Below are 143,998 nucleotides of genomic sequence, written 5' to 3' on the forward strand. Positions count from 1 at the left end.
AAAATTAAGTACTATAGCTTTGTGAAAACACATACTAGTTACAATACATATCTAGACGAACTCTTTCATCATTTATATAATTACTAGCTGTGCCTGCGACTTCCTCCGCGTAGTTTTCAAAAACACTATCGCGATTTTATCTTTGGAAGCCCTCAAATATGTATAATTTTCCCCGTTTTTGCAACATTTTTCATTGATGCTTCGCTTCTATTGGTCGTAGCGTAATATTATGTAGCTTAAAGCCTTCCTCGACAAATGGACTATCCAACTAAAAATTTTTCAATTCTAACCAGTAGTTCCTGAGATTAGCGCATTCAAACAAACAAACAAACTCTTCAGCTTTATAATATCAGTATAGATATCACAATCGTTACTCATTCATATACAGTTATAAATTATTTTATGTTAAATACTAAATTAGTTTTGCATTGTGCGAGCATCAAATCCGCGAACATCGTAAATAAGTACTACAACTACCTAAACCGCTATACTACTGAGGTCATTTCCAATATGGATTTTGAGATACTTGCCTTGTAAATTGACGTAATATAGACAGTTATACGTGTGATGGACCTACTAATTAACTAGAACAATAAAAATGGACAGTGACATTGAATAGCGCAGTTGTTAATAGTCAATTTCATTAACAGTACTGAACTTCAGGAGATTTTTTTAAATGGATGATAATGGAATGGTGCACCCGTCTGCATTAACGGTTTACGCTGGCGGGGCACCAGTGGAGGACGATGGGAAGTAGGTCAGTTCAGTTAGCCCAACGAAACAAAGTCGTAACGTCAACAAATTGCCATGCAAGGAAATCGTAAACGTCTATTCCAGAGTGTTGTATGTAAAATCGTCTGGTAATCGTCTGACTACCAGACGATTTTACCTACACCACTATTATTCCTATATTTCCACTGATTTTAGTATACTGTTTAAGAAAAATAAACCCATTATTATTAAGAAAATTAAGCCATCATTAGGCTTACACCCAAAAGTCGTAAATTAAAATCTGATCGACACAAGAATATTTGTTTTATATTTCTGAGATTATCCGAGTAGAAAACAGCCGGAGAAATAACAGACCAAAAATTAATCCGAGAGACAGCGATAGGCCCTAGCGGTGCCCTCAGACTAAAGTCTTATCCGTCAGGCCGGAGTTGTCCTTCAGCTGCTCTATAACTCTTTCCTCAGGTTTGGAGTGCTATCTGCACTCGACCCCTATCGTTCGGTGAAGCTGTAAAGCCCAATTGCAGCCAACAGCATTACAAGTAGCCCGTAAAAAAAACTGCTTTTTATATTTGTACTAATTCTTAATTTAAACTATAATATAGAACTGTTAAAGTTCATTTAAACTATAATACTACTGCAGAATTGTCATAAAGTGTATAAAAAAAACAATTTACTATTTTTTTCCAATGACAAACTTTTTAGTTTGGTATGTACTATGTCAGGTTGACCTCGACGCGTTCTTTCCGGAACGAATTCTTAACGAATTCTTGGTAAAATCACCTAATCAAACCTGACTTTATACTCATCCTATCATACTCCACTAGTACCTCGCCAATGTATCCTATTTTTGTCCTTATGGATGATAATGGAATGGTGCACGCACGCTAACAGCAAACTCTGGCGGGGCGTCAGTGGAGGATGATAAGATGAGTATGTCAGGTCAGTTCGCCCATCATAGTAAATTCGCGATGAATTTATCACGATAGTTTCCAGGGAGAACCGCGTGGAGGTCAACCTGACATGGTACATTGCTAGCAATGGGGTTATTATTCCACATTACTAACAATCCCCTGCCCCCTCCCGCAGCCTATTCTATTAGAGCAAGCATGTATATCATTCTATATACCTACGTGCTGTTAGGCGGCTGACCCCGTTTGGGTTTTAAAAAAAAACCTTTTTAATACACAACACAAAAGTCATTTAATTTTAGATAGTTTATTTCGAAAATGTGGTTCCACAAGTTATTATATTAACAAACTTATCCCAAGCTATGTAGGTGCAAGTGAAATGAGTTATCGACGCGAACTGATTTGACTAACTGTCTAAACTGTTTCTATATAACGATGTAAATCGGGAATTGTTCAGGCTCAGCATTTTCTCTGTACTGGGCTCGGGCATAACAGTGGGTACAAAAAATAATTTTATTAGAAGTTACATAAGATTTAATAATATCTGTACTACGAAGATAATAAGTGTGGTAATAGGGACGGTAAATGTTAGAAGAAGGTAGGTAATTATGTTTGTACACCTCTTATATATATATGTACCTATTCAGTTGACCGGATTCATATGGTGTTATTATATGAATAGATTTTAATGATAGTGTATGACCATGTTAGTGCTCAATGTAATTACTTTTGTGTATGAATAACCACTAATTAGTTTTAGCATACAAACAATAGTGCCTATTCATTAGTGGAATTACTAAAAAATGTTCATAATTATAATTCCATTTATAGACAATAGTGGTCGCCCAGTGGTCGAAATTCGAACATATTTAATTTAACATTCAGTCAAACTATAGACAAGTACAGTAGAATCCGAACATCGATTATCCGAACATCCGATTATCCGGACTCATTCTCTCTAATTATCAATTTAGATATTTGAGGATTTGTACAGTACCTAACGAGAGAGAAGATGCAAAAAAGAGTGAAACTGAGGTTTTATGTCAAGTACCATCTCACGTAGAAGCTTTTAAAGATCTAGATTTTGCTTTTAAGTGGTTTGAAAGACAGGACGAATCGGATCCCATACAGTAGTTACAACTGAAGCGTATGAGGGCCTTGGCTGCAATGAAAAGACGTCATTACGTCAAAGATCAATAACAAGTTACTTCCAACAAAAATTTTAAATTACATATGTATTATGTAATTCATTATCTATCGTTATAGCTCGTTTTTATATATCGTATTATCTAAGTAAAACCCGTTACACAATGATAAATGATTAAAATTTAAATATTGTTTGATGTGCTTAAATCGGTTATACGGATTTTAATTGATCCGGATAATTGGGATTCTTCTGTAATATTAAACACAAACGATATTAATCTACTCTCAATTTGATCACAGACTTTAACAATAAACAAAAGAGTAAAGAGTTTTTAGTCAGATACATGCTAGTGAAGTTTGTTTGCGGCAAAACCCTGACACAACTACTTGCTGAAAAACAAATTGTTATACAGATTCATACAAAAAGTATAATCAAAGATTTTCCAAAACCAAATTCATTGGAAACAGGAACTACACAGTTAGCGCGGGTAAAGCCGCAGGAAACCGTTGTTAATAAAAAAAACAATAGCAGAGGTTATATTTTTTTTTATCGCAGCGAACCAGATTCTACCAGATCGTCTGTTCAAACATTTTTTGTTTTTCACAATCGAGTTACCGGTGCATAGTATTTTTTGTTTGCTTTTTTTTTAAATTACTCACTCCTGCGTCCGTCTCGTACTAATTTTGTCACGATTGAAGTCTTTTCAAGTTTTTTTCGTGCCACAAAATCCTTAGTTATGATTTCGTGACATCAAAAAGGTCACAATCATTAATTTGATTGAAAAGAGGTCTTGTTGAACAAGATTGTTCAATACTACGGTATTTGACTTATTTTATTTCTTAATTGAAATTCGACATCAGTGTAATAAACATGAACTTTGAGAACTCTTAAGTGGTAAAACCATGTAATTATTTTAATTCTTATGTTATTCGTGGCGACTTGTAATCCCTTATTTTTAAACACTAAAACTTCCATAAAAGCCATTTTAAAGTATTTTTTTAAGACGAACTTACAAAAGAAATCAACATAACAATTTATTATGTTAGAAAGAGCATGTCTAATTACATAGACATAGTGGGAGTTCCCAGCATTACTCTTGATAGTCTATGGTTAGTGTCTATGATCGTATTAGTGCAGTGTTCTAAATTTAATATTTAATTTTATTATATAGTATTATTAATTATCTAAATACATGTCATAAAAAAGATTTTTACACCAAATCACGACTCATTATCCTCTTTGGTAATCGAATAAAAATGACGTCGCCGTTATGGCGGGAATTGCTTAATCTGAGCATAAATCGGGCTAATCTCGACCGCAAACGGTACAAATCAATGCATTTATGATATAATTATGTAATATGAATGCATGTATGCGGAAGTGTATGAAACTAGTTCATCACGACTGAGTCAAAGTCTTAACCATTATTTTATTGGTCTACTGCCTAAAAATAGTATAGAAAATGTTGTAGCATAACAGCATCCATGCAGAAAAACAATTGCTAGGCATTAGGGCCATATCATTATTTTTGGGCTTTTATCGGTGTTACATTATCTTGTATGGTGAAAAACATTCTATACGTAATAATATTTTCTCTAATGTTACATTGATATCATTGAATAATGTAAAAATGGTAACTTGTATATAAAATAAAGTAGATAAGTTACTTTACCCAAATATACATTTATTGAATTTATTTTTGAAGACCTATTTACCTATGTCAGGTAAAATTATAGGTTTGTCCTTTGCCACCACTGCCCATCAACCGTTTTCTGTTCATTTCTCCATATGGCACTAAGCTTGCCAAATTGTATTAAGTAAAAGCCAAAGTGTATAATTTATAAGTGCAATAAAAGAATAAATGAAAATAAGTAACATTTTATATGATATATGACTCTCTGACGTGACGAGATGGTAAGTGAAAATCTCACTTTATATAAACGCGTTCGTTTAATGCTCGTGGTAGGTACCTACCATCTGCCAAGCGTGGTCATTTCAGATTACATTACCATGTCTCCATACCTTGAAATTTCTCTGCCTTATATCACCATGAAATATATCTTAAAAGCAAGCTGATTGGAGGCTGAAATAAGTACTCATAGACGCCTATTTACAAAGCCTACTTCGGTAGGTATGTGAAATGTAGCGAAGACAAATCTTGAGCTACAATTTATTCTAAACTGGCAACCCGTCCTGACTTCACACGGCTGTGTTACAAATCTTTAAATTTATTTTCTTAGTCTATACTACAACACGCATAATACATATAAACCGTCCTCCTGAATGGCTCTATCTATTACTAAAAACTGTATTAAAATCCGTTGCGTAGTTTAGAAGATCTAAACGAACAGATAGTGGTAGAAAATTTGATTTATATTATGCAATTAGCTATCCGCCCCGGCTTCGCATGTATGTATATGCATAATAGATATAAACTTTCCTCTTAAATCACTTCATCTATTACTCAAAACTGCATTTGTTGCCGATGGCAACCTTTTTGATAGTTTTTATGTTTTTTATATGTATATATATTTGAATTTTATATTTTGACGTTCTGTTTTTGTATGCCGTTTGTTTTCTTATGCCATATGGTCTTTATAATTTTGCTAGCGAGCTAATTACAGCTAATTTACCTCACCTAGGAACGTGTCTCATTTTTAACCAGCCCTAATACAGTCCTTCCTACCTTCCGTAACAGCATTAATACCTGTTGGGTAATTTTAAAGATATAAGCAGACAGCTGCCTACAGACAGCGGCGGCGACTTTGTTTTGAACTATGTTATAGTCCAGGCACAGATATCACCAAGCGTTCTAAAATTACGACTAATTCGTACCTACTCACAATGTTTGTTTAATTAATTATCAATAACTTCATGATACAATTTGTTTATTTTCACGCTGTTTTGTAATGTCAATTATAATTATTAACGTCACGGTGCCCACAGAATGTGTGATAAATTATGCGTGCTGTAATCATGTTCCGATACTGCACTTTATTTTTATAGTTTCACGAGGCAATGGAACCACGAGACAGGTTTATCGTGAATTCGTGACTACGTATATATATAATTACATATGTTTTATATCTACGAAATTACAAAATCTACAAAACTTTTTCTTTTTCGTTCAATCAGTAAGTAATTTTAATCGGAATATCCCTTTGTAAAAGTATCTTAACATATTTTGTTTTGGTCTGAAACTTTTTAGACTGATGAAATTATTATCTAAGAGTCTTAAAAAAATAAAAATAAAATAGTTTCAGCTAGTTTAAATTAAGAACACTTTTTCTTGAATTTAACAGTAATACGTCATCACTATTGTTGCCCCGCATGGAGTAGGCAGTGGCATCGTCAACCATCGAAGTTGTGACAAACGCAACACATGATATGGTCATATTTCGCTGGATTATTTGTAGCGAAAGTACCAGGTTTCTTTACTATTTATTGGGTTTGATTTCACCATCACCGGACTGTTAGTTAGAAATTTAAATTTACACACAAAATTATTCGATCGAATTTCGATCAGATTCGACTTCTGGATCAGTCGGTATGGTAAACCAGTAAGCTACGACGATTTATTCTTGAATTTCATAGTCGTGTCTGTAAATGTTATATTTTATACAGTCTGCCTTGTTAGCAACCATCGTTGCATTTTGTTCCAAAATTTTACAAGTAATTTTCTATTAACTCTTCTTGCTTTTTAGTTTATTCTTATTTTCATTTCATTTCTCTAACTCAGTGTAATCCTTTAGGTTGACAATGATTATTATTTTGCTGCGTTCATACGCTGTTGTTGTGCTGTGCTCTGCATTGTAATTTTCTATTCCTCTTGTAAACAAACTAAAGGACACGTATTTCTAAACCAAAACAACACTTCCTCGGTAACTTCCAAATGTCGAACTGATATAGGTACTTTGTAATGACAAACTGTGGCCATTGAATGATAAAAGGAAAATGAGTTTTCCTTAAAGTAAACCAAGACATCGAACGGCCCTTATCTCGTGAATAGAGCCAGAGTGGTACGTGACTACACGTACTTAGGTACCGCCCGGAAATTTTACATCATACCCGTAATGACGAGCAGACCTTCAGTAGTGTGCGTCATACTTGAAACGCTTTACTTTTCATACCTTGAAGTAAATAATTTCATGCACAATAATAGCTATAGACAATTTATAAGCAGAGCTTGTGTTATAAATTCTAGACAGCTGATAAATACAACACTAATACAAACAATCATAGTAAAATGACTGAGTAATAGAAACAATCATATTCATGAATCCACATTGAAACTAATGCGGTACGCTTAACCGCAAGACATTTATTTATATAGGACATTGTTACACATTTCTTAATTTTTGTTGCCATGTTAAAATAAAAATATGAAGAAAGTCTCGTCTGCGGTGAAAAGGCGAGGCGTCATTTCTCCGCGGAGAGATTTCTATGTGAGATTCTTACTCACTACCTACTAACCCTAAATACAAAACTTCAAGTTTCTAGAACATGTGTTTAGCCAGTTTCTACTTTTATTGATACCTAGATATCTAGCTTAGTAACGGAATATTAAACACTACAGTTACGTTATTAAACGAAACGAGATATGCGAAGCGGACGTTTACATATGTATGCATTTTAAATAGTAATATGTATTTTTAGCGATAATCTATTTTACAATCTTCATTATTAGCAGTGTATGAAATATATAGATAAACCTTTATTGAGATAGATATTGAACCAATATATTCAACGTTGAGATCTCTGTTTCACAAATTGCTGTCCTTTGTTTTAATCACATTCATTAATTTCCTGTAGTGTACGGTGTTTTTTTTAATGGATAATAATGGAATGGTGCACCCGCTTACGTTAACGGTTTACGCTGGCGGGGCATCAGTGGAGGATGATAAGAAGAGCATAAGGTCAGGTTAGTTAGCCCATCGTGACAAATTCAGTAGGATTTATCACGATGACGTATTGCGAGTAATGAGGTTATTAGTCCCTAATTAATAACAGTCCCCCTGTGATATTAGGGGGCATCTTGAAAATACGTCAAAAATTCGTGTAAAAAATCATGACAGCTAATACCTCTCCCACCCTCCAAAAAGGGTTGTTAGATAATGTGAAATTACATTTAAATATTGTCTAATAAAATGTCCAGCTGTAACATGAAGGCCATATATTTACAGTGAAATAAATAATGATATTGATGTAGATAGATATACAAAAGAAGATTGGTATCATATTTGTTGCATATATATGAATGCAAAGTAACTTTATCTGTTTTTGTACAGATAAACAAAGGATCCGAGGTACTTGAGTATATCTGTACCACAGATAACAATATTACATAATCTAGACAGTGTCAAGCACATAGATGAATTATGAGGCCTTGAGCTACTATCGTTGCCAATTTCTAGGCAAATAATCGGACAAAAATACTTAGTCAAAATTTTTTTGTTGCAAAAATTGTTTTCATTTGTACGGTACAAATTAGGTAGTGAAATTACATGGTAAGAGGATCTTAGTCTTCTAGAATGGCAACACATGAGTATCACGGGTGTCACATGATAAAGTGATGTGCTTATGCTGTTTAGATAAACATCAGGCTTTAGACGGTTACTGCTTACCATCACATAGGCCGTTAACTAATTTGCTATTTCAATTACACAATTTTTTTTTTTATATAGTATATAGCACAGATTAATAAAAAAAAACAATTATTACTCGTTATAATCTTCCAATGAATTAAATGTATAATCATGTACATTTGTATTCTTCATCATGATAATAGTAATATAATATAAAATTTATATTTCTTTTTATAAAAATTAATCTATATATATAATCTATATACATATAAATGAAATTGTAGTGTCTGTTTGTAATATTGAAATAACCGTTTTTTACTACATGCATATGAATATTTATATGATACATATACCAAAATAGCACTTTTTACAATTTTTGTATGTCTGTCTGTGGGTCTGTTTGTTCCGGCTAATCTCTGAAATGGCTGGACCGATTTTTACTTGACTTTTTTTGGCAAGTAGCTGATAAGGGGTAACTTAGACTACTTTTATTTTAGAGAAATAATGTTAAATTCCACGCGGACGAAGTCGCGGGAACAGCTAGTATATAATAATTACATATATTATGCGAAACAATAATATTAACTACACATTATATGTAACACAATTTCCTCGGGTTTCGCTAGTTTCCTTTTATCCAAGTAAACCCTTTGTGGGAAACACAAAGAAAGAAATGTATGAGTGAGCGGATTAATGTTTGTGGTTTATATTTTATATATACCATAGTAGTGAATAATATACAACACTATATAGTTCTCTCGTGTAGTATATGCAGGAAATAAACCACAAACAAATTGTTTGAAACAATACGAAAGTAGTGTAACTGAACCAAAGTGGAAATAGAAAATAATTTTTGAATTTTTCGTACAAAATTGATCACGTCAGAGCACTGTGGGTGGAGGAATTAAGGATTAAAAAATTATAATAAAGCCCTTTATCATGAAAACACAATAATTACTGTAATGATTACCTACTTTTTTTTCAGTTTATCTCTAATTTCAGTGTGCCAAATGGTATAGACCTTCCATTGTTTTCTATTAATTAGTAATTTCTACATTTTTTACCAACAGTTCATTTCAATTCCTATTCTTTATCCGTCTTTCTATCTTACTCTTTGTAGCTCTAGGATACTTCTTCTTCTTCTTGTTCTAGTTCAGTCTTCGTACGCTTGTCAAACTTCTCTAGTTTTGCTATGTCAGATTTGATCAATAGAATGGAATAGAATAGAAAATTGTTTATTAAAATAATCTTAATTTAAGAACTTTTGAATGCTATTTATATACTTTAATGCCTTCGTCAATGGATTTAAATATTATTGGATAATAATTTTCCACTATTATTTTTTTGGGAAATGTGTTTAATTTTCTATACTTAGTAATATTATGGAGCAGATCCTCTTGCTGGGGTGGACACTTCATTTCATCGTCAAGCACCGATTGCAGGTAGGGGCGAAAGATATAAAAATTATCTCAATCTGCTTCTAATAATAATAGTTCTCATAGCAACTGTGTTACATAATTTAACTACTGATGACATATCTCTTACCTTTTTGAGAAATTCTCAGTAAGCTACTGATTTTCGTCAAGATAAATAAATTGGATCGTAATCGAATTGTATGATTTATTTTACTAATTATACTCTGTACCATTGCCAGAGCTGGGCCATCTATACTACACGGTGATACTGTAGCTTCCTCTAAGTGATAAAAAAGACAAGATTTTTTTTGTTCAATCATTACAAAAAAGCTACTATTAATCAAATTATGCCTCTAATATTAGTACAGATAAAAAACCAGATTGGATTAAAAATGAATCTGTTTAGTATAAATAATACAAAGTTTAGGCTTATTAATTTATTATTATAACTGTTTTAATGAAATATTCTAATTTAAAATTATGCAGATACAAGTTGAATATTCAAAATTTGTAATTTTATTCACGATATTTAGCAGAATAAAGAAGACTATAAAAAATTGTCTGGGTGACATTTTAGTATTCTAGAATGTCATGAGCGGTATTTGGGGAGTAAAATGATAATGTAGGTCATACCCGTAGTGCTGTTCATAGACATATACCTACTAGCTGTGCCCGCGGTTTCACACCCATGAAATTTATAGCCCATATGTTATTTTGATGTACAAACTATATTACTGTAAAGTATCATCAAAATCCGTTCAATAGTTTTTGCGTAACAAACATCCATTCTTCTATCCAGCCATACAAAGTTTGGCGTTTATAATAATCTTAGGACAATTCACACAGCGCCATCTAGACCCAAGTTATCTAGCTAAAGCTTGTTTTATGGGTACTAGATAACTGATACAAATACATAGATTTTTTTTTTCGTAAATACATGCATATAATACATAGGAAACACCCAGACCGGTGCAAACAATCATACTCGTGAATACAAATGTTTGTGCCGTGCAAGGATTCGAATCCGCGACCATCGGACGTAAAGCGGTGTGCTAGACCGCTAGACCACCGAGGTCGTCAAATAGATATAAACATGTCATACATAAGTGTGTATTGACAAGGTTTCACTAGGTACTTGAGAAACTATGCAAAATCAGAGAGACAGGAATAGTCACAGATATGCGGGTACTCATTGCGTTATCAGGCGTGATATAACTTTATCTATCTGTATGAATATTGTGGCATTGATAACATTTGTTTGTAAATTACCAGCAATAGTGAATGACGTGAGCTTTCCAGTGTTTTCCTATATGAAGTTTAAAAATCGATTTAGCAGGAAAATATTGTTTTGTTTGAGTTACGTCGTACAATGATTTTGGATCGCGTAAGTAAAGTATTATATTTTGTTTTTTATTTTCAACCGACTTTAAAACGGGACAGTTTTAAATCCTAAGTATTAAAGAAAATTTATGAGTATTAAAAAGTTTTAGATATTATACGATTTAAGCCATGAGCGGATAGAGTCAGAATATAGTGTTTTTATTATCATTCTTTTCATAACATTTGACTTCATCGAAACTATTTCACGCAATACTGCTAGACTAATTTGAATCAAATTTGGTGCCTATATAGATTTTTTTTGTGGATGATAATGAAATGGTGTACCCGCCTGCGCTAACGGTTTACTCTGGCGGGGCACCAGTGGAGGATTATAAGATGAACATGAAGTCAGATCAGTTAGCCCAACGTGACAAATTCAACGGGAATGTATCACGATGGTTTCCAGGAGGAATCGCGTGGAGGTCGACCTAACATGGTACATTGCTAGCAATGGGGTTATCAATCCACATTACTGACAATCTCCTTCCCCCCACCTATGTAGATTTTTTTTTTTTTGTATGTGATAATGGAATGGTGCATCCGCCTACGCTAACGGTTTACGCTGGCGGGGCACCAGTGGAGGGTGATAATATGAGCATAAGGTCAGGTCAGTTAGCCCATCGTGACAAATTCACCAGGAATTTAACACGATGGTTTCCAGGGGGAACCGCGTGGAGGTCAACCTGATATGGTACATTGCTAGTAATGGGTTCATTAGTCCACATTACTAACAATCCCATTTCCCCCCTACCTATGTAGATTAACACATGATACTTTTTCTGAATTCACGTAGATACCTGGGACAGATGGTAAAAATATCCTCATTCCTGGAATACCGGTTGGGATAGTCGTATGCATTGTCCTTCTCTATGTCGTGGTGAACAACAACCGTACCAGAATCATGAGGATTCTGGTACGGTTGTTGTTCACCATTTTAAAATCACTAGTATCCTGACGACTTAGGCGTAATGCCGGTTAGTCAGGGAGAGAAACACCTCAATGCCTACAATATTCACAATTATCTATCTCTTATTTGTTTTATAATAATATCAACACTTTCGCTCCAAAACTCCCGCTGCCTCCGTTCAATCGTCCGTCATCCACACGTCAATGTCACATAGATTACTTTGGCTCTGGCCTCTGACGTTCCGTTTCAGGTTACATGATTATTGACTTTACCATTTTTAATTAATGGTGCGTCACACGATAGTTAACAGTCGGCCATCCTGCAATAGTGTCTGGCCCAGACACATAGGTAACTGATGAGCGTAGTCATGCTTATCAAAGGATATAGTGTCTACAGGATCATATAACAAATACTTAACTAAATAAACTAAAGATACACATTACTTTCATAACATTGACTATCTTAGTATACTGTCAAAGGTTTACAATCTAAAATCAATACTAACAGAGCTAAGTTTCGGCATGCATTCAGAATGCACAAAATATAACATAACATATATTAATTTACATAATCCTAAATATATATTTTAATGTTTATTTTATGTTTTTTATTTTATGTGGAAGTTAAAGTATTATGTGTTGTATTTTTTTTTTATAATTATTTACTATTCTTATGTGTTATTTGAATTTTGTTTGTACTATCTTTGTTATCGGGATACGAATAAAGATTTTTATCTATCTATCTATCTATCTAATCCAAATCACCCAAAAACATGAACAACCTTTTAGAGTAACAAACAATTATTTGGCGGTGATTGACTTCTATGAGTCAGACTGTAACATATCACCATCACAATGTAAGTTTCCGATCTTATGAACATTGCATTTTTTTTTATACCTCCAAAATAGAACTTGACATTTCTCATCATGAATATTTTAACGGATAAATTTAACATATCACATTACAAAAGGTAAATCTATCGCTTATTCGGAACGCAGATTCATCACAAGAAGAATAAACAAGAAACCTGTGTGTTGCTCTTTTAAATAAATATTGATTTACTTATATTTAATTAACAACAAGGATTAGGCGTGCGGCAATCAACATAAAAACCGCTACGCACTTAATCTCCGTTCAATCAGACAACATTGACAGCGCTATGAATTTCAAGTTAGATATTTTCTAAAAAAAAACACCGATTTATAAATGATGACATTTATAAATTTTTCAATTTTATAATAAGCTTTTTTTTTTTTACAAAGAAAATATTTTATGACACATTTGATTTCTTTTTCTGGCAAATTGAGTAGAGACTCTGGGAGTTTGTTGTAAAACCTTGCGCAATTTCCATAAAACGAATTACTAACTTTCGTCAAACGAACGTGAGTTTAGTAAGCCTACTATTCACTTTATATTTTATCGATGGTATTCGTAGCCACTTCGGCCATCCAACGTTATCGAAGGGCCTCATTCGATATTATCATAACAGTTAACATCAGGTAATATAATAAAATTAAAATCATATAAAATTTAGTTTGAGATACTTTACATACTTAAAATATGAAAGTTGCCACTGACAACTACACATTACATTTCAACATCATGAATTCAGTCTTCGTTATATTTTTCCGCCTTAAGTTGTATCACTTAATTTTTCACACCAGGTACTAGTCAGCGTCTCTGCAAACACGGCTGCCTAGCTAATTAGTGAAATACCTGTTAAAACAAAACATTAAAAAAATGCCACCGCTTGCCCACTATGACTACGGTCTCAACAGATCTGGATTTTATTAGACTCAGCCACCGCTTGCCCGCACAAGGAGCTACGGCCTCAAACTGGTCAGATTCTCATTAGACTCAGCCACCGCTTGCCCACACAAGGAGCTACGGCCTCAAACTGGTCAGATTCTCATTAGACTCAGCCACTGCTTGCCGCCACAAGGAACTACGGCCTCCAACTGAAACACATCAAATATTTAACAACTGGTCATTTTCTCAATGAGGCATTCACCGCTTGCGCACGCAAGGAGTTACGGCCTCCAACTAGTCATATTCTTTATGGTACTATGCTATTTTTACTTCAGCCTCAAGTGCTCTACATTGCAACTCAACTATGGGTTATATGCACTCCCATCAAAATTTACTATTACTTTTTATTCTATTACATATCTTTAAGAACTGGATTTCCTGGTTCCATTTTACTATTTCTCCAACGCTTTAAAGGACTTTATAACATTTAATCATAAGTTAATTCAATTTAATTATGTACCAAATTCGAATTATATATCTGGTTGATATATATCTAGTATCTACCAATTTCTGAACGAACATGCAATATATTACTACCACATACCCTACTCCTATTATTATCTACCAAATCTTGAGTAGCATCAACAAAAAGCGAGTCGTTCGTTGTACGTCGCATTGAGCACACGCGGATCCCCATTTTCTCCGTGAACTAACGTATACGGAACCATTAGCCGCGATCTCAGCGCAATCATCTCATCAGTATATCATCAAATCTAAATCACCATCATTTACCTTAAAATCCATAAATCGTATTCATAGTCATATGATTATTATATTAATCTCATAATTTCATCAAAGTATTGCAAATCATTTTTCATTGTCATATCAACCGCCCGTTCTATTAGCCATTTTGCTCATAATTCAGCTTGTCATCGATTGTAACTCATCATTGTATCACTAACATTCCTTAATCTTTCAGATCTATTCGTTCATGTACAACTTTTCACCGCGTATATTTACCGACTATTTTCCATAGAGGTGTATCAAATTTTACCTTGTGATGGTCCTTACTACAATCTTGCAGTGTAACTATCTTGTACACCTCGAGCGCTTTATTCATAATATTTCTAAAGTGTCTGTATACGGTGTCTGGGTTCTATAAATTAGCACCTCTTCTAATTTCCCATTAATTACAACAGACACATAAAATCAATTCTGAAAGGATTAATTTCAATTTAAACTATTTAGTTAGTACAATAGTCAATCCGATTTCTCCAAAGGGCGTTCAGCCACACATACAAGTGCATATAGGTGCTCAGACTAATCTATGGAATCAAATGCCCAGCATTTGATTGCGTTGATCATTACTTATAAAAATTTTAACTTCCGTCGTCGTCAAAGACAACGCTTTAAATTTAATTCAATCTTATTTATCTGATCAATATCAACCAAATATTTGAAAACAACATCACCGTTATTATTATAAACTTCCAATATCTCTACACCTGTAATTTTGTACAATTCAACATTAAAACACCCTCACTTATTTAATACATCCGTTCTCGTATGCTATGCAAGTGACAACATCAATTCTTATATGTTGATGAGTTTACTATTAAAAGCCTTAGTTAACACTTTTATTTTACTTCAACTCAACAGTTATGTCAAAAGTGACAATGGTCTAAATACAACACATCCAATCTCATATTCCAGTCAATTGAGTCAACATGTATACCAACAATTCTTACATGCTCGTTAATTTAGCATTATACGCTTCGATTATACTCTTTTTGTTTTTTTTAATCAATTAAAATCTTAATAGATACAATATCTCAAGATTTAACAAAGGTTAACTAGAAATTAATAAAATTGGCAAAACCATCTACAACAGTAATTTATAACAGTAAACTGTAATCCTTAACAATATTTAACTTTCTTATATCTTAATTTTTATATCCTTTAGTAACTTTTCTTATATATTCCTGGGATTACATTGACAGATATAGCCTTACTTCCACAACTTATATTCTCTCTCATTTTATTTGCATTAGATATAAAGGTCTCTTAAAACAGTTATAGGTTCAATAGGATCCTTTCAACTTAAATCTAGTATACCCATGTACACTTTTCAAAACTTTAATGCTCATACATTTAACAACAATCAATTGTCCTTTTGTTTGTTGTGTGGTACCTGTGCTTCTTAAATTTGTATTCAATATAATACCATTATAATTAAAGAACAATGGCTCAGCTCGCAAACATTTTCTCAACAAATACTTCTCTATAACATGTAAAACTTACAACTTAGACCATGCAGTATTTATTTTTCATTCTACATATATGCTATTCATAAAGTAGTTTATTATCCATCAGTAAACCATATAAAAATCTCATAAATTACGCCAGTATCCATATTCATAAACCAGCTCGTCCATACTGACTATCCATGTCTCTCCCTATGGAAGTTTGCATCCAGTCTTCTCCTGCTGTTTCCTTTTTTTTTCTTATGTCATCTGCTTATCTTTTTTTCTGCTGTCCTACGTTTCTTTTGTCTGTCGTCTCTGCCATTTTCTTATATATATATATATATATGGCTTATAAATTTTTCATTTCATTATATGGCGTCCTACAATCCAATCAATCACAATACTATTTAAATGTTAAATAGGCATTACTATATGTATTTATACCTGTACATATGATACAATTTTCTTTTGAATTATTACTATTTATATATTTTTTTTCTTCTATAAATTGTACTGATACTGTGCTTGTGAATCACTGTTCATCCCAAGGGATACCAACATCTCACTTTCAATCTAAGTTACATTTGCAGTGATTAACTTGTGTTCACAAGATATTGAGGATTTTTCCTATTCTTTTTTTTTTACTTATATATTCCTGTCATAGCTATACCGAAATCACCATGCACTGTCCTCTACAGTACAGTAGATTCACAGAAGATAATTGGAAGCTTGCCACAGTATAGAAGTGCTATCTTCATAAAACCGACTAACTTCAGTCTCATCCTCTTTGGTAACAAAGTTATATTAAATAAAACAAACCACATGCTTATAAAGGCATAGCATAAAACACCAACAATCAGGAATTCTCATAAATATATAACGGTTGTATAGAATGGGAACGAATTTCCATGCATGGACAATTATGCAGCCTATTAATAACCACATTACCAAGGTCATCAGCAAAGTTTTCTAGAATATCCATATCTCTTTACTTTCCTAACAATCTTGTCTGTCTGTGTCTCATAATTTTCCTCTATAATAATTTTAAAGCTTATGTACTTTGAATATCTTAACATTGCCTCCCACAGAGACTATTTAATAATAACTAATTAATATACAGAAACTTCATTAGTCAAATCATAAAATATTTTATAATCCTGTAGTCTACAAATACATAGAAGGTAAGTTACATAAACCATTTAAAAATAGTATCCAATTTTTCCTTTCTCCTCTATTTCACCATATCACAGTTTACATGTATTCACTTAATTCTCTCCCATCTGTCCATACCTATATACAACAAAAGAGTGCTATGCACTCATTTATTTCCATTTTCCTGCCATAATATCTGAATTATAAAGTTTATTATCCAAATTTCACAATTCTAGACCACACTGTTTGACACAATCCATGTGCTAACTTCAAGATGAGTTAGAGTGCATTATTAACTCATGAATGCTTTAAATTAGTTATTATCTTCTGATATACATTTATTTATATTAATATTCAATAATATATTCTACTTGTTTTTTTTTTTTTATTATCTGTACTTCACAAATATATAATACAATTTGAATTTAAACAATGATTTCCTCCTTGGTTCACATTTCAATTCCAATACAGATTTAACAATGAATCTGTCCACTTTATAGTTTCTTAGTACTGTCATTCTACAAATGACACTAAATAATAAAACTCAATGGATAACTTAAGCTCAGATCCTTGCAGCAAATCTTCAGTTCATTAGCTTATGCACTACACAAGATTGGACAATATAGCAATACATTGCAATATATTACAATAGTCTATTTTCATTATTGTGATAACAATTGTCGTATGTTGTACATATTCATATTATAAAATCATGACATTTTGTGCAATTTACTGTATGGAGAGTTATAACTCATCAAAAGGCAAATACTCTCACTGTTGCGACTCAATATATATATCCAAACATTCTGTATGTACACAAATATTAACTTATTTCAAAAAACTTTTATTCATATTCATAACACTAATAGTAAATTTAAAGACAAGCTTGTTGCTCAAGTATTGTTTAGAAAATTCAACAGGTTTCTTGTACAATCAATAATACAATCAAGAGCCAATAACATTCATTTCTGGAGTTACCAAAAGCTTTTCTTTAGGTTAAAAGACAACTTCATAAATTATAAAACTGAACCATGTAAGAATAGTCTTACCTGTAATCTATCACTTTCTAACATGTCACATATTAATGTGGTGCTTATAAATTCCAACACTCACTTACTAAACATTGTCTCAAATGACAAATGTACATAGCTACAGGTACCTGCACAGGACCTTTAAGTACCTTTATTGATCAACAATGGCTGCTAAGGGCCATTCTAATGAATTTCAAGAGAAGCATCAAAGAAGTGAACCAATTGCTCAAACATATAATACATTCAATCTGAGCATACATATAATATATAATTCCAGCATAATATGACACCTTTGAGGAATTGGATATCATTTCTAGGTGCTTTTTCAACACATTAATAATGAATATCATATGATTATGATAACCTTGAGGATCCTAATAGATCTCAATTGGATTTTATACTAAATAATGATTAAATAAGGAACTATTAATAATAATAGTTTACAGTTATTCGGTTTTTTAACATTGGAGTTTACTACCAATTGTTAGCCATTGCTATATACATATAAAATTCAAAACACAGCAAGAAATAAATATAATAATTGTACTATCAGAGTTAAGTACTATTTTCACTGAGAGCTTCACAGCTAATCATGAGATAGCATCTAAAATGTCTTTAATATCTAATATTATGAAATATAACATGTTATGTTGCTGGTATCAGTTTATGTCAACAATATACTGTGTCTATCTATATTAATATGCTTTATTAATTCATTAATAAACACATATCAAAGTATCAACCAATATAATATATATACATATGACAGTATCTCAATTTGGGAATATAACCACCATCAAGACATATACCTGGACTATGCCTGTGATTGTCATTTATCTGAAATGGGATCATCAAACATATATGTGTACCTATGTAAAGAAATAATAACAATTCTTCAATTCAATTCACGTAGAACAAACACACAAAACTGAACAGTAAGTTTGACTAATTTACTGTGAATTAGCAACAAACTCAGCAATACCATTACACTGTTTATATGTATAACATGGTATGTGTTCTCATGTTCAACCTGTATGTCAACATAGTTAATGTAACTGTTTCTAATCTGTTGATATCCTATCATACTCTATCATAGGCATTAATAACATAACAATAGTTACTCTGTATTTTAAACTAATTAGATAGCCATGTTGTTCTATACTTAATGTATTCATAATACTTCTTTCTTAGGTATATTGTATACCTCAATATCGTGCTACATGTCATGTCATTACTCTCGCAAGTTATCGTACATACTAAATCTATTTAATATGTAGAAAGCAATTCATCCAAAAGTTCAATAAAACAAGTGAGAAACTGCGTTTAATGGTATGCGTGTTATTAACGTAAATTCACTTACCACAACTTCTAGTCAGAATTACCTTACAGTCGAATTTGTAGGCGGGATTGGTACCGCTTCTGAACTTTTAAAATCACTAGTATCCTGACGACTTAGGCGTAATGCCGGTTAGTCAGGGAGAGAAACACCTCAATGCCTACAATATTCACAATTATCTATCTCTTATTTGTTTTATAATAATATCAACACTTTCGCTCCAAAACTCCCGCTGCCTCCGTTCAATCGCCCGTCATCCACACGTCAATGTCACATAGATTACTTTGGCTCTGGCCTCTGACGTTCCGTTTCAGGTTACATGATTATTGACTTTACCATTTTTAATTAATGGTGCGTCACACGATAGTTAACAACCACGACATCACACCCTTCCATTAGTCTTCAATACAAGGATATTTTCATTCTCGTACCACTGCGTATTGAAATTAAATTAAATGATTTATTTACTTGCTTATGTACATGGTACATAATAATTTTTACTTTTTTAAATGTCCCATCAAAATTGTAATTGGCATGCAAAAGTTTGAAAGAGTATATACTTTGACCAAAATAAAATGATATACGAGATTAGAGCTTACTAATATTATAAACGCGAAAGTTTGTGAGTATGGTATGATGCATGTTGGTTACTCTTTTACGCAAAAACTACTGAACGGATTTGGATGAAACTGTACAGTAATATAGCTTATAGATATTAGAATAACACATAGATCATAATTAAAAAAGATATTATAGAAATTGGGCGAAATATAAAGATAAATATTAAGTAAGTGTGATGTGAGTATTATATACTTTAATAAAAACAATATATTTATACCATTAGAATTACACATAGGCTACAAATTTCATACGGCTAAAACCGCGGGCACATCTAGTATCTAGTATACAGAATTTTATACTTCTTCGTACGACAGCTAAATGTTTTATTGTTGGCAATCCTCAACAGTGTGTTATATATATATATATGTATATATATACACCCTCACTATATTAGTAAGTCATTTATAATGATTTATTGAAGACTATCCTCTATGTCATACAATGAAACATAGCTGTCGTTAAGTACCTATTGTCTACGAATATCTTCTGTATTGTGTTCCACTGACGTCACAGATTATATATTGACATAGTATATATTAATGCTGTTAGTAACAATTCTCAATTTAGACAGATTAAAATTGCTGGATTTACCATTTCTATGAACCGTTTGAGAGTTAATGAAATGGTGATAATTGGAAAAACATGGTCAAGTTTTCTTTATTACGTCTGTGTGAAATTGGGAACAGCTAGTTTTAAACAGATGATTATGATAATATATGTATAGGTGCAGTCAGCTGCGTTAACGGTATGCACGGGTAGAGCACCAGTAGAGGATGATTGGATGGGTATAAAGTCGGGTCAGTTACTACATCGTGGTGAATCAATAGAGCAAAGCGGTACTTCACCGAGGTCCAGAGACTTCTCTCATATAAGTCAAAGGCTCGCCCGCACAGGGAGTACTACTTTAGGCAGGAGCATCTGGATACCAGCTCGGCCCTTTTGACTCGGTTCAGAGACGTGCTATGAGATTTGTCAATGATCCCGATCTCTGTAGTGGTATCGAACCACTTAGTTTGATGCGAGACTTCGCTACGCTTTGTGTGTTCTGAATATACAACGGACTGTGTTCTAAGGAATGATGCGATACGATGCCTACGGCAACCTTTTTGCTATGGCACCGCTTGCCGTCGACAGGGAATTCATCCCCACATACTAAAACCTAAGTGGTCTCGGACACTGCGGTTTCAAAGGAGTTTCCTCCTGCGTACACTTAGATTGTGTAATGAACTACCTGTCGAGGTTTTCTCATGAGACAGCATGGAGTTTTTCAAAAAGGTATATCCTTCTTGAAAAACCCCATGCTGCCTCATTTAAGGTTTCTAAAAGTTCGGCAACGCACACTTGACACCCCTGGTATCTCAGGACAACCATTTACTATCAGATGGGTCCTATGCTAGTTAACCACACGTAGTATAACAAAAAAAAACAACCATAATTAAAAAAACCCTTCATCCCCTTATAAAAGGTGTAAATAAATATAACAGCTTGATACCATACTTATATGTACAATAACTTACCGACACACTAAGTAACTTCGTCTAGTCACGTTTCAGGCATACCTTATTACTGTGATCATTGAACGTGAACGCTGATAAAAAACAAGGCCAGACCAGACCTTTAAAATATTCATAATGATTTATCACCAAGAATTGAACCCTTACAACCGACATAGACAAAGATAGACTCTTAATTTTTTTATGTAATTGAAGTAACAAACAAGCTAATGGCAGAATTGATGCCAAATGATAAACTCTGATGGTAATAGATATATATACATATGTTACGGAAGGACTGTATTAAGGCTGTTTAAAAGGAGACCCGTTCCTAGGTGAGGTAAAATAAGTGTAATCAGCTCGCTAGCAAAAATATAAAGACAATACGGCATAAGAAAACAAACAGTATATAAAAACAGAACGTAAATTGCACACAAGCACATGGGACATTACGTTATAATGGTATCACTCATGCAGTGTTATTCGGGAAGACTAAGATGTCATACCTAATATCCTGTAATATCACATCTTATGTACTCAGAAATAATTATGATTGTTTGTATTACACTGGATGTTCTTCTATGTATACGAGTATATTATGTTTGTATTTTAAAAGTACCTAAGTATTTATATAATGTCCATAACACAAGCAATGCTTAGCTTGGGCCTAGATAACAGAGCTATCTATAGCTATATAGTGTAATATATTCGTATACATAGAAAAACACCCAGACCAATAAAAACATACTCATGAATACAAATGTTTGTACTGTGCGAAGAATCGAAGTAAAGGGGTAAGCTAAACAGCTAGATCACCGAGTCGAGACAATGTATATCAAATTTACCAGAGATAATTAATAAAATTATAATTTAATTCTACTAGAAATAATAATAGAATGTCAGTTCCTAACATAAATTTATAATATGTATGTACTATAGTTCATGTAAGTGTATCTAGTTTATTACATATATAATTATTATTGTTTACATAAATTTTAAATTCATATTATACTTATTATTATTTTCCTTCATCAATATATGTTTGTTATGTTTTTTAGTTTTCTCCTGTATATATATACCTACCCTACCTACTCTACCTGTTCATTTTTCAATCCGTTTCCCTAATATTGCCTTAAAAAGATTGCTTTCAACAACAAGGCCGCCTTATTGTAACTATACATGTCCTTTAACATATTGTTTATGCTTTTTTCTTTACTGTGTATTACAAATAAAGTATATTCTATCGATATATTCTAGATTAGTCTATTGCTGACGGTGAGGTTCTTATCAGGATTCCAGGTACCATTTTTCTGAACACTAATGTGTTATCCGGATATAATTTAACTGCCATACTTCATCCTTCATATACATAAAAAATGATTGAAGATGCTATTCATAAGACTATATTTACCGCTGTCTATCAATGGCCGTAAACTTGTTTTCAATTAAAATTTCATAAAATAAAATTCAAAAAAAAATTAACAGCGATTTTACACATCCAAATGTATCTGTCAAATTTGTAGATAAAAGTTTAAATCAGTAATAAATACTGTTCTCATCTCTGGGTGAGAGTACCACAATATCAGCTACTTCCATTTGACCGCATTCAGAACCAAGCAACTAGAATCTTTGGTAATCAACGTCTTTGTGACAGACTCGACACATTGGCTCTGCGGCGAGATATTGCATCTCTGTGCATTTTCTACCGCATATATCACGAGGAGTATTCTGAGGAATTTTTCGGATTAATACCAGCTGCTGAGTTTCCACCGTACCACCCGCCAAAAACTAAAATACCATCCTGATCATCTGGATGAATGGCGGTCCTCCACAGTGCGGTTTCCTTTTAAAAGGCCGACAACGTACTTGCAATTCTCCTGGTGTTGCGGGTGCTCATGGGCGGCGGTAATCACTTACCATCAGGTGAGCCGCATGCCCGTTAGTAGCCTCTGTTTTAAAAAAAATTGTCTTTGAGGTAGTTAACATGTAATTGGAATGTAAAAATTATGTAATTAATTTAGAAACTATAACGGAGCTAACATGCTCACTATTGTGATCCTAAGTCCGTAAGTAAATAAAGAGAAAAAGAAGTGTGACTGTCGCTAATGTAATATTATATTATCTATGGTCGCTACAGTGTAAATATAGCGAAATACTAATAAATACTTAAATGGAATTAAGTAGGCAAGAAATCTGTACAAATAGTAGGAATTATTCAATAAGTACAAATAAGTTAGTATTGTTAGAACATTTGAATCAATATTGAAACATATTGGTTGACTCTTAATAGATGTAATATTTTTGTTATTGTATTAATAATTGAAATATTAATGGAAAATTTTACTACTAACGTACCATTTACGTTGTACCACCGTACCACAAGTTTACTGCGCGAAGTCTATTCTCGTTTCGAGTTAGTACATGATTTCCGTACTAGTAAATAAATGTAGGAACTAATTGTTAATAAAAAACCACTTGAATATAATCTATATAAATTCCGGCGTGAAGGAACGAAGTTATGACGTATGTAGTCATGAAGCACTATAGAAGCAAATTATTACTTGCCCAAAAATTTACGTTGATAGGAAAATTATACTAAAAACTACAAAAAATTATATGTACTCCTACATATTATTAAAAATTATATTAATTTTTGCGATTAGTCTTTGTTCTTAGAACATACATGTGCAAGCATAATACAGTCCTTTCCACTGAGCAATATTAGTCAGTTGTCCATTTATTGGGCAATATCATTAGACTATTTGCAGCGAGTTTTTTAAGCTATATATCTATCTCTTAGTTAATCGCATTACTTGTATAAAAGATGCGGCTTCTTAGTAAATATTCATAGGACGTAAATATGATTAGCGCTCTCAAAGAAATCTTTGCATATTTTGCATTATTCAGAATTATCATGACTATTAAAAAATGCGTTTTGTTATTGCTACTACTACCTACAGGTACAATATTTACTACTATAAAATATTGTACCTGTAGGCCGTGAAGCATCTTTGTAACATTTTATATCAATTTATGATACCGGCAGATATTTTAATGACAATTTATCATTTTTCTTATTCACCTTCACCTATTGCCATTTTATTGATTTTCAATGGATCACTTATCGTTTTAAGAATTATTATGTATTATCATTACATAGTATAAAACAAAGTCGCAGTCGCTGTCTGTCCGTCCCTATATAAAAAAAAAATCTTTAAAACTACGCAACGGATTTTCAAGCGGTTTTTTAATAGATAGAGTGATTCAAGAGGGAGGTTTATATGTATAATACATGTATACCCGGGCGAAGCCGGGGCAAGTAGCTGGTAAAATACATTTTTAATGTCGAATCCAGTGTTAATTAAGTAATTATAAAAGGGGATTAGCTGAGCTGAAGTCGTGGACTTCATATTATCCAGTTAAAGTTACAAACTATTTTACTCGAATACCCCAGATATTTCATAACTATTTATCAATAAAAGGTTTTTTGTTTGTAAACCTATTGGATTAAAACAAACACTTAATTTTAAGTGAAATTTAACACAATTCGTTAGTAAAACTACATCCAAATCGGTTAAGCTGTTTCAAAGACTGGAGCTTAGTACTCAGTGACAAAATGTCTAACAATCATTGTTGTATGTTCTATTACGTTGATAATGTTCTCCAAATAAGTTACGAGTTTGGAAGAAAATACTTAAAATTCAAACTATATATGCTGTACTGTAACTTATACCTACTACATATTTAATACACACAAGACAATTAACACAAAAGAAAAAAATAAAGCGGAATATTTTAAACGAGTCAATTTTATGATCGATTAATTTAGATCTCAGTGTGGTGACGGTAAAAGTATGTAATGTGTCAGTCCACCTTTTCATCCATAGGATGTCGTAAGCTCTGGCTAGGATGACAAAGCACTTCACACTAGTGTAATAGAAGAAAAACATTTTTACCAATATTTTGACCATTTATTTTCTCCATTTCAGATGTGGTCGCTTATTTTTTTGGTGGTAGCAGCGAGCAGTGCCTTCGCCGATGATCTTCCCCCATCCTGCAATAGAACTGTATATTGTGACAGTCAACTTTTACATCATGTGCAGCTTCAACGTCTCTTCAAAGATTCCAAGACTTTTGTTGATCTTCAAATGCGCAATGACCAAACCACCACTCTTGCAGCATTTGACGCTCTACTGAACGAAACAAACAATAAACCAACTGCAGAACAGTTAAAATCATTCGTTGATGAATATTTTGATACGACCAGTGAACTTGAAGACTGGACACCTGAAGATTATACGGATAATCCCGTTTTCCTACAAAGCATTCGTGACGAAAAACTGAAGAAATTCGGTAAGGACATCAACGCTGTCTGGCCCATTCTGGGAAGAAAAGTAAAGCCTGAAGTATTTGAGAAGCCCGAACAGTACAGTCTTATTCCGGTTTCACATGGTTTCATAATTCCCGGAGGAAGATTTAAGGAACTATACTATTGGGATACGTATTGGATAATAGAAGGTTTGCTTATAAGTGGTATGCACGATACTGCAAGAGGTGTAATAGAAAATCTAATAGAAATATTAAAGAAGTTAGGGCATATTCCTAATGGAAGCAGATGGTATTACCAAGAGAGGAGTCAACCACCTCTATTAACTGCTATGATGTCACTTTATATTCGAGAGACGCAAGACATAGAGTTCTTGAAGGCTAATGTGGATTCTCTTGAAGAAGAACTGAAATACTGGTTGGACACACAAGTTGTTACGTTTGACAAGGACGGACAATCTTACACATTATTAAGATATTTTGCTCCCAGTCTTGGACCTCGTCCAGAATCTTATTACGAAGATTACACCGATGCACAGCAATTTGATACAGAAGAACGGAGACAAGATTTCTATAACGATTTGAAGAGTGCTGCTGAGAGCGGTTGGGACTTTTCATCTCGTTGGTTTATTGGTCCTAACGGAGAGAGCACTAGCGATTTAAAAACGATTCGCACACGAGATATAATTCCAGTAGATTTAAATTCAATTTTTGCAAATGCTCTTCAAAATGTGGCTTTGTTTAGAGCTATTTTAAAGCATCGACAACACGCTGCACATTGGGCTTATATGGCAAAACAATGGAGAAGTTCCATCGAAAAAGTTTTCTGGAACGAAGAAGATGGTGTGTGGTATGATTATGATATCAGTCACAATCAGCACCGTAAATATTTCTACCCCAGCAACGTCGCGCCGTTATGGATGGGAGCAGTGGACAAACATCTAGTTATGAGGCATGGCCCTCGTGTATTGAAGTACTTGAGTAGTTCACCAGGTTTGAAATTTCCAGGCGGAATACCGGCATCCTTGGCTAATACTGGAGAGCAATGGGATTTCCCGAATGCATGGCCACCACTCGTTAGTATGGTAGTAAATGCTCTGGAAGCTTTAGACACTGATGAGTCTAAAAAGTTAGCATTTTATGTTGCACAAACATGGGTTCGAGCATGCTACAAGGGATTTAATGAAAATGATCAGATGTTCGAGAAGTATGATGTTGAAAGTCCAGGCAAATTTGGTGGAGGTGGTGAATATACTGTACAATTTGGGTTCGGTTGGTCAAATGGTGTTGTTTTAGAGCTTTTGACCAAATACGGTAGAGAATTGACCGCTGCTGATGATACCAATACGCAAGTTTCGCCAATAGACGATTCTAGCGACTCTCCTGATTCACAGGCGCAAGATTCTAGAAGTGACGAACAATAAAATAGTATTTATAAAAATGAAAGCCTGCAAAGATATTCGAATGTTAGTTAACACTCATCATTTAAGACAGATGATTAATTTTGATCACATTCCTCATTAATACAAAAAATTACAACCTATTCTGACAAAGAAAGGGAGCTATAGTTAAAATTTCTATCAAATGAGTAAATTTAGTTTAAATTATTCATCAATTAGTACAATTAGCATAGTGCATTTTTAGTACCTAGTAGTATCTAAGTATAAAGTAGTTAATCTTATTTATTTATTAGATTAGATATATACATTGTATAAGCCAAGCTTCAATATGATTTAATATAAGAAGAAATTAACTATAACTGTATAGCTATCAAAAAAGTCATGTTAATCATAGCAGTTGGTGGATATTTCGAGGTTGTGATTTTTTTGCGCAGTGCCATAAACTAAGATGTCATGCTCGGAAACGAAATGAAATTTATGGTTTATTAAATATCAGTCATCTCTTAAGTCAATCAACATATATGAGTAATAAAGAAAATAAGTACTGACTAATTACATACTTATTACCGTACAAAAACAAACTAATTGTGTACATAATAAGTACAGCAATAACGTAAAATACAAAATAACCAACTTAATCGCATTGTTAAGTACAATTTAAAAACTACTAAGATCTTAATCTTGATATGAGAACAAGAAAAACACCAGCTTTAAAACAGAAAAATCAATTCGTTTAGAAGACTAATCTAAGATAATACATAAAAAAATACAGTTGAATTGAGTACCTCAATACCAAATGAGGATCTGAACAAGGTAGAAAGGTTTCCGAGTGGCGATTATATCGAGAGTAGGAAAACCCTCTTGCCTTCCTGGGGAGTTGAGGGAACAAGAAAATTGGCTTAGAAATATTCCTGTGAATGTATGGCGAAGACGTATACTTTCTGTAGTGAACTATGTGACGTCCAATATTGATAGATATAGTTTTAAAAAATTATAAAAATAATAAAGTATTAAATATAGAAAACAAAAATCAACGAATATGTAATATATCGTATTTTAAGTAATAGGTAATGTCAATTAAATTTTATTTTAAAATTTATCAATATACCTAAATTGTGTTTGTTTCGGCTCTATTTAAAAATCTATAAACTCAAATAATATTCCAGTCAAGCGAATGCAACCGCGAGCACAAGCTAGTAAAATATCAAAACATATAAGTATAAAATATTACATGTATATGTACAATTTTTTAAATAGTTTTCGATTTAAGATACACATTTTATTAATCATTTATACAGAGCATATATAATAAAGAATTACACACTCACAAAAAAAATCAAACATTGTATTCCAACGCGGCACATCGAAGCAGCAGTAATTTAAGATATATATGTTAATTCTACTATTTAATATGTAAAATAAATTAGAGCAGAAGATTAACATTGTATTTATGTAGGCTTTTTTAATTCAATTGCATTTAAGTAAATACCTTTACCTTTAGTACCTTTGTAACTATTTACCATACTTTATACCTATAAAATTAGACTTTAATACTGAATAACCCACTTGTGAGTATTATTGTGACTTACTATATACATGGCAGTGCCTAGTTTAAGTGCCTTAAAAATACACTAAATAAAAGGCTGTGTATTAATTACATTTGTTTCTTTTCTTTGTTGTTTACCGTTCTCTTATTATTTTTGTACGACCATTGATTGGAATAAATGCTTTTTCTATTATAAAATAAAACCGCCCGCTGTAACATTAATTGCGGTTAGTTACCAATAGTAATATCCTTGGACAATTGACATAACAACATTTAGTCCTAAGGTAAGCAGACCTTGTATTATGGGGAGTAGACAACTGATATTAATACTCTTTTTTTGTAAAAACATACATATCAAATTATATAAATATATATACCTATATTGAAAATACCCAAACCGATACAAACAATCATAATCATGAATATAAATGTTAGCACCGTGCAAGAAATGAAACTGGAGACAATCGGAAGTAAAGAGGTTTAAGAAAATTACATTTGTGAATACATGCTTCTGACTTTTAAATTATGTAATTCTTTACAGATTATTTAAATAATACTTAAGCAAATTTGAGTATAACTGTATGTATCCAATAAAATATTGAACTGGTAGATAGGCAAACTATTTGAATTACCGCCTGTTACGGAAGGAAGGACTGTATAAGGACTGGTTAAAAATGAGACACGTTCTTAGGTGAGGTAAAATAGCTGTAATCAGCTCGCTAGCAAAAATATAAAGACAATATGGCATAAGAAAACAAATAGTATATAAAAACAGAACGTCAAAATATAAAATTCAAATATATATAAAAAACATAAAAACTATCAAAAAGGTTGCCATCGGCAACACCGCCATTAACAGTTTCCAACGTATACATATATATATGTATATATATCTTAAGGTAATTGTTTAAATAGACATAAGTAGTTACAAGTAGTTATAAAATAAATATTATCATAGTAAGCAACTCAGCTATGATAATATTTATTTGATAATATGCTTTGTTATATTGAATAAAAAATAAAGGGTAAAATTAAAAGTAAGTAATAAGTTGAAATTAAAAGAGCAACACGCAAATTTCTTTCTCGTTTTCAACCTTTCCGAATGAGCGGTAGATAAAAATAAATGTTATGACTGTTCAAAAGTGCTTCAATGTAAGTTTATTTGAATAAATAATTTTCTATTCTATTCTATTCTATTCTGTTAAGTTGATTAATATTAAAGTATAACAGCGTTGAAATTATTAGGAAGGAATACTATGTGATGTTTACTGTGTGAGGATGGTTACCGTAATTAAATTGAATTTTCTAGACAAACGAACGGATGTAGGATGAAATAGGTATATTTAACTATATTTAAAGTGTTGTATGCACGCTAGAGTATTTATTTGCTTGTGATGCAAATTATATGTATCAAAGCATTAGGTACAATGTTGTTTTTCGTAATTTAATTATACGTAGTTGTAAAATAGAATGAGGTATCTAAGGGCATTTACTTGTCGCGTAATAATCTGTGTTTTGTGTACATTACTTGAAGATAGTGTCGCCACCATAGACAATTCCGTTCATTAGTAACACAGCGTTGACAGCTTTAAAAAATGTATTCTCTATGGCCAGTTTTATCTTCGAGTTCATGGAGAGAGCACGTGCGGTTTGTTTATTTTCGGAAATTATGTTAGTCGTCAATGTTATAAGGTCGGGGCATTGAAAGGGAACGTGCGCGCGCAACTCTGTTGCATCGAGAGTGAAAGCAGAGCATGTCATTCATCTATTTCGGCTTCTCGTCAATTGCATCAATGAGGATGTCAATTAGAGGAAACGCAGCGGGGCGCGATAGATAACATTAATGATTATTATTATTTAAAACGTAATGGCTCTGCATAACAGTATTTACAGACCGTATTCGCAGCCATTAGTCTCGCGGTGCCGGTCATCGCATCACGACAGCTCGGATAAAGGCAAAGGTTATGTTTATCATTGCGCGCGTTCGTAGCCAACCGTTCTAATTAGCAAGAAATCTGAATGTAAAAAAATGCTGAAGTTACAACGGTTATCCTTTTATCCTGTTTTGGGCCTGCTGGGAGCGTATGTGCATGCAATTACCAAAGTAGCAATCTGCAATTCTTCTATATACTGTTCCGGTGACCTTCTTCATAAAGTACAGCTGGCAAGGATCTATCCTGATTCTAAAACCTTTGTGGATCTAAAACTTGTGCATTCAGAAAATGATACGTTAGTCAATTTTGCTACGCTAATGAATAATACAAATAACAATCCATCAAGAGAAGCACTTGTCCAGTTCGTGCTTAAGTATTTTATTGATGGCAACGAACTATCACATTGGAGCCCACCTGACTTTGATGCTAATCCACCAATTCTTGGACAAATTACAGATCCAAAATTGAAACAGTTTGCTAAAGATGTGATCGCTATATGGGCTCGTTTGGGTCGAAAAGTCAATCCAGATGTAATCGATCGTCTCGGGCGAACCAGCCTTATGTATGTGCCAAATGGATTTATTGTACCTGGAGGACGATTTAAGGAATTATATTATTGGGACTCATATTGGATGGTACGAGGCCTTCTCATAAGCAACATGACTGAAACAGCGAAAGGTATGATTGAAAATCTTTTGTACTTAGTGGAGAAATTAGGTTACATGCCGAACGGTAGCCGTATCTACTACCTCGGAAGAAGCCATCCGCCACTACTCACTGCAATGGTTGCTAGCTATTTTACAGCGACAGGAGATCTTGCATGGTTAGCGAAGCATATTGCCACCGTTGAAAAGGAATTGCATTACTGGATTAACAATAAAAAAATTGAGATTGAAGTTAAAGGAAAAAAATATTTACTGCTACGATATATTGCTGACAAAAGCACTAAAGGTCCTCGACCGGAATCGTATTATGAAGATTTCACAAATGCTCAATTTTTTCCAAATGAAGACATGCGTGAAGAATTTTATTTACAAATTAAAAGCGCAGCCGAAAGTGGTTGGGATTTTTCATCGCGTTGGTTTATGTCGACCAATAAGAATGTGAACTTAACCAGTATTCATCTTACATCTATACTACCTGTAGATTTAAATTCTATTTTCGCCGGTGCCTTGGAAATTGCGGGTGATTTTAGGAATCATCTAAAAAACCGCCGAGAAGCGGAAAAATGGTGGAGTCTCGCTAAGTACTGGCGAAGTGCGATTGCAAATGTTTTGTGGGACTCAGAAGATGGTGTTTGGTATGACTATGACCTCAAGCACAGTACATTTAGAAAATACTTTTATCCGAGCTGCGCGACACCATTATGGGCTGGTGCTGTTGATGAAGGGCTGGCATCCGAGTATGGAGCCCGTTTGGTAAAATACCTTTCATCTTCAGGAGCAATGGATTTTCCTGGCGGAGTACCAACGTCTATTTCTCATTCAGGTGAACAATGGGACTTTCCTAATGCATGGCCGCCACTCCAAAGCATCATAATCGGTGGTTTGTATAATAGTGGCAATGAACAAGCAATACAAATGGCAAAAGAGCAAGCAACAATTTGGCTACGTGCTAACTACATCGGTTATACGACATGGCAAAAGATGTTCGAGAAGTACAACGCTATGAATCCAGGCCACGAAGGTAGTGGTGGAGAATATAGTGTACAAGATGGATTCGGATGGACCAATGGAATAGTCTTGGAATTATTGCAGCGATATGGTAAAGAGTTAACCATAAACGATGGAACTAATCCTTCTGTACCCCATGTACAACAAGTGTAAAAATAGTTGAATTTAATCGAATTTAAAAATTATACAATTTTTTTAAATATGAACTGGGTACTAATTAGTTATTTTTGTAATTGTAGTATTTATAAATAAGTAATAATTGCTATTTATTGTGTAGTGTAAGTGAAATCGAAAACTTGATGTTTTTGTCAAGTGATAAAATGCAGTGAGAGCTTGAACCTATTTTGTGACATAATAAATTATATTTTCCTATTATTATTTTATTATTTACCAACTGACATCAAAACATATCAATTAATTATATTAGTTGAATAAACGATAAGAGCTAATACAAATTCTTATCATAATATTAGTAAGATTCTATACCTACTTACTATTATTACAAATACTGTTTTTCACGATTGAACGAATCTTAATATTTGTCATAAAGTGAAGATATAACGATGGTATCAGAAGAACATATTTCTTATAAAATTAAGCTACTTATTATAAAATAAGCAGACGAAGTCGTAGGTAACCGTTACTATAATATAATGTTTAAAACTTTGTTTAATTTGACGGCCTCGGTGCACTGCCGTGCTCTCTCCATAGGACACCGCTTTTTTCCGATGATTGCGAGTTAGATGCCTCGCATGGTATAAATATTTGTATTCATGAGTATATCGTTATTCATGTTTGTATCGGTCTTAGTGTTTTCTATGTGTATTATGTATGTATTACTATGTATTTATATAAAAAAATGTATTCACGAGTAGGATTTCTTGTATCTGGGTGTTTTCTATGTATTTACACAAAGAAAATTATACCTAAGTATTTATATCAGTTGTCTAGTACCCATAACACAAGTTCTGTTTACCGTGGGACAATGTGACGCTGTATTAATTGTCCATTTATTAACTAATTTATTAATATTTGCCATGGTAGCTAGGTCGTTGTAGACGAGACACAGTACGACACATGCCGTCATACTTTTTATTTAATTGGAATTGCAAACAAGCTGAATTTATTTTTAATTAAAACGATAAATCATAAACACTTGCGCACGGCCATGAAATATAAATATTCTGTTAGGAAATAAAAGAAAAATATTGCTTGTTTATACAATGTTGTCTCTAAAATTAATTACTCGCTAATCTATGCTGTGACAGGATAAGGTAATAGTGTATTTCATACAATATACCTGCATAGTTTTTTTTTCATTTAATGTTAGACATCGATACCTAAATAATTAACAAAGTGAACAAACTGACTTTTAAAAAAACGAAAAACAGCTGAGTTTCTTTCCAGTTCTTCTCAATTTAATCTATAAACTGAACTTCACGTCCATAAGCGACTAAAATGTCTTTATTTAAGACAGTGGTTTTCATGTGGAATACAGACCTATGGTACTCGCTTTTAATGTATATGAACATATAGCATTGTGTAGGTGAAAGATTTTTTCATACAAACATAAAAAAACACCATTTTATTTATTACTTAGTATAGAATGTTGATTTAGTGTAATATAGGTACATATTTGATGATGTATTATGACATCACCTGTATTTTTTTATTGATGCGTTTGGGCTATTGTCAAGAGCTTAGACCCGCAGCAGTTAGCACTGCAACCTACGTAGATTTATTGTGGTCGCCATTTTCCAGAGTTTGCTACCTAGACCCGCCAGGGACTAGAATTAAAGGATATTTTGGAGCGATGGGAGTTTCCAGGAGATATTTCATTTATGCATGAGTGGGCTACTATAGGAAACGTATAGGAAAGGCCACTACACACTAAGTGTGTAGTGGCGTTTTCTCGTCAGCTGGGCAAACTGCCTGAATAAACTCTCCAATATAATATGTGCAGCGCTAAACGTATTTTAGCTACTTTTTAATTATTAGCAGTTTTTTTATCATGACTTTTTAAGTATTTAGCTAAGTATCTGCATTAAACACGCATAACGACCGTCTGCAAGGTTACCGAAGGCCATTGTGTGACACCGGTGAACTTATGACAGAATTAATTAATAAAATTAAACACTGATTGTTTATTTTTAGACAAAAATAGATGTAAATAGATATACTTGTGTTGTTAATAAATAAATAGTTAAGAAAAGTTAAGTAGCTACTTTAAACTATATTATACCCGTGACTACGTCCGTAATATGTATCATTTTATACAATTTAGTTAGAAATGAGCGTAATTAATGATATACTAATATTAGAAATGTTAATGTTATATCTGTATGTTTGTTGCCTTTTCAAAAACTAAAAGGCTGAACGAAAACTGATTTTAATGAAGGTTGTAATATCTATACTTAATGTGTATCACGAGAACGAACTTATCTTTTATCTCAAAAAATGCAGTCGGACTTGCGGGTCAGAGCTAGTATTCAGTATAACACGAAGTCGCTGACCGCGCGGTCTATAACGTATGATTATGTATTAAACTGTATTGCGTAAGTTGACATTATTTGTAAGTAGGTACTAATATCTGTGATATTGTATTCTATTAGAGAGAGAGAGAGCGTCCTGGCTTAGTGACCACTTCGTTGGTCTAGCGGTTTAGCACACCGGTTTGCTTTCGGTGGTCGCGGGTTCGATTCCTCGCACAATGCAGACAGTTGTACTCATTAGTATATGATTATTCGTATCGGTCCGCTTGTTTTCTGTGTATACTGTGTACGTAATTAAAAAATGTGCATGTTTCTAACAGTTGCTTACCCATAACACAAGCTCTTGTACAAACTTGGGACTGAATGCCACTGGATTAAGTGTCCACTGTGTTTCTATTACTTTTATATTTTATTAGACTCCGTTCGCGAATCTTTATTTTTTTAATAATAATCAGACATAGTAATTACAAGAAATACGAACGATGAAAGTGAGTGCCAGGAACTCCGAGCAGTTTCCCTCTCAGCCAGCCGATGGACTCGGCACCCACACGGCAAATTCATGGAATGCTAAAAATTCATCTTTTCCATTTTTAATTATCTATTTATAGCAACATTTAATTACCTATAGATTAGTTTAAATAGAATTTATTTTAAGAAACAAATGAACTGGTACCTGTTTAATTTGGGAAGTACTCACTGAACAATGTTTAAAAGACAAAATATTTGGTTTAATTCCATTTACTCAACAGAACCTTCGATATTGTCAAACCCACACTCACTGGCTGGTGTCACATACGGCAATTCCATCTGACAACCGAACTCCGCCTCGTACAAAACCTGTTGTATCTTCAACCTAGCTCCAGCATTCTGTTTAGCATTCAGCCTCTTCAGTATGGGTGCACAACTGAGTAGGAACAACTCGTCAGGGTCTGTCCTATTGCATTGGCACGGGTTCTCTTCGTCGGTGGAGTTGAGGCGAGCCTTTTTAGGAGACGGTGGGGAATCTTCGTCATCTTCAAACTTGTCGTGGAACGAGAGGTCCGGCAGGCTCTGTATGGCGCGTTGCCGCATTTCCTCTTCAGCGTCGGAGTCCTCGTCTTTCTTGTAAGAGCTGGAAGAGAGTAGAAAATATATCCCGATTAATGTTACGCAAAAACTACTGCACGGATTGCGATGAAGCTTTACAGCAATATAGCTTATACATCAGAATAAATCATAGGCTATGATTTAAAAAGATATTATGTTAATTAAGCGAAATATAATGATAAATTTATTTATTCATTCTTTTGCACACAAAATTGTATACATGGCGGACTTTATGCCTGAGGGCATTCTCTATCAGTCAACCGTGGGGTTGATCAGAGATAGTATGGATATATCTCTGATCAACCCGAGATAGAGTAGATGGTATTGAGATAAATGTAAGGTACGTGTGATGGAGGCGAAATTGTGCGGATCAGCTACTACATTATAAACGCAGAAATTTGTGGTGGTGATTGTGTGTCATCCACACTTTAAACTACTGAATGGATTTTAATGAAACTGTACCTAGACTCCTTGGGTTCTATATGGGGTAACAGGAACCGCATAACCTGGTGGTAAGGCCATCTGGTGCGCCCTCCGTGGGTTCGTCGCAGTTTTATGAAAGAGTCTCGTAGGGAACGCCAGCGTTTCTTGCATTCCGCCTCTGAAATAAACAATGTACCTCTGAAATACAACTTTACGACTGTTATTCGAGATGGGGTAGTCAGAGATACTGTCAAAGTCATGATGAATGTAATACTTAATGGCCTAAATTTCGTTGCTTGTAATGGAATAAAAAAGAGCATAGAACAAGCCTATTGCCGTTGTTCATGATAGTTTGGTTTGATTCAATCATCGGAGAGTCTGATAGAAATATAAATTAACACACAAAGCTTTTTTGGTATTAGGCAGACTCAAACTTATGACTATTAAGGACTGAGGCGGCAGTTAGAGTTGGGGTAGTAAACCGACATTGTCCATTATTATCCAATAATAATTAACATTAACACAAAAATACATCAATCTATCTATATGCAAAATGTTATCAGAATTTGTACAGCCGTATAAAATGTGCAGCGCAGTGTAACAACTGAAATACCTAATTTAAAAAGTAGACAAATAATAGAATGTCTATTACCTGATACGTTGAGTGCGTCTTTTACTTCCTTCCACGCATCATCTCTAAGTTTTGTTTTATTAAATCCACTCACGGACTTATCATACAATATAGGTCGTTTCTCGACCTCTTTTATCAAGTCGATTTCGTTCATTATCAAACTCTTTGGCAGTGACTGTATAATGTAATTGCTTAGCTGCAAAAAAAGGTAGTAACCGTCTTAGATACCGCCCGTGCTTAACGACAGAAACGTATTGATGTTAAAAAAAGTTTTTATAGTAAATATTATTATAAAAAAGTAAACTTTGCGTACTCTTAGGCATTAAAAGAAGTACGAATTTAAAAAAAATATCGAACTGGCTGAATTGATGTACTTATTTAGAATATTTCAAATTTGGAACGTGTATTAAGTACATGGAGTGTGATGTAAACTGAGCAGAGTTAGGGGATTTAGAAGCAGGCAGCGTGGTGGTCGCCGCGCCGGCCGGCCGCGCCGCACGGTACGCGCGCGCCGTACGTATCGAGCGACGCGGTGCGGCAAACGCGTCGGCTTACCAATATAGTAGGGTTGTCACAACACAAATTACTTCTATTTATACGTACATTTAAAAATCACGGGATTTTAGCCCTCAATGAACATTTTAGCGTCGACTTATCTAGGATTGTCAATAACCCAAATTACTTCTATTTATACGTACAATTAGAAAAAATCATGGAATTATAGCTCCCAATGAATATTACCAAAAGAATTTTTGACCGATAATTGGATGGGAGGTTGAAATTGAAATTGATATTTATGTTTCATAATTTTTTTCTTAATAAATTACAATAGTTTTGTAAAATTAAACTACTGCTTACGCTGTAACATAAGTTTTTGTAAGGTCCATGTCTCATTAACTTGTACTGTATTTATTTATTTATTCATGAACAATGTACATTGTATTTGCATGTTGATATGATGGTTGATATATAATAGATTGATAAAATTAATAAATTTACATATTGTCATAAGAATGTCATTAATAAAACATAATAAATAAAATATGCCATTAATAGCCAAAATCGTTCACAAAAAAATTAACAATAATTATTATTAATCAATTCAATATTGGGTACTCAATAGAAATAAATAAATGCAGTAAGATTCCGTGATTTTTTCTAATTGTACGTACAATTTATATCACAAAACAGTACATTACTTCTAAGTATCGACGGTGTAGGTGGTCTAGCACATAGCACCATTGGAAATAACCAATGGTCGCGGGTTTAATTCCTCGCACGGTACAAAAATATGTATTCATAAGTATAATTGTTTATTTCCGTCTGGATGTTTTATTATATTATGTATGTATTTTCAAAAAAATGTATCTAAATATCAGTTATCTAGTACCCATAACACAAGCTCTGCTTACCTTGGGCCTAGTTTGTACTGTGTGAATTGTTGACGAAAAAAATATAAATGAATTCATGTTTGACTGATTTAGCTTATAGCTAGCTAGGGTTGTCAATAACACAAATTACTATTATTTATAAATGTAAAAGTGAGTTTATATGATAAATTTAGCCGTTGGAATGTATAACGACATAAGCAATATCATGGTTATGGTCCTTCTTGTGAAGAGTTTACGTTCCAAATGAGAGGTAGAATAAAAAAATATAACTATTCGAAAGATTATATTAAAATTATTTGAATAAACATTATTCATTTTAATATATTTTTATAAATATTAATGTATTTTTGATCAAAAATCAAAAATATATCACCTGCATAATATAAGCAAATAATGTTTATTCAAATAAACTTAATATAATGTTTCGATAATTTCTTTTTTTAATTTTAATTTGAGATCATTCGTACTATGGGCCCAACTGAAAATCAGCGTAGGCTTTATGTAATTATTGTTGTGCTTGACACAACACGAGTGAATAAAATTATATTATATTTTGTTTAATTCTGCTACCATTACCATGTTTGAGAACTCTAATATTCAGTACGAAATCCTGACTATCGCTACTGGAAGCATTACGACCTATTCTGTTGATGGTCAAATTTCGACCGTTATTGATACCGCCTATATTGCGACATGTGTATCGCCTCTGATTAAGACATCCTCAAGCTTCGAAGAGAGCTCGGATATAGCTTAGTTTTATTCATGTACATTCGAGAAAAGTAACCTTGTCATTAGGTTGGCTAGTCAGCCACTTCAGTAAAATACAAACCGTAAGTATGCCAGTTATAACAAATCAGTTGAGGATTTAATAAATTTAATTAAAAATAAAACAACGGGTATCAAAATATCATTTTTAATAGCGTATAAACTGTAAATATTGATTTTAATATATTTTATTTCAAATGTCACGATATCAATGTGAATTAGAAGAATACTACATACCAATTAACAATATTAACAATAGTCAACTACTTATTTTAATAGTTATAAAAATAACTATGTATACATAGTCATAAATCTATACTATATAGCCATACTTATATAAATATATACCATACTTATATTGGCACGGGTCCGAATGCTGCGGCTAATGGACCGTGAAGAACTCCGGATGAAACCATACAATTGATTTGTGGTAGACGAAAAATAAAGTTCAATAAAAACTCGTACATAATTATAAAAGTATTGCTGTAAAAATTAATATAAATTCAATAAAATATTATGACTCAGTCTCATTTTCTCACACTGTCTCATTATCTTCTTTTTTATTACCAATCACCTCGTACTTCCTACGGTATATTCGTCTCGTTTTCTTACGACGCACAGTACAACTTTGTCGTAGTCTGTGTCCACGCATGGCGCTAGCGTCGCTGAACCTCATGTTACATTTTTCACAAGCGTATGGTTTGACACCAGTATGAAGTCGAACATGACGCGCCAACGCTGATGGATCGCTGAATTTCATTTTACAGTAGTCACACACAAAAGGCTTTTCCCCTGTATGAATCCTCAGATGAGTCTTAAGATTAGCTTTAGCTAAAAATCTCCTGTCGCAGTAGGAACACACAAAATTTTTGATTCCCGTGTGTGTCTTGAGATGAGTGTACAGTGAAGCCATCTGTGCAAAGTTCTTATTGCAAATTTCACATGGGTACAGTCGTAGCCCCATATGAACGCTGTTGTAATGATCATCTCTACGGAATTTTGAATCAAATGTTTTCTCACATACCAAACATTTGCGATCTTCTTTATTGGTTTGTACGCGTACGCCCTTGGTTTTTAATTTTCTATTACTTCTAGCGAGTTTCCTTTTTACTTCATTACGATTTTCTTTAGGTTTGATACAGAATTCCGAACCGATTCCGGTTTGCTTGGGACCTGTGTAATTTATTGTTCCTTTCCATATGGGCTTCTTTCTTTTTGGGTGCATTATTTCCTTGTGCGCCTGTAAATCTTTTTCGAGATAGTATCCAATACCACATTCACATATATGGGGGAAGGGCTCGTGGACGATCAGGTGTGTTTTCAATGTGGTTTCCTTTACAAATCTCCAACCACACTCTTTACATTCGAAGTGCGTCTTGAGGCCGTTGTTAGCGTTCGGGGTATATTCAGTCCTGGAGAAGAATTAATACGTTATTATTATATATAATGTAAAAATTACACATGGTGCAGATTGAAACTGGTATGTACGGTAAATTAGAGTTTCAATATTATAGTCAGAGAGACGAACTTCATAGCGTTACAAAGATTCACACTACAATACTATTTGAAAAATTCGTTAGGATACAATAATCCAAAATAGTTCATAATAACTTACATAATGGGTTTGACATGTTTCAATTTATGAAACGCATATTCTTTCTGTCTTAAAAAACAACAAGAGCATTTCTTGCATTTAAATATTTTTATGCGTTTTAACATCACTACTGGTTGTGTCTGGAAATTAAATACATAGAGTTATCATTTAACATGTATTCTACATATAGTTAACATTTAATATGGACTCTACATGTAGCCCCACACAAATGAGACCACATAAATCATGAGATTTTTATGGGACAATGTGAAAATATTTACGAGTAAATGAATTACTGTGGGTAATTTTTTTTTATTAATCAATGTATTTTTTACGCATAATTTAATCAAATATCAGCATTATGCACTCTTTATCTATATAATTTATAAGAGTATGAAATGTCATACTCCTTCATCAACGAAATTTTCATAAAAAGGAATTCAAAGTTTTTGCTATACATATTAATATAGTGATAATTCATATTTATTGATAGACTGATTGGTTAGAATTGAAGTAAGTTCATAAGTACACATACTTTATACACTTACATCTCCTATGATTGGTCCACTGTTGTTGTACTTATTAATTTGGTCTTGTAATCTCTTTGGTAAGTCATGTACATTGAGTTTCTCTAGTTTCAAAGTAGGGATCTGGAAGAGTAAATTCATACTTGATTAATTCTCAATCACTTTTGGTATAATCAATTAGCCCTGGAAACAATTTCTGTTCTATTGACATTTTATACACTAGCAATATTAATTCCATATAATTTTATGTATTAAGTACTGGTTTGATATTTTTTTATCAATGATAGTGGACTGGTGCACCAGCCTGCATTATTGGTATATGCTGGTGGATCATCAGTGGAAGATGATGAAGTGAACATGACGTCAGGTCAGTTTAACATCATGACAAATTCATCAGGAAATGATCATGATTAAGATTGGAAGAGTAGATTTACAACTCTGAGTTAACTATATCAGTAAAAGAAACTGTATTGATGCCTATGAATTACTATTAATAAAGACTGTTTATTTTATTAATATCAAAATATATATTTCAAGCAAAACACCAATTATTAAAATGTTTAACACATTTGGAACCTTGAAAAATTTTTTGTTGGGAACCACAAAACTTATCAGTTTCCAGTCAAACCTAATTCAATTGGACAGAATACTTCTGGTTGGCCATCACCAAGCAATATCACAAATGTGTAAATGTAAACCTCACACTTCTGTTGATGCTATTGGACTATAATATGTATAATAAATTTATAAGTGTGTACATTTATAGAGAAATTACCTTCAGGTTAATATTTGCTATGTTTCCATCATTCTCCTGTTCCTCTTTTGTTATTATTTCAGATTCAGATACCTGTTTTATTTCGTCGGGATCCATGACTAGAAAATAAAGAAGAAAGGTGACATTTTGTATTGTTATTTTTATAAAAGTATTGTATGAAGTAATATTGTACATATTTTTGTGATAACAGATATGACAATTTTTTTAGGGATCATCTCACTCTCTCTCATGTCCATAACATAATAATGAATTTGTTTAAATGTTAATTCACAAGGAAGTGTCGAGATAACCAACTGTAAGCTGTGGATTTATTACTAATCTATATTAAAATTATACGGAGAGTATTACATAGTATATAGTAATAGGTAATGATTATAAGAAAATAAACAGTCAATAATAATACACATTATCAGACTAGAAATATCACGTAAGAATTTGTACTCCAGTATTATTCACATTCGTAAGCTTAGGCAATACATACAAATATATTCTGTGGACTTACCTTAACTTTTATATGATCAGTATCAGGCTTAGATTTTATAACTTTACCTTCCCATTTCTAAGTATATATTTAATGTTTTGATTTTGTATTTATAGATTAATGTAATGTAAAATAAAACTACAGGTTACAATCCAAAACAAAGATTAATATAATGGTTATTAAGATACATTATTACATACCGATACAATGCAGTATTTTATTTAAATATTTTTATTTATGTATAACTTAACTGAAGTCATTCAGTGATTCAGTCAATCAACGACAGACAATGACATTTGCAGTGTTGCATTGTCCAATTACCTAAATATCATAAGTGCTGTATAGTGCATAAGCCATAAAGACGGTTACTAGCAAATAAATTGATAGATATTGCATACGTCGTTTAATGGGTTATGAGCCGGCATTGGATAAAATTAGTGGTGCTCGTTTTTTTGTCAAATATAAATGTCATGATCAATGTCATTTAAACATCAAAATAAATAAATATCATCTTCTCAAATCATATGATCCAACAATTTCAACATTATTTGTTTTAATTCGTCTGTATTTATTTATGATAAGAGATATATATGAATATTGTTTGAACTCCTATTAATATCATTGTAAGACGGTAATATTTACAAGTGGTTTCCGAATTTTCTGAGGGAAAAATGACTACTCAAGTAAGTATGAATTTAAAAATTGAAATGCAATTTATGTTTACCGGCACGTATGTAAACCGGTATAGTGAGATGTTGCTTTGTATTATTCATTGTGTTTGCCAAGTTTGCAAATTGCGTTCCTTTTTGCTTTATCCTTTTAACATTTGCACTCGGAACAGAATATTAAAATCGAGAACGGCCGCGGGATCTAATAAAACTCCAGAGTTTCGTCAGGTTTCTATATCCTGCGATTGATCCTTTGTCTTCAAACGGGGATTAAAATCAAAACGCCCTGTGCCGAAGTTCGAACTTTAGGGGCGGTAATAATGGTTATTGCTATGATTATTATAAAGACATGAACATGAATGTATATAATTTTAATAAATACTTTTATATATTATACTTGAGGGTATTTAGAGATATCCAGTCTGGTATTCTGCCCAGTCAGTGAACATGTATGTTCTTCCAAATAGATGTGTAGACAAGTATTTATATGATTTTCAGCTAGAGAATATAATAAATGCATACAGGAGACTGGCCAAGATTCCATCCATTGTGGGAGGAAAACTCAACAGTAAAGGTGATAGAATATATTCGAAATGGTCTGTGAGAAACTTAGACAAAGGCAAATCAACAAAGTACCTCTTGGAATATGTGCTTGATAACAAATTGAAAGTTATCTCTGAATCCACATTTGGTACAGATGTCAGTAATGAGTAAGTTATTTTAAGCTAATAATGTTATGAATGTCAGAGAGTTTTTAGCCTCTTGGTACTTTGCCAATTATCATAAAAGACAGAACTGAAGTAATCCCGTCTCTTAACTACAAGTCCAATATTGTACTCATATTTTTTAAGGTTCATTATATCCATTTTTTTTTACTTGCGTAATGAAGAGTTAATAAATAAAATTCTGCTTACCTGCATACCAGTTCATCTATAGTCTACACCCTCTGCTGCTCATATTCATTTTATAATAAAACATAAGTATACCCATTTATATTGAATATTTTTTAATTTGTATTCAATTTATATTAAAATTTACCTTTGAATAAGCTTGCAATATTCTTATCATAAACCCTATAACCAGTGCTGATATAAGAGGGGTGGGAAAAGTAAAATATTCCAATCAAATGGCATCATGGACATGAACCATCGGGTCACAATGATAATGTAATGTCACTCTTACCTGTAACTTTCACTGTATAAAAAGAACTTCCAACTTTTCAGTCAAATTGAGTTTTAATGTATTTTCAATGGTAAACAAGCTAACAGCTTGCTGGTAGTAAGTGGTAACCATCATCTATAAATATGAATATGACTATGCTCATCACATTATCATGTTTCGAATTTAAAATATAACAGATTACTGTCTGCCGTGTCACCGCGCGATACCTACCGGGCTGTAATACGCGAAGAGAAGGATAAAGACAAGAAACAGTACTTGGAGGTGTGGAGTAAGAGTAACCTGGTGCATTGTGTTGATCTCACAGCACTCGATATTCATGGGGATGTGTATGCTGACTGTAAGTTTCTTACTTATATTGTTAATCCTTAATATGGGGGGAAGGGGATTGTTAGTAATGTGGACTAATGATCCCATTGCTAGCAATGTAGTCAGGTATGTGTGTCTGGTTGACCTCCATGCGGTTCCCCCTGTAAACCATAGTGATAAATTTCTGGTGAATTTGTCACAATGGGCTTCTGACTGATCTGACTTCATGTTCATCCTATTATCCTCCACTGGTGCCCCGCCAGCGTAAACCGGTAGCACAGGCGGGTGCACCATACCATTATCATCCATAAAAAACCACTTTATATGGGGGAAGGGGATTGTCAGTAATGTGTACTATTGACCCTATTGCTAGCAATGTACCAAGTTGGGTTGACCTTCATACGGTTCCGCCTGGAAATCATTGTGGTAAATTCCTGAATATGTCATAATGAGCTAATTGACCTGACCTCATGCTCATCTTATCATCCTCCACTGGTGCCCCTCCAGTGTAAACCGATATCGCAGGCAGGTGCACCATTCCATTATCATCCATAAAAAACCCCATTAATATGAAACCTGTTATGGTAAATAATGGTATTTACCTCTCTCAACATTTTTTGTTGCACTAGCCCTGGTCACTAGCTGTGATCCCAGTTAAGACCCGGTTAATAATATAAATAACGTGTATTAAACATGAAAGTTTAAAAATAACTAAGATTATTACAACAAACAAAATCTTAGAAATACAATTCTGAATTCTGAATTTCATTTATTTAAAAGAACAATGCACAAGTTTTTGTTCATTCTTCTGTAAGTTTGCACACAACACTTATTTTTTTGATAAAAGAGTTTATATATGTTTACAAAAATACAGATTTATTTTTTAATTTAGTTAGAGAGAATGTAGTAACCTGTAGTGCATGGTATGCATTTTTCTCAGTAAGAAAGACTTAATCAGTGGCCATAATCTGAACAGGACTCAAATAGAATTTACTTTTTGCAGTGTCATCTGCTTGCGTATCACTGTCTCATTTATTTCAGCCTGTTAGAGCTTGCTTTGTAAGTTTTAGTTGAAGAGTAGGTTATGGTAATGAAGTCGTAGCGACTTATTCTTCTGGAGTATTGACAGCCCTTGTGGTCTAGCGGTTCAGCACACCGCTGTACTTCCGATGGTCGCGGGTTCGTTTCCTTTCACGGTGCAAACATTTGTATTCAAGAGTGATTTGTTTGTATTCGTCTGGACATTTTCTATGTATGTTATGTATGTATTTACTAAAACATATCAAAGTATTTATATCAGTTGTCTGGGTAAGCAGAGCTTGTGCTATGGGTAATAGCACAAGCTCTGCTTACCCTGGAACTAGATGGCAACGTGTTAATTGTCCATGGTTATTAATATTAATTATTTATTTATCAGTATCTGTATACATATGTTTATTTCAGCTGAATTTGGCAGTTTGAAATGGTCTCAAGATGAGACTGCAATTGTGTATATTGCTGAAAGAAAAGCCCCAAAGTATGAGCCGTTTATTAAGAGGAAAGCTGAGAAGGATACAACCAAACCTGAAGGCAGTGGCGAATCAGCCCCCAAAAAGGTGTGACATATGTATATAGCAATTTTACTAATACTATAAACGTGAAAGTTTTGAGAATGGATGGATGTTTGTTACTCTTTCACGCAAAATCTACTGAACTGATTTTGATGAAACTTTACAGTAATATAGGTTATACATCAGAATAAATCATAGGTTATAAATTAAAAAGGTATTATGTAAATTGGGTGAATTATAATGATAAATTTCAAGTATGTGTGTTGTAGACGTGGTTTCAAGGGTAAGCTAGTAATATATATAGTAATAGATAATATACTGTACTGTATAATTCTTACTACTATACAGTACTTATGTTTTATTTTGTTAGTTAATTTAAAGTATATATTTTGTTTTTTAAAATTGGAATAATTTTAATGGATTGGAAATGTAGTGACTTACTAATAGTCCTATTCGTATGGAATGGTGCACCCGGCTGCGCTGACGGTTTACGCTGGCGAGGCACCAGTGAAGGATGATAGGATGAGTATGAGGTCAGGTCAGTTTGCCCATTGTGACATGTTCACCAAGAATTTATCACGGTGGTTTCCAGAGGGAACCGCTTGGAGGTCAAGCTGACATAGTACATTGCTTGCAATAAAATCATCAGTTCACATTACTAACAGTCCCCTTCCCTATATATGGTAGGTAATTCCCATTTACTTATTATTATTTTTTTTTTTCCAAATATTCTCATCTCTCCTCTTAAGGAGAGGAGATGGCAACATACCCCCGGTAGAAGCAGTCGGCCATGGTTCAGGGCCCTTGATTTATTATTATTATATATATATATATATATTTATTATATTTCCCTTTTTACGGGGGTAATATATTCAAACACGCGGGCCTTAGCCAAGCATGGATGAGTTATGTGATTATTATTATTTACTATTATTACTATTACGGACGGTCACAATGATTGTCGTTCCAATTAGGTAATTTTTTTATAGGGTGAAGAATTTGTATACCGTCAAGATTGGGGTGAACAGTTGGTTGGCAAGTACCTCTCTGCAATAGTGGTGTGTCAACTACAAACTGAAAAATTCACTGTGCTGGAGGGCTTGCCAGAGAGCTGGTGTCCAGGACAGGTAAAGTTTTGCTTAATTTATTTATTTATATAACTTCAATGCACAATATACCAAGGTAAAAGTACATATGGCGGACTTAACGCCTTACGGCATTTTCTACCAGTCAACCACAGGTTGTGCAGAGAAAAATTGTAGGCGGTGCAAATATAATCAATAAATAAACAATAGGTCAAAAAAAATTATACATATACTAAAAGTAAATACATTCACATGCATATACATACACAAATACATATAATATATATCAATCTATAAATAAATATGAAATAGAATATGTAAATCAAATATACCATATACATATACATATAACATAGTCTGACAATTAAAAAGTGAAAACAGAGAGAGAACGTAACAAAATTAATGTAAAAATAATGTTAGCCATCATTATCATTTCAGCCTGTTATTATCCACTGTTGAAATAAGCATTTCCTGATGCTGCACCTTCTATATGTCATGGTCACATAATTTCGGAGAGCATCCGACACTCCGTCGACTCGTACGTGTTCTCCACTCTAACTTTTATGTCCCATCTACTATCACTGTTCGGTTGATATGCCTGGCCCGCTGCCACTTTTGCTAACATACTTTGAGAGATATGTCATCCACTTTGGTCCTCCATCGAAATACTTCGTTTCGGATCATGTCCGTTAGAGTAACTCCAAGCGTAGCTCTCCATCGCCTTAGGCACCAAAATAAAAAATGCTCATAAACTGGCTTTACAAAACAAAAAAAAGAAATTCAGTTGACTTTCTTGCCAGTTCTTCTCATACTATAGACTGACCTAAATGGTAGGGAAAATAATCTTAATACAAAATACTTGACGTTCATAAGTGACTATTTAATTATTTTTATTGAAATATATAAAATAATATATTATACTAAACATGTAAAACATTTGTTTATGTAAAAATTAATGACATTCATCTTTGCCTTGCGTTTATTTCATTGTTAGAGTTCGGCGCAGTATATTGTCTTTGTTTACCGGTCCCTAAAAAAATCTTAGCTGAAAATGAAATTAGAAAAACAAAATTCCATTATTATCATAATGTAGAATACAAAAAGTCTGTAAATACAGATACTTTGATTTTATTCAGATATACAATAACTCTCAAATTATGTACATTTGTTTAAATAAGTACGTAATGGAATAAATTACTGTGATAAAATTTATTACTGTTATACAACGATATTCATTGTTGTCTTATCTATTAGTTCTTAATAAAATATAACCTTGAGACATTTACGTGATGGTGTAGAATGTAGATTTATTTATTTATTGTTTTGAAAATGGAACTCTATTTCACGTTATAAATAAATCTACATTGTATTTTGAGGCCATATGTCGCCGGAGCCAGAAGAAAAAAAAATGTACTTTGAAAATGTAGTAGTTAAAAACAATATATACTATAATAAATATACACTTCTGCTGTATCAATAATACAGCAGAAGTGTATATTGCAGTTTTGAAAATGGAACTCAAATTCACGTTATAAATAAATATATATTCTACTTTGAGCCTACAAATTGCCGGAGCTAGAAGAAGAGAAAAAAAATTGTAAATGTAGTAGAAAATACAATATTCATACAGCAGCAGTATATATTGCAGTTAAAATGGAACTTCATTTCACAATAATAACTAATTTGTACTTTGAAAATGTGGTATAAAAATACATTGTTGATACAGCAGTGCCACCTGTTTCACTGCTTCGGATGACTGTCTCTACCGTCAAAGGTCCGGCTATCTCTTACTACCATAGGTCCGCCAACTTGCATACGTCCTGCAGTTTCACCCAAATAGTGCATGAAATAAATGATTACTAATTTGCAGTTCCAATAAGTTAAAAGGAAGTCATATCAACTACCTTTATAAGGTAGTTAACCACCTTTTAGTTTTCTGTCTTTCTACACATTTTTTATACCAACATACGGCCCATCTGATGGTAAACTCTTACCGTAGCCTGACACACCAGGGGCATGACGCCCCTGTGTGCGTTGCCGACTCTTAAGAAACCTTTATATACCGTTTTCGAAAAATCCAATGCTGTAGTTAATCAAGGAAACCCTGGCAGGAAGTTTATTTTACAATATAGGTGTACGCGGGAGAAAACTTCTATGAAACCGCACTGTCCGTTACCACTTAAATTCCAGCGGTGTGGATGAACCCTGGTGTCCCTGTCGACGAGATATTTTCCATTAGAATTTTATTTTTGCGATTCTGATATTTTGACGCTGTCACAAACATATCAGTCAAATTAAGATGTCAACGTATAAATAACCAGAAAATATTAAAACGTGTTATTTATTTTTTATGTGTATATATTTTGTTTTGTGTAGGTTTCATTCACACCAGATGGCAAGAGTGTTGTAGGTGTCGCGTGGGAGACGGAGCCGCGCCGTCTCGGGCTCATGTTCTGTACCAACCGACACGGACACATATTCAATCTCTCCCTCGATGGCAAATTAAGTAAGTATTTCTCAAAAACACACACATCCTCAAGACACACCCAAACAAGCAAAAGCTATGAAAATGAGTAAAAAAAATAATCTCTTTAATTGCATACAGAGAAAATATACAATAAGAAAAACAGTAAGTAGAAAATTAATAATATAAGGTGGTGTTATCGTTATAAACATTTCTAAAGAGAAGAGAGGATTAATATACACGGAAAGGGTAGATGGTACACACTATAATAATATTAAATAAATAAATAGACATACATAATATATGTATAAACTTACACGTTATTACGAAGGGAGTAAATAACGAGATGACTGCGTACAGAAATGGATAGAAGAGAAATAGACAAAGACATTACGCCAACCTTATGAAATGATGGGATAAGGAAGAAGCAGAGAATGATATCCAACCTTTTTTTCATTCAGGTGTGTTGTCTCGCGAAGGCCAATCAGTGCGGTCACCACGTGTATCAGCATCTGGTGTTACGTGGCTGCAGAGACCAACCGGCGGGCCGCATCACGCTTGTCACGCTCTCGTGTTCAAAGGGAACGACTCGGTAACTAATATATCTATTTAGCAATAGTATGAGTTGTTTTTTTTATGGTACACTACGGATGAATTTTCATTATGACTTACACATTAAATAATAATAACCCTGGATAATTCACACTGCCCCAGCTAGTCCTTAGTTAAGCAGAGCTTGTATTATAATAAAAATAATGATAATATTAGTACTAAGAAAAGCATATTAAAATGGTATTTCTTATACAATCATGATATTTACGGTATACACAATTTTTTAACAGTACCAAAGAAAGAAAACTACCTGTTATTGGTACTAGACTACTGATATATATACTTAGCGAGGAATTGTACCTGCGACCATTAAGTAAAGCAGTGTGCTATTCTTTATTAGGGGAGTTTGGCCTATTGTCAGGTGCTCAGATCTACATAGAGATCTATTGTGTGCGCCCTTTTTCAAAGTTCGCTACCTAAACCTGTCAGGGACAAGAATTGAAGGATAGTCTTAGAGTGACGGTTTATCCTCAGGATAGAGTGTGTGTTAAACCGCTAGACCACCGAGACCGTCAATTTATAAATTTACTAGCTGACCCGCGCAATTTCGTCTGCATATCATACATCGAAAAATATCGATAAAGGAGAAGTGTGTCTTTTATCGATATTTTTTGACCAATTAACATAATATATTTTTAAATTATAGTCTCTGTATTAGCTATATTTCTGTAAAGTTTAATTTTGTTGTGTAGTTTTTGCATGAAAGAGTAGTAAACATTCATCCACACTTAAAACTTTCACGTTTATAATATTAACTAGCTTTTGCCCGCGGCTTCGCTCGCGTTAATTTATCTTCTTAGGGGTGGAATTTATCAAAATCCTTTCTTAGGGGATGCCTACGTCATAGCTGCATTATGCATGCAAAGTCTCAGCCCTATCGGTTTGAAATTGACAAAGTGTCATACAAACTTTCATCCCCTATTTTGTCCCCTTGGGGGTAGAATTAATCAAAATCCTTTCTTAGCGGATGCCTACGTCATAACATCTACCTTCATGCCAAATTTCAACCCGATCCGTCCAGTGGTTTGGGCTGTGCGTTGATAGATCTCTACGTCAGTCACCTTTGTTATATATATTTAGATAAGATATACAGTTGTATTTATTGCATTAATTTCAGGAAGAAGTATCCACAATTATAGACATTGTGGATACAGAGCTGAAGATATGGAATAACGTCAGTTTCCATGGCCTTTTCAATCTATCATTGCCCGGCCAGTGCTTCACAACCGACGGTAGGATCGTGTTCTCCACACCGCAGAAGAACGAAATCAGAAGCTACGTCGCTGATGTTGGTACGTATTGGTATATTATTATCATTCAACCCTTATTTTTGAGGGGTATGATAAATATATGGGCCGATTCTCCAACCTATTCGATATGCACAGATAATTTCATAAAGCTGTTTCGGAGGAATTTGGAAATAAATACGACACGAGAATTTTATATATTAGATAATATGTGTCTGTATTACAATATAAATACAATACAATACAAAATTAAGTTATTAAATCCCTACTGAATATTATAAATGTGAAAATTGGATATCCCTATTTTCTTGTTACTCTTTCACGCAAAAACTACTGCATCGATTATTATAAAATTTTGTACACGTGTTCTTGGAGGTATTAGAATGAACATTGGATACTTTTTATTTAAAAAAAACAAATATTTTTCATTAAAAAAATAGTATCAACATTTTGCTACTTCAGCAGCCAATAATGAAGTTATGCGAGCGAAGCCGCGGATAAAAGCTAGTAAATAATAAAATTGTATATTCCTTTAGTTTTTTTTTGTAAGTTTTGTGTTTTTAATTTCCTTAGATGGCAAAAGGATAGTGGACATTTCATACAACGGCAGCCCCGGGTCTACCTCAGTCCTGGACGTGAAAGGAGACGTTATCCTCGCGGCCTTCTCCAACATGACCACACCAGGACAGGTTAGTACAATTTACCGTGTGGGAGGGGATTGTTAGTATTGGGGTAGTGGCCATATTTCTAGCAATGTACCAGTCAGGTCCACCTCCATGTGGTCCTTGAAAATATCGATCTAGTAATTTCGCCACGATGTGCTAACTCACCTGACCTCATAATAATCTAATCTATATTGTAATGTCTACGTATGTAACTAGCGTAGCTACGGTATTATAGTGTAAGTGCCTTAATTTTCTCATTAGGGCATCTACACTGTAATATAATTTCACAATAATTGCCGTGTAATCGTGTCGCGTGCAATCGTGATTGCATTTAAACTATTTTATGTATTCATTCTTTCGCACGTGATTATGATTTCGTCCAGTAGCGTGTATTTTTTCTCAAAGAGTATGTATGATTGTAGTTATACGTGGCCCGGCTGCCAGCTGCGGGTAGTGAAGCGGAGATCTCGTGGCAACCAGTAGGGACGCGGCCCGAGTCTCCGCTGCCGCCCTCTATAGTACGCTACTTGAACCTGGAACACGACAATAGCACCGATTCCGTCAGTGAGTATGCACTTCAGAAAGGTTTACAGTTCCAGTGCTGTACATTATCTACAGATCGAAACTCGAACCGTGAAAATATGGGAAACATCTTTGTCATTCTTTCTTCTTTCTTTCTTTTTTTCTTTCTTGTCAAAACTGACTTTTATAAAAAACAAATATCGTTCGTTCGTTATAGATTAACGGACGCCCACTTAGAAGACACACTTCAAATTTACTGTTCCTCTCGAGTACCAAACTATAAAGAACTAGCTCGAGGCCGTCGGTGTAGTTTCTCACATTAATTTAGGTCTTGTGTTTTAAATTTTGAATTTGATTTTTAGATTTTTTAATTATTATCAGTTGAATTTTGCTGGACCTCGTTGAACTTTTCCCACACTATTCGGATCCCACCTAAAAATTCTTGCCGACCATTCCGCTACACCACCCAAGAACTGCTTATACACAGCACGTTTTTTTATGTGCGATGAGGAGCGCGTTCGCTTTAGTGCGGGAAAGTCAACACGCGCATTTAACTATTTTTTGGTTTACTCTTTCGCGTGAGTTTTCGCGAATGACTTATGTCCTTATGCTTTCTTTAAAATTATATTTTTTATTTCATACATTATATTTTACAAGAAAACACTTAAGAATTATTAATTATTAGCAACTCTATAAATATGGTCTGCTCTATACTAATTACAAACAGTTAAATTACGTACGACTGAAGGACACGGGAATACCTTACGCATGCCTAACCCCCTCCGATCGATCCCCCGTCCAATTCAAACGGGGATCGAAATTACGACGGCCTGAGCCGAGGTTCGAACCTCTAGTGGTGCCCTCAGACTAAAATCGTATCTGTCAGGCAGGAGTTGGCCTTCAGCCGCTCTATAAGTCCTTCCGCGGGTTAGAAGTGCCATCTGCACTCGCCCCCTAACGTCCGGTGAAGCTGTAAAGGCTAGCTGCGGCCAACAGCATTAGAGTAGTCCGAAAAAAAAAAGCATGCCTAATGGCGCGTGCGGTCTTTCTGGATCTCTTTGTCGTATGAAAGAGCGTACGTAAGCTGATTATAACAGCTAATGACGTTACAGATGTTGAGAATTGTTTCCAATTTTTTTATAGATGATAATGGAATGATGCACTCACCTGCGCTAACGGTTTACGCTGACAGAGCATCAGCAGAGGATGATAAGATGAGTATGAGGTCAAGTCAGTTAGCCCATCGTGACAAATTCACCAAGAATTTATCACGATGGTTTCTAGGGGGAACCCCGTGGAGGTCAACCTGACATAAGTCCATGTTACTAACAATCCCCTTTCCCCCTTCCCCCTGTCTCAATATTAATGAACGTATGTGAAGTTGGATCGAGTAACTTATTTATCTATGTATGATTTCAGAGTCTTTCACGGCTTTGTACTTAGCGCCGGACAGCGAGACGAAACTGCCATTGGTGGTGTGGCCGCATGGCGGACCGCACGGTAACTTCGTGAACGCGTTCATGATCGACGCCGCCTTGTTCAATCTCCTAGGTAATTTTATTTTTTATACTCGCGAACCCGGCTTTGCACGGGTACATATACTATATATATATAAACCTTCCTCTAGACTAATTGTCTATTGTTAAAAACAGCATTAAAATTCTTTTCGTAGTTTAACAAGTTAAAGATGCGCATGCGCACCGGTGGGTCACTCCGCAACCAAAGTAAATTTACACGTTGGGACCGGGTGATCACCCGTGGGCACTGTAATTGAAATATATCTAGGGGTTAAATATTGTTTACCTCAAATTAATGTACACTAAAAACATACATAAAAAGTAATATACATTATTATCAATAAAAAAAATGGTTCCTATGTGAGAATTCATTCAAGAGTCCATTCTATATATACTTTGTAACTAACGACCCGCCCCGGCTTCGCACGAATACATTACAAATCGTTGAATTTGTTGGCTTATTCTATACTATGACATGTATTATATAAACCTTCCACTTGAATTACTATATCCATTGCTGCCAACGGCATAAAAATCCATTGCGTAATTTAAAAGATATATATCTGACATCTCTCGTATTTTTGATCCACTTGGATTGTTAGCTCTAGTGGTTATCAGAGCAAAAATATTTTTTCAAAAATTATGGCATCTGGAATAAACTGGGATGATGAATTACCTACACAACTGTTAAATGAGTGGCTATTGTACATAGTGAGCACCCGTGCGAGTGTGGTAGCCTAGTACTATACTACTATATTATGTATCTTATTATTTAATAGAGTTATTTCCTAGATGCCACATTTAACTTGTGTATTATTTTTTTATAAAATATAAATGTATTTAAAATGTATGCATTTTTAAAGTTCTATGCATAACTAATTAACAAATTATTAATCAAAGAAGTTATGTTTTGTAAATATTACGTCGACTATTCTATTGTAGCGCGATGGTTATCACCATATCACTGTAGCGTTATATGTTGTGATCAAGTACTTAATTTGTTTCCTGTAGATCTAGGTAGTATACAAGTGTTATAATTGCACTACATTAGTAAGTTTTTATAATAGTGTGCTATATGGCTTATAACGCGTACACTCAACGTGGAGACTCAATTTAATAGAAGGATGCCGAGTACTGACAGAAATATTACAAATGTAGGTAGACTTTTATATAATATTCTAGAGTTATATATTATTATTCTATTATATTGTTATTCTATTATATAATTTCTAGAGTCTGTTATAAAACTGCCAGAAAAAAGATTTAAATGTCAAATAAAACAGTTCCTTTGCAAAAAAGCTTACTATAAAATTGAAGAATTCGTTAACGATAATAATGTTTTTATAGAAAAACTTTAAATCTATAGCACTGACAATATTATCTGATTACATTAATAATGAGTGTGTAGCGACTTCTATGTTGATTATCGCATGCCTCTTACTTGTTATACTGTAATTATTTATATAAAAAAAAACATCTATTAAAAAGAGCAACACACAAGTTTCTTGCTCATTCTTCTTGTGATGAATCTGCATTCCGAATGAGTGGTAGAATCAAAATATGACTATTCAAAAGTGCTTGTAATGAGTTTATTTGAATAAAGATTATTTCTATTTATCTATATCTTATATATAAAATTCTCGTGTCACAATGTTAGTTACCAGTTTGAAACTGCTTGATCGATTTTTCTGAAATTTTATATACATGCTCAGTATGTCTTAGAATCGGCTACTATCTATTTTGCATACCCCTAAGTGATAAGTGTTGTCAACCCCTAACTTATTTTTTTGACATTAACATTTTTATTATTTTATAATGTGGCGTTAAAAAATTAATACAACCCTACATTTCCAGCTTTCTATCACCAACCCCTACTTTTTTTATAGCCAAACTAGCTGTTACCCGCGACTTAGCTCGCATGTTTTTTTAAATAAAAAGTATCGGTTCAGTAGTTTTTGCGTGAAAGGGTTTCAAACATTCTTACTTTCACATTTATAATAGTATAGATTAGTACTTCAATTTATATGGCAAAAAAACGTTTGTTGGGACACCTAGTATACATGGCCTTACATATTAAACTACAATTAGACCCAAAAAATGCAGGTTTTGCGGTACTACCAATTAACTACCGCGGTTCAACGGGCGCTGGTCAGGCCACCCTAAACTGTTTACCAAAACACGTGGGCGATTACGACGTGAAGGACTGTAAATACGCGACAGACGAGACCGTCAGACGGTTCCCCATAGATACGGAGAAGATCTGCCTGTATGGGGGGTCGCATGGTGGTTTCCTTGTGGGCCATCTGAGCGGGCAGTACCCTAATGTGTACAGTGTGGTGGTCAGTCGGAACCCGGTTATTGATGTCGCTTCCATGTTCAATTCAACGGATATCGCTGATTGGTAAGTTAGTAGTTCATTGAACATATATATATAATTAATTATCTAATATTCGACGAGCTCGGTGGTCTAGCAGTTTAGCGCACTTCGTCGAAAGAGATCGTGGCCAAGAAGTTTGCTACATCGATTTAGATCAAAAGTTTCTGAGTTCAAATCTAATTAGTGATATATTTTACTGTCTCGGTGAAGAGCGGTTTAGTACACTGCCTTACTTCTAATGGTCGTGGGTTTGATTCATCGAACGACACAAACATTTTATGGTACATATATTTTTTATTCATAATTGTTATATGATTGTATGTATCGGTCTGGGTGTTTTCTATATCATGTATACATTAAAAAAAATGTATTTATATATTTATATCAGTTGTCTAGTACCTATAACACAAGTTCTTCTTAGTTGGGCCTAGATGGCGCTGTGTGTATTGTCCTGAGATATTAGTATTAATTGTTAATAGTTGCCGTCCTATAAGAATATGAAACAAGGGAACGATGGTTTTTACACGGGGTAAAAACCATCGTAAGATTATATCGTTTCCTTGTTCTTATCGATGATGACGCTGTGTTTAGGTTGAAAGGTGAGACATGGCATTAAAATTACGGGGTGTGGAGACATACAGAATATCAAAGCATGGAATGAAATGAAATTTTTTATTTTGCGATGAATGTAGTACGCACAGTAGTTATAAAGTGGGTTCATATAGATGCATACAAATCGCCTTATGTGAAGACATGCAAAATTTTGTATGAAATAATAATTTATAGTCTACATTCATAACATTAATACTAGATTTAATGACAAATTTGCTGTTCCTAACTTTTACAATTAGAAACTATAGGAATTCCACTATAGTGGAGTTATCTTTAAATTTAAAACATCTGTTAAATTATATTTATTGGGCAATGCCTATTACTCACTAAACGATTAATTAAATGACAAACAAGTATGACAAACAAACTGGATTTTAAAAAAGCAATTTAGTTGAATTTCTTGCGTTTAAATGTGTATACTGAACTGGACAGCATGGAAAAAATATAAATATAAAAAAACTTGACGTTCATATAAGCGGCTAAAATGTCCTACATGAATAAATCTAAAACATTTGATTTGATTAGACGTAGATGTATATAGATTTACTTAGAAGTAGATGTATATAGATTTGCTTAGACGTAGATGTATATAGATTTGATTAGACGTAGATGCATATATTTTTTCCATCATTTGGATCGTCTTTTGGAATTCTACGCTGAATCTCCTTATTCTATCCATAGCAGAAAGACTTAAAACCCCATATTGCTAGTTCAAGCTGACATTTTGTTGCCGACCATTGACGTATTTCGCATTCGAAGATAAGATTTTGCAACAAAACAAACAAAATCCTAAAATAGCATCTTCAACGGAGGCGTTTTAATTTCCTGTTAGGGCTTTATCAGATTGAATTTCTAACTGCTCGTAAATTTAAATTGCGTTTATGACTTGATTCATATTGAAATTGTTCTTTTTCTTTATGTTTGTTCTGTATATTGTGTAAATTACACAAAAATTATTAGTTTGAGCACTTTCTGGTGTTTACATTACAAAAAATGACACAAACTGTTAGATGTTTTTTGTTTGTACCTAAAATATATTTATTGCAACATATAATTTGTCTTTTTATATGGTAGATAAATATGAAAGATTGTGGTTTGGTGTGTAAATAGATAATATACGATTGTTTTCCTCGCAATAATAACAAATAAAAAAATGAATCCTTGACTTTAAAAAATCTCGCCTTTAAAAAAGTAATAAAAGTTTCACAATTACAGTCACTCTTTTTTATCGTTTGTATTGTGTAAACGATCTGCTTTTCTTTCATTTTACGGTGAACTGAATTTCTTTGTGGAGGCCTGACCAACGCATACATTGTATTCGTGCTTTTCTGTTTAGAAACGCAGAACGAACATTTATTGAATTATTTACATTATTCACATATTTTTTAAAAAAAATATAAAATAAAGTAGTGTAATAATCGTTTAATGATTACAAAAAGCTTGAATTTTTTTAATATTAATTCTTATTCTTCGGCTCGTGACGGGTAATAATTGAATGCAGATGTCACAATGCAGTCACAAACAGATATGTTATTTTATTTTCAACTGGCTACCCGCCTCGACACTTGTACAGGTGTACATGTATTATACATATAAACTTTCGTCTTGAATCACTCTATCTATTGATCGAAACTGCATTAAAAAATCTGTTGCGTAGTTTAAAAGATCTAAGCGAACAGACGGCGGAAACGACTACATTTTATACTATGTAAAAAAGAGTTGCCTATAATAATTGCATGAGTGCGAAGCCGGAGATCGCCCGTACTAAATAACACAATGGAAATACAGCTTTTATGCACAGAGAATTAAGAATCATTTTAGTTTATATTTTATTGATGTAGGTTTTATATATTATAATATATTATCATTAGTTAAACGTTTTTGGTATTGTTTTGTGTATTCCCGCTCCCATTAGCATGTATGAAGCAACAAATATTCACAAAGGCCCGACTACTTAAAACTTTATGACATTCCGTAGTAGTTTTCAATATCCTTGTTATTATTGAGTGTAGACCAATATTGTAAAACGTGTAGACTGTACAAATTCGTTTGTGTGGATTCTTAAGTCTCGCTTACTCAGCCGCTAGCAACTTGCTTTGTTTTTTAGATGTCATGTAGTGCTCAGTTGAAGGGCCAGATAAAGAAAATTAAAGGTTACTGAGGTATGATATCACAGTTCTCTGGAATGGTAACGAATGAGTGGTACCACAGGATCACTTATCCGTGGTGTTTATATACGTAGATGACAGTTACCGTACAAAACCGTGTTTCTCCATCATCAGGCAATTAAAAGAGTTCGGTTACAACTTAGAAGGCTAGAGTTAACTGTTCATTCAGATTATACTCGTTCTAGTCTAATGCTTGCTGAATTAAACAAAGCACTACCGAATCGTTTAGAGTAATTAATAAAAGTTATCACAGTCCGGGCGCTAAGAGTTTGCGGTTCAGACGGGTTGGTATCGAATGGACGATGTAACTTTGAACTAACGTACAATTTACAGCCAAATTTTAAATAACTTTCATTATTGACATTAAAAATTTAATAATTATTTCAACTTACAATAAACGTATTAATTATATGCTAAAATTATTACCTACTTAATAAATATAAAAAAAACAATAGATTTTAAAAGTCAAACCATATAAACCACCTAACTGCGCTGTTTCAAGGTCATTTGGTCACATTACTACAAAAACAAAAACCTGTCAGAAACGCAAACTCTGAACGGCTGAACTTTACTACCATAGGTCTGGCCTCCATCAGAGTTAATTTTCGCGGTTCGACCGGATTCGGCGACAAGAACGTACGCAGTCTCATTGGCAATGTTGGCGTTTACGACGTGCAAGATTGTCTTCTCGCTCTAAATACTGTAAAAGAAAGCGACAGCAGATTGGATGATTGTCTATTGTACGGTGGGAGTTATGGGGGATTCACTGTCGGGCATTTGGCTGGGCAGTACCCGGATAGGTTTAAAGTAATGGTGATGAGAAATCCACTGATAGATCTGGCCACTAAAGGCCATTATGCTGATAATTCTGATGGGTGAGTAAAGTAAATTTAGTTTACGTGCTTTGTACTACATCTGCATAGGTACCTCTTTTACACCTGTTTCATCCTGTAAGCAGCTTGCTTTGTAAGCTGTGTTTTTTTATTGATGATAATGGAATGATGTGGCCTACGCTAATGGTTTACGCTGGCGGGGCATTAGTGGAGGATGATATGATGAGCATGAAGTCAGGTCAGTTAGCCCACCTGGCAAATGACAATTTACCGCAATGGATTCCACGGGGAACCGCAAGGAGGTCAACCTGACATGGTGCATTTATAGCAATGGGGTTATCAGTCCACATCACTAACACTCCCCTTCCCCCCTGTAAGTTGTGTTTTAGGTTGTAGGATGAAATATGGGAGTTAAATAGCTGGAGCTGAAGCTGGAGGCATGATACGGGTATCCTACGAAGACGTGATGACGTGGGCTTTATTTGTAATTTTAATTATATTATTATTTGTAAATTTAATTAATAGCATTCCGCCAGTTAGCCCATGCACCTGCATCATCTAATATTCACTAGCTGTAACGGTGTGATATTTGTACGGTGAAAACAGCAGAATATGATGAAACCTATTTTTATTTTATTTTATATTAGAATCCTGCAGTCGGCTGCTCATACAAGTCACTATAATAATAATCTCATGACAATTCACACAGCGCCATCTAGACCCAAGTTAAGCTACCTAAAGCTTGTGTTATGGGTACTAGTTAACTGAGACAAATACAGAGATTTTTTTAGTAAATACTTATCAATACAAGTGTTTGTGCCGTGCGAGGAATCGAACCTTCGACCATTGGAAGTAAAGCGTTGTGCTAAGCCATTAGACCACCGAGGCCGTCTTTTTATATAATTACTAACAACTTATTGTAACTATCATATTCTAACAAATAGATAAATTATTATAAAATGATACAAAATAATTTATTAGGTGCGCAGTAGAAGCCGGCTTTGAGTTCAAGGAAAATGGCCCGTTATCAGAAGAGGAGTTGCTGGCAATGCGTCGCTGTTCGCCATTGGCGCATGTTCACCGTGTGAAAGCGCCCACTGCCCTTATGCTGGGCTCTGGGGACAAGCGGGTGCCACATTTCCAAGGATTGGACTACGCTAGGCGGTTGAAGGCTAACGGTGTACCCACCAGGTGAGATCTGATGCATCTACTAGTCAATAGGATTGGCTTTTCGGAGTGGGGAAGAGGAGGGGGGAGGAAAGGGGAGTGTGTTAGAGGGAGGGGACTGAGTAAGGGAAGAGTCAAGTGAAGGGGGAGGGGGGGGGTGATTAAGTAAGGGTGTAAAGGAGGATAAAAAGTAGTCTATGTTTACAAGATGGAGCGTATATATATATCATATAACGATTTTTATGATAGATTAAATCTATAAAATACTGGATCGATTTATGTCATTCATAAATAAGTACCTTATCATCTTATGATATGTTTCAAGCAAGCAACGCCGCAAATTTTTAGCCTGTGTTATTCAGATGTATAAGCTATATTACTTTAAAGTTTCATAAAAATCTGTGCAGTAGTTATTGCGTTTATAATATTATTAAGATTAAGACAACATTTATATTTATTTATTATATAAAAATTTACAATTGTGTTAGAAATAAAGAGTATAAAAAAATGTATAACATAATAATCATAATAGGTGACTGTTAAATTAGATATGAATGACAATTGATGTGTATTTGCAGGGTGTACATGTATGATGACAATCACTCGTTGTCGTCGCTGCCCGCCGAGATGGACAATCTTATTAACGGCGCGCACTGGTTCCTCCAACACTTGCCTTCCTAACAACACAGAAGATACACTATTTTTTTACATTTTTTATGTCATTTAATTAATTTTATAAGGATTTACATTTTTATATAAATTGTAGTGTACTAAAGATTTTTTTAAATAACAATTATTAGGAATACGCTCAACACTCGTCCGTTCCGTTCTGCGGGCTGCTTGTAGAATGCCTTATTTGTCCGATTCACTGTTCATAGGCCGCCATCTTGCGCCACTACACTCGAAAATCCGGAACAAAAAAGCGGAAGTGATAACAAAATATTGAATAATTTGTTATAATAATTATAAAAGTGCTGTTCTTTTTCGATACGCTCTTGACAGAACAGTCGTGGCCATTATGTAGTGGAGTGAGAGGCATTTGTCATCCGCCTTACGAGAGCTCGCCATTTCTACCTACTGGCTGCCATTCTGGTACTCGTGGAGTCGACCACCAACCGCTGCTTTGAATTGGTCGGTCCATCACATAGCTCATGTTGTATAAAGTGCTATATGTTATGTTTGTTTATTTATATTTGGAAAACCAAGACTATTTACAAGCACAATAATAAACTTATAGCGTCCTTGTAATATGTTTTGGTTGAAGAGTTAAGATACGACAATGAAATTACAGGGTAAGAAAGAATAATACATTAGTGCTCCGGATTTGCAACTATTGCTGACTTCAATATATGCTAGTTATAGCCGATTATGAATTATAATATACTTCTTTAGACCAAGTAAACAGCAATAGAAAGATTTTGTAAGTGTATAATATCATGTATATTATATTTTATAATAAATCATTGTTTATACATATTGACTTTATTTTCATATTTCCTAATATTTCATTACGATATAGTAATTTACAGTATGTCTGAAAATATACGAGGTTGATAAAAATAAAATAATTACTTTAACAGTAAACCTTCTATGTTAGTATATTATTCAAAATATTTGTATTCATTTTAATTTTTTTTTCTATTTTACAACTAAATGGCTTGAGTCTTGAAGTCTCGAGAAAAATCTAATAATATTAATTTATTAGAATTTTCTATTACTCGAGATTATTATTACTAATTTAAAAAAAGATATACCTACTTATTAAATTTATTGACCGTTTGAATCGAGAACTCGGAACCATATCAAATGGCTCGTTCCCTAATGACCAATAAAAACAACACTGTCCAACTTATTGTGCGACATTGGGGTGCAATGTTTACCGACAGGTGGACACCGACATGTGCGCGTCACAATGTTGGATATTGAACAGTGATAGGGTTGCCATCCAATTCCTTTTTTAAGGGAAGGTAATGGAATGGTGCACTCTACTGTCCTAACATTATCATGATAAAATGAGTATGATGTCAGATCAGTTAGCCCATCGTGGCATATTCACCAGGAATTTAACATAATGGTTTCCATGGTATGGGGAAACCGCGTGGAGTTCAACTGGACGTGGTACATTCGCGTATTTTCTACGTTTGTTTATGTGATATTATCTTATCTGTGGTTTGGTGTTGATGGGTTCTCAGCTTGTTCGCCAGTCAAGTTATAGGTATATCGACGGAAATAAAACGGAATTGTCGTAACTTGAAAAACCCAAGTTTACAAACCGTTACAGAAATTCATAACTCATATATTTATCGATATTTATAAAACTAGCAAGCTTATTTGTATAGGTTATTTAGGATAGGATTTTAGTACGGTAAAATAATCTATTTAGAAAGATAATATTGTGTACCTAATATACTAAAAATAAAGTAAAATAGAAGGTTATCAACCTTATATTTTTAGAAGTTGTGTAATCAGAAGAAACTATTGAGTTTTTTTATTCTTTATAGCACAACAAAAATGGTACATAAGGCGAGCTGTATGGCTTCCTCTACTAGCTAACTTTTAGGTAGAAATAGAAAGCGTTGTAGCAATCATGGCGACAGTATCACAGTTATTTATATAACATATTATATGTTATATAAACAACATGTACAATTATGTTATTGAGCGGAGCGATCTTAAAGATAGATTTGCTCTCTTTGTAATGATGCTCCTCGGAAGCAGCTTGACCGATCGAGACCAAAATGTCATCGAATTTCGATCTTCGGGCCACCATCGTTTACCAATAAAAAATAATCGGATCGGTCAAGACCGAGTTTTTAAGAATAAACGCAACGCAACATGTGAGCTTGTGTAAACGACACACCGTTAACAAACCTAGTATAAATCTATATTCGATTAAAATATAAATCAAGAAATTTAAATCGAATGTATTTAAAATATACACATCTTATTTAATAGTTAAGTATTAAATAACATATGTTGGTAGTTACCAACCCTATGCAAGTTGCAAGTGACGCTTTCTAGTGAGGGCGCTTGGCCAATTGTTCTACTGATTAATTAGTATAAAGTGTTTGTGAAGTGGAAAATTTATATCGACACTTGAAGGGCTGGGGGTGGACAGGTCGGACATTTGTGTAGCCGTAATGTAACGTCATGTCATACATGTTTTTACACTGTTTAGGTTGCCTGTCAGTTCCGGTATAGACAAATAATATTAAAGATAAACAATATTAATCTATTCTTAATTTGACCACAGACTTTAACAATAAACAAAAGAGTATATATGCATGGAAGTGTGTGTAATGTCCTTTTTATCGATTTAGTGTATTGTTTATGCATAATTAAAAATATATATATTACCTAGTATTCTGCACTACCTCTCTATATAAACTACAAGTGTGCGAAATTTCATACTGCGTAATTTTCGTATGTATAAAGTTTTTGCTTCACGTATAGGCATTTGGGTATAAAAATAATTATTTATTTTTTTGGGACGGTGTGGCAAGTAACTTTTCAACCCGCAGATTAAAGAAGTAGGTTTAATCTGTATTTGAACTAACTAAGCTTTCTTAGGTGATGATGGAATGGTAATACCCGTGGCCTAATTTGGATCTAGGTTTAATTCCACACCAGATTTTCGTCCCTTTGTGTTAATATTGATGACGTACGCTGTTTCGGTTGAGACTGAGACATGAGCAATGAAGTTACGGAGGCTTAACATCTACATACATCCACATATATGAGAAGACTACGGTTACCACTTACCATCAACTTGTTTGTCATTACATAGTATAAAACAAAGTCGCTGTCGCTGTCTGTCCCTATGTTTGCTGAATTCTTTAAAATTACGCAAGGGATTTTGAAGCGGTTTTTTTAATAGATAGAGTGATTCAAGAGGAATATATATATATACATTTTCTCCGGACAATTCACACAGCGCCATCTATAGTCCCAAACTAAACAGAACTTGTGGTATGGGTATTAGACAACTGATATAAATATAGTTTTTTAGTAAATAGGTACATAATACATAGAAAGCACCAAAACCAATACAAAAAGTCATACACATGAATACAAATGCTTTTTACCGTGCGAGGAATCGAATCCGCGAACTTCGGAGAAAGATGGTGTGTTAGGTTGACCTCCACGCGATATACTCAGGAAATCATCGTGATAAATTTCTCTTGATTTGTCCTCATGACCTCATGTTCATCTAATCAACCTCCATTGGTGCTCTGTCAGCCTAAACCGTTTCCACAGACGGCGTAGCTATCTATTTAAATGAAATATTCTATATTCAATTCTCATAATCTCTGACATTTCATGGTTGTTTCTCGAAAGTCACCGATCCTTTCGATAAAAACGATAAAATATTCCCCCGTAGCGAGTCGCGTGGCGCTCTGTCGTATAGTGTAATAACGACGCTCTATTTGGCGGGAAAACGTAGGTACCACCCGGTCCCGGGTCCCGGTCCCCGCTCCCGAATGCACTGTCCCTTATTATAACTGTAATTATTGTACATTCGAACGGAAAATTAAGTGGTATCTACTTAAAAATATGTTTATTATCTTGTATTACATGTTTAGATGCAAACATGCGTTTTTTTATATCAAGATCTCTATAAGTGGAGGTATCTTGATGTACCTGATACCTGTAAGCAGTATGTATGTAAATAAGACAAATATAACAGGGATTGTTATAAAAAGAATGCGTTATAAAATACTTTTATAATCATAGGGTCATATATACAAATTTATTACGCGAAGATCGAATTGCGACTATTAAAAGATAAAGCAATGTGTTCCTTATGGGTGATAATAGAATGGTGCACTCACCTGCGCTAACAGTAAACGCTTGGCACCAGTGGACGATGATCACAAATTTATCAAAAATTTATTTATGACAATGATTTTAAGGGGACCGCATGGAGGTCGACCTGATATGGTACATTGTTAGCAATGTGGTGAGTGTTCCCATTCATTACAAACAATCCCTCACCTCCCCGAAGCAAAATTGTTAAACTGCTACATCACCAAGACGTAGATATAAATATGTAATGAAATTTTATACGGTTTTTTACAGCATAGGAGACAAAAGAGCTTAATTATTTTTTTTTATTTAATAATTATACAATCTAATGTTATAATTATCGTTGTGATATAAGGTGAAGTCCTGCTCCCTGAAGGGTAAGTAGTGCTCATTCCCTAATACACTATAGTACTAAGTGACACGGCGGAGGGGGGGGGGGGGATAGTTAGTAACGTGGATTGATGATCTCATTGCTAGCAATGTACTATGTCAGGTTGACCTCTACGCGCTTCCCCCTGGAAACCATCGCGATCTTAGTGAATTTGTCACGATGGGCTAACTGACCTGACCTCATGCTCATCTTTTCTCCATTGGTGCCCTGCTAGCGTAAATATAGTATATATTGTTGACCTTTAATTTTACACTAAATTTAAATATATTTCATTATATACACAAAGGTAAGTAAATATTAACATACGGAAACAACGTGTTTCTCCGTTTCATTATAAGACTTCTTTATCAGCCATTTGAAACCTATCTTTTTACACTCGGGCCTTGATTTAGACATTATAGACAATTCACTATTTGCCTTTTTATATAAATAAGGTCCTGCAAATAGAATAAACCTATTTATAAAAGTTAATTAATTATCATTAGTTTGACAATAGTTTTATTGCTGTATATGTGAAATATCTACATCAATAAAGGGGACAATGAACCTTGGTCTAAAATTGAAGGGTGGAAAGATCATTAGTAGAAAACTCATGTACCTCAACTTAGTCAAAAGGCAGTTTTCTATAACGGTCATTGCTCTTGCTACAGTTCGTTGTGTCCGTTTTGATGCTGACTGTACCTACACAGTAGGCCTATCTATGTAACAAGCGAGTAAGTTCAGGTCTAAGAACAAACAAATATTGTTAGTTACAGATATAATACAAATAATACAATAAAATACATAGATATACCTTGGTAAGTACATATATTAGGAAATATTATTGACGATTTTGTTCCATAAAAAAACCTTGTATAAATTTACATTATGTACATTGCTAGCAATGGGATAGTCCACATTACTAACAATCCCTTTCCTTCCAGTCTTGAGTTTTAATTGTTACAAGTTCAAATGGATTACAATTATTTGATTGTAATGACTAAGCGGATATGGAATGCTTTGTCCAATGCAAACATGGGGATGGGGCGCCAATGTCAACATTGAACGAGTACTCTCCTTCAGTGGTAATTGGAGAGCTTTTCACGTTGAGTATCGAACAGTAGTGTAGCTGAAAATCATATTACTTTAACGTATTAATAACTTATTTATTAAAGTAATTGATGTTTACATTAAACAATTTTATGACAGAATAAAATTGTTTCAAGATTGCTTGGTACGAGTGTAAATATAATCTATTGTACGGATCTTCAATTTTTTTAAAACAATTTCTAGCTCATGTTACACCCCGTTAATGTAGCGTTTTGAAGTCTGTAAGATTAAAAATTTTGAGTAACCCCTAATAAAAACCTCTAATAATTTGTAGTTATCTGGATCATGTTAGGTTTCAAACAAGAATCTGTATCAAAATCGGTCTATTTGTTTAGGAGCTATTATACCACACACATACCTATATGTCAAAACAAGACCTCTGTGTCGGTGGCTAATGAAACATTTTTGAGTTAATTAGGTATAGCCAAAAATCATAGCAATATTACTTCGGATATTTGGCAGTTTTTGCTTCCGTGGCGCTGGTGTCGATTTCCCCTGCCGTGTGACTTTCATCGTTAGGGACTTGACTCAGTATAAAAGTTTCACAGATTTAATTAGTCTGCATATTTTGTGAATAGTTGGTCAGCTCATATATATTAAGTACATACAAGTATATATAGAGAACCTATGAGTGCCTACTAATAACCTATGCATTGAGGAAGTACCCGCAGTGTCGTACCGTCTTCTATGAGTAACTTGATAAGGCTACACACTTGATAACCGTAACTAATTGTCCGGAGCTATCGTCGATGCGGGCCAGCCGCGGTCTTGCGGGCGGAAAAATATCGATCGTACGCCACACACCTGTTCGGAACAATGGGCCGTGGGGCCCGCACCTGCCCACAACCGCGCTCGCAGCCGGAACGCGCGCACATACGCACCACACCGACCACTCGCTCCGCGAATTCGACCCAACCATGAGCGGCGCGGGGGGACGCTGACCGTCGCGACGTCACACCGGCCTTGCGCCGTCGCCGATCGATTGCCGTCCGGCATCTTGGATGGTCACCGTCCGCAGCATCGTCTATCCTCAGGTAACTAACGCAGCACTTTTGTAAACTCTCGCCAACTTTTCTAGTGCAATTCAAAATTAAATTAAAATTGTGGTGTCCAAGAAAATATGTCGTCTTATGATAATGGTGCTGATTCATGTTTGAGGTGACTCATCATTTTCTATGTCGCAACCTTTTCAGGATCGGAAAGCTATGTAGTTGGGCATAATGCACATAACATCGGGCTTGTCACCAGCGTCCGGCGAAATGCTGGACACATCTATGGACTTTTATGGAGACGCAGGAGAACAATGTGGAACTACATATTTCGCTGTGGACCACACCGTTCCAGAATCTTCTCATACAGTTGAGATTGAATACATATACGAACAACCTGAAACTTACTCTCAAAATAACATAGAAGAGCCAAATAATAGTGACGCCCAAATAGTAACAACTTCTAAGCCAGAAGATGATCAGCAAGACCGATTGTCCAAAAAGATACGCACAAAACATAAGCCTGAAAACCTTTCTGTAGATGACACAGAGACAGATTTGACTAATTTGACATGGCTTCAAAATATAACGAACATAATGGCAGTGCCGCAATTTCCCATATCTCCCATGTCGCCTAACCCACCAGTGAAAACGCAACCACAAAATACGAGGTTGCAAAAGTTCAATCAAACAATAGCCAAATGCCAGAAGGACTTCATGGAGAATAAAGAAGAATATCAGTCGAATAGTGAGAAGAAGCCTCCGTACTCATATAGCACGCTGATCTGTATGGCGATGAGGTATAACAATGACAAGATGACTCTATCAGCTATATACTCCTGGATTCGTGAGAACTTCAAATATTACAGGAACGCGGATCCCACTTGGCAGGTTAGTTGTTATCTGTATTAGTATATGTATGTGATACGGTAGTGATCAGGAAACCCCAACAGATTTAATAAACGTTGAACGACATAGTAATCGCAGATAAGATTAAACCTAATTGGCAATAGGGATTGGATTATTTGAGTGCTTAGGATTAAATATTGCATACTTTGCATAATTTGGAATATATTCTTAACTGAAACAAAGATAATTAGCTGTATTTTTATTCATAATATTTAATTTAAGAAGTAATGAAAGTGGTTAATTATAGGTGTTGTGTAGTATAGCTGTTTTATAGAATTTCATAGTTTAAAATAATATTTTTTTGAGAGCGTTGTCATTTCAACATACAATGCAAGATACTGAGCTCGAATTGACGAATGATATTCAAAGACATAAAAACTTGTGTGTTTAATTGTTCTTTTATACTACGATGGCGGCAAACAAGCATACGGTTGTTACCGTAGTCTAGTCACCTGACCCACTAGGGGTGTCACGTGCGTTGCCGATGCATAACTTACTTAGAAATAGTATTTCTAACTAGTTATAAAATCTTAGATGATGGAAATTCCGATAAAAAAAGCCTGATTAAATCCGGAAAGTTTCTAGTAACATTTGAGTATGATTAAAGTAATTAGTGTTATAATTTCGAAATAAAGTTTGAGTTTTAAGCATCATGCCTGAATTGCTTAATCAATTATTATGAAATTTGGTATGAACGGTTAATCTTGGAAGCTAGTATGTCATATAGTTGACCCAATGTTTGTTTAGTAAAGATTGCTTAACGATTAAAGCGTCTTTTGTACTAATTATTTTTTATTATGTTACATGATTCTTTATTTTATATTGGAGCCACAGTTCCAGGAACATAGGAACTGTGGCTCCAATATAATATTTTTTTGTATAATATTTTTACGAAGGTCACTGTACTCACAACAATAATAAGTTATCAAAATTAAATTTCGTTTCAGAATTCCATACGTCACAATTTGTCACTGAACAAAGTATTCGTAAAAGTGGCCCGCTCTAAGCACGAACCAGGGAAAGGTGGATTTTGGAAGCTCGACCTCGCCCATTTAGAAGGCACGAAGCGTATTTCAAACAGGCCACATAAGAAAAAGAAAAATAACCCAGTGGGAGAATCGAAAGACCTAAAAATGTCAGAAGAAAAAGTGGCTGTTGCTAATATTCCACAAATCGAATCCCTGGAAGTTGTTGAAGAAATGGCCACGGATATTCATAATGTAGTGACGTTACATCTTCCTGAGTTTACATTAGGAAGTGGCATACAATCGATATCCGATATAGACTTGGAAACTAATATAGGGGCAAACGTGATAGTAGAGCCTGTTGCTCCACCACCCCTGATTCCAGAAGATGACATAACATCTTTACTTTTAAATCACACTGATTGGGACGATCTTCAACTGGACATGTTCGACAACTATCTGGATTCTTGTTTCACGTAAGATTGTTATTTAACATCTGATAATTGTACGTTTTGCGCCGACTCAAGATAGGTTTAGGTTTGCAGTAAATATGTCTTTATCTATTGCGTGTGATATCATAATTATTGATAAGTATATTGTCCCGGTGCGGGATTAATTACTCGAGGTAGACTTTGCAAAAATTCGTCTGCGAGGGTGCCTCAGTCTCAGCTATTTCACTTGCCAAGCAGCTTGTTTGGTAAGCTGCTTCGGTTGTAGGGAAAGAAGGTAGAAAGACAGTTAAGAGGCATGATATCATAGTTCTCCGGAAAGGGAATGCATGACCGGTATCGCGGCGTCACATGATTGTTATAAAGGTGACGGTTACCACTTACCAGATGGACCGTCATTTTTTTGGCTATTCCTATGATATAAAAAAACCCACAAAAACTCTAAATTCGTACTATTGTACTTTCAATGAAGTATTACTATAAGAAATATCTAGTCAGAAGGCTTTTGCGAAAGAGTATATTTAAGTCTTACGATAAGCTTAAATTTTTAAGTTAAAATTTGTCAATATTAGATATAAATGTAGGTATTAGATGATTTGCACAATTTTTATTAAAGAACAAGAGTTCTCAGAGCTTATTATTAGCAAGGAATAGAGGAAAGAGTATAAAATACTGTCAGCCTCATTTTATCAAAATTAATGTAATTGCTCAACACGTAACGCTCAGTAAAATCGAATGCAATAAAATTTATTTACACAATTACTTATTCAAATATATTATCACAAAATAATTGGAAATATGTGTTCGATTGACACAGAATAAATTATAAACTATATGTCATTAGGTATGAGATAAGGTTGAGATGTTCTGAAATATTTTTAATATAATTGATTTGTCATTGCTGTATATAATTTTGACGAGTTTACCGCTCAGTATTACGACGTACCTATAAAATATCAGATAAGTATTAAAATAAGTGTGGCAATATTTATTAAAAGTATAGTTAGTGAAAACATAAAGCATTATCAGACATCCGTCCAGTATTGTCGTACGCAGTTACTGCGTTTAAAATTTTGCTCAGCACATGGTGTATTAATGAACGAATTTTAGTAGCATTACGTTTTGGATTTTTATTGAATTAAATATTGAGATTGAATTAAGATTGGAGAGTTGTGACTATAGGAAGTGTTTTTGCACAAAATTCGATATACTGTTTCATTTTTATTTATATATTTACTATGAATAAATATATATTTAGTATAATTAACTAAAGTCAAATTACGCGTATTCTTCCGTCCACGAGTGTCTTAAAATATACGTGAATTTAATTAAAAAAATTAACGAATCAATGAAACAGAACTAGAGCTAAATATGACTTATTCTATCATGCTTTCAGGATTTTTAAACATGAGTAGTTTTAGAAACGTATCTAGCCTATGAAAACCTGCAATTGTATAATAAATATGTATTCTGAAATGAAATTATAACGTTCTCAAAATGTGTTGCCAGTCTGCATTTAAATGACAAAAAGTGTAATATTCGGTCTGTTTTAATTAAATGAGGCATTTATATAGGCCTGTGGATATATGTAGACGATTAAAACTAAAAAATATATAAAATGTGTATATTCTTACATTGTATTGCCAGCATATTTTGCTGCAAGTATTTTAATGTAAACACTTATGGTATTTACGCAAACGAAAATTGTGCGTGCGTTATAGATCTTTACTAACATGTAAAAAACTTAGTGTGACTTTCTAATATTCATTAAATATTGATAATTGAGATATTTGACTACAGTGGTCTCGATTGTATTATGGCTCAAATGCGGAAAGCAGAGTTTAATATATTGACAATTTTAAAATGTTTTTTGTTTTAATTTAAATTTGGATATAAGTGGTTTGCAATTATTCAAATTATTTCCATGTGAATAATTCCCGGATCAATAGAATTTTAAATTTCTGTAGTGGCGTAATATTCGTAAAATATTCATAGCGACTAATGCATAATTAATTAGTCCATATCAGTAGGTATCTAACTGTTAGACAATTGAAATGCTAAACATGTCTAGTCATTATAATGTTTGTAATAAATGTGCTAGAATTTAGAATATGCTAAAATTAGGAAATTATTGTATTATTTATTTTCTCTTATTATTTTTTCCCGAAAAATAGTCACTACTATTGAAATTGGAACGGTTGCAATAAAATCAAATTCGAATGTATCGGATAATGCTCGATTAGTATTTATAAATCGATTAGTAATGGCCCAACTATTAAGATAAATAAATAACATTTCAAATCTGTATGTTTACAACACAATTGAAGAAGAAGTCAAATTTGATAATAATATATAACAATTTTCCAATAGTTTAAGTTTCTGATTGTAATACATACTTCGTTATATATGTACCTCTATGTATAGTAGATGATAAAACTTTTTAATGGAATAAATCTATTGAAAAATGCTATATTTGCTTTTAATATATATGGTAACAGACACTGTATGCAATACCTATCTACAATAAACGTTTCAATTAGGAGAAATTTAATTTCTGGCGGCCATTACTATTGTGCTTCATTTTGGCGGGAAATATCTGTGTAGACGTATGAAGTCGTTTGGTAACGAACAGATATTTTTTTCAATAAAAAAATCTTTGTATAGGTCTGTAATAGTATTAGTAGTTAATAATTATATCATATGTATAAGAATTTTCATGAAATGTAGATAATTACATAAAATGGTTGTTTCGGTAACGAGGCTCAAAGTGTCTTGTAAGCAATTTCATGTTTTTAGAAGTGTCCTTACTACTTTCAATAAAGTTTTAAACATAATTGTCTGTTTGATTTATTTAGTACCTATTATTAGTGCTGTAAGGTACTAATTATCTTTTATACAATTATGAAATCGATATTATTCTGACGGTGGTCAAGTAGTTTAGCATATACGAGGAATCGTACCCGCGACCATCGGAAGTAACTTAGATTGTGGAATGAACTACCTGCCGAGGTTTTCTCGAAAGACTACAGTATGGGGTTTTTCAAGAAAGGTATATTAAGATTTCTTAAGGGTTGGCAACGCGCATGTGACACCCCTGGTGTTTCAGACGTCTATAGGGTACGGTAACCGTTTACCATCAGATGGGCCGTATGATTGTTTGCCATCTACGTGGTATAAAAAAAGTAAAGCGGACTTCCGATGGTCACGGATGCCTTTCCTCGCACGATGCTTACATTTGTAATCATGAGTATAATTGTATATTTATAGAATACTTTGAAATTAAATAAGTTAAAACGAAATTTGGAGCATCAGTTAATACCGTAATAGTACGGATACCGTGATGCTGTGACAATCTAGTGACGGTAGTTCAACAAATTGCTGGCACCTACCGACATTGACAGCGCTGTACTCCTCATCGCTCATGGCACCACGTCAAGTGAGAAACACTTTATTTTTCGCGACATAATTCGTGCTAAATCCCGACTAATTATATATATAAAAAGTGGTAATTGTCAAACGAAAAAGGAACAAAAAGAAAATAATCATTGATAGTATTGTTCATAGTTTACGGGTTTTTGTGGTATCGACAAATTAAATAGGTAAGTAATTTATTCATTTAATATAATAAAAAATATTTTAATATTAATACTAGGTACAATAGTACTTATAATGTAAAATTTTGTGTAATGTTGTTTGTCCTCGAAGGAATCCTAAACTACTGAGCCGATTTTGAAGAAAATAGACTTTCATCAAAAAAATGTATATTTGGTACGTCTCAAAAAAGATTGTTATCTACACCCTTAAATTATAAGTTTCTTAGATATTATTTTATGATTAGGCTTTAAAAAAATATTGTATGTCTTTTTAATAGCGATATTAATTTATATGGCAATACAATATTTTCCGAGCGGCTTGTCATACAGGGTAGGGTAGACTGTACTAGACCCCGTGGATGATGATGATGGACCTATCGATTCAAAGCAGCGGTAGGCGGTCCACTCCACGAGTACCAGAATGGCAGCTATTAGGGAGAAATGGCGAACTGTCGTAAGGCGGATAACATCTGCCTCTTATTGCACTAAATAATGCCCACGACCGTTCTGTCAGGAGCGTATCGAATAAAACGATTATTTAATTTTACTAGTAATTTTTATTAAGTATATTTGTTTCTTTATTCAGTTTCACAAACATTTAAGTTTATTCAGACACAATAAAAACAAACATTGTAATCCAACGGGGCACATCGAGGCAGTGTATTCAAGATATTGGCAACGTTGTCTCTTTGAATAGTCCTTTCTACCTTCTGGGTAAAGTATCTGGGAATAGTTTACTAGTAATTATATAAATAGTATTTAATCTACACTTGTAATATTTCTGTCAACACTCGACACCCTTCCATTATTACGTATCCAGATAATATAGAATTAAGTTCAGTGTAAAGTCAGTCCACGTTACGACTCCGTGTCGAATGTACGCGTTACTAATTAGCCCTGTATAACACTATCTAATAAACTTACTAATATAAATAACTCAAAAGTGACTGACGTAGTGACCTATCAACGCACAGCCCAAACCACTGAACGGATCGGGCTGAAATTTGGCATGCATGTAGATGTTATGACGTAGGCATCCGCTAAGAAAGGATTTTGATTAATTCTATCCCCAAAGGGATAAAATAGGGGATTAAAGTTTATATGAAACTTTGTCAATTTTAAACCGATCGAGCTGAGACTTTGCATGCATAAAGCTACTATGATGTAGGCATGTCCTACGAAAGGATTTTGATTAATTCCACGCTATACGGGATAAATTAACGCGAGCGAAGCCGCGGGCAATAGTTAGTGTACATTAAATAGTATAATTATTTCACCGGTATACTAACTACCTAGATATTACATTAAACAATATATTATGTAGCGACACCTCATCACATCATATATTACGCTATATGGAGAGGTGATGAATGAATCACAGCGCAACAGTATCAACCGATCAACATTTCACTGTTATGTGCGGCTCTCTCTCGGATTAACCATGTCAGGGTCACTAGCTAATCCAATTCTTAGGGCTTTAAAAAGTATTGAAAAAGAATTTTATTTGTAAATAATAGCCGTGCCGTATATAATATAGTGTATAAGCTATATTACTGTAGTTTCATTAAAGTGCATGCAGTGGTTTATGCGTGATAGAGTAACAAACATCCATCCATCCTACATCCATACACACAATTTTTTTCATTTATAATATTAGTAAGAAAATACATAATAAAATACCACAGGTAATTCGAGTGATGCCGTTAAATAGATTTAAAAAAGAAACCAATGGCTCGTTAAAAAATGCTGTTACTCTTTGCGGGAATTGACCTGACATCTGATATTATTATTTATAATGTTATTTAATTGTAAAAGTAATTGTTATGAATTGTAATTTGCATGCCCCCTGAATATGAGGCGAACATTTGTAGTATTGTTGTAAATGTTGAAGCAAATAAATTATCTATCTAAGATATATTGATTGAATATTTTATATAACTTAGATAGCCTTCTCAACCGTTTCAAAATCATCAGTTGTTGCAAGTTGATGATTAATATAAAATTAGAGCTATACTAGTACCAATAATATAATAAATATGGAAATATTACATCAACTGACAGCATGTGTCAGAAAAAAGAATACAATACTTATTGTCATGGGCGATATAAATATTACACTTAAAATTTTTAATTTTTAATTTCTTTTGTGACTGTGCGTAGTCCTTAGACGAAAGACCCTATGCAATTGTAGTTATGGTTAATTCGACCATGCATAAGAGAAAAAACTATTCTACATTACCAAGCCTGATATGCTTGGCACGCTAAGTTTTTAATGAAACTATAATTTCTGTTGCACCGATCGTTTCTTTAATTCCGTACCCATACCCATTCAACATATGTATATTTAATATTATTCGTTACTATTTGTACTTCATTTTAAAACTTAAAATTAATAAAGCTTATTCTATTGTACTTGTTTAGGAACTATTGAATTAATAATTATTATTTAGTATCACAATTTGATCATAAATAACACATCTTATGTATGTGTTCATATATAAAATCATATTTAGGACAAACAATATTTCTACATGCTTTTGTACTAATATTTGGTACAATATTTATGTCAAAAAAGACACTGGCCATCATAGCTATGGCTGCATTTATATTACCACTAGGTAAAGTTGGCAACACCGAGCCATCTGCTACAAACAAATTATTCACTCCTATAACCTTAAATGATGTGTCAACCACACTGGTTTTAGCATATGGGAACCCCATAGAACAAGTACCCACTGGATGGTAACTTGTTAAAGTCAACTGTTTTATATAACATTCCCAATAATTATCTGAGAATACTTCATAATCGTTACACCCGGGAAATGGTATTTCATTTATAGACGCTCCAAGGCTCTTCATCGCCTCCGTCTCCAGAAACTCTTTAACCAATTTCAAGCCTTTAATTAACAAAACTCTATCATTTTTATCTGATAAATATTTTGGATCAATCATTGGAGGATTAGTGGGATCTCTACTTTGTATTAAAACCTCTCCTTTGCTCTTTGGATGTAATACTATTGGCAGAATTGTTGCTGAGTGTTTGTCATAGGTTTCTGCAAAATAGTTGGTCCACACTGTAGTGTTAATACCTAAACTATTTCTAAAATGGCTACCTTTGTCTGACGATATTCCAACTGGCAACACCATGAATTGCAAATCAGGACTTTCTCCATTCGTCGCCAGAAAACCAATCACTTCGCAACCTGGCGTCGTAAATGGTCCTTTGCCATTAATAAAGTAATTCGCTGCATGCAGTAAATTCAGCATGTTAATAGTGTTAATGGAAAGCGATTCATTAAATAATATTAAATCTAATCCTGTTGCAACATGGTCCTGTAAATTTTTACCAACAGGTAAATCAGCTATAACTGGAATATCAAATGATTTTAATAAATCGGAAGGACCAATTCCTGAAAGCTGTAGTATTTTGGGTGTGTTATATGTTCCACTTGATAATATTACACCCTTTTTAGCATATACTTCTCTTTTACTGCTGGATTTTAGAAGACTTACTCCATAAGCTATGTTTTCTTTCACCAAAACTTTTTCAACTAAAGCATTTGTTACTACATGTTTTATAATATCTATATTATCAGAGGAAGACCACCTTTTGCCTTGTGTTTGGGAGACTATACTTCTCCTGAAGCCATGTGCGAATTCTGAATGAAGTTCATTATATCCTAATTCTTTTGCAGCATCCAGTACAGCATCTGTCATTTCACTTTGATACTGTATTTCATCTAGGTTCAATATGGTTTCTTCAATAAATTTGAATTGATTTTGGAAAAATGTATGATCATATTCTCTATGAAACCAGTCAACATAATGTGATATATTACCTCTCACATGAACCATGTTGTTAAGTTTTGATGACCCTCCAAATATTTTTCCTTGGAATAACTTACATTTCTGAAAAATATAAAAATTCTAAATTATACCAAATGTTTATGCAGGTATTAACCATTAAATTGGAAGACATATTTTCCTTAAAACTTAATTTAAGGTGTGTGATTTAAATTTTAATAAGCAATGTTCTTCTTAACAGTTAATTTTTCAAAAATTTCATAAAATTGGTTCAACTATTTAGCTGTCATAAACAATCAGATAACATAATAAAATACCTGTAATAAAAATTTGTTAAATGAAACTATAGCTACAGCTAAATTAATTAAAATTGGTATTCATCTTCATTCAAATGAAGATGAATACCAATTTTAATTAATTTCAAAATAGAAATGCTGGAAGAATGATATAGCTATAGTTTAATTTAACAAATTTTTATTATAATACAATTATTTTGGCATGATTGTAGTATAATAGTATTAATAATATTCTTATTGGTAACTCTACTACTAGTCTACTAAATTAATTAAAAATAAACAAAAAAGAGTCTATGTGGACCATATGGATTTATAAGTAAAAACAAACCTTATGATTAAAAGCATAACATGCATTGTCCTGTGGCACAGTCTCATACTGCCAATCATAAATGGATCCATGCAACAGGGGTCCAAGTACAGGTATTTCGAATAATACATTCCCCTTTCCCCCTGCTTCGACTACAATGAAAGTATAATTTGTTTCCGTTGCTAGTCTATGTGCTATCACTGAACCTGCAGTCCCGGAGCCAACTGTGAACAATTTATTATGCATCTAGAATAGCATCACATAGGCATAACCATTCTGGAGAGGTAATATATAATACTTTGATATTGTTCTTATTTTATAATCAACTGAAACACATCTTACAAAGAAAACAGGATGGCAGGTAAAATAAATGTAAATGAGGTATCCACACAAATAAGTTTCTACAAAATCTATCTTGTTGAAATAATAATTAAAGATAGGATGATGCTGTCCTTTCACCTAACTCAAAAGAACATGTACTTTTTTATTTTTTTTTTTATTGGGTTGTTTGGGCTATTGTCAGATGTGTAGCACCTGTAGCACTGCGACCTACATAGATCTATTGTGCTCGCCCTTTTCAGAGTTCGCTACCTAGACCCGTCAGGGACAAGAATTGAAGGATATTCTTAGGAGCGATCGTTTTTATCTCCTCGGGAAAGAGTGTAAACTTTCCAAAGGAGATATTTCGTTTATGCATGAGTGGGCTACAACCACATAGGATGTGAAGCGGCGTTTCCTCTTCAGTTTGGCAGAATCTGCAGATACTTGTCGTGCATAGGCCTAGCTTAGCCATATGCTTGTTCAATTTGCAGTGTCCTGTGAGGGCCCTAGTCATCATGCATATGTTGTTTTTACTCAATTGCAGTAATCTATTGGAGTATTTGGTCGAGAAGCCCGATATAAGGTCTTTTGAATGTATTAATCCTGGCATTTCTTGCCAGTGATTCAGTGCTTCTCGTTTGGTTATTAATTTGAGATGTCCCAGTTTTAGGCAACGAGGCACACCACAGAAGGGTTCGGGGCCCAGTTGGACGGTTTTTGCTCCTAACTTTGCCAGATAGTCGGCATTCTCATTGCCCTCAATATTTGAATGCCCGGGGACCCATCTCAGTATAATATTATTTCTGCTTCCTACTTCATTTAGTAGCAGGATACAGTTTCTAATAAGTTTAGAATGGATTTCGTACGAGTTAAGTGCTAGTAGAGCAGCTTGACTGTCCGAACAAATGTATATGTTCTGATTGATGTAGTTGAGGCTTAGGATTACTTCCAGACATCTAATTAAGGCGTAAGTCTCTGCCTGAAAGATTGAGGCGTATTTTCCTAAGCCTATATAGTTGCAGATTTTGGGTTTTACACCACATATTCCACATCCTACATCATCTCCTATTTTGGACCCGTCGGTAAACCAGACTAGGTCATGCTCTGAGTGAGACGGTGTATGGTTATTTTGCCATTCGTCTCTTCCAGATATTTCGATTTTGTAATATTGTACAAAGTTACACTCTGGTGCCATGTTGTCTTCAGGCATTCCCAGAATAGGATCACTCATAATCGAGTCTTCGAGTCGAGTCTCGAACATGTACTTACTTATATTAAGAAGCATGAACCATGAATGTTTTAGAGCAAATACTATGGTCATAGGTTGAAGGGAAGTGATAATGAAGATAACTTTTCCTATCTAGTAATATCTGATCTTTTCTTTTTATATACATAATAGAGTATCAGATCGCCTATTGACGATAATTACTGAATATTTTCTTTGCTGATAAATTTACCATGAAAAACTTTCCTTGATAAACTTGTTACGATCCTTCTTCTACTTTTATCTATTCTATCCTTCTACTTCTTTTATATATTTTTTTTTAATTATTATGAATTGTTTTTGATACAATTATGGTCTAGTTATTATAAAAAGTAATTAGTCCATCAAAAACAATTAATGTAGTGTGATAATGTTTGTGTAGATTAAAATTGTTAAGAAGATTGTATTGAAATGTCTTCACAAACTTGATTTTATAAAATTCATGATTAGTAAAATTTGCTACTCTATAGAATAAAAATGTAAGCAGTAATAGTACAGGACAACAATAGTAATTATTAACATAATATTTACCTATAATAAAGTCATACTCAGACTTAATGTCCTGAGAAAAGGTAGACCAGAAAACATCAGTGTAGTAAACGATGTAAATATATACAGTAAACGATTTAATGCATATACTTATGATAATAAACTGTAAATAATGTAGCACCATCATTTTTGTTCAGTTATACATAACACTAATTATTTTACACAAATAAAAATTGTAATATGAAAGTTCCATATTTTTAGGTTATGTTTACAATTTGTTACTTTTTTTTTATTATGGCGACATCTTGAGTGAAGTAAAGAATCTGTTTTCATACAGCTATGTAATATTATGTTATCTGTGATACAGCTATTTTTACAGAGGTCATAAAACATTTTTATGATTATTTTACAATCCAATCAATAAAGGTTTATTCCTGTGTTCTTTCTATTTATGCAATTGGTTATATCATATTTTTATATTGTTAAATGTAATGCGATTTTTGTATTAACTTTATGGTTTAAATTATTTGATACATGTGTCTAAATAAAACTGCATAAATTAGGTAAATCATTTTATTGAATTTTATCTTGAACAAAATTATAGACAACATACATTGTATAAAGAAAATAATCGTGATAATTTCCTGTATTTGCAGGTGTATATTTGAAACTAATTTAATAAATAAATACTGTTCATACATGCAATATTTGCGGTTCTAATTTGAGTCTGTCGATAGTCTCTTGAGGCATACAATACGTTGGATTCACTAGTTTGATTCTACTATTCCCTAGTAGAGAAAGTCCTGCTAAACCGAAAAGTGTGTGGAATGGATCTGGGATGTCGCCAGGTCGGTCGCTGAAGCCGCCTGTCTCAGCATCTTGGCACGCTAGGATGAACTCTTCTAAGCTCTTTTTGTCTACCCAATGTATCCTATTGAGCATTGAGAGAGAAGACATAACCCACCTGGAAGGTGAAAAATATTAGTTATTTTCATACACCATTACCACCCCTTTTCATCCCTGGGATGTCACAAGAGTTGACTTCAGGAATAAAGCACAAATTTGAAGATACAAGGTTTGACATATTCTGTTGTTCAGAGGCGAAACATGAGTTGCAATATGGCTATAGACCCAATAACGCCAATAGAGAAGGTTGTGATGCTTTCAGTAGCGGTGGTCAGGTTTCCGCCCTGAATATTTGTGGTCTCACACATGCTAATAGTATCGGAATAACATAAAATAATATAAATCTATTAAGTACTAAAATTTTACATCAAGTTGCCTAAAACGAATAAAGATATTTCGATTTGTGATAATCTGCACAAATCGAAATATCTTTATTCGTGTAGGCCTATTATTATAGACACTTGTAAGAAAAAATTATGGCTAAATAAGAATTCGTATTTGTATATCGTAAATAAGTGTTCGTATCAAACAGGACAAGCTCTTATTATTTTCATATGATATATATATCATAATTCCATGCAAAATATAGTTGAGAATGCCACATGCAATTAAGCTGGTAAAGTGTACATTTATTTTAAATAGTGCAATATAGACTGAATATAATAATAAAATATTAACCATGAGTAACAAAGATCTGGCAGTTTCTCGGGTCTGCCATTGAGTCCACCACTGGGCAGTTGTCGTTCGCACAGCCACCACGCCAGTTCATCAGCATGAAGCATATCCATTCTCTTGCAAATTGATAATGTCCCCACGCAGCAGTATATCAGTCCTGAATCAATTATGCATTTCTTTAAATAATAATATATCAACATATATGGAGGCAATAGCCCACAAATGTCAATAATAATAATATCACTATCATACATACCATCCAGTTCCAATTTAAAAAGAACTTGTGTTATGAGTAGGTACTAGACACCTGGTAGAAATACTCAGATATATTGTTTTGCAAATACATACATATTACGAGTATACATGAAACAAACCATCATCTCAACTCATGAATACAATTTTGTGTACTGTGCGAGCAATCGAACCCGCTACCATTTGAAGCAAGTGCTAAACCGAACTAAACTAAATATGGCAATAAAATTATACATAACTTTTTTAAGAAGCATCTCAAATTGAATTAGATCAGAGATGTAAAGGGTAAGCTTTTGGCCAGCAGTAAGACAAATTTTCTTTTTCATAGTAACCCTGTTAATATAATATTACCTGCATGACTTTCTGATCCTGGTCTAGATCCAAAGCCACCATCAAAATTCATACAACTGAGTACAAAATCAACAGCTTTATTTACATTAATGGCTTCCAGTCTTTGCAGTAAAGAGAGACACATCACAGCACAGAAGGAGAAACGAGTGTCCACCTCTCCCCATTTATCACCTGTTTTAGAGAAACAATATTGTATAGTAATTAAAAAAAAAAAACTTGTAGTCAAGTAGCAAAGTGTCCTATATGAACAAACACTTAACTTTTATTACATTCTGTACATTCTGGGTATGTAAGATAAATATACTGATACCCAGATATAATATGGTAAGGTAAAAGGTAGCCTTAATGAAAAAGTATTATATTTTTATCATAATTAAAAAAAACATAGAATACCGAAAAAGCTGCCATCCTCTTGTTGTAGGGATGTCACAAATCTAACAATCCCGTCCACATCCACTGCATCCATTCTGTCATACATTGCCAACACCTATAACAAGTAATTCATATTGTATCATTGGATGCAATAATTTACCTGTGTTTAATGCAGACTGTTTTTTTTATTGGATGAAAATGGAATGTTGTTCCCCCCTGTGCTAACGGTTTTTGCTGGTGGGGCTCCAATGGAGAATGATAGGGTGAGCCTGACCTCATGTTAGGTCAGGTCAGTTAGCTCACCATGACAAATTCACCAGGAATTTATCACTATGATTTCCAGGGGGTACCGCATGGAGGTCAACCTGACATGGTACATTTCTAGCAATAGGGTCACATCATTTCTAACAATCACCATTCCCTTGGAGGCTGTTTAGGCATCAGCATCTGTTACAAGTTTCAAATATGCCACATTTTTTTATCTTTACTTTTTATGGTAATATTATTATTTAAGCTGTTTTTCCACATAAATACAATTTAAAATTTATATTTCAGATTAATTTGGTTTCTTCATATATGATCCCCATGTTGGTAAAAGCCTTATGGTAGTCTAAGCTAATTTAAAATATCTTATTAATATTATAAACACAAATGTTTGTGAGTATGGTCCATCCATACACTTTTACACAAAAAGTAATATAGCTTATAAATCAGAATAACATATAGGCTTAAGTTTCATGCAGGTGAAACCACAAGCACAGCTAGTGTATAACAAATTATAAAACCTAATAAAGCAGTTTTTAATTGATTATGGTAGTATCTGTATTATATCTGAATACATACAACAGCAGTTCTGGTAACAATATAAAATTGTATTATAAGTAGCAAAGAGCCTAATGGGTTAAACCCAGAAAAAAATATTTGTTATATAAATATTTCTACCTGCACAGCACTCAAAGTGTACAGCATGTGTGGATCATGTCCTATACTAGCTGATATACCCCCACTTTCCTTGTCTTGACAGGATGTAATGAATTCTATTATATCATCTTTTGGCATTCTGTAACAATAATGTTAAATTTAATATCAATTGAGGAAACATTCAGCCTAACAGATGGTTATGATGATGATGATGATGATGATGATGATGAATATTGAATAAATAGTTTTAAATTTTGATATGGATCACAGGATGATATACTGCGCCAACCTCAAATCTTAATATGTGAAATAAATGTGAAAGTTTGTGACTATGGATGGATAGATGGATGGATGTTTGTTACTCTTTCTTGCAAAAACTACTGAGAGGATTTTAATGAAACTTTACAGTAATATAGCTCATACATCAGAATGGCTAGCTAATCACAGCTAGTATTGGTATAAAGTTTATGATGATAGTTTTAATTATAATACTTATAAAAGTTATACATTATATTTGGTAAGGATAATAAATTTTGTTTTATACTAGATTTTAGTAGAAAGAGCAAAGGAGTTAATGGTATTGATAATGACATCAATCAAAAATAAAATAATTAAACATACAGATTGAAACATTTGTGACGAGGGAAAATTGTATGATATGAAATGATCGGAAAATTTCATGTCATTGTCGGTTCAACGACAGACTCATGCTCTCGCTCTTTCACTTGATTAGTTAATTTACCAGTTGAATACTTCCAACTCGAGTTGACAGAATTTAATGCGAGATAACTCGAATTCTCTGCAACTCTAGTTATCTCGAGTTGACACATCTCTAGTACATGTTCATTTACTTCATTTCATGTTTATCTACTTTGTATGGTATGTTGTATTCTGGTTCCACATATAACCTCTCGTTTGGGCCGTATGCTAAAATACTTATTTTAGTGGTACATCGACCTGCACTATTGGGTTAGGTCAGCGACAGTGAAGAATACAAAATTAGGTCAATTAGGCCATCATGGTGAATTCACCGGGAAATAACCATGATGGTTTCCAGAGAAAAATGTGTGAAGGTCGACCAGATAGAGATTAGCAATTGGGCCACCAATCTCCATAACGAACAATTATTAATTTGGTTTCGTGCCTACCTGGAGGATTGTCCCATAAGTTCCATAGCTGTTAGACTCCAGTAAATTCCTGACATCCGTAAGTACTCCGTCATACAGAACTCGAAGTCATCTTTGTTTAGTCCATATCCCGCTAGATAGTCTGAATGCTTTTGTAAAAGCAGGGTTTTTGGTCTGTCCTCTTTGAGGATCACGTCTTTGGTATTAAAAGACATCTAATATGTTTATAGTTAACTGTATAGAAAAAAATTCAATCAATGAATTTGAAGTTTACTTAAGAATGAGACATACTTTTAGCTTAAATATCTCTTAAAAAATTAAGGAATATGCATATTAAAATGACAAACTAATAAATCGAATTTGACAATATGAATTGAAAACAATGAATATTTGTGTTAGTTGATTGACACTGATTGTTATAGGTTAGTAGGCTGTCATTATTCTCTCTAACATATTTGACGAAAAAGCGCGGGAAACGTTCGAAACGCCGGGAGTGTTTTTTGGATTTCTTTTTGTTTAATTTAATTTTACTATATATAAGGATTAGTTTTATTTATATATTGTAGACTAGATTAATTGTTTAATTATATATTTATTAATAGTAGTAGCAGTTGCTGCAAATATTGGTAAGTAACTTTAATATATAATATTTATTGAGAATGGACCCGCCTATAGACCCTGGGGGAACAGTCCCCCAGGTGTCTGCAAATATAAGTATTCCATTTAACAATTCTTTTGATATTTTATGTGAATCTAGTATGGATACTGATGGGTCTAATATTACAACCACAAAACGTAAGCGAGTAAGGGGCGAACGCCGCATTTGCAAACACTGCAATAAAAAGCGTAGGAGACATCAAAAAGGTACCGAGACAAAATTAAAAGACAGTGACTGTCAATGTGTCGAAGAGGAAAAAAATAATTTAGAAATAATACCTGTAATTGACAATCAAAATTCAGATGTAATACCAGTAGTTGAAAATAATAATACATCCAAAAAAGCCACTCCTTCACCCACTTCTGTAAATAGGACTTTGTACAATACTGAAGATGTAGCACCTTTTGTAGTTCATGTTAAAAAAAATGAAACAAATCCTACAGATAATGTAACATTACACCCCATCGCATTTGGTCGGTTTTTACATACAAATAAGATTTATAATGTTGTGAATGGCAGCCTCAAAAGAATAGGAAGAAACAGATTGGCTCTTGCTTTTTCAAACTTTTTAGATGCTAACTCTTTTTTAAACCACAGTAGTTTAATTGCCTATAATTATAATGCATTTATTCCTTCTTTTAATGTGACCCGCATGGGTATTGTAAGAGGTATTCCTAAAGACTGGACAGATGATGAAGTAATTAGCAATATTTCAGTACCTATAGGTTGTGGAAAAATTTTAAAAATACGTAGAATAAAAAAAAAGACTATAAATGAGGGAGAAACGAACTTTATTAACACTGAAACAGTTGTTATAACATTTGATGGGCAAATTTTGCCAAAAAGAGTATTTATGTTTTATACATCATTAACTGTAGATCTATACATTTATCCAACCATACAGTGCTACAATTGTTGTAGATTTGGACATGTTAAGATGCAGTGTCGTTCAAATCCAAGGTGTTATAAATGCAAACAAAGTCATACTGGTGATAAATGTGAAGCAGATGAAGACAGAATATGCTGTATTCTATGTAATGGTTCTCATTTCGCTATTAGTAAGAAGTGTCCTGAATATTCCCGCCAAAAAGCTATTAAAGAAACCATGGCTCACAGCTGTGTTTCATATGCTGAAGCTATGAAATTTCATCCTCCAACCAGTAAATTATACTCAGATGTATTAACATCGCCACCACCTTCATCTATTAAACCACATATCCAATCTTCTCCACAAAAAGACAAATCAGGCCATATTCAATCTTCTTATAAAAAAACTGTTACACTTAAACCACGTTCTCCACAGAAACCACAACGAGGATATGATCGTTCTGCTCATGAGGCCTTAATTAATGAATATAATATTCCTGCGCCCTCAAATGGCTGTGCACTAAGTAATAATAATAATACTAATAATCAATCTGTTGCTGATATTATATTTATGTTAATTAAATTCTTGACGCAATCTAATATGACACAAACCAATTTTTCACCGTCCAACGCTGCCAACCTGAATGTTATATCTCAAATTTTATCAACTCACAATGGACAACAAAGCCCACATTATTCAGTGGAACTGTCGTAGCATAACAAATAAGAAATCTGATCTATTTTATTTGATAAACAATTTCTCCCCTTTCATTATAGCTCTTCAAGAGACATGGTTAAAACCTGGATATTCATTTAAGATTCCAGGTTACTCATGTTTTCGTGATGATAGAGCTGACGGATATGGCGGTGTTGCCATATTGGTCAAAAACTCCCTTTCATATTTATTATTTTCCCTTCCTTCATTTAATGGAATTAATGCTATTGCATTAATAGTAAATAGTATTTGTTTTGTTAGTTTATATATTCCTACCCCCTCTTCTCAATTATATTCAGAATTAGAAAAAATTATATCTATTTTACCTAAACCTTTTCTTATTATGGGTGATTTTAATGCCCAACATCAATCGTGGGGCAGTACCACCTCTAATTATTACGGTGAGAAAATTATAAGTATAATCGACAGTCATAACTTATGTATAGTTAACTCGGGTGTACCAACACGTAGAACTGGCCCAAATGAAGGTGTTAGCGTCCCTGATATTTCTCTGTGTTCTTCTGATTTAGCTTCTTCGTTTTCGTGGTCTCCTCACTACTCGTCATTCGGAAGTGATCACTTTCCCCTTATTTTATCTTTACCTCATTCCATTCCTCCAATTCGGAAAACCGGTCCTCGTCTTAAATATAACTTAATGAATGCAGATTGGGTGACGTTTAAACAATATGTAGGCAATAGGATTTCAAAACTACCTCCTGTTTATTACGGAAATGAGCACCAATGTTCGAATAGTTTAGTAATGGTTATGAAGGAAGTTGCTGATATGCTATTTCCTATAAAAAATAGTGCTTCAGGAAAAATTCCATCCCCTCCTTGGTGGGATAAAGAATGTACAGACGTCATTAAACAGCGTAAAGAAGCTGAAAAGAATTATAACAAGTATATGACATCAGAAAACTATGAAATTTATTGTGAAATATCTCGTTCCACCCGGAAACTACTAAAAAAGAAGAAGTTGGAAGGTTGGAGAAAGTTTTGTTCCTCAATCTGTCCCGAAGTTAACCTCTCTGTCGTTTGGAATAATATTAAAAGATTTAGATCTGTATATACCGGACACACATCGCTTTCCATAATGGATTCAAAATTAGCAGACGAATTTTTAGACCGCCTTGCACCTAGTTACGTTCCAGAATATCATAATCAGCTTTCTCCACCAACCCAATTATCGAAACTCGATTCCCCTTTTAGTCTTATTGAATTTAAAGGGGTATTATCACATATTAAAGATTCTGCACCGGGAGAGGACGGTATACCGTACTCATTTTTTAAAAATTCTAATGATACAACACTAGATTACTTTTTAGATTTAATTAATTCAGTAATGATATCCGGTAAGATACCTCCGTCATGGAAATCACAAATTATTATACCTTTTCTGAAACCTAATAAACCACCTTCGGAGCCCTCTTCTTATCGCCCTATAGCACTTTCATCGGTATTACTGAAATTGGCTGAACACTTGGTGAAAAATCGTCTGGAGTGGTTTGTAGAAAGTAATAACTTACTTTCACCAAACCAGTTTGGATTTAGGAAGGGTAGAGGTACGTTAGATAACGTTAGTATTTTAACCTCAGATATTCACATAGCATTTTCGCAAAATGTGTCGATTTTATCAGCTTTCTTGGATATTAGTTCTGCCTATGACAACGTCCTAATTACAATTCTTAGAACTAAATTGATAGCCTTGAATATTCCATTTATGCTTGCTAATTTTATTATTAATATTTTGTCAGAGAGAACAATAAAATTGGATTTAGGTGATGATAACAAACTATCCAGATCAGTATGGAAAGGTCTGCCTCAGGGATCAGTACTTAGTCCAATTTTATTTAATATATATACATATGACCTTGAAACATCTCTTAGCAAATCCGTTAAAGTATTGCAATACGCGGATGACCTATTAATTTATTTAATAGATCATTCAATTCAATCTGCCTGTCAAAAATTGTCTGATAATCTTGACTTGTTGAAATTATGGTTAGACGCAAATGGTCTCGAACTTTCTGTATCGAAAAGTAGTGTAGTACTATTTACAAGAATGCGATCACCACCGCAAGTGAAGGTTTTCTATGATAGTTGTTACATCCCGGTTAAAACAGAGATTAAATTTTTAGGCATCGTCTTAGATAATAAATTAACTGGTTTATCCCACTGTAATTATATTTCTGCTAAATGCGAACGAAATCTAAATATTCTTAGATGTCTAGCATGGTGGGGAGCACATCCGTATTCTTTAAAACTAGCGTATAATGGCCTTATAAGGAGCGTCCTTGATTATGGAACTTTTTTGTTAGCGCCGGGAAGTTCTTTTGCCTTTAAGAAACTGGACCTAATACAATCCAAAGCTTTGAGAATTATATCCGGAGCAATGAAATCAAGCCCAATCAATGCTTTACAGGTTGAAATTGTAGATCCACCTCTAGATTTAAGAAGACAATATCTAGCTGATCGTTTTCATGTTCGCTGCTTACAGTTGTCTAACCATCCACTTATCTTAAAACTTCCACAAATACATCAGTATGTTACCTCATCTTCTTATTGGATACACAAAAAACCTCCATGTTTAATAAAAAGCTTTGAAAAATATAAAGGAATATCTGCACCAATGTTTACTTCCTCTTGTTCTCCAGTCTATAAATACTCATATGAATCTCTGAATTTATGCCCTAACATTTATTATGACATAGGAATTTACAAAAATGATACGGAACAGGCAGCTAAATTCAAATTTATAATAGACACACAATGGAATGGATGGCATTGCATTTTCACAGACGCCTCAAAATCAAATAATTGTAGTTGTGTAGGTGTTGGTGTATTTCACGTGCAGTATAATATCGTTCAAAAAATTAAACTTCCACCAGAGTCATCAGTGTTTACTGGGGAATGTATGGGTATTTTAAAAGCAATAGAATATGTACATATAATGAAATTACAAAAAGCAATCATTTTTACTGACTCAATGTCTTCACTACAAGCGTTAGACAAATATCCTTTAAAATCGAAATCACTTCATTCTATTATTTACGATATACGAGAAAAACTTCAACTGTGTACATTAAAAGAATATTCCGTTTCTTTTGCTTGGCTACCGGGACATTCTGGTATTCCAGGAAATAATAGGGCAGACCAAATTGCGAAGGAAGCTGTGCTTTGTGGAGATATGTTTCCTTATAAAAACTATTACAATGACCTAGCGAGTCTTCCAAAGTTGTATCTTAATAAATCTTGGAAGGAATATTGGCAGAACAGTAGTAAAACGAAAGGAAACCTTTACTATCAGGTACAACCCGACATTCCTATAAAGCCCTGGTTTTGTGGGATAAAGCTCGGGAAGACCGCGACAACTATATTAACTCGTATGCGTCTTGGTCACGTGTGCACACCGTCTCACCTTTATAAACTTGGTATTGTAGAAAGTTCCTGTTGTAGCTGCGGTACTGAAGTGGCTGATCTAAATCACATTTTTTTCTCATGTCCGGATCTTGATCACTCCTCCTTGTTAAAACATCTCAGATTCATCCGTATCCCTTTCCCTACCTCTATTACAACTCTTCTTTTTTCCAATGATCCTATTATTTATAAAATTTTAGCTGAATTTATATATTTAAATAGTATTAAAATTTAATATAATGTGTTCCGTATTGTATGTATATTATTTGTAAATATCGTATCCTATATAATTTCCTAACCTAATCCTTATCCCTATGCTACAAAATTTTCGTTGCTAGATATAAATTAATGACGTTTCCCCGTTTTGTTTTTGGCGAAATACCCTAAAATCGGGGTGAATGCCATACCACAAGAGAAAAAAAAAAAAAAAAAAAAAACATATTTGACAACTCGAATATGTCAAATACCGCTATATTTTTTTTAATACCTTCTTAGCCCTGAAGAGCGGCAAAGGCACTTACTTATGTATACACATTCACAGAGTTTTTAATAATATTTTTTTTTATTGATGCTCATTATTAAAAAAATTGCGTATCGGATATCTTTATTAATTATTATCTCCAGAGACTCATCATGTTCCACTTATTTACAAAATAAGTGGAACATGTAAAAATGGAATAAACAAAATAAATTGTGTTTAAAAGCTAGTAATAATGGATCCACAAAGATAGGTGCTTTGTAGATATTGTATATTGAATATGTTTCAAGATATGCGTGAAATATTTTTAAAATAATTAGTACAGGAACATATTATGCAGTTATTTAAACTAATCGAACGTATAAATAACGTATACGTAACGTATAATAGATACTTTTAATATTTACAATTAATTTTATCGTCTTTGGGAGGTTCTACGAAACGTAAACGAATAAGTTGAGTGTTATATTTATCCCTATAGCTTAAATAAGTCTATGTTTAATGTATATTTCCTGCTCATATTCTACTGCTTCAAATTCATTCACCTAGGTGTTGTCGTCCCTGGAGTCGACGTCGGGGCAAATGGGTTCACTTCGAGGCCCCAACCTGCTACCTCTAAGAGGGGTGGCACTGAGCCGGTTCATTCACAAAAAAAAAATTAAGAATCTTAAAGAAATTTTGCTTATATAAAGTTTTAAGTTTATACGAATACGGAAACTCAAAAAAGTCATAGCTGTTAGCTTATTAATCAATTTATAGGTTTAACCAGCTCCAGGAAGTCAAATCAGATTTTAGACGGTCTTTTTAAAGGGTAATTTGTAATATATTGTAACTCCTACAGGTAGGGGCAGTTGCCTACCCCTACACACCCCCCCCTGGGGACGCTCACCAATCTATACTAATATTATAAAGAGGTAAAGTCTGTATCTTTGCTTGTACGGAGAAGTATCTGGTTATGCTAATCCAATTTTTAAAATTCTTTATTATATATATATATATATATATATATATAACATCACGCTACGACTAGGTAATAGAAGCGGAGCAGCAATGACAATGTGGCAAAAAATATTGCTGCGTAAACGGTTATTGTTACGTCAATATAATTAAATACGTTAATATTGGAGGGAAAGGTGATTGTTAGTAATGAGAGTTGATGACCCCATTGCTAGTAATATACCATGTCAGGTTGACCTTCACGCGGTTCCCCTGGAAACTATCCTGATAAATTCCTGGTGAATTTATCATGATGGGCTAACTAACCTGACCTCATGCTCATCCCATCATCCCCCACTGGTGCCCCGCCAGTGTAAACCGTTAGCGCAGGTGGGAGCATCATTCCATTATCATCCACAAAAAAAACGTTAATATTTAATTCATTCATTCATAATTTAAGAGCTACGCACTTGTCGATGGAGCTCTTGCCACTTTCCGCGATCTTCCATCATGCTCTTTAATTCTTGATACGACACGACTCCCATTTTGTCCTCAATTCGTTTGATGTAGCTATTCCTTGATTAAAATTGTCCTTTTCGTCATTTGATTTTAACGAACACTTTACAAGATATCTTAGTTTTAATAAAAGAAGAACCTCAAATATAGGGACCGTGCGATGCCATAAACTAATGCGATAAACTAACAAATAATAAATATAATTTTCATTATATTTTAAAGGACTTCATGTTCACCATTTTCTTATAAATGGCATTATAAAAGAATCTAACCAAAATGTTAATAGTTTACTCATTTGGAAACTAGGTAGATACATGCGTATATATGCCCAGTAGGATAATGAAGGGACCGAAGATTTATATAATACGTACAATATATCACTAGAGGCAGAAGGTGACCGTACCTAAGTAGACACGTAGGTGTTGAAAAATAACATAGCAACATAAAAAAGTAATGAAAATAACGTTAAGTAGGCGCTAGGCAATAAATACAATCGGGCGTCTCATTGCTTGTCGCCATGTTTATGTTTACCTCTTTGAGGGCAAGGCGGGAAAATTCTAATTGTGTTGACGCTGCGTTCGATCCCGGGCGACTTTGCTGTGTAAATAAACAGAAAGTACACCTATTTCTGAACTCTCGACGTAATAATAAAGCAATTGCGTAGTTTCTTATAATAATTTAAGTAGTTATAAAAATTTGGAATATACTTCAACAACAAACTTTATTTGATTATTATAGACTTATTTGGACGGAATTTATTTGTCCCAATTATTCATGAAACATACCTATTGTAACAAAAAAATCATTGGAATGTTAAGATGGATAGGATTTTATTGTTAATACTATGCATTATTGCCTATTTTAAGGGTTAAGTGAATGCTGATCATGAAGATAGGTTAGTTAGACGGTCGTGATGAATTCATCAGAAATTAACCATTGTAATCTAAAGGGATATCAGATTTTTTATGTAGTTTGAATACCGAACAAACTGGCGGACGGCCCACCTTATTGTAAATGATAATAGCCATCTATATATATCAACAACATATCATATCATAGGACAACAACAACATATCATAGCACGCCCTTTTGATGTTCATGCGCGGTCATTTTGGATTACAAACATGTTGTACTTGTTAAATCTCTGTAATTTCACTGCCTTAACTCGCCGTTCATCTGAAACAGAGTTTATAAAGCAATGTGTTACTTATGGTGACAAATTTTTACAAATTCTAAAAAATAAAAAAAATAAAATAAAAAGCATTTTATTTCCTAAAATGACAAGAATAATACATTCAGTTACTAATTATTTATATTCTATCTAGGTACTAAATACTTATAATAATATATACGATTAATGTGTACATGTAATTTCATTCAGTTAGTATTGTTATTTGCAAAGATGTTAATGAAAAGATTCAAATGTCTTAGAAAACATTTTCTTTTTAAAAGAGCTTATTATAAAATTGAAAAGTTTATAAATGTAATAATATTTTTGTATAAAAACTCTAACTTAAAATTCATAGCGCTGACAAAATTATCTGATTGCAAAAAGACTGAGTACGTAGCAGTTTCTATGTTCATTATCGCATGCCTTATACTTATTAATGTGTAGTTACTTAGAAACAATATTTATTTAAAAGAGCGACACACAAGTTTCTTGTACATTCTTCTTGTCATAAGTCTGCGTTCCGAATGAGTGGTAGAATAAAAAAATATAACTATTCAAAAGTGCTTATATTAAGTTTATTTGTGTAAAGATTATTACTATTTCTATTTCTGTTATACAATTAACTATCGAACTACATAAATCTTTTTTTGTTTTGTAGTCAATTCACATCAAAGTTCTACTCATGCCATATCTAATTAAAGTCTATCTGAACGTGTTGGATTTCCACTATTTCATTGGAGATCCACTTTATTACTCTTCACTTACATATACTACTACACATATGAGGTGAGACACTTATTAAAGCCCAGAGGCTACCCTTTAATCTCAATAAAGTCGCAGCTCTTTTGCTTCATTTCTTTTATCTGATTGGATTTTATTAATCACAGATAATAAAACTAAATTGTTCGATTGTGAATTCTTGTTCGTCTATGACAAAACCTACAATTGTATTTATTTATGACTTTGTCCGGGTGCTCATAACTTTATGAGTTTTGTATATATATAATTTTTATATCTATTTAATGTTATTATCAATTTGCAATGGTATTGCCATTATTATTGTTATTATATACTTTTTACTATTTTATTCTAGCGCCAATGTTGTCTTTTCTCCCTTATACAAAGATTATTTAAAAGATTAAGAAATTGCATTAGCAACGTTTTGTACTCTATAACTCTGTTTATTTTTAATCCTGGAATATATCTCGTGCAATAAAGAAAATATGTAAATATATTTTGTAACACATAAATAAGTCATTATAAAATAATGTAGCTTTTAAACAGTGAAATAAATTGTCAAATCGGTGCAATAGTTTAAAACTTTACTAAAAGACAGATAATATTACATATTAATAGCGAAATTGTTTTTCCCTTTATATTTTACACAGTTTTTATATATATTATATATTGTTATATAGTGGATGAAAAAACTGTGTAAACAATTGTTTGCAAAACATACCGTATTAAAAATTGCCCATATAAATTAATATTATTTTTTAAGTTGACGCATCCCGGTATTTTTTTTTATAAGCGCAGGTACGCCCGTATGGAGTATACGGGCCCACATATATATTCTGTATATTCTGTGGTATATATACTTATGTAGTATATATACCACAGAATATAGATGTAATAGTAGTGTTGGTTAAAGCAACATACGCGAACAGTGTTTCAGTCATTCCAGCAAGACGACAACAATGTCGGTAATTGACGTGGTTTCTTTGTAACTCAACATACACAAACTAAAGCAACAGCGTTGTGGCCTGTTAGAACCAACTTCAATACAGTTTAATTATGTTATACATGACATAATGTCTCAATTATCACGTATCTAAGTACGTACTAATTATTGGAAGCGTTGGGGAGAATGTAACTAATTGAATTATCTGTGTAATATATGCTTCTGTGGTGCATGGTTCCTTAATTTTCTTGGAAGTAACGTAATTTGAAGTTATGTTATTTTAGTTACGGTAGTTGATGGTTACTGGTAGGTATTGTCTCACATACGATTGTATTATCCTCTATTTTGTACCAGACCGTCAAAGAAAAGAGGTTAATGTACCTTTCTACCGCTTTGGTCTTTATTTTTTTCCGTTTTATTTTATCTCTAAGTCTCCCACATTTTTGATAAAAAATCGAACAAATTTAGGAATTTTATTAATTCCATTATCCTACTTATTTGGTATTCTGTCATGAGTACGGGCCCTATGATGATCGCAAATGATCACTTACACTGCAAGGGCCAGTGTCTGATGAAGATAAATAAAAAAAGAATTTCGAGGAGAGGAGTTCCCTCTATTCGCGATGAATATAATGATTTTTTTTGGTATGGTAGGTACATATGTATATAGATGATGCAGAATAATAATATTTTTTTTCTTTTGCATAAAAATACATTAGATCAATGAAAAAAACATTACGCACACAACCATGTATTTAACACACACACGCATATGTAATCTTTTGTTTATTAAAAAGTATATTTTTGTTATTGCTGCTTCAAAGATCTTTTTGTATTTTTTATTATAGTCGAATTTCGACCACTAGTTTTCCTAAATCTCTCTCTATTGAATAAAATTATTACATGTATTATAAGGATTAGGTATATCTTATCTATCTATTAGTTTCTAAGATTCAAATTTAGAGATATAGAGAACAAAATTTACTTTTGAGAATTGACTATAATTTAGAAACTCATTAAATACATTTCAAGTAATAAATGCTAAATTCTTACATGTCATTGGTTTCATACAATAGCGTGCGGAGTATAATCCTGATTGACTGGTTCACTGAGTGACATCTCTCTCAAATAACAGCCATTCCAAAGTCAAAATGTGGGCGATAGAATGAGTGAACTGTATGTGCGAGATGAATGATAATGAATGACACAACGTTTTTTTTATATTTGTTTTTTTTATTATCTTTTTTAAATCATTAACTATTGTTTTAACAAGTACATCATACGGAGGCAGTTTCCGGCTTCTAATGATGCTGGTCAACTTGTAAAATGGTAAATACAAGTAATGTAGATGTAGGTACACTACGGACAGTAATAGTGAAAAAATGACAATAAATTAAATGACAATTCTAAAAATGTTAAAAAAAAAAAGAAAAATTGACACAAAAATATATAAATATGTATATTTAAATGTGCAGAGTTTGCAGTATAGCGTGCAGTGGCATATGTGAATTAAAAGGATGAATTTACAAATTTTTCATACTAGTTTAGCACACTGCTTTACATACGTCCGATATTCGCGGGTTCGATTCCTCGTACATTGCAAACATTTGTATTCATGAGTATGATTATTTGTATGGGTGTTTTATACGTATTTTACGTATATATTTAGGAAATAAAATGCATTTAAGTGTTTGTTGTAGTACCCATAACACAAGCACTGCTTAGCTTGGGACTAGATGTCGCTGAATTGTCCGGGGTTATTATTACTTTATCATATCTATGGGTATTGATAAATTTAAATGTGAATATAATTAAAATCGCATTATTTCTATCAGTTGTCTAGTACCCATAATAAAAGTTCTGCTTAGCTTGGAAATAGATGGCGCCGTGTGATTGTTATCATTATTTTAATTATCAGATCTTTATTTTGTTAAATTTTTATGGGAATTCAATTTGATCCAGATTCGATTATATAACAGTTAACTTGCGGTCTGGTATGGTATGGCACGCTTTACGCAATTATTATAATAATTAATGACGAGATGTTGTGTCTTAATTAACAACGCTGGCTAATAATACTCTAGTTTCACATAATAATACTTTGTATGACCCTAATGAGGATATGTAACTAATATAAATAACATAGCAGAGACATATTTACTTCAATCAATTGAATGTTCCGGCAAGTTTCAGTGTAAAATTGGGAGTTTCTGTCAAATTATAACCGACTAGCTGCGCCCGGGGATTCACCCTCATGAAATTTATAGCCTATATGTCATTATGATGTATAAGCTACATATATTACTGTAAAGTTTCATTAAAATCCGTTCGGTAGTTTTTTGCGTGAAAGAGTAACAAATATCTGTCCATCCATACTCACAAACTTTCGCGTTTATAATATTAGTAACATTCTAAATAATGTTCTTGATAGTTACAGGTATTACTGATAGATACTAATTATGTTGTCTCATACGCATTATCCAAGCTCTGCTTAGCTTGGGACTAGATGGCGCTGTGTGAATTGTCCTGATATGTGCATATAATTATAATTACTACAAAATGCATTTGCATGCATCAATTGTCAATCATTTTACAGTTACTATAACAATACTTTTTTGTATTTATTAATTTGTATAAATTGGCGAGTTTAATGCCAACTGGCATAAACACTAAGGTCGGATTTCACCAATCGTAGTATAAACGTCCAAGCAAACGGAGTTCAGCGGGAACTCGAAAAAAAGAACGACGTTGATCTCGTTTTACTTTAAATGTATTTGCGTAAACCGTTATGATATTGTCTTTCGCTGATAGTGAATTCTGTTGAGTTTTTTAATGACAGCTACGGTCAGACATTTCAACGTAGGTACTTTATAAATCTACGTGAAAGATAAACTTTGTACTTCGTTTTGGTTATGAATAATATAAATTGCTGTACTAGAGAATATTAATTGAATTCTGAAACGCAAAGGTAATCCGCACAGTACTGATAGTTTATGATACTTTTTTTTCTTTAAGACACTTTTAAGAAACATAAAGGTTGTGGTATGCTCTGGGAATGTATGTAACAATATATGTACATTTGCCATGAACCTCTTTTTTGACAGAATTTTTAATGTACACTTCAATATTTATTGGTTTTTTTCTAATAGCTATCAATAGATCAATTCGCTGGGTCATTAAACTCAATTGAATAATTCACTGCACAGCAGACTCGTCTGTGCATAATGGAATGAGACATATCATATTGTGCATATTTCGATCACATGGGTCGTGCACTTTGCGAATAAACGTATCGAATAGATATGCGATATAATCGAGTATAAATTTAATCGAGTAACGTTATTTTTTATAAAGTAGATAATAAAATTTTAACATTAAATAGCTGGTATGTAATTATATACGTATTCCTTAGGGGAGGGAATTTTTGTAGTGGTGATCGTGGGTTATGGGGATGTGAAGGGGAGAGGGGATAGTTAATTAATAATAACTAGTGGTAGTAGTAGCTAGTAATGTACCATTTCTGGTCGACCTATACGTAATACAACTTCTTTCTTATTACATTTACAACAGCGTTTTTATTTCAGTTTCCACTGGGGCTCTGACAGCTTATAAAACCGTAATTAGGTATAGATTAAAAAAATAAAAGTACATTTTGTGAATGGGTATTATATTATAATATACAGAGAAAGCCATAGAACACTGTTATTAGTATAATAGGAATCTTTAATAAGCAATCTAAGTATGTATTTAGTTAAAAAAACAAGCAGTTGCTTGTTCAGCTATTACCATATAAGTGTAAAGAAGAATTTAATATCAAGGGGCAATGTACTGATTATGACCGCGAGATAACATTGACCGTGTTTGTCATTAGGCGTGGCACATAATATTACATTTTAATATCGAGAGTCATTATCATTGCATAATATTCCAATAATTCTAGAAGCAATATTTAAATGTTTCTTAACTCGTCAAAGATCGCATGCCAACCGGTGGGTCACTCCGCAACAATATTACCAGCCCGCGTGCACAAGGGTGCCCACCTACACGATATGTTTTACTTGGGGACTGTTTGTACACCTGTGGGCATGATTTAAATTTAAATTTATGTACAGTAGTTCACCCGCTGGTCCCTCGAAGAGATGCATATAGCGGCCTTAGTTAATTTGACATAGCCTCACGTAATTTACAATAAAAAGATGCCGGTCCCTATGTGAGGAATAAGATTTTTCATTGCGCTCTTTAACGAGTTAAAACACCACATTTAAAATTTCTAGAATTTTCTGGTAACGAAATTATTGGAATATCTCACTCCACGGGGAAAAATGTTGGGGTACTTGATATGGCACGATGCACTTACGAATATTATTATTAAAAGAAAATATAAATAAAAAATTGAAAGGCAAAGACTGCTATATCAAGCAGATCAAGGAAAAAGATGGAGTCGTGTCGTATCAACAATTAAAGAGATTGATGGAAAATCGTAGGAAATTACAAGAACTCTACTGAAAAGAGCGCGGCTCTTAAATTATCTTCGAATCTCACTCCAGTTTTATGTCTATCTGTGACATTGCAAAGAATGAATGGATTTTATTGTTTGAAAGCTAACATAATTCATAATTTATACGTAACTTCAGGTGTTTGAAAGTTATTCCCTAATTCTTTGAAAATGTTTTTTTAATGTATGATAATGTAATGCACTCGTTTGCCCAACTGTATACGCTGGCAGGGCACCAGTGGAGGATGATAAGATGAGGATGAGGCCAGGTCAACAATCCATTACGACACATTCAGCAGGAATTTATCACAATGGTTTCCAGGGGAAACCGTATGGAGTCAACTTGACATGGTATATTGTTAACAATGGGATCATTAGTCTACATTACTAACAATCCCCTTCCCCAAATAAATGGTATTTTATAGTTATTTCAGTTATGTTAAACAAACAATGACTAACTGTACTAAGTACTTACAAATATCGCGTGATATCAAGCAATGTCAAGAGAAACGTAAACGAAGCGAATCATTCTTTTCACCCATGCTGTAATTTATACTATTTGCCTGTAGTGGCTTAACATCCGGCATAACTCAATTGTCACGGTCGTCGTAAAAAATCAGGATTATTTACTCGTTTTTTATTAATAGTATAACTTTTTTTTTTATTTGGTTTTCCCATCTCAGATAAAGGCAAAAGCACTCAGCTCATACAGACATCGTCTATGGTAGTATTCTAATATTATATATCCTTCAATTTATTGTCTTCACGATTCATATCCCTTGAAATGTTGATAAAATGTACTAATACATTTATAGGTTCAATAAATTCTGGATGAAGCACGGAATCTTTATGATATTAGACGGAAAAAGCAGAATTGAAAAAATTCTTATCCCAACTTTACAAAAATCCTTTCTCAACTCATATAGGTATTCATCGCGATAGAAAGTTGCAAAAATAGTATGTATTTAACCTACCAACTTTCTATGTCGATAAATGTACGAGTGATGAATTTTAAAGCAGATTTTGGTTCTGGTGTAAAGTTGGGTTTTTCAAGTTGCGACAATTCTGCTTTCTGCCATCTATATTTTCATCAATTTATCAATAAATATAAGCGGTACAATACAAAATGTTAGTAATCATAGAACCAGAGATGAAGTAAGTGATCCAGAGATTGATCCTCATCCATTACAAAACCATTTACATCCTTGCAAATGCTTCTTGTATCTTCCATATAAAATTCTCAGATAACATAATATTTTTCATAAATTATATTATTGGTTTTTAATATTTTAATTTCCGTGTAGAAAATAAAACTCCATAAATAAAAAAAACATAACATTCATGTATAATGTCAATACTATCTATTTAAGAATTTTGCAAATAATATTAAAATATTACCAAAAGATTACAAAATTTTCAGAATTCTATCAGTTAATAACGTAACCTAAAATTATCAAACGATAATTGTAATTTAATTAAACATAGCTGTTATTGTATGAAATTAAATAATTTGAAACATTTTCGTGTTGTACATACACTTTGTTGTTAAAGATAACACGCGTTAGAGTGGGATGGCGAGAGACGAGTGTTATCATGTATACTTAGCTTAACTAACAGCAATAAAACAACAATGAAACGTACTAGTTCTTCAACGCTGGGTGTGTGCGAATAAACACTTTACGCATTATAGTGATATAGTGAATTATTGTTTGTTTACAAACCTACAGCATTCTAATTAAGGTAAGATTACACTGAGTAACGTTTCCTATAATATTAGTACATTTTAGAACAGTTTCTAAACGCGATAACATATATATGACTGTGATATTGCTCTGTGACGGAGTAGCGAATACATTTTCATTTTCATCTCGTCGAACTCATAAGCGAATGGGAACAAATCATAAATAAATTAGTTACACGTGACTATGCCTATGTTTAAACATAAATATTGTGTTTTATATGTATGTTATGCGACAATTTTGACGGCTTTTTTTGTATGATAATGGAATGGTGCACCCGCCTGCGCTAACGGCATACGCTGGCGGGGCACCAGTGGAGGATGATAAGATGAGCATGAGGTCAGGTCAGTTAGCCCATCGTGATAAATTCATCAGGAATTTAACACGAAATATATATATATATATATATACATAATACCGATAATCCCAACTAATCTGGCAATACCAATTAAACGGCTGCAATTTCCGATTAAAATATCTTCTACATATGTAATAGCCGTTTATGTACGACGAATATGTATGTTTTGATCTTAAAAAACTACGCGAATTTTGGTTTGTTTTTATTTAATAGACGGTATAGATAGAGTGACTCAAGAGAAAAATTTAGGATATATAACCACTACTGAACATGGCTCTTTAAATGCGCGATAACCTATATATCTTATGACCACGCGGGCGAAGCCGCGGGCGGAAAGCTAGTATTACAAAAAGCTAGTATTACGAAAGCTAGTATTACAGAAAGCTAGTATTACAGAAAGCTAGTATTACAGAAAGCTAGTATTACAGGAAGCTAGTATTACAGAAAGCTAGTATTACAGTAAGCTAGTATTACAGAAAGCTAGTATTACAGTAAGCTAGTATTACAGAAAGCTAGTATTACAGAAAGCTAGTATTACAGAAAGCTAGTATTACAGAAAGCTAGTATTACAGAAAGCTAGTATTACAGAAAGCTAGTATTACAGAAAGCTAGTATTACAGGAAGCTAGTATTACAGAAAGCTAGTATTACAGAAAGCTAGTATTACAGAAAGCTAGTATTACAGAAAGCTAGTATTACAGAAAGCTAGTATTACAGAAAGCTAGTATTACAGAAAGCTTATTGAAAACAATATTCCTTTCTCTCCCTGTTGAATATAAATTTTGACGATTCTATTTTTGAAATTAACACTAAGGAGTTGCCTATAGCAATGTAGGGTACATCTTGATAGCAAAGTGTGTCACTAGTTTCCATTACAACAATCCCCTCCCAAGTAGTATTTATACAAATTTATGTAGCTCGGTAGTCTAGCGGTCTAGCACACCGCTTTGCGTCCGATGCTCGCGGGTTCGATTCCTCGCACGGCACAAACATTTGTATTCATGAGTATGATTGTTAGTATCGGTCTGGGTATTTTCTATGTATAATATGTATGTATTTACGAAAAAAAAATTATCTATGTTTTGTATCAGTTGTCTAGTACCCATAACACAAGCTTTAGCTAGCTTAACTTGGGTCTAGATTGCGCTGTGTGAATTGTCCTGAGATTATTATTATTATTATTATTTCTCTAAAAAAATAACTCAAATCAGCGAAATTAAAATAGTAGTTGAGTTTTCAGAAGTCATCCATGTCGCTCGCAATTTTACTTATTATTTCTCTACCTAAGAATCGACGAAGTTTTAAAAAACAACAAACACGAATAAAATAGGATCGGTTTGTCAGATTTTATTCGTCTTTTTTATTGCTCATAGTTACGTGAGTAAGGAAAAAGGGTAACTTTTTATATCTGTAGATAATTGCATTAAAATCTATTACGAAAAAAAAGTCTAAGAGAATGGAATCTTTACTAATATTATAAATGCGAAAGTAACTTTGTCTGTCTGTCTATCTGTTTCAATTTCGCGCCAAAACTAATGAACCGTAAATCGGTTCAGTAGTTAGTTGAATGAAATTTCGTACACTATAGATAGCCTAGATTCTAAGAAAGAACAGAGGCTACTTTTTAATGCGATAAAAGGGTTGTAAGGGGTTGAAAGGGAAGCTGAAAGTTTGTATGGAAATATTTTTAAAGCTTAAAGCTAGAACTTATTATTTAAGCTGTTGAAATTATATATAAATATGACATTCAAAATTTATAAAAAAAATAAAATAGGAGAAAAAAGCTAGAACGATGAAATTTTGTTCTTTGGTTTTTTTGGGTTAGATTATGAAATATGTTTTCTTCTTTCGGTTAAGGTCACTATAACATGCGGATGAAGTCGCGGCCACAGCTAGTAAATTAAAGTAGTTATTAGTGAGTAGTTTCAAAGCTAAGGTTGCTGTGTAGTAGTAGAGTTGAGTAGTTTAAAGCAAATACTGAGTCGGATACGACTGACCACTTTGCTTTAGGCACTTAATAAGTAACAGCTGGAAACACTTATACACAGGAGTAATATTGCAGTCGTATCTAATATTCTAATTAGTCTGTGGTATTTGATATAGAGAGCTATCGATCGTATAGATTATATATTTAATAGAGTTAGGGTTGCCACCTTTTTTTAATGAAAAATAGTATGATAGGGAAAATATTATATGTGGAAGCGTCTGTCTCCTACCTGTATGTTTCTGATAGGGTTTCCTGGGCTCCTTAACACGGGCCAGCATCCAGGTGAAATTTTCACTTGCTTTTAGTCACTTAATCACTCAGTTTGTAATATTTTTTATTATAGTTAGGGAATATGCGCGCGCGAGACAAGTCCGTACTGTCATAGGTAAGGGAAAAAACAGGTACAGAAACTAACAGGCTCTAATATAATAATCCGTGCTTACAACGATATAAGGGTAACGTTTAAACACAGTATTTTAGTTTTTAAGACATAAAAACAACTCTTTTAGCAGGGAAAAACTATACGTGTACAGTTTTTATTATTAATTGTATTATTTTAAGTTAATATTATTACTTTTTCCTGTGACGATTGAGAATTATGACAAATATAAAATACCAACGTCGAAATTTTGTTCCAGCTTATGTGTAAATTGTCCAATGTTATTTATTAATTTTAATATATAAAAATCTCGACTCATCAATGTTAATAAAATACATATTGTACTGTTTCCATTCTATGGTATGTATATCGTACAACACTACGTGTGGGAACCCTAGATCCAGTAGATTGTGGTAAATACAAACACTTAAATGAAGTTATCATATCGTATCAGTTGTAACTACACGATAATTCATATGTAATTAACGAGAATTAAATCAACACACTTGAAAATAATCTGTTATCTACATTTCAAATATGATTCTGAATATAATAAATATTATATTTATAGGTGTTTAGTACTATTACACTAGAAATATTGAATTGATTAAAACCCAAAAAATAATACAACTTTCTTGTTCACTAGTGTTTTATATTAAGCAATTTCACAAAATAAAAGTGTAGTCTTAACACGCCTATTTATGGTGTCATATTTATGTAAATATGACACAATAAAATAGCGTGTTAATTAATTAGTTTAATAATTTTAATTAATATGAAGGCATGGCTGTATGGATGCAGTTCCCTTTGCCTTTCCGATAAAGGATAAACAGAACCAAAAAAATTATTTATTCCAAATTTGAATTCTGAATCATTATATAAATAAAAATTAAATCATAGTTAGATGGCCATGAAGATTTTATATTCATACTTGATCAAATATTGATCATATATAATGAGAAAGAGGCTGGATGCAGTTATAGAATAAGTCCTATACTAAACCATAGATAAGATAATTATTATAATTGCTAAATAACATGACCATATTGAGTATGTATTGTGCATTTATGCTATGGGCTAAGTGACCTGACTTCATGTTCATCTTATCATATCCACTGATGCCCCGCTAGAGTATACCGTAAGCCCAGGCGGGTGCACTACTCGATTATCGTCCATAAAAAACCCTATCTGGGATTACAATTGTGAGAATATTTATCGAATATCACCCGCGATTTTATCTGCGTCGCATTTAACATTGTTTTCTTATAAGAAATACATTTTCTAAAATAAAAGTACTCTAAGTTACACCTTATAACATTAGCTAACTGCGAAAAAAAGTCTCTTCAACTCGATAGCAGAGATTAGTACACCAAATTAGATAAACAGAGAGAGAAAACTGATTGTAGTTATTATTTTTTCGTATACGCTTAAGTGAAAAGCTGTTAATTTGAAATTACAAACAGAAATATCGATTTTATTCTTATCTTTTATTATGTCTTTATGTATTAAACTATAAATAAGATGAGAAATATGGTAAATAACGATTACATATTCCGTTGAACAATTTAGTGTCTAGCCGGCGACATTATCTGTGTCCTTTGGTGTCCTGGATTATCTCTCTAAGAGAATATGTTAATTAGTTAGAAAAACATATGAATTATCTCTAAATCCACCAATAAATAGACATGTGAGAAAGGGCTTACAAGATGTATGTAGAATACTTAATAATATAATCGTCATTTGTGTGAGAAAGGTCTTGCGTAATGGATGTATAGAGGGTTACCAATTTAGTCGCCAATCGAATTATAATGTATAAAATGTACTACGGTTCTTACAATTTTCAATTTAATAAGAAATTTGTAAAGATATACTTATCACTATAATTCCAGAGAAGCGTACACAGGGAGGATTTTCATAATAATGACAGAAATTTTTTAAACGGTGATAATGAAATGGTGTCTCCAAACGCACTAGCGGTATACGCTGGCGAGGATCTTCATCTTCATAAGATCCTATCATCCACCGGTCATGGACGATAGATGAAGTTAGGTCAGTTAGCTCGTCGTGGTGATTTCAGAATGAAAGAAAATTATTATTCAGTGCTTACAATAGTAAGAAAAGTAAACATAAAATAATTTAATAAAATATATACATCCTAGCTTTTTCCCGCGGCTTCGTTCGCGTTAATTTATCCCCTTAGGGGTGGAATTTAGCAAAATCCTTCCTTAAGGGATGCCTACGTCATAGTAGCTTTATGCATGCAAAGTCTCAGGCCGATCGATTTAAAATTGACAAAGTTTCATACAAACTTTCATCCCCTATTTTATCCCTTTACGTCACGTCATAACATCTACCTGCATACCAAATTTCAGCCCGATCCGTCCAGTGGTTTGGGTTGTGCGTTGATAGATCACTACGTCAGTCACCTTTGAGTTATATATATTTAGATTTCAAGCTTTATTTACATTTTTATTGAGGGTGTTGTTGTAAAAATTCTTTATTAGAATATTCTGTATCCAAAATATGAACTATAAAAAATGTGGCCAGTACGTCAATAACAGAGGGTATTTCTCAATATTTTAGATCTATAACACTGCAATCTGCAAAGATCTATTGTGCTCGCCCAGTTTGCTACAAGAATTGAGAATTTTCTTAGGAGTGATGGTTTTTAATTTCCTCAAGGTTGAATGTGTACTTTCCAAAGGAGATATTTTGTTTATGCATTAGCGGAATACAACCACATAGGATGTAGTGGCGTTTCCTATTCCAATTGGCCAAATCTGCAGACATAGTCAGTCAGTAACAAAAAAGATATTTAATAATAGTAATAAACTCTTTATTGTGTACAAAGAAGAAACATAATAAGAAAAATAGTAAATGGTAAAGTATTAATAAATATACATATATAAATTAGGTATAAATATATAACCTTACATATGTATTATGTTTTTATCTGATACCTACCAATATGTATATTGGAAGGTATCAGAAAAAATAAAAAAAAACGTTTAGTACCTAATTGTTCTAATAACAATAGATCGTCATTGTAACTACATATGTTTTATTTCTATATATTCTGTTGAGTCTTGATAGAAATAATTGATTGGTAAACAAATTATTTACCTTTTGCTTTATAGATAAAATATTAGATTTATTAGTTATTGTAAGTAAATAATAATTATTTTCTTTATATTCTACAAACTAATTAAAATGTTATAACAGGTACTTAGTACTGACAGATTTATTATAACTAGGCACGTAATTGCTTTAAGCTAAATACTGCGCATTAATTAGTGTAGGAAATTATTTTCAGAGAATCCCTATTAATAACATATACTAGCTTTGCTTGCGACTTCGTTTACGTCAAGTGCTTAGAATGAATAATGTATTTTGCCTACAAATTTGATTTATAATTTCCACTAATAAAATGTAGTTAAAGTTTAGTTTAAATAGGTCTATTAGAAGTAATACAAATTATTACAATAAAGAATATAGTATAATATTTGCGTAATTTTGTCCAGAATTCCTTTTATGTAATAATAATAAAACTCTTTATTGTGTACATATAAAATAATAAGAAAATACAGTAAATAGTAAAATATTTATAAATAATAAAATATTTATTATTTATATGCTATAGCATATGCTGGTGGTTATGGTAGTTCTCCCTAATAAAACATTTTTTTATATTATAATTTTTGTAATCATGTATAAGCTCATTTAAAAAGAATAAAAGCTGAGTTTCCTGTTAAGTTCTTCTTAACTCGAACTTAGCACTCCGAAGTACGGTAGATTTCACAAATCATAAAAGCCTGCAATAAATCAACATGAATAAATATGTTTTTAATTAAAATCTAGTATTATTATTATTTATTAATACAGTACCTTAAGAGAGAGGAATTTGTCACGATGGGCTATAATCTAACCTCATGTTCATCTTATCATCCTCCACTGGTGCTCAGTTAGCGCAGGTGGGTGCACCATTTCATTATCATCCCAAAAAAAAAATAATGTCAAACTTAGCCGATCTTCCCCCTTGAAGTATCACGTAATTTATGACCAATTTAATTTTATTTAACAGATGAGCAACGAGGTACAGCCAGTTGGCACAGCGAGACTGTTGCAACTGGCACGGGATAAATACGTCGCGACGTATGGTTGCGAGCCGGTCGTGGCCGCCAGCGCGCCCGGCCGAGTCAATCTTATTGGAGAACACATTGATTACTGCGAAGGATTTGTACTGCCTGTGGTAAGTTAAATTTAATTTGTTTCTAATTTTAAAGTGAGTCATCCAAGAAAACTTTTTTTTGAAAAACCCACACAACGGGAGTTTATTTTATACAAGTTATAAAGAAGGTTTTCTTTATAACTTGTATAAAATTAACTCCCGTTGTGTGGGACTGTGGGTCTGCGCTGGGGTCGGAGCAGTCAACGAAGGTGGTGATTAAAGGCGTAATAGTAGCTATAACAGTGTACTATAAGTAAATAAGTGTGGGCGACTAGTCCCTATGGAAAATGCAGTAGCATTTAAACGTTTTACACACGGGGCAGATTACACACTATACGATCGAGATGTATTACATACCCTGTGATCTAGGAAGCGATTTAGGGCACCCTTCATTACTGATTCGATATTGCCCCTGATTTTAGTGTCGTGTGTAGGCCTTTTTACAGTGTTACCATTTTACGCCTATTTTATGTGGGAGTGTAATATTCAAACTGACGCTCATGACGCAATCGTGCAGTATATATTCAAAAGGAGTGTGGCCACGCTATAAAATTACGATATAGGATATAGGTATAATTCAGTATTCGTTCTATCTCTTTTCAGAGCCCCTTCGTCTCCTATAACCCAAGCGTGATAGCAATACTTTTAATCGACATTTTGTTGTAAATATTTGCGTTCCGTTCTACATAGCTCAATCTATTATTACAATAAATATAAAAGGTTTTGGTCCTTTTTCAGATATGTTATTATAATTACAAAGTCATGCATATTTTTTTAAAAATTTATACTCTATTGGATTGTTCATGCAAATGAGTATGCAGTCCTATTCATTCTTACACAACATGGATCTATCACAGAATTAGTGGCACGCAATCAACTAGTATTTACTCGTCTTTGATCTTTTTAATTAAATATAGCATTTCCACTCGAGATACAAGATATCTTAAAGTCAAATGTCATTGAAATCTGTAATCGGCAACAAACTGAAAACATTCAGTTATCTAGTACCCATAACACAAACTTTAGCTAGCTTAACTTGGGTCTAGATAGCGCTGTGCGAATTGTCCTGAGATTATTATTATTTCGCATTTATAACGTAAAAATATAGATGGTATTTGTTATACTTAGTACAGGTATATTTTTCTTTTATTTATATTTCTATAAATGAATGATATCTAATAGTATAATATAACTGAAAGAATTCTTTATGATATTATATACCGACGACATTATAGGCACCTATTTATAGCAACACGTGTCCTGTAATGTATCTACTTATTTCTTTTTATTTCCAGTCCACATTTCCGCTAAGTTACTCAAACGTTGACTTAAAGAAATACGTCTATTGACATAAGTCTACTATTGTATTTATTTATATTTTAGCAACTTTATATTCTTTCATATTAAGTTTCTTTACTGTACAATAAAGTATTGAAATAAACTTCAAAGTTCTTAGTGTTATCGCTTACTTTTAAAACTTGTAGTTAGTATTTTACTCCAGTATTTTACTAGGCTTACCCGATGTAATTATATAAAACACTAGCTCTTGTCTTGCTCGCGTTAATTTATACCCTTAGGAGTGGAATTTATCAAAATCCTTTCTTAGGCGATGCCTACGTCATAGTAGCTTTATGCATGCAAAATCTCAGCCCGATCGGTTTAAAATTGACAAAGTTTCATATAAATTGTCATCCCATATTTTCTCCTTTTGGGGGTAGAATTAATCAAAATCCTTTCTTAGCGGATGCCTACGTCATAACATCTACCCGCAAGCCAAATTTTAGCCCGATTCGTCCAGTTGTTTAGGCTGTGCGTTGGTAGATCACTACGTCAGTCACCTTTGAGTTATATATATTTAGATTTTCAGCACTCCATGTCTACTGTAAAAAAAAATTCTCTGTACAATTATATATTTATATAATAGTAGTCTATTGCCAAAAACGATAAAAACAAATAAATAAGTAGACAATCAATCCATTTGACTTTTAAGGGGGTCTTCCTATGTGACGGCCTGTTTTTTAGGGATATTTTAGGATTTTTTTTCTACGACCAGTAAATATTTAGACCTTCAAGTTTTTTATCATTTATTAACACATATTTGGACAGTATAAATATAAAATTTCAGCTAAAAATATTCAGTCAAACTAGAGTTACAGCGCTCTGAACACCCCCGCCTCGAAAAAAAGAGCTCCCACTTCCTCCACGATTCCGGCTGATCGGCTTATCTGAAAAAAAAAAAAAACGGCGTTTTAATTTGTAGGCTTAAAAGCACGGAATGACCTATAATCAAATGAATATAAAAAAAATTGGATTTTTGATAGACATTTGAAATAAAAGTTGCAAATTAGGCGTTTTTTTTTTGTTTTTTGCTATAAAAAAATCGAAGTTTTGAAAATTTTCGATTGATAATAGTTCATTCCATGCGTTTACATATATTGAGTGTGCCCTGTAAATTTCAAGTAATTCGGTCCAGCCGTTTCTGAGATACAATGGAGGAAAGTTTGAAAAACACAGTTTTGAGAAAAACGCGTTTAAAATTTCAAGTCCGTTAAAAACTATTAAAATATCAACTTACTCTCAATCGGCGATGCCTGGTCCATAGAGTATTCCTTCCTCTTCCTCGTGAAACTCTTTTAAAGCAGATTGTTCAGCTCTTGAGTCAATCCTGGCTTGTTTAACGACATCACTTACGCGCCGCTCAGAGCGTAAGATTCGCTTTTCATCCCGTTTCTCAACATACGCTTGGGCTTCACGACCAACAGGGCATCCCATAATCGACATAACTTTTAAAATACCTTGAAAACCTTCATTAAAGATAATAACTGCTAAGTAGCTAGCAATTTCAACAACTTTGGGACCAGAATGAAGATGTTTAACACTCACACGATAAAATAATTTTAAAGCCTAGGCCTCGGAAACTTGATCGCGAAATAGACACGTCACTTTTACAAGTTTTACATATAACTATTTCAGAGATTGCAGCAAATACAGAAACAAACTCCAAAATGCAATATGCGAAATTCGAAGCGATGGGAACATTCATGTTCATGTTATTTTTACGTTTTTTGGCCGAAGCTGACGTAAATACCGTATCATTTTGGTGGGTAAAACGGTTTCCACTAAACTTTCTTTTTTTACTACGACCAGGATGAACATTTCCACTCGTACTTCCTTTCCACTCATTATGAAAAAAAATAATTTGTAGCTCTTGCTCTCTTCGAAGTTCAACCAAGACTAAAATAACTTCGGTAAAATATTATAACAATAGAAATTTCTGTTTAAGTCTGTAGAAACGTGTCTAAACTTGTATAAACAAATATATTAATAAAAGGGAGGCCAGGTATAAAGCCGACGGTACACAATAGGCCCGGTCTCTAACTGCCAACTCACCGCTCCGAACCGCTCTTTCTTTTACCTGCTGTATCTTTAAAACGACTTCGAATTTTCTAAAATCGCTTTACTACCGTATTCTAGACATGTTAAGGGAGCAATTTATGAGAAAAAAAAATCGATTTTTTCAACCCATCACATAGGAAGACCCCCTTAATCGATATGACTATGATTCAACTATGTTTTGTTTTTTTTATATATTATTCAAGTAAATTTGTATTTGAAAAATTCTGTACTGTAATCTTAATTCGTAATTGGTTAGTCTTAATTGTTTGTTTATATGTACGTCTGCATTATTTTTTTATAATCCTCTTCCAAGTAGTTATAAAATAAATGATTTACATTTTTAAAATCATACAACGAATTTTTAATCTAAAATCACTTTAATCTAGATCAGAGGTTCACAAACTTTTTTGTGTCGTAGCCTCTTGCCATATTTTTTGGTTTTGGGTAGACCTAGACCTAGACCATTCTTACCTGGAATTGATTTTTTGTAAATTTCTAAATGTAGTAAAGTTTAGTGTTAAAAAATAAAGTAAAAACAACAAGATGACCGCTGTCGTAAGCCCCCTACAGTTTGTCATTGACCCCTGGGGACGATATAGACCACTTTGGGAATCACTGATCTAGATGTTGTTTTACAGGAGATGTGCTGTGTATTAATATTAATATGTTTATGTTACATTATTACATAGTTTGTATTTACAATAAAAAATATTTCTATCAGTTGTCTAGTACTGATATCATAGGCTCTGCTTAGCTTCGGACAAGATGGCGCTGTGTGAATTGTCCGTGGTTATTATATTTTGTTATTATGTAAAGAGATATTTTGTTATTGTTAAGCAAGACGAGATTACAAGGAGCGATATCGTTTCACAAATTTTCAGCCACAACAAATTTCGTCAAAGTTTTCTTGTAATTCGCTTTAATATCAATTTGTCGGAGTATCTAATTGACAGCCATACAAATTATTTATGATCGCGTCTAATTGACAAGACAAAATTTTCCACCTCCCTCTCTGAATCCATACTAATATTATAACTGCGAAAGTGCTTTTGTCTGTAGACATACAGTGCTAAAAGTATTGGTCACACAGTTGCAATACTAAATGTTATTTTTTTCTGAATCTCAAGATTGACTCAGACCATCCTTCATGAAAGTATATTTAGAATGTCTACTGACCACATCTTTCACTAATGCCTTTCACTATATTTACGTTGATGATAAACTTCTATGTATCTATACTAACTATTGAAAGTAGTAGTTGAAATTCGACTATTAAAAGGAACAAACTTTTTTCTTTGAACCACCAATAACAAATAAAAGAGTTTATATGCGTATGTGTGTCTATAATATATGTATTTGTAATTTTTGTAATAAGTGTAATTTTTTTTAATGATTTAATGTATTTTTAAGTATAATTTAAAAATGACCCCCCCCCCCCCCCCCCCCCCCCCCCCCCCGACTTCGTCCGGGTGTACATGTACTATACATATAAACCTTCTTATTACTCTATTTATTTTAAAAAACCGCTTCAAAATCCGTTGCGTAGTTTTATAGATTTAAACATACATACATAGGGACGGAGAGACAGCGACAGCGACACTGTTTTATACTATGTAATGATAAGTGTGAACTCGCAATTTTCGTAAAAAAAGGGGACAAAGTTTTTGCTTCACGTATATTATTCTTATATATATTTAACTGTGACCAAGAATTTGAATTCTAAATTCAAATAATTCAAAGGAACATCGCTATGTCGACTGAAACTTAATGAGTAGGTGCCGTCATGTAAGTACAGACTCAAGGAAATCCCATTATCTTTTCACTGAGGCTGACTTCATTATAGGTCGGCGTGGGGACTTCTGTTTAACCTATTTTAACCGCCAAGTGGCTTATTTAGTAAGTTGTTTACATAAAAGTATATAATATATGTTTATAAGTGTTTCGCTAAAAGAGTGGAAGGGTAGAAGTGTATGAATTGTAAAGATTTATTACAATTCGTGATGCAAGCAGTATCTATTTCTATTCAGAATAATAAGGGAACATTACGAGTATATATAATGTATATAACTGGAAGTGTTTAGCCTATTTAATAAAATGGATATCCTTTTTTGTAACAAATATTTTCTTATTATTTGGGGTTGTCCGTGTATTATATTTTAGAACCTTTTAAGTATCCTCCCCCCTTATTTAGCAGCCCATGACTCAGCTGGTTATAATGTAATAAATAGTTCACTAAAATTTAAATGTAATGTTGCAAAACCTTAGAGGTGTGGTCCTAAATTTCTTGATATTTTTATAAGAATTTTGTTATGTCTTTTCCAATCCCTTGGTCACACTTTGCTACCCCCTCTCTTCTACGTTAAGCTGTGACGTAATTTACGACTAGTCCTTTTTGATAAAATGCAGATTTATCTTATTGTGACATTTATATGATTTGGTATTAAGTATAAAATAAAAATTGCCCTAATATTTATTTTGTTATGATGTAAGAAATATTGCTAAAATTACGAACACAAATTGAATTAATAAATGATTTATCTACAAACTTTGATATCTATCAATAATGATTGATTACCAATTTTCGATACAGAAATTATAGGAATCGTTACTTCTATTACAATTACAGAGGTATCAGGCCCGGTATAGTTTTATTTTTAGATTATAACGTCTCACTTCTTAATACAATTAATATTAATGTTCGTACAAATATTGGAGATTTCCACAGTTGTCCTTTGTAGCTAAGTGAAACAATTTCCAAGTTGTAAAACCGTTGTATCATCTTAATAATTCTTAAGTCGTTGTCGAGGGCTAGTCTGACAGGATCTATTTGATTTTAATACATTTGTTTATTTATTTTCATTATACGCTTTATAGTTTTCCAATATGCCCTTAGGAAGATTAATTACGTAATAATAATATCTCAGGACCATTCACGCAGCGCCATCTAGTCCCAAGGTAAGCAGAGCTTGTGTTAATAGTGTTATGGATCCTAGACAACTGATAGAAATACACAGAAAACACACCGACAATTCAAACAAACCATTGTCTCAACTCATGAATACAAATGTGTGTACCGTGCGAGGAATAGAATCTGCGACCATCGGTACGACCGAGGCGTATATGTATATCTATATGTATATGTATATCTATATCTATATATAACTCAAAGGTGACTGACATAGTGATTATTAACGCACAGCCCAAACCACTGGACGGATCGGGCTGAAATTTGGCATGCATGTAGATGTTATAACGTAGGCATCCGCTAAGAAAGGATTTCGATTAATTCTACCCCCAAGGGGATAAAATAGGGGATGAAATTTTGTATGAAACTTTGTCAATTTTAAACCGATCGGGACTTTGCATTCATAAATCTACTATGACGTAATAATCCCCTAAGAAAGGATTTTGATAAATTCCACCGCTAAGGGGATAAATTAACGCGAGCGAATCCGCGGGCAAAAGCTAGTATGTTAATAATAATCTACTAACATCCCACGAAAATCCAGTAAATTACATGTATGTACGGTAGTAAACTACTAAACCACTGGCCTCCCTTTTAGTCTCCGTAGGATTTTTTTTATATTAATTTGCTACGTTTATTTCATTCAATGTTGTTTTTTCACTGTGAAGTAGTTTTCTTTCATTTAATACAAATTTATTTCCATGGAAACTGACAGTTCCTGGTATTTTAGACTTCGCATGCATTTTAATTAACAAGCTGTCATTTGCTGGTAATCCGACATGCAGGGAGGTTTTGCTTCTGTTAAAACTGAATACGTTACCTTTCTCCGTATTTAATATCGAAACAAAATAAATTAATACAGAAATTAAAACCTGAATAGTTTACTTTATACTTTTACTAGCTGAGTCCGCGGTTTCACCCGTATGAAAATTGTAGCTTATGTATAAGTCGATGAAACTTTACGGTAATAACACTAATATTCCTAAAATTTCATTAATATCCATTTAGTCATTTTTGCGTAAAAGAGTGACAAACATCCATCCATACTTACAAACTTTCGCGTATAAAGATATAATTTTCAAATTAAAAAAACAAAATTAGAATATCTTTATTCATGTAGGTCTATTACAGACTCTTATGATATGTCAAATCTACCGTCAGTTCGGAATGATTTCGAGATGAGAAGAACTGACAAGAAACTCAGGTCGTATTTTTTTTAATGTTGTACATATTTACAATAATACTATTTCATTTAATTTCAAATTTGGCAGAATAGAGTGACCACCAGCATATGCTATATAAAAAAAATAAAAAAATAAAAAAATCTAATCAGATAAATGAATAAAAGATAGCTTTTAATAAAATCACTAAACAACTTATACATATTTTTTTTGTGTGTTGCCATTCTGAAGAAACAAAATATCAATAGGCTACTAATAACAATAATAATATTTATTTATAGTCATACATAAGACACATAAATATAAATTTGAACATGGTTTATTTGAAGACAAAAAAAAGAATTTAATCTCTTAAAAAGAAACACAGTTTTCAGCGTTGATTTTCTGTGGGGCACATTACGAGTGCACACAATTTATAATTATATATATAAAGCATTACTTACAGATTTTGTACAAAGTGTACTGTTTTATTGACTAAACAGCTACTTTGGCAGAACTCACTGCTCTTTCGGCACTTTTGAGTTAAGTAAAGACGCTGTCAAGAATCTAAATGCAATTATTAGTGAATAAGTGTAATCACGCCGGGAACGAATGATAGCCGTTTGATGTAGAGTCTTTGAAATTCAAATCAGATACAACTATATACATGTCTACCTACGCATTTATGTTATCCTATGATTTGTAAGGTTATTAAACTGTGATATGTTTATATATTAGTTTACTAAGCTAACACATGTACACTCTCATAAAAATGCATAGGATGGAGGGGGAATGGGTTTTGGTTTTTTTTTTGTATATGATAATAAAACGGTGCACCCGCCTGCGCTAATGGTTTACGTTGATGGGGCACCAGTGGAAGATGATAAGTTGAGAATGAGGTCAGGTCACGATGGTTTCCAGGGGGAACTGCGTGGAGGTCAACCTGACATGGTACATTGCTAGCAATGAGATCACATTACTAACAATCCCCTTTTCCCCCGGGGGAAAGGGATTGTTAGTCATGCGGACTAATGATCCCATTACCAGTACCCCCTGGAAACCATCGTGATAAATTCCCTCTAAATTTGTCACAACGGGCTAACTGACCTGACTTCATGTTCAGTCTATCATCCTCCACTCGTGCCCTGTCAGCGTAAACCGTTAGCGCAGGCGGGTGCACCATTCCATTATCATCCATAAAAAAAAAATCGGATGATGGATGGAGATATTACATATTTGGTTATAGTAGGCGATTTTTTTTATTTAATATAATGTCCGTAGCTGGTAATACAAGGTAGATATTTACGGGACGGAATTTGACTCAACGAAAACGAAAGGACTCAACGTTCGTAAGCTTCTAGTAGCGGTGGTCTGGTTTCCGCACTGAATATTAGTGGTATCACAAATGCTTGTAATAGCAGAATTAAACAAAATAATACAAATCTATTAAGCAAAAAGTACCTTTAAATTTAGTCAATCGCCTATATAATAATATATACCTATATACAGCCCCACGGACATTACGTCGTCCTGTGACAATTTTGGTCTCTTTACTTAATAAAAATGTTTATTTCCGAGTTAAATATTAAGAGTTTTATAACGATTGGAGTTAGTAGTTAGTTAGATATCACTACATAGTATAAAACAAAGTCGCTGTCGCTGTCTGTCCGTCCCTATGTATGCTTAAATCTATAAAATTACGCAACGGATTTTGAAGCGGTTTCTTTTAATAGATAGAGTGATTCAAGAGGAAGGTTTATCTGTGTAATACATGCATAATATTGTAGATAAATTCTGATAAATTTAGAGGTTTCTAATGTGATTCGTAAACAAACAAGTAGGTATATTTAGTATTAGCATTGCACCTGTGCGAAGCCGGGTGTGTCGCTAGTATTCTTAATATAATAAGCTTTAGGTAGAGATACATATACCTGCCAAAAATTAAAAGCCATCCTGAAAATCTGGTTGAAGTTTTCTACCGTGCGTTCTTCCAGAAACATTTTGCCCTTTTTTGTATCAACTTTCAGTATTTCCGAACCAATACGATATTGAAACCTTTAGAAAATGAGATTGTTTATACCTACAAGGCCAGCAAGGCACTTGTATTTCCCCTGATGTTGCAGTGTTCATAGACGGCGGTAAGTGAGCAAATGCTGAGTCGCAAGCTAGTTTGTCCTCAATGTTATATATATTGCTATATATATGTACTTAGGTAAATAAAATGTCAACATAATATTTTATTACACTTTCTATAGAAGGTTCTAAGTTGTTTACCTACACTACCGATCACCAGTCAAGGTCCCGTCAGATTCCTATCAAAATTCCAATTTCCAGTAAGTAAATCACCTACAGATAGATCGAATATAAAATCTAACCTGTGCAAATAAATCTAAGTGCCAGAGGAGCCGGTGAAGTCATGATTTAGATATAAAACTGTCTAGACACCACCGGCGCGTCAAAATAGTGAATGTGTTTGACACGAGTATCGACGTGAAACGAAGAATTTTCTCATTATGTAGATACCTTTGTATAAAGTAGTTTTCTTTGGGAGGTACTCCATTCTTACCTATTTTAGGCAGCTGAGAAGTAGCTCTTTTGTAAGCTGTTTCGGTTAGAGGTTGAGATATGGCAGTGAAATTACAGCATAGCATTTTTATATTATTAACCGGGTCATAACACGAATAATTTTATGGCAAACAAAAGTATTTATTTAGCCGTGGTCACGAGCTGACTGGAGTAATGGCTAGTAGTAGAAGCGTCGAGAGAGTTAATAATAGGTATAAAGGATATAATAAAAGGTAAATACCTTTTGCCATAAAATTATTCGTTTTAAGACCCGGTTAATAATATAAATAATGTATATTAAACACGAATGACAATGCCGTTTTTTATCGAGTGGAAACATATTCATTAGACCGCCTCTCCACCAGAGGTGTAACGAAGGTGTGTGTAAAGTTTAACAACTGAAAACCACACGGTGTACCTATGACTGCTATCATCGGAGCCTTGCATTCTACCGCAACTTTGGCGGTGGAATGACAAAGCCTGCCTACCTCTGGTGTCTCTATTAATATCTATGACGTATAAAAGCGACGGTTGCCACTTACCGGTAGGAGGGCCATCAGCTTGTTGCCAGCTATAAAAAGGCAAAGAAGTTGTTGACTCACCTGACGATCTGTGTACATGAGGAGAAATACAGACGTCATTTTATCATGTGAAACCATTACCGTTATCTCATCAGTGATACAACTCATGCGTTTTCCAGAGGATTGACATGACTCTCATCCTACAATTTCGTTGCTCAATCGCGCCTTACAACCACAACACATATTGCAAAGCCTGGCGGCTGAAATAAGTAAGTCTGACGTACCCACGGAGGCGAATTTTAACAGTCAATATCTGATTAAAGTAAAGGAGTATGGTAGTGTAATTATATTATAGATATAATCTAACAGTGTTGTATTATATTTTTTCTCTTTTACACAGACCATTCCATTCGAGACTCTTATAGTGGGAAGCTACAATGAGACAGACAAATGTAATATTTTGTCGGTTTTGGCGGACGAAGATGCGCAGACCTCTTTTCCTTCATCCTCGGCGGAGTCCCTCAAACCAGGTCCTCCGACTTGGTCGAACTATGTTAAAGGAAGCATCGCAAATTTCCCTGGTAAGCGTATAGATCTACACACTACCGTAATCTTAAATGAGATTACTAACCTATTGAAGATATTCGTAATATTTTCTTTAACTTTCTGTCCTCATTTGAATTTTGGTTTGGTTTTGTTAATGAAAGGTAAAATTCCTTACTAATTTAAAATCTAAATTTGCGTAATGTATGGTGGTAAATTTATTATTTATTGTTTGTTATTACATTATTGTTCTATAAGTATATTAAGAGAGTTAATAAATTCTATTCCATTCTATATATGGTCTGAAATTATTTAATTTATTTTTTCATATATTAAATTGTCCGTTGAAAATTTGTAATCATGCAGTAAATGTAAAACAATATTATTTTAAAAATCTGAAGTATGATATTTCCAGATTACAAAGTACTTTGTAATTGTATTGTTTGTCTTCCAAATTTTCGGCTCTCAGACACTCTGTTGTCACTCGCCATTTACAAGCTGTAAATGGCGAGTAATAGCCGTATGATGCCAGTAGTGTGCGTTAGAGACGACATAATGTTTTCTTCTCTTTCCCACAGATAGTGTATAGAAGTCGTGAAATATAAGATAATTTCCGTCGCATTTTTATACAGTCGTCATAACTTTACTTTTACCTCTCTCAACAATTTTGTAAGTTTATTAATAATTCGTTTTTATTATTTTCTATTAACTAGATCCTGTTAAAGGATTCGACGCCGTCATCGTGTCGGATGTACCTATAGGATCCGGTTTATCTAGCAGTGCAGCTCTGGAGGTCGCTGTGTTTACTTTTTTGGAAGCGCTTACGGGCAAAAGTGTTGAGTAAGTACAATATTTCAGAGATAATGTACCGCCCACATGATCACTGTTTGCTGTATGGTTGACTGGGAGAAAATGCCTGCGCATGTTCCGCCATGTGCATGGGTGTGTGTAGTTTTACTATACAAATGAAGTAGTAAATACATTTTTAGAAATTTGAACATAACATTTAAACAAATTATAATTATATTTTTGTTACGGCAATATTAGAGATTATATTATAAATTTACTTTCTAACTAGTCATATAGTAACATCACTAAATAGTGATGTTAACTATATATTACAGAATGGATTGATCAATACAAACACTCATACTCATAAATCACTACTTGCTTGTGACGATATTTCTATTCAAACTATATATTACAGAATGGATTGATTAGTACAAACACTCATACTCATGCATATAAATGTTTAGATCGTGCGAGGAATTGAACCCGCCACCATCGGAAGTAAAGCTGTATGCTTAACCGCTGTACCACCGATGTGATGTCGTCATTATTTCACTTTAGAACCTCTTCCGGAAACGTATAAGGTTATCATCTAGTAAGGAGTCGGTTATCATTACATAGTATGAAACAAAGTCGCTGTCGCTGTCTGTCCGTCACTATGTATGCTTAAATCTTTAAAACTACACAACGAAATTTGAAACGGTTTTTTTAATAGATAGAGTGATTCAAGAGGAAGGTTTATATACATATACACCCGTGCGAAGCCGGGGCGAGTAGCTAATATTAATATAAACAAAGAAATCACTTACATTTATCTTAATGTAAATGCTTAAAAGTAAGGAAATGAAATATTGAAGGACCACTTCCGTAATCCGTTTGAAGTGATAGATCTTTAATGGATCTCATTGAATATTATATTTTATAACAAACAAATAAGATCGGTTATTACTTAACAAATATTAATAAAATAATTAAACTAAAAAATATAATAATATATATAGTAATATTAAAACTATTTCTATTCTATTAGAACAATTTAATATAAGAAGTAATAATAGATGGTACATTGGATGTATAAAGACATAAAAATTCTCTATTAAAAACATTACCAGCAATCTAGATCATGCCATTTAAAAGTAGGTGTATGCAAACTTATGCATACTAAAGCAACTCTAAGATCGAGCTTTATAAATATACTAGCTGTGCCCGCGACTTCGTCCGCGTGTTATTTAACTTTATTTTTATAAAATAAAAGTAGTCTAAGTTACTTCTTATTACATCAGCTACCTGCCAAAAAAAGTCCCGTCAAAATCGGTACAGCTATTTCGGACATTAGCCGGAAGAAACTGACAGACAGACAGGTAAAAATTGAAAAATATGATATAAAAAATGATTATTTCAATAATAAAAACAGACACTCCAATTTTATTTAGCTATGTATATAGCTGAGCTGTAATAAGGAGTGACTTAGGCTAATTTTATTTTAGAAAAATAAAGTTAAATTCCACGCGGACGAAGTCGCGAGTACAGCTAGTTATATAAATATAAATATAAATAAATGTTAATACTTTCAACTCAGATATTCGTATACCAAGGGAACCACTCAAACTAAACAAACAGTTTGAAATAAATAATAAATCGTGTATATATCAACAAAACATACAAAAGTATAGTTTGCCGAGATGAATATCGAGCGAGTTTCAATACTAGCAACAAACGAAAAACTGATGGTAAACGAATACATCTCTATGTACGAATATGGTCATAAATTGTTTTTATCATCTACTTACTGCTATTCAGTTCACCCGTGATCATGGCGGTTGAAACACTGCCGAAATATCGGGAGCTCTATAAAAATAATAAAACGTGGTAAGATCCCGTGATTTTTCCTCATAGTACGTGTAAATATAAGAAAGCCTTATCCGTCCGGTCCATTTAGCAGCATACTTCTTCTCGCTCTTTCCCTGAAAGAAAAGAGTGAGAGAAGAAAGAGAAAAGTGACAGAATAATTTTACTTTTTACAACTTACGTCAAATATTACTCTTTTTTTATCGTTCGTTTTGTCGCCTAGTACCTATAACACAAGCTCTGCTTAGATTGGGATTAAATGGCGTTATGTGAATTGTCCAGGGACATTATTATGATTATTATAATAATAATATTATTTGCAGTGCTATAGAAAAGGCACAATTATGCCAGAAAGCTGAACACGACTTCCCCGGAGTGCCATGTGGCATCATGGACCAGTACATAGTTACAATGGGCAAGAAAAATCATGCTCTACTTATTGATTGTCAGTAAGTAGTGAATAATAATGTTTTAGTAGTATTAAATGAGATATTAATAGTTTTAGTAGAGTTGTATTTGCATTTCGTTAATACAAGTTGGTCAAGTGGGTGTCGCTTCAAGGGAGGCTTGTGACTGCGGAGCGCGATCCTAGACTATGGCACACCTGCTGGTTTGAACTTTGTGGGACCTAAGGGATGCGACGGAGTGCGCAAGGGTTGTCGTGGCGTTTTGGGGAAAATATATTTAAATATATGTATTTGGTTGCCGTTGAAATGAAGAAGAATTTCGTTAATATAAGTTAAATGGCAAATATGTTGAAAATAATTATTTCAATATCTCGCCGCACCCTACAACCGAATTAGAAAGGAAGAGGCTTAGCGGTTGAGTTCGTCAGAGTAGCTGTGAACTGCCATTCCATCTCGCAACTTCGGCATATGGCTTTGGTTCAGGGAGATCTTGGAGTTTTAGTGAGTGGTAGTTTCATAATACTCTTCGACAATGAATAGTCGAGATATAACTTAGGGTTTTAGCCGATAAGGGTCCGGCAGTGTTCGGTATCCTTAGAGTACACGGGTCTCCATGATGGAGTTTCCTAAAAAAAAGTCAGGCTGAGGTACCCAAGCAGACGACTACACTCGAGGCGTTTTGGTGGAGTTTTTGTTCCATGGGAGATTATGTACAATATTTTTGTACCCAATTTTTCAGTCATTGTCGAAGGATATTTCCAGATAACTAGATATCCGGAAACATCCTTGTTGTGTCAATAATATGAGAGTGAATTGAAATACAAATTTGATACGAAACACAATGGCTGTACGGGCTTAGACCCTTTACCTATGTTATAAGGATAACAAAAAAAAAATACAACCATGTGGTTTTATTTTTTTGCTATTGTAAGTGTATAATATTTTATACTTTCATGACTACCAGATAGTTGTAGAAAATATGAAATCGACCGAGAAATATTTTATTGCCTTTATTTAAATGTAAAGGTTCTTAACTAAACGACGCTCTTACCTGTTTAGTGAACTTACAGGGAAATCTGCTTTGATATTTTATTTATCACACATTTAATGATTTAAGTGAGTGTTGTTGTAAACAAAATGTAAGTAATAATACAAATTAAATTATTACAATATGAATCTCCAAAAAAGATTGGGACATTATAATATTTTTTTTATTAAGTTTTGCAAACATATATATATATATATATATATGTACTAAACAATTAATACAAATACATAGATACATAAGTAATATTATCAATTAATATCTTATTATATTGAAAAATAGAAAAAAAAAAGATTGATATAGGACCTTCAAGCGTCTTTTACAAGTCATGATTTTTCACTATCCTTAACGGCAACTGATTGTGAATGTATGATTTTTTTTTATAATCATAGGTCACTGGAAGCAACCCAAATACCATTGGAGTTGGGTGAATATGTGGTCCTGGTGACCAATTCCAACGTCAAGCATGAGCTGACAGGCAGCGAGTACCCACAACGCAGGGCGCAGTGCCAGCAGGCCGCTGAGAAGCTGGGTCTATCTTCACTGAGGGGCGCAAAGAGAGAAGATCTTGAAGGTAAACTTAATTTTAAAATCCCGACTGCAGTAAATTAGATAAATAGGTAAGTAGAAAGAAATTATTATCATAATTGCTTTGCCTTTAACCCATTATTTTGGGGTCGGCGCAGTAGTTTTCCTGCATATCTGCAGATCTGCAGATCAGCCGTCATATCTGAGCTTACTCTCCTTTAATACATCATTTATCACATCAATATACTTCAAATAATACAAAATAATGTAATCTTGGGACAATTCACAAAGCATCATCTTGACCCGTAGCTAAGCAGAGCTTGTGTTATGGGTACTAGACAACTAATAACAGCATATAGATGCTTTATTTGTAAATACATAGATAATATACATAGACAACACCCAGACTGTTAGAAACAATTGGTTAGATACAAAAAGTTGCATCGTGCGAGGAATCGAACTAGTGACCATTAGAAGTAAAGCGGTGTGCTAAACCTCTAGGCTACCGAGATGATTTTGTATATATTCTACTTTGCGAAGAGATGAAATACATAAATAATATATAACAGTTTATAAATAAAATGAAGGGGCGTCATTCCAGAAGAAAATGTTTAATTGGCAGCAATCAAAATTACGGATATAATGTTAAATTATGAATTGTATACAAGAGCTTAAATATAATTTGCTTCACATTGCAAATAAATAATTGGAATCTGATAGGATTGTTATATGAGAACTATCTGTAATAAATAATAATGTTAATAAGAAAAATATGCTTACGATAACTAGACTTTCAAACGCTCGAAAAGATATTGTAACAGAATGAATTGAATGTTGAATGCATAGATTGGAACGAATGATATGATGCATGATTCGAATGAAGAATGGAACGACTTGTTCGAATTTTGAATGATATAAATTATGTTATTATACTATGTGCGCTGTAGCATGGAGCGGTGACAGTTGCTACATTTAACAGTTGCTAAATTTACTAGTAACTTTTTACTACAGTTATTAATGATTTAATATATTACGAATGTGGTAGGTACAGCTGAAATAATAAGTCGTAATTTGTAAATGGCGGCTAACTTTCAAGAGTGAACCGAAACGTTACTGAAACTGTCACCCGCACCATGCTACAACGCACATGGTATAAGGTTGTCGATTATAATATGACGATGATATCCGAATGAAAAATAGTCAAACGGCCGGAAACAAAAGAAAATAAAAAAAAAAATAGAACTAATTGTTCGAATTTCGAGTGCGACAAATGCTGTTTTGTTTTTTTTCTTATTTTGGCTTCGGCAATGCTGTTTAGTATGTCTCAATGAGTCTAAATATCAGGATTGCGTGTCTCAGAACAAAAGATTTTTTGTGTAAAACTGTGGTATCAAATTTTATTAACACTGTATTACAAGCTATTGTCTGCATAGATTCATTTTGAATATTTTATATATATCTGAAATGTAAATACTTACTAATAATAAAATAAGTTGTTTATGAAACAGTAAAAATTCTTCTTTTTTAGAACCATTACAAATAGTTTCATATTTTAAATTTTAGTTTAATTCTTATATGGAGATTACCTATACTTATAAAATGTAGTCTAATTACTCTGTGCTAAGTATAGTATATAGGTGATGCCCAAGTCTGTCTCACTAGGAACCAATATTTTTCTTATGAATCTGTTACATTTTTTTTTCTTCATAGTATTTTTGTAAGCAATGTTTTGAGAATTTTATATATAAGATATATGTAATATAACCTCTACTATATGTAATGAACAGTTATATAAATAGTTACGTATATGTAGTTATATAAATAACTTCTACAGTATCAGAGACTATTTGACTTCATGTAATTATAGTTTTAATAATATTGACTGACATTAGTGGAATATTGTGTTACTTATTATGTTTTTACTGAAAATATATTTAACGATATTGTATTCAAATAATTACAATATTTGTGTACGCTATATGCTGCATGCCGTGTACTTTTATTATATAGTACAAATTTACCATGTAGCAAGCAAATAAATAATTTATTATAATAATTATTATTCGTATGTTAAATGAAAATCCAACCACTACATTTCAAGGATAGGTAAACATTTTTGAAGTTAAATAAATTGACAGAAGTGTGGAGCCATAGCTGTTTACGTTATGGAATAAAGTCAACATGCACACCAATCTATTATTCAAAATTGGAATTGGGGTGAATGTTTTACTTTCTGATAATCTGTACAGCGCAGCTCAGCAGCCATTTATTTTTTACCGTTTAATATTCGGTATTTTTTTATAGATTCCTAAATATATATTGTTTAATATTAAACGATATATATTTAGGTAACAATAATATATTAAACAGTATACCTCCTTCTCTCAACTCCGTGACATCTTTCAGGTTTTATGTCCAACTCATTTACAGTTACTGCGATTAGCCTTTGGAACCTGTAGACCTACGTAAAACACGATCTAAGCCACTTTAGAAAAATAATTTATTTAAATACTTGTTGAGTACACACAATCAGCAGAATTAGTTTTAACTATTGTGCATTGCGTTAGTTTTAGTATATTTATCTAAATTTAACGTGTATATAGGTATGTATATATTAATTTATTTATTCAATATATATTTTATGTACGTATGTATTTAATAATTTTGTTTACTGTATATTTATATAATTTATATATCATGTATAGTTATTTATATGTATTAGTAAATTTAAAACAGCTATACCCCTATCGCTAATACCCCACTACGCTTTCTGTTTATACCCTAAGGTTAGCTGGAAGAGAATGCCATACGTCATTAAGCTCGCCGGTTGTACAAAATCTTTTTGTTCATTAAAGAATAAATAAATAAAGTATATTATATAAACAATATATATACTATATAGTTTATAAGAAATCGCAAGAGTTACATTAAGAAAAAAAATATGGTTCATCATCTATGAATGTCAAACATCATGATGGCGATCGCGTTAAGTATGGCGGAAAAAGTTAAATTACAGACTACGGAAAGATATATATAGCCAGTTACCATCAGATAACTGCTAGCTTCTTTACCATTCTAGTTTTTTTTAAACAAACACGGAGCTTATTCTTTCACAATTTTGTTGTATCTCACAGACAACCTGTAAGGCAAACTAAATACTGTAAACTAAGCACTACACAAATCGTGTCACTCCTTACATTACATTTTGCTATTGTGCTATTGTTTTTAGTATATAAAGGTCAATATTGACCTTTATATACTAAAATTTGTCAGTTCTCTCCTCAATATGATAAACTCTTATCTGTTAATATCAATATACAACATCGTAATATTATCTTGCAAAAGGAACTAAAAAGTAAAGTTTTTTATGGAATCATTATAACTTAGAGACAAGTTGAAGTAATAAAATTTCTCTTTTACATATAAAAGCTGAATATCCATTAATCACCTTTAATTTCAGTAGACTTCTGTTCGCTTAAGTAAATATTACGATGTGATTTATTACTGAAACAACAATGCTTCGTAATGTCAAAACATAGTTTCAAATCAATCAATTGCTAAATCTATACTAATATAATAGACGATCTCCGAGGTTAAGTAACCGCTAGGTTTAGAATACTTCCGATGGTCGCGGGTTTGATTCCTCGCACGATGCAATCATTTATATATGATACAATTATTTGTATAGAGTTGGATGTTTTTTATTATGTATGTATTCACAAAAAAATGTATTTAAATATTCCTATCAATTATTTAGTACCCATAATAGAAACTCTGCTAAGTTTGGGACTAGATGGCTCTGTGTGAATTGTCCAGGTTATAGCATGAAGAAGATATGATAATAATATATCGTATCTTGTCTACCGAGGTAGCGTTTGTAAAAAGTCGTCTGCCTATGCGGTATCTTAGTCGCTTCCACTTTCTGGCTAAGTAATGGACTTACTTACTTACTTACTTACTTACTTACTTCTTTACTTTAACTTACTAATGGACTTCTGTAAAATAACACCTAATGCGATAAATATATAGAAAACTTTAATATCATGCCGTGATATGTGGCGCTGTTTATGGGCTTAATAATAATAAAAATCATATTTATTTGTATTAAATAAAAACTAATACAATTGCTGCTTACAATAATAAAAGTAGTTGTTCCTGCGAATACGTTCGCGTGGAGTTTAACTTTACTTTTTTAAAATAAAAGATTTTTTTTAATAAAATAGCCTAAGTTACTCTTTATTACATAAGCTACCTGCCAAAAAAAATCCCGTCAAAATCGGTCCAGCCATTTCAGAGATTAGCCGGAACAAACAGACAGATAGACAGACAGATAAGAATTGTAGAAATAATAATTTTGGTGTATGTACGGTACATACACTTATATTATATATTTATATTCATAAAAAGTATAGTAGTAAAAAAGGTTATTTCAATGTTACAAACAGATACTCCAATTTTATTTATATCTATAGATGTATAGATAATAAAATTTAAAAGTAATAAACGAGACAAAACGATCTGTAACTCAGAGTGGGCAGTGAGTCCACCCTATCTGTTATTGTGTTATAGGATTTATTAGTAGGTATCTTTTTTTTATAGCCATTATTGGAAATATGCACCCGCCTGCGCTTATTGTTTACGCTGGCGGGGCACCAGTGTAGGATGAAGAAAATGAGCATGAAGTCAGGTCATTCAGTCCATCTTGAAATAACCATATTGAAAATGAATGAATGGCAAATTTGAATTTACCACGATAGGTCTAGGCATAATTTACCCCTACAGGCAACGGTTACCACTTACCATCAGGTGCAATTTGTGTACTACAGGTACAGAAATAAAAACAAATTCGCTAACATTAGGGTTTTGGGGGAAGGGGATTGTTAGTAATGGGGTTTAGTGTCCCCATTGCTAGCAATGTATCAAGTTAAGTCTACCTCCACGCGGTTCCCCCTGGAAACCATCCTGGTTAATTTCTGATGATTTAATGACGATGGGCAAACTGACCTGACTCATCTTATCATCCTCTACTGGTGCCCCGCCAGCGTAAACCATAAGCGCAGAAGGGTGCACCAATCCATTAATATCCACAAAAAAAAACATCAGGGTTCACGACTTGTCAGCCAGTTTGACCCATTTCTAAAATATGCATTCTATATGATTGGCCTCGCGTCCTCGCTCACATTCTGACCTCCTTCCCTTGTCAGATAAATTAACTTGATGTATGTATATAATATATAATAATAAATGAAAGGGTATAAGGTTTGAAAAGTTTCCGTATGGTTTTATTTAAACAAAATATGTAACAGAAACCAATTTTTGGTAGTATTATTACTCTGTATAATAATAATAATATTAATAACCCAATAATATTCACAGCGCCATCTAGTCCCAAGCTAAGCAGAGCTTGTACTATGGGTACTAGACAACTGATATAAATACTTCGGTATTTTTTTTGTAAATAAATACATAATACCCAGACTGATACAAACAATCATACTCGTGAATACAAATGTTTGTACCGTGCGAGGAATCGAACCTGCGACCATCGGCAGACAAGCGGTGTGTTAAACATCTAGACCACCGAGGCCGTCATCTGTATCATTACCAGGAACTGGTTAAACGGATTTAATGAAATCAAATCAAGAATAATTTATTCACGTAGGACATTTTAGCATTCGCCTTCAAGTTTTTTGATTAATATTTTTCCCTACCGTCCAGTTCAGTATACAGATTCAATTGAGAAGAACTAGCAAGAAACTCAACTATTTTTTTAACGACCTTAATACTAATTAAATACTCACAGATCACTCTGTAATATTTTTACTCATAGATGAAAAATAGGAAGAGGGAAATGACTAGTTTTTATTATAATACTAGCCGTGTCCGGCAGCGTTCCTCAGTGGAATACAGACCTACATTTTCTCTCACGTTTAATATAGTCTGTAGGGGTATACATAATACAGATAAATTAAATATTTGTATCTTCGAGTCCAGATCGATTGGATAAATACAGATACCTGTATAAATATTAGTCTTGAGTGAAAATTGTAGAGTTACTAGTGGATACTGTTGACAAACAAAATTTCTATATTATTTCTTACAGCGACCCACTTTTCCTCCGCTCGGAACAAGTTATTTAATGCCTGTCCGAAAATTAATATTATTTTAAGGTAGATCTCCTGAGAAAACTGTATTCGAGTCCCTGCAATAATTATCGTGTGATGGTGGTATATAGAGATTATAGTTATTTTTAAACTTTCATACATTATTAATACCGTTAATTGGATTTTAACACTAATAAATTTATATTAAATTAGTCATGCCCGTGACTTCTTCCGTGTGGAATAGTGACTTTAACCAAATACAGAGAAAATATTTAATAATCTGACCCAAAAAAGTCAGAGAAAAAGTTTCATCTATCTAGCTTAAAATTGACAAATTTTTATACTAATTTTCATCCCCTCGTTTTATTTTACCACTAAAAAATAAGTTTCAAGAATCTAGTTTTAAAAATGACGACACTTACGTACAACCTTTTATGTCTCCTTTCAATCACTTACAATTCTAATTTCTTTATTAGTAAAATAGTACTAGATAAAGTGTTTCGACTTGGTTACACCGTATTTAAACGTCCGTCACGGGGAGAAACGGGGATTGTTAGTAATGTGGACTGAAATCTTATTGCTAGCAATATACCATGTCAGGTTGACCTCAACGCGGTTCCTCCTGGAAACCATCGTGATAAATTCTTGGTGAATTTGTCACGATGGGCTAACCGACCTGATCTTATGCTCATCTTATTATCCTCCACTGGTGCTCCGACAGCGTAACCCGTTGGCGCAGGCGGGTGCACCATTCCATTGTCATCCATAAAAAAAACCGTCCGTCTCGAGAACACTGAGATCTTGACTTTTGATATTGGCTAGACCCAATTAACTTATTAATGAAGATACAGACAGATTGACATACAGACAAACTTTATAGAAACTATAGTTTCGGCTGTTGTTACTCTAATAAACTTTTTATACTCAATATTTATTGCATTCCATAATATTAGATTAAAAGATTAGTTCATAATTGGTTTTAGACCATTATGGACCCTGTTAGCGCACGCAAACATAACAAAATAATTATTATAACATATAAATTAATATTATTCATACATCCTATTACAATATGAAATAAATCTAAAGTATTTAAATATTCGTTTATATTATAATACTGTTTATTAAATATAACTGTAATGTACAGATATCGGTCTGGTACAGATTTATTATATACTAGCTGTGCCCGCGGATTCATCCGCGTTAAATTTCAATAAAAAATATTGCTTATATGTTATACTGATGCATAAGCTATATTATTATATAGTTTCATCAAAATCCATTCAGCATTTGGGTGAAAGAGTAACAAACATCTATGTATACTCACAAACTTTCGCTTTTTTAATATTAGTAAGTTATATTCGATAAATATTGAATATAATTCTTCATTAGTTTTCACAAGCAAACTAAGCATTTTCTGTTGTCCTCAAGCACGTCCGTCGATACAACTGTATTTAGGGGCCATACATAAATCTATACAACATACCTATATCGCGACACGTGTTTCGCTTCCGAACGAGGGTCCTGCCAAGGTGCAGGATGAAGCTGCTAACAGAAAAATGTTTTGATTAAGACTGTTTTATAAATGAACATGCAATAGAGATAATATTCATAACTTGCTACTCGCCCCGCCTTCGCACGCGTGTACATGTATTATATATATAAACCTTCCTATTGAATCACTCTACCTTTTAAAAATAACAGCTTCAAATCCGTTGCGTAGTTTTAACGATTTAAGCATACATACAGAGACAGACAGCGACAGCGAATTTATACTATGTAATGATGATACGATTACCTCGGGTAATCCCTTTCTACGCAGTAAGCCAGCGCTTCGGGGACCCGGGTCCAATTCCCAGACGTTTCATGTTTTTCCAAACATTCCGGGAATTTGGTATGCGTTCTTAAAAAAAAAAATTACCTACCGGTCCTAAATTGGACTCCGAACAGTCAACATTATGTTTTCGAGCTATATCCGAACTGTATTCAATGTCAGATGTTGCCACGTTCAGAGGCGAAACATGTGTCACAACGTGTATGAGTGTAAACAGAGAAGGTCGTACTTCCAGTAATGATGGTCAGGTTTCAGAACTAAATATTTGTAGTCCTACATATGCGAAATTAAACAAAATGGTATAAATATACTAAGCAATGAAATGTACTTCCGCAAAATAACAATAAATTCGAAATAATTTTATATATAAAATTATAAAATAATGTTTTTGTAGAAAATATCTAACTTAAAATCCATAGCGCTGACAATATTATCTGATTGAACAGAGATTAAGTGCGTAGCGGTTTCTATGTTGATTGTCGCATGCCTAATCCTTGTTGTTAATTAAGTCAATATTTATTTAAAAGAGCAACACACAAGTTTCTAGCTTATTCTTCTTGTGATGAATCTGCATTCCGAATAAGCGGTAGAATAAAAAAAACTTGACTATTCAAAAGTGCTTATATTAAGTTTATTTGAATAAAGATTATTTCTATTTCTATTTCTATCGTGTTACAGGTTTCGTGTTTATACTCCTCTGAAACTCCGGCTTGAAACGCCGATTTTTGTGAAATTTTATATGTATATTCAGTAGGTCTGAGAATAGGTTTGTAACTAATTTTAATTATTATATTTTTTGACAATATTTTTAATTTTTATTATTATTTAACATTGAAAAATACATACAACCCTAAATGTTCACCTTTCTAACACCAATCTCTATTATTTAATACTAATTTTAATTTATAATAAGGCTAAACAACGTTTGCCGGGTCAGCTAGCATATATTGTAAGCTAGCTACTCGCTCCGGCTTCGCACGGGTGTACATGTATTATATGTAAACCTTCCTCTTGAATCACTCTATCTATTAAAAAAACCGCTTCAAAAGCCGTTGCGTAGTTTTAAAGATTTAAGCATACATAGGGACGGACAGACAGCGACAGCGACTTTGTTTTATACTATGTAATGAAGTGTGATATCAAAACCTAAGACCCAACTCGTACTCCTGGGAGGGTTCTCAGATTGCATTATATTTATTCAACTCCAACCCCTTGTCATACAATGTCACTTTTTGCCGACTCCTGATTGTCTGACGTGATTTATGAATGGCCCCTTATTAGAATAAAAAACCAATATAAATTGAAATAAAAGAAAGGATCACGTTCGGTGCATTGTAGATTTGTAAGAGAGAGTTGGAGCTCTTATTATAATTGAATTTGAATAGTATTGAAGTAAGAAAATAGCATTTTTAAGTTAGTAAACATACAGCTAGAGAGTTATTGAATATCAACTTGTTTGGCAATCCAGTTATATAACTGTTTACTTAGTTTACTGTTTACTTTATAAGGTTAGGTTAGGTCGTGTCGAATATTTAGAAAAGAGTACAGTACGGCACATAACTCGTAGGATAGATGCCGTTTTGGCAGTAAAGTCCTCTATTGGCGACCGCGGACCGGAAGACGTAGCGTGGGAAGACCTCCAAGGTGCACCGACGATTTGGTAAAGATCGCTGGAAGGCGTTGGATGCGAGCAGCGCAGGACATCGTGGACATCTTTGGATGAAGCCTTTGTTCAGCAGTGGACGTCTTCCGGGCTGAAATGATGTTAAAGATGATGACAGTACGACCTAACCTCGACTTACGGATAGCTTTTCTTCGGATGTGAGTTGATTTAGTAAGATAGTCTGATGCTAGTTACAAAGTTATTCCTAAGATAGCAAACAACAACAAAAACTTACCTTTACTGAATCTCACGACTGTTTAATTTATATCAGGGTACTAAATACGAACGCACACGCAAAACAAAAAGCAAACAATAAAACAAAAGAAGGCTGTCTTCTCGCCGCATAAATAGATAAATATGACGAAATTTTATTTTGGCTCCTTTTATGAAGACATAAAACGTTGCATATAGAACAAATATTTGCATATAGGGCACAGAAGCAATTTATATGTTAATCTGCGGTGATTTGTCTGGTCGCTGTGGCTCGATAATTCATATTTACCTAAATTTCAGATAATACTTAGAACAATTAATAGAAAAAGTATTGAGTATTTTTTTTCCAGATCATGTGGAGGAACAGATACCGTGTCCAAAGAAGACATTAAATACTAGTTACGACCCGTGATGCTACTCGTATTAAAGACATTCTATATCACTTGTTGATAAACGTGCCGTTCGAGCGATCTACTGTATGAAGAGTCGTGACTCATTAAGAGAGAAATTCAAAGAGGCAAATATTCTCACCGTTGCTTCTCAATTTATATATTCAAATATCCTATATGTTCATAAAAATCTTGACTTATTTCCAAAAAACAGCAATATTCATAATATTAATACAAGATTTAAAGACAAACTTGCTGTCCCCAAGTATCGTTTAGAAAAAGTTAATAGGTCTTTTATGGGAATAGGTATAAAAATTTACAATAAGATACCAAAGGATATGTTGGAATTACCCTTAAATAAATTCAAAACATCTGTTAAATCATATTTACTGAGCAAAGCCTATTACTCACTAAACGATTACTTGAATGACGAGTGTGCATGGCAATAGTTGTTCATGCACTGAATTTTCATTTAATGTTAGACATAGACACCTATATAAATATACATTGTAAATAAACTGGCTTTAAAAAAAAAGTAATTCAATTGAGTTTCTTGCCAGTTCTTCTCAATTGGATCTATATACCGAACTGGACGGTAGGGAAAAAAATAAAATTATAATGTAAAAATTTGACGTTCATAAGCGGCTAAAATGTCCTACATGAATAAATGATTTTTGAATTTGAATTTGAATTTGATAATGTAGCTAAATATGGTTAAAATATATTTTTTGATGGGTCTATTACTGGTTGAGTTTTGCCATTACAAACGAAAAAACACGTAAGGAAATCTTTGCTTGAAAATCGGTGACGTTTTTTATGGACGAATAACAATGCTATCGGTATTAGTCGGCGAAGCACCGGTGGAAGATAATAATATAATATGTAGTATCTAGTATTCATAACACAAGCTCTGCTTAGTTTGTGACTAGATGGTGTTGTGTGAATTATCGTAAATAATAATAAATAATATATATATATATATGATATTATACATAGAATTTGACAGCCTCGATGGTCTTGTGGTTTAGCACACCGCTTTACTTCCGATGGTAGTGGGTTCGATTCCTCGCACGGTACAAACATTTGTATTCATGAGTATGATTGTTTCTATCGGTGTGGTTTCTATGTATAATATGTGCCTGTGCTGCACGGGGCCACACACTTACTAGGCAAAGCACCGGTCACAAGAGCACTGCGTACATTAAATCATATAACGGAGCAAATAGATCTCTGAATGAGTTCACGAAGATCGCTTTATTTATTGTAAGTTACAATTAATTTAAACAATAATGTTTGCTGCACTATTGTATTAGGCTAAGACCTGTAAAAATAGATGTGTGGAAAAATAAATAAATAAATGTATTTATTATCGTGGATTATTATTATCATTATATACCGTTATATCTATGCCATTAAATTAACAATCCATTTTTGCCAACTGTTAATGAATATATCTGTTTCAGAGTTAAAACGTCTCAATTGTGATAAGTTAGTCATAATGAGAGCGAAGCATGTCATCGAGGAAATCTATCGCACCACAGAAGTCGCTAAGAGCTTACGTCGAAACGACTTAGAACGAGTGAGTTGCTATCTTACGCAATAAAATGTGACAGTTGAGGGGTTGAGGTCGTCTTTTAAGATAAGAATTGGAATCATCACAATTGTTAACGTCTTGCCTATTTGTAGTATCTTGAAGTAGAAACTTATAAGTTCTATATCTGTGAAATAATTATCTAATATTGCATTTACGGCTTCACAACCATCCATTTTGGAATGTTCTCGTAGAACAAAAAATCTTACTAGAGTGAGATATATTATATATACAGCTCCACCACCAAGGAGGACAATGGAGGGAATACTGATACCATCGAAAGCCAAGATCACTCTCTCAAGGGTTTTCGACTAAATATGAATTACATTAAGTAACAAAAATGTGTTATGGCCATTAATTAGACTATATCCTTTTGACAAAATTGCAATAGCATATGCGGGTGGTAACCCTATTCTCTTAATTTAGATTTTTTTAAATGAATCTGTATTTTTGAAAAGAATAAGAGCTGAGTTTCTTGTTAGTTCTTCTTAGCTCAAATGCTCTTCTAACTGGCGATAGTTTTTCACATATTTGAGAGTCTGTAATAGAACACATACTTACATACATACTACAATAGACCTACATAAATGTATAAAGAATAGAATAGAAAATGTTATTACTATTATTATTTTTATTCCTGCAGGTTGGAAAACTATTCTTCCAATCCCACGAATCTCTGAGCAAATTGATGGAGGTGTCCTGTTCTGAACTGGACGAGCTTGTTGACATAATAAGGGGTGCACCAGGGGTGCTGGGGGCGCGGATGACGGGGGGAGGCTTTGGAGGGTGTGTCGTCACTTTAGTAAGTAATGGCCTGTAAAGCTAATATGCTTTTTTGATGGAAAATTATAGATAATTATAGACAAGTGGTGATATATAATAGATAACCTTGTTCTGAGTGGAAACGTTTGAGTTGCGTCACAGTATGATTTTGCCGTAGGTTTATAAAATAATGTTTTCCTTTGTATGTATGTGGTAACTAGAACGGCAAACTAGTTGATGTTCTACCAGATAATACGTTTCGAAGTATTGTAATGCTGTTGGCCGCAGCTGGCCTTTACAGCTTCACCGAACGATATCAGGCGAGTACAAATAGCACTATAAACTCGCGGAAAGACTTATGGAGCGGCTGAAGGCCAACTCCTGCCTGACGGATACGGTTTTATCTGAGGGCACCACTAGTGATTTGAATATCCGACGTAATTTAGATTCCTGTTTGAATAGGATGAAGATTGATCGGAGGTGACTGACGGTAAGTGGTAATCGTCGATTTTATACGAACAATGCCATAGATATCGTGATACCTGTGGTACCACTCATGCAATATGATTCCAGAGAATTGAGATGGGATGTACCCTGTAATTTCACTTTTTGCTTATCACTCTTTTTAAACTGTAATAAGTTTTAAAAAGCTGTAAAAATATATAAAAAATTGTCATGTTGTTTATGCGCGATTGAATTCTAAACTATTGGACCAATTTTATATTCTGTAGTTCCGAGAATAGGTTGTCTATTTTTCATACAGCAAAGAATTTTGTTTATTTTTGACACAATTCAATATTTTTTTTTATGATTCGGCAACAAAAAAGATACATACAACCGTAAATTTTCACCCTTCTACCATCAACCCGTATTTTTTAATTGCGATATTAATTTGTATAGTAAAAAACGTTTGCCGAGACAGTATGTATGTAAAATAAAATACTAGAAAATATGTTATTGTTTAATTGGTTAATAAAACTATAATGAAAAAAAAATTACAGGTAAAACGAGATGAAGTGGACAATTTGAAGAGTATTGTTTTAAAAGAATATAGTGGGAATCCTACATTCTTTATATGTCAAACGAACGATGGGGCGAGGACGCATATATTGTAAATAGGGTGGTAGGTAAATATTATTAAGTAAAAGTTGTAATCAGATTTTTTATACACGACGGACCATATATATAAATACATATATTTATATATATATACATGTAGTACTGGTTGTTACTCGCGACTTCGTCTTGAATTAAAAAAAAACACAAAACAATTCAAATAAAACATTTTATTTGTATCGATATACTGTAATTTGATTTGTGTTATTCGTTTTGTAAATATACAATATTTTTTTAATGTTTGTATTAATTATAATATCTAACCTACCATCCTGATCAATGTTCATGCACGGGATTTTCATTTAATGTTAAACACTAGTATAAAATAAATAAAAAACCCAGTTGAGCCAGTTCTTGTGTGTCAAACAGCTAGGCGACCAAGGACGTGAAATCTCATTCAAATGTGTTTATTCTTATTATACGTAAATTTTTTGGCATTTCAAACTTATTGCCTACTGGGGGAAAGAGATTCTTAGTACTTTGGACTAATGACCCTATGCTAGCAATGTACCATGTCAGGTTGAATTCCATGCAGTCCTGGAAAGCATCGTGATAAATACACCAAAAATGTATCATGATGGCTAACTGAGCTGACCGTATCTTCATCTTATAATCGTCGATTGGTGCCACGAAAGGGTAAACCGTTAGCGCAGGCGGGAGCACCATTCCATTATCATCCATTTAAAACCTATAGCCTATTGATATACCCTTAGTCAGTCTTAGCGTGCGTAGATACGCTACGCACCGCTCCGCGGGCTGCAGGGGCGGTGCTGCGCATCGGCAACTGCGGCCAGTGGCGGACACCGGCACTTCTTACCGGCTTACAAATAATTCCATTCTTAGTTTAATGTATGTACACCTGTCTATTCTGTTTTCATACTACATATATTAATCACAGTCCACTAGTTTTATTGGCTATCCAGCACTTAACAAGTATGCCGAATTTACCTAAATAAATTTCACTTGAATAACAATACCCGCATTGTACTCAGAATCTAATCTTACAAGCAAATCTTTTCTAATTACTATAAGAGGTGTCTAGAGGGAAATAACGAGGTATTTGAAGGCGAATTGAACTCTGTTAATTTTCCTTACGCACCTAGACGTGGATAATATTTACTTGCCCAATTAGAACCACTTGTTTTGACAAAAGCGTATGTAAATATGTTTACATTGAAATGAAATATTGATATTCAGATTGTAATAACGTTATTAAATAAATACATTATTAATTGTGTTATTTCCTGGATTTGGACGCAATTCGAATTCTTCAGTTCGAATTTAGCAGTTAATAGAAACTTTTTGTGTTTATTTTTTATCTGAGTATCTGTCTGATGATGGAAACACTGTTAACCAATTCAAACGCCAGACAGAGGTATGCTTACCCCTGCTGCGTCATTTTCAAGTCATAGATAATTTTTCACAAAAAAATACATTTTTAGTGGCAATTCACACTCAATGGAACTCCATTTGGTCCCAAGCCAAGCAGAGCTTGTATTATGGTTATTAAACAACTGATTGATATACTTCGATTTTTTTTTTAAATGCATACATGATATACATAGAAAACATACTTGGTTGTTTATATACATATAAGTGTTTGTATCGTGCGAGGATTTGAACCCGCGATAATCGGAAGTATAGCGATATGCTAAACCCCTAGACAATAGAGGCTGCAAGTTTGATATCAAATATATCTAGCGAAATATCGGCATAGGGGGGAAAGGGGATTGTTAGTAATGTGGATTGATCACCCCATTGCTAGCAACGTACCTTGTCAGGTCGACCTCCACGCGGTTCCCCCTGGAAACCATCGTGATAAATTCTTGGTGAATTTGTCACGATGGGCTAACTGACCTGACCTCATGCTCATCTTATCATCCTCCACTGGTGTCCCGCCAGCTTAAACCGTTAGCGCAGGCGGGTGCACCATTCCATTATCATCTATAAAAAAAATATCGGCATACTAAGTGTAGGAATCACCATAACTTAAATAAATTTTAAATAGAAAAATCTGATTCTAAATTTAAGAAAACAAAAATATTTATCCTGCATTAAGTGTATAATGATTTTATAAGTGATAAAAGTCCTATCGTATTCTTTCTTCAATTAAGTCAGTAAAATGGCTGACAACTCCACGTTGTTAATCTAGTGTCGAGGCTGTCTACTAAAAATAAAGACTCATCCTATGTTAACAAAAATAAGGTCAAACGAAAGTTGTTGTTAGGTGAAATTTAACATACTCTACTAGTTTCAAACCAAATTACGATTTCATACTAAAGTATGGGAGAATTATAAAACTTGTCAATTATTTATATATTTATGAAGAAACCTAATATGTTATTTATATATTAATCAATACATTAGATATGGCGACTCCGCCTTGAAGGATCCAATTATTTTTAACTTAATGGTAATTGCGTAAGGTAAGATACTTTCTCTGTAAAATAAGCTTATTATAAAATTGAAGAGTTCGTAAATGATAATAATGTTTTTGTAGAAAAAAAATAAAATTCATAGGGCTGACAATATTATCTGATTGCGCTAAGATTGAGTGCGTAGCGATCGCATGCCTCTTATTGTATAATTAATTATTAAAAAAAATATTTATTCAAAAGAGCAACACACAAGTTTCTTTCTCATTCTTCTTGTGATGAATCTACATTCCGAATGAATGGTGGAACAAAAATAATGATTATTCAAAAGTGCTTGTATTGAGTTTATTTGAATAAAGATTACTTCTGTTTCTATTTCTAAAACTATAGAATATCTTCTTTAATTTTAGAAATAGGTTTTTGCCTTTCCGCTCATTAATAAAACTTATATTACTACTAGTATTTGTTGTTTTTAAAATTCATCTAAATCGGACAGGCAAAGATAGGCCTATATTGCCTAGTCATTGATTTAACTACTATTTATAAGTCTCTTATCTCTAACAATAGCTTTTATAGTATATTGCATTTTAGTTTGTCTATGTGTCATTTAATGTGCCGAAATATTGTTTATTTACACTTTTTTTTATTATGGCTTGGCACAAAGTGTATTCGCCAAAGACAAGTTTGGGAAACGGGAAAGCGGAATATGAACAGATTGTTTAAAGAAACTTTTTTTTAAATCTTTTCTTGATAGATACATAGTTCTTTTTTCAAAATTTGAATACCTACTCAGATATATGAAACTACATCCTGTGACATTGTTAGTTGTAAGTTTATTATTATTATTTACATAACCTAATTGTACAACTAAGAACCTAAAATTAAAAAGCTTAAAAAATATAATTGTTAGTTGCTGACGATGTCTCTTGATTTGATATACAAAATAAAAAAAAGATCAAAATTCCTAATTCAAAATAATTTATTCATGTAGGACATAATATTAGCCGCTTATGAACGTCAAATTTTTACATTATAATTTTAATTTTTCCCTAACGTCCATTATTACTTTATCTTCGGTGTTTCCATACCGAGAGTTATAAATATAAACTGACACAGTCTTTTTCGAAATCACGACCCTTCGGGTCTACCGGGTTTTAAACTAGAGTTATTTGAATATCTAGTTTCATTATTTATTGCAATCTGTACATCGAGGATGTAAAATGTATTGTTTATTTACTCTGTGATCCAATCATTCAGTCAGTTACTTAGAGAATGGTATTTCCCGCCATAAGTCAAACTACGCGGCGTAAACAAATAGCAATCACTTTTCAAATTCCGAGTCGCCATTTTGGAACGTCTTGAAAAGATAAAATATATAGGATTTATTTGCATTAAAAATTAATTTTATATCAACAGTATATTGTTTATAAATTTGAATTTGACGGTCTCTTTCAATGTGTGTGTGAATCTCATATTGGATAGGATACTAGCTATGCTCGCGGTTTCACCCGCGTAGTTAAGTTCAGTTACAGCGCGTATTGTTACTCTGATGATTACTGTAAAGTTTAATTAAAATCCGTTCAGTAGTTTTTTGCGTGAAATCGTAACAAACATGCCTGCTTACACATTTATAATATTACTAAGGATTATATGATTGAGATGATAAGATATAGCGAGTACTTAATAACTGGTATGAAACAAAGAATCGTTACCGTTACATTCGTTACCGGTAGTTTTTTTACATGAACAGCATTATAAACATTCACATTATCATGTGCCTATCAAAGTAATATAAAATAAATATTACTTTGATAGGCACATGATAATATATGCATATCAAAGTAAAACAACTAATTATATTGAAAATGTTCAACTTAGAAGCAACTATTGAGTACTCGAGCATTCCACATTCAGTACCTACTACATTCCTTGTATCAAAACTATAGTTCCGAGGTGAAAATATTATTCCTTATTATTCTCTATTATATTATAATTAGCGATTTCGGTGGTGTAGTGGTTTAGCACACTGTCTTACTTTCAAAGGTAGCAGGTTCGATTCCTCGCACGGCACAAACATTTGTATTCATGATTATGATTGTTTGTATCAGTCTTGATGTTTATTATGTATAATATGTATGTATTTACAAAAAAATAAATTAACTATTTATATATATTAGTTATCTAGTACCCATAACATGTCCGTTTAGCTTGGGACTAGATGGCGCTGTGTGATTTGTCCTGGGTTATTATTATTATATATGAAATGATATGGGTTATGTTCATTATTTATTATAAAAAGCAAATATTATCTTGTGTAATTCAACAACTCTTTAACGGTTAAATTTAACGGAATAGTTTTATAATATTCACAGTACTTCTGAAAACCACTTCGTCCACTTGACCGTCAATCTGTCCTGTTCCAACAGTAATCGAAATGACAACGATTCGAAGCCCTTGGGATACTTAGACTGAAATCGTATTTGTAAGGGAGTTTTTGCGTACAAGTGTACTTACACGCTTCCACAATTGAGTAGAGCGAGATAGGTCGCCCTAACAACGAGAT

The 143,998-nt window shown here is 33.3% G+C and overlaps 8 protein-coding genes across 9 annotated transcripts; 4 read left to right on the top strand and 4 right to left on the bottom strand.

Moving 5' to 3' along the window:
- The first annotated feature begins 11,064 nt into the window (after positions 1 to 11,064).
- LOC131852552 (uncharacterized) lies at positions 11,065 to 32,926 on the top strand. The gene is given in 4 exon segments (XM_059203232.1): positions 11,065 to 11,171; positions 25,692 to 27,458; positions 28,033 to 28,068; positions 31,013 to 32,926. Coding segments are annotated over 4 exon segments (3,540 nt in total). The 5' UTR covers positions 11,065 to 11,156; the 3' UTR covers positions 32,735 to 32,926.
- Positions 32,927 to 35,811: 2,885 nt separating this feature from the next.
- On the bottom strand, positions 35,812 to 37,612 carry LOC131852533 (uncharacterized). Its single transcript, XM_059203210.1, has 3 exons — positions 37,235 to 37,612; positions 36,622 to 36,760; positions 35,812 to 36,184 (listed from the first exon to the last, which is right to left on the bottom strand). Exons 1-3 carry the CDS (start codon positions 37,365 to 37,367, stop codon positions 35,812 to 35,814), a joined length of 645 nt encoding a protein of 214 aa, XP_059059193.1. The 5' UTR covers positions 37,368 to 37,612.
- Positions 37,613 to 39,747: 2,135 nt separating this feature from the next.
- On the bottom strand, positions 39,748 to 43,033 carry LOC131852487 (zinc finger protein 91-like). Of its 2 annotated transcripts, XM_059203151.1 has the most exons (5): positions 42,768 to 43,033; positions 42,266 to 42,363; positions 41,512 to 41,613; positions 40,985 to 41,103; positions 39,748 to 40,781 (listed from the first exon to the last, which is right to left on the bottom strand). In XM_059203151.1, the coding sequence occupies exons 2-5, from the start codon at positions 42,359 to 42,361 to the stop codon at positions 39,905 to 39,907; spliced, it is 1,194 nt and encodes a 397-aa protein (XP_059059134.1). In that variant the 5' UTR covers positions 42,362 to 42,363; positions 42,768 to 43,033; the 3' UTR covers positions 39,748 to 39,904. The 2 variants fall into 2 exon arrangements, with proteins under 2 accessions (XP_059059134.1, XP_059059135.1); XM_059203152.1 differs by lacking the exons at positions 42,266 to 42,363; positions 42,768 to 43,033 and having other exon boundaries at positions 41,499 to 41,588.
- Positions 43,034 to 43,298: 265 nt separating this feature from the next.
- On the top strand, positions 43,299 to 63,132 carry LOC131852488 (acylamino-acid-releasing enzyme-like). Its single transcript, XM_059203154.1, has 14 exons — positions 43,299 to 43,429; positions 43,913 to 44,124; positions 44,773 to 44,933; positions 46,346 to 46,497; positions 47,442 to 47,579; positions 49,914 to 50,043; positions 50,463 to 50,593; positions 51,731 to 51,905; positions 52,434 to 52,549; positions 52,948 to 53,089; positions 54,467 to 54,598; positions 56,668 to 56,965; positions 61,536 to 61,745; positions 62,300 to 63,132. Exons 1-14 carry the CDS (start codon positions 43,418 to 43,420, stop codon positions 62,400 to 62,402), a joined length of 2,112 nt encoding a protein of 703 aa, XP_059059137.1. The 5' UTR covers positions 43,299 to 43,417; the 3' UTR covers positions 62,403 to 63,132.
- Positions 63,133 to 68,775: 5,643 nt separating this feature from the next.
- Positions 68,776 to 71,906, top strand: LOC131852503 (forkhead box protein J1-B-like). The gene is made up of 3 exons (XM_059203171.1): positions 68,776 to 69,041; positions 69,201 to 69,887; positions 70,853 to 71,906. Exons 2-3 carry the CDS (start codon positions 69,228 to 69,230, stop codon positions 71,348 to 71,350), a joined length of 1,158 nt encoding a protein of 385 aa, XP_059059154.1. The 5' UTR covers positions 68,776 to 69,041; positions 69,201 to 69,227; the 3' UTR covers positions 71,351 to 71,906.
- Positions 71,907 to 77,256: 5,350 nt separating this feature from the next.
- On the bottom strand, positions 77,257 to 81,667 carry LOC131852504 (glucose dehydrogenase [FAD, quinone]-like). The gene is made up of 3 exons (XM_059203172.1): positions 81,436 to 81,667; positions 79,341 to 79,543; positions 77,257 to 78,821 (listed from the first exon to the last, which is right to left on the bottom strand). Exons 1-3 carry the CDS (start codon positions 81,578 to 81,580, stop codon positions 77,376 to 77,378), a joined length of 1,794 nt encoding a protein of 597 aa, XP_059059155.1. The 5' UTR covers positions 81,581 to 81,667; the 3' UTR covers positions 77,257 to 77,375.
- Positions 81,668 to 81,961: 294 nt separating this feature from the next.
- On the bottom strand, positions 81,962 to 86,262 carry LOC131852510 (geranylgeranyl transferase type-2 subunit beta). Its single transcript, XM_059203179.1, has 6 exons — positions 86,019 to 86,262; positions 84,892 to 85,009; positions 83,971 to 84,064; positions 83,578 to 83,748; positions 82,978 to 83,131; positions 81,962 to 82,357 (listed from the first exon to the last, which is right to left on the bottom strand). Exons 1-6 carry the CDS (start codon positions 86,210 to 86,212, stop codon positions 82,087 to 82,089), a joined length of 1,002 nt encoding a protein of 333 aa, XP_059059162.1. The 5' UTR covers positions 86,213 to 86,262; the 3' UTR covers positions 81,962 to 82,086.
- Positions 86,263 to 102,566: 16,304 nt separating this feature from the next.
- Positions 102,567 to 139,199, top strand: LOC131852458 (galactokinase-like). Its single transcript, XM_059203121.1, has 9 exons — positions 102,567 to 102,671; positions 109,475 to 109,642; positions 120,629 to 120,809; positions 121,485 to 121,611; positions 123,732 to 123,857; positions 125,253 to 125,434; positions 137,055 to 137,170; positions 137,826 to 137,984; positions 138,946 to 139,199. Exons 2-9 carry the CDS (start codon positions 109,475 to 109,477, stop codon positions 139,057 to 139,059), a joined length of 1,173 nt encoding a protein of 390 aa, XP_059059104.1. The 5' UTR covers positions 102,567 to 102,671; the 3' UTR covers positions 139,060 to 139,199.
- The last annotated feature ends 4,799 nt before the right edge of the window (positions 139,200 to 143,998 follow it).

The sequence above is a fragment of the Achroia grisella genome, unplaced genomic scaffold (assembly GCF_030625045.1).
Source record: "Achroia grisella isolate CSIRO2021 unplaced genomic scaffold, CSIRO_AGI_Agris_v1 utg853, whole genome shotgun sequence".
Lineage (NCBI taxonomy): Eukaryota > Metazoa > Arthropoda > Insecta > Lepidoptera > Pyralidae > Achroia > Achroia grisella.

Excerpts from the sequence above, each read along its gene's own strand:
- LOC131852487 (XM_059203151.1), bottom strand. The coding sequence starts at position 42,361 with ATGGATCCCGACGAAATAAAACAGGTATCTGAATCTGAAATAATAACA. Across the intron at positions 41,614-42,265 it reads TAGCAAATATTAACCTGAAG|ATCCCTACTTTGAAACTAGA; the intron begins GTAATTTCTCTA and ends TTACTCTTCCAG. Across the intron at positions 41,104-41,511 it reads GTGGACCAATCATAGGAGAT|ACACAACCAGTAGTGATGTT; the intron begins GTAAGTGTATAA and ends TTTAATTTCCAG.
- LOC131852504 (XM_059203172.1), bottom strand. The coding sequence starts at position 81,580 with ATGATGGTGCTACATTATTTACAGTTTATTATCATAAGTATATGCATT. Across the intron at positions 79,544-81,435 it reads TGAGTATGACTTTATTATAG|TTGGCTCCGGGACTGCAGGT; the intron begins GTAAATATTATG and ends AATTGTTCACAG. Across the intron at positions 78,822-79,340 it reads GTTATGCTTTTAATCATAAG|AAATGTAAGTTATTCCAAGG; the intron begins GTTTGTTTTTAC and ends TATATTTTTCAG.
- LOC131852503 (XM_059203171.1), top strand. The coding sequence starts at position 69,228 with ATGCACATAACATCGGGCTTGTCACCAGCGTCCGGCGAAATGCTGGAC. Across the intron at positions 69,888-70,852 it reads ACGCGGATCCCACTTGGCAG|AATTCCATACGTCACAATTT; the intron begins GTTAGTTGTTAT and ends ATTTCGTTTCAG.
- LOC131852458 (XM_059203121.1), top strand. The coding sequence starts at position 109,475 with ATGAGCAACGAGGTACAGCCAGTTGGCACAGCGAGACTGTTGCAACTG. Across the intron at positions 120,810-121,484 it reads AAGCATCGCAAATTTCCCTG|ATCCTGTTAAAGGATTCGAC; the intron begins GTAAGCGTATAG and ends TCTATTAACTAG. Across the intron at positions 125,435-137,054 it reads AAAGAGAGAAGATCTTGAAG|AGTTAAAACGTCTCAATTGT; the intron begins GTAAACTTAATT and ends TATCTGTTTCAG.
- LOC131852488 (XM_059203154.1), top strand. Across the intron at positions 52,550-52,947 it reads ACATGACCACACCAGGACAG|TTATACGTGGCCCGGCTGCC; the intron begins GTTAGTACAATT and ends GTATGATTGTAG. Across the intron at positions 53,090-54,466 it reads CAATAGCACCGATTCCGTCA|AGTCTTTCACGGCTTTGTAC; the intron begins GTGAGTATGCAC and ends GTATGATTTCAG.
- LOC131852533 (XM_059203210.1), bottom strand. The coding sequence starts at position 37,367 with ATGAACGAAATCGACTTGATAAAAGAGGTCGAGAAACGACCTATATTG. Across the intron at positions 36,761-37,234 it reads AGACGCACTCAACGTATCAG|AGGCGGAATGCAAGAAACGC; the intron begins GTAATAGACATT and ends TGTTTATTTCAG. Across the intron at positions 36,185-36,621 it reads ATAGAACCCAAGGAGTCTAG|CTCTTACAAGAAAGACGAGG; the intron begins GTACAGTTTCAT and ends ACTCTCTTCCAG.
- LOC131852510 (XM_059203179.1), bottom strand. The coding sequence starts at position 86,212 with ATGTCTTTTAATACCAAAGACGTGATCCTCAAAGAGGACAGACCAAAA. Across the intron at positions 85,010-86,018 it reads CTTATGGGACAATCCTCCAG|AATGCCAAAAGATGATATAA; the intron begins GTAGGCACGAAA and ends TTATTGTTACAG. Across the intron at positions 83,749-83,970 it reads AGAGGATGGCAGCTTTTTCG|GTGATAAATGGGGAGAGGTG; the intron begins GTATTCTATGTT and ends TCTCTAAAACAG.